We start from the raw sequence: 144179 nt of genomic DNA on the forward strand, positions 1-144179 counted from the left end.
TGTGTGGGTTTTTTCAGATATTTGGATCTAATGGACGAAATAAGTTTGTGCAATTTACATATAAACGCGACCGGAGACGATGGAAAAACATACGGACAGCATCAGCTTTAGTTTCTGCTCTGACAACTCAAGACCAGCCGAACGCTGTGAGTGTGTGTTAGAAATCAGGAATGGTGATTTTTCGTTACGTTTTTCATCTTCAAACCAAATTTGGGTCTCCAGCCGACAAAGTTTAAATCCCGTCTGGCTAGAGCGCTTCCCATAATGTTCACGCATTAGGAGGAGAGTAGACGGCCTTTAGTGGCCGTTTGAACACATTTGATCGATCACATGAGCATTTACTACACTCTGATGTGTTTCCGCCGACCTCTGAAAGTGTTCAAAAGTGGACTCAAAACATTTAGACCCCGTTTACTCCTGTATATAGCGTCATCCACTTGTGATCCGATCGACCAAAACGCATCTTAATACCAGGTGTAAACAGGACCACTGACAGAAAGTGGAGTTGTAAGAGTGATCAACATGATAATGTTTTCCCAGATGCACTTCAACTGTTAGGCTGCATCAGTCCTGTTGTTTAACAGCAATCCCTCAGCCCATGTTTACTCAGGATACTTAAGTCAGAGAGAGCTTTTTAATGTAAGGTGAATGGAGAAGCGTAAATACTTTGGCAGTGGTCAGAACTGCTGCATTATGTATTTTGCGGGAACTAAACCGAGGCGCTGCGGTCAGGCCACAGAACAGCCCGAGCACTTCACTCTGATCTGACGCATTACCCATTCACCGCAGCGAGACTGCCTGTTTGTGTGCATTAGGTCTTCAGTAGCCACAGTCATACGATATCAGATGAAGTGGTTGCTGTAGAGCGTATGGCGTGTGTGTGTGTGCGTGTCCCATGCGCACACAGATGAAGCCACAGAATTGACTTACCTTACTACCACCCCGCTCCAACAACAACAAGAAGTCAAACTAAAGACAAACAAAAAAAGGACTCATGCGTAAAAAAAACCTCAGAAACGATAGAGTGGCGACGTCAGACTTGATCAACAGATGACTGATCATACTGAGTGCCGCCCATCCTTCACAAGCCCATTGTTTGATGACAGAACGGCGAGCTGCCCCTGTGCATCCATTTCCCACAAGCCCCTTTCAATCCCTCTCCTCCTCCTCTTCTCCTCCCCCGGGGCAGGAGCATCAATAACGCACACACCCGGCCGGTCGAGGGAACAGGGCAGGCGCGAACCCCCCAGGCCTCTACCACGCGCCCCCAACATTACAGCCCGGCCATCCGTCATCACCCCGACCCCGCCTGGGGTCAACGCCACCCTGTGACCAGCCAGAGGATGGGGCCGTCCAGGGGTCTGGCTACTGGTTCATATCACTCATACATCATATATCATGAGATACGGGAGATTTGTTGTACTCAGTATGTCCGTATGATGCATGTCGGATATGGTGCAAATGACAGAACAGCTGAGCTATGAATAGCGAAATGAAATGTTCAAAAAAATTGTCAGGATGACAGAGCTAGGGAGGACGTTGACAAAAAAACAAAAAAAAACGTAGAAGCATTATTATTTTATATATTTTTTGTCTTTAAGAGAATATTTTTTTGAACACCACACAATAATCCTTAATTTTATTAAAAAAAAATTCTACAATACCACACAATGCCCCTATTACCTGACTACCTGAAATACAAGTTGTCCCTTTATTTATTTATTGTTGTTTTGTGACTACACCTTAAAGGGTTAGTTCACCCAAAAATGAAAATTCTGTCAGTAATTACTCACCCTCATGTTGTTCCAACCCCGTAAGACCTTCGTTCATCTTCGGAACACAAATTAAGATATTTTTTATTAAATCTGAGAGCTGTCTCACTCCTCCATAGGCTTCTAAGACATTATAACTTGCTGGCCCAGAAAATGCATTAAAGACATCGTTAATATAGTCCAAGTGACTACAGTGGCTCAATCTTAAGTTTATAAAGCGACGAGAATACTTTTTCTGCAAAAAAAAAAAAAAAAAAAAAATTACGACTTTATTCCACTATTCATTTCCTTCTCTCTGGGCCTCGAGTCTTTTCACGTAGAATAACTGCGTAGCGCGTCTGTGTTATACGTCACACGTAGACTCACTATTGGCCGATGCTGGTCACGTGTGTGATGCGTGTGATGCACAACACAGAAGCGCTGCGCTATTACACTACGTGGAAAAAATTCGACAAGAGAGAAGGAAATGAATAGTGGAATAAAGTCGTTATTTTTGTTTGTTTTTTGCGCACAAAAAGTATTCTCGTCGCTTTATAAACTTAAGATTGAGCCACTGTAGTCACTTGGACTATATTAACAATGTCTTTAATGCATTTTTTGGGCCAGCAAGTTATAATGTCTTAGAAGCCTATGGAGGAGTGATCCAGCTCTCAGATTTAATTCTACAGTCTTAGTGCTCAGTTCCGATTTTGTTGTATAGCTGTTCACATTGTTGTTTTAAATGTGGCCAATATCAGATTCCAGTGAGAACAGATCATGGTCCCGAACTGACCGGCATGCGCAAAAGAACGACAAAAAGACTTCATGAATACGGCACGCTGTTATACGGAAGTAAACACGGAGAACATTAAAGGAAGCGATTACGCGTTTATTTATAATGTGATCTGCCACCGAAGTCAGCAAATGTATGTGCAGGCAATATAAAAAACAAGGATACGAAAAATGAGAGCAGAGTTTTTAAACATTTATGATACAAGCCGTCATGTTTTCTTGTATATAGAGCTGTAACTGTCATACACATGAGTTCTGACACATCACTGTCCTTCTACTGATTATCTTTTGCAACTGTCTTGATAACTTCGGGTATGTAAAATCTTTGAAGTGAGCACAGAATTGTGATGACTGATGCTCTAGATTGATGGAAAAGTCGCATGAATTCCCATATGACTGTTCAGACTGAGGTCTCATTGCAAAACATCTGACCTGTGTCGGATTTAGGACCACAAATGGAAGTGGCCCTAATCAGAATTGAAATGATCAGACTCCATGTGGGTTGTGCCGTTCACACTGTCGTGACAAAAACAGATCTGAGCCACATGTGGGCGGATTTGGGCCTCATTTACCTGCAGCCTAGCCATACATTGCTAAAATAATATGATAATATGTTTCAGGCTCTGAATCTGTCCATGGCCCACGTGTGAGTTTGAGTTGGGACTACTTGTTTGTCTATACCATGGTGGAGGGAGAAGTGTTTGAGGAACCTATTTGTAAACTGTATTTGTAATGTGTAATTGTTTGGTCCACGTAGCTTAAACTCTTCAACACAGATCGCATAAAATTAATTTTGATTCGCCACATGAAAGGAAGCTAAAAATGCAAAGCAAGGTTAATGCCCCCTTCAATCCATAGTTGTTCATTACGATCTGGGTGTCAATGTCAGCTTGATGAGCTCGCTGAGTGCTGTCCTGCTAATTGAACGTAATGACCTTTGGTTGCTTGCCAAAGGCTGCCAACTCCTGGTGGAAAAAACAGGTCTCCCCCACTTCATCTCAGATGAAAAGGACATTAGAGATGCCCAGGACACACAGTCTAGGATCAAGCCACTCTAGTTTAGACCTGAAAGTAAAACATACTACCATGTAAAGTGTGGAATGCGGAATATCCTGCAGTTTCAGGGTGGTGATATGTAGAAGTTGAAATCTTCCTCTACGAGAAAGTCGGGGGTAATCAATACATTTCTAGTTGGTTTGTTTATGGCGTCCCAAAATTACCAGTCCACTGCCACCTTTAATCAAGATCAATATCACAGATGAGACACAAAATGAGACCGCTAACTTATTTTGCACACACACTTGTTTGTTTGTGCACCGAAGAAGCGAAACGCCATTTCATGCGAGACTTACCACATGCAAACCTAGAATGTGTCAAGAATGTTTGCAATTAACAAGAACATGTTGTCTTAAACGAAAGTGTTTTAGGCTTTAATGAACTGGAACAAAAGCCCTTGATAGTGATTCTATTAGCATGCATTACTGCCGTCTTTTCTGAGAAAATTAACTTAGCCTCAGTCAGTACGTATATCGTCAAGTGTATCTTCTTTATTATGAATAAAAGACGGAGAATGAAATTGATTAGCAGAACACAGAAGAGTACACTCAAGACAAAAGCAGAAGGGCTGGCGCTGTCGCCCAGCAATCGGTTGTTGTTCAAAACGGATAATAAGCTATCCGTACAAAAGGGCCGTTCCCAAAGACGGCAAGTGCGGGAGGAGGTAAAGCGTGCGCCCGGCTCCGAGTGTAATGGGAGGCTCCTTCAACACCTGAGACCATCGCACATTTTCAAGGCCTCCAATCCTGCCACCAAACCTCTCGCCACACTCGCTTTTCTTTCATCTCTGACAAAGCCCTCCCTTTGCCTCCTTTTTCGCTATTTGGTGAGGGGGACATCTCTACAACCGGCAGAGAGAGGAGGACACAGAATTAAACAAACAAACACAAAGCTTCGTGAAGCAATGCTTAATAGAGTCGCACATGGCTCCCTTTTCATCTTCTCAATAGCTGTTCAGGAAGGATCAACACTCGAGAGCAAGTCCTCTCCCGCTTCCTCTCTCAGGGGCCTTGTATCAGTCGCCACTTCACAAGGGAACTTTCTTTCTTGTTCTGACACACTTTTTAATTAGATTGTCCACCGCGCGATCATTTTCACCGGCCCTAAGGTTCTACAAAAAAAAACATGTGCTATGAATAACACTACTAAACAACTGGCAATTCAAAGGAGTCGCCAATAATGAAAATTCTGTTATCATTTACTCGCCCTCAAGTTGATCCAAACCTGTATGACTTATTTTCTTCAATGGAACACAGAATTTTTATATTTATACATATAAAGTCTAAAACATTGAAATGTTGGTGTTGAGTTCATATGGTTTTGAAAAACCTTTGCACAATTTTCAATTTAATGACTCAAAAAATACCATGAGGTGTAACCAACCAAATAATATTTTTTTACACCTTGAATACATGAGGACAGATCTTTTTTTACAATAATTATTTACAAAAACGTTTTTAAATGTATCTTTCAATGTGAAACGAAGTAATACCTAAATATCAAGTTTTTACAGAATTAACCAAAATTAAATTGAACTAACCTCGTCATAAAAATAAAATTCTATATATATATATTAGAAATCTTATGGACCTTGACACACTTTCATGAGGGTCTGCAGAGGTCCTCGCTATGAAATGATTTAGTGTTTTATGTTTCTTATTCTGAATGTTTATGCATGACGAACTACCCAAGACTTTCTTTTCCTAAGATTTAATTATTTAAAGGCTTTTTTCTTTGTCAGATGTCAGAACATTTGTATCACTTTGACTTTATGCCAGAAACGTTATCAAAATCATTTTCAATTTAGTAATTAAAAATATGCATGTCATAGAAGTCATGTATTTAAGTCATATGAAATGCATTATTACGTTTATTATTATTAGACATATTGACCCTTGCATTTCACTGTTCTTCACACAAAGTTATCTTAAGGCTTCAGAAGACTGACTGTGATTACTGCAGAAAACTTCTAAGATGTCCATGCTACTCATTGACTAAATGGCACTTTGACAAAACTGACCTTGAAAAATCCAAAGGAAATCAATTTGAAATCAATGCCAGAGCAAAAAAACAGGCCTAAAGATTGAGTCAAGCTGACTTTTCGCCTGAGTCACGGATGGATTTTGGAGGGAGGAGGTGCCTCTGTATATTTAAGGATTAGCAACTCCCCCTTCCCTTAACTGAGCTCCTTAGTTATTAATTTTACTGTTAAATACCCAAAGAAAAGCACTTTTAAGCAGCTCTCATTAATACGCCTCTCCTCCATATAGCCCAGCTAGGTGAGAACCGTCACTGTGGCTAATTATTACCTTCATATGCAAATGCCGTTAGTCATGCTTAAAGTGTACTTTTTCTTATTTAATTAATTAAAACAATCATCTATGAACTTTAAATTAGTCTGGTGTAAAATAATCTCTTTTTATCGTTTAATAATTAGCAGGCAGTAAAGCGGCTGTATTAATTGCATTTAGACTTCCGCCCCAGGAGACGCACACGGAGAGGAACGCATCTCTGCTTCCTGAAATAGCGAATTCCCATGAACTGAAGAGTTAGGAAGGAAAAGAGTGAGAGAGAAAGAGTGAGAGAGGATGAGAGAGAGAAAAAAAAGAATAAAGAAAAGAGAATAAACTCTTTTCTGCGTTCTTTCTTTAAATTACCCCTGGGAATCAGAGACAACCCTTAATTAGCCTAGCGCCATGGTAAAATTGATTGAAATGCAGCACATCAATTATTAAGCGAAACAGTTTTTTATAACTCTCCCCTGCCTCTCTTTGGGTGGGAGTGGGGTACGGCAAATCGCTTGGGTGTTACCTCTGAAAAAAAGACAGCAAATGAGAGGACGTTTGTTCAGATCTTCACAACCCCTCGTATCTCTTGCATGCAGTGCCGTGCATCAAAGCCAAGGATCACTGATACTCCTCATAGCTCTTGTCTCCTTTGTTCTGATGCAGTGTTTACATAGTAGGTTAGGAAACTATGACGCATACTTTTTAACAAAGCCATTCACGCACTTAGTACTTTGAAATAACTAAGGGGTTCAGCAAGGCTATGTATTAGGACCTTTTCAAAACTGCTCTAGCATATTTTTATGACTTTCGAAATGAACATCTCAAAAGAGTGTAATTCCATTCATCTATATCAGCTTCGAAAAAGGTTAGCATGACAAAAACATCCTGGTCCAGGACTCCAGTTGTTCATATGCAGCTTGACCCCTGAGGTCAAACAGTCACTGTCAGTTAAATGGCCTCCCTCCGATCTGGAGTGTCACCATGTTTAGGTCAAGACAAGGTCATAGCATTCACAATCTCTTTGTATCATTTACACAAAATGCTATTGTTAGCATAGCCTCCATAACATAGTTAAGATTGGTCCCCACTCAAAGCCACCTAAACAGCAAGTACTCAGGTAATAAGCAGCTGGCACTTTAAATTATTCCTGTGATTACCAAAACAGAGCTGTTAGTTAAAGACATCTCACTGGCAAGTAAAAGTGTTCATTACTGAAACGGTATTAATCGGTTAAAACAGCAATAATCTGTATAATTGCTTTAATTACCCTGCCAATAAGAGCAACACAAATTCACAGCCTGGCTGTTGGCCCACAGCCCCAACACAGATAATTTTCTTTATAACTGCTGCCAGCTGCTGGTAACAATGTGCATTGCAGTATTCAGAGGTGCATTGATTCTTGAGGGTGAGGGACTTCCCATAATCAAGTTAAAATTATGCAAAAAGTTTGTCGTTTCAGGTTCCAACAATCATCCGCCACTAAATATGACCTCACAAGCAAGAAGATTGCCTATTGGACAATCACTGAAATTTCTCTCCAGGACGTTTCCATTAAATGGCACCATATCTTCTTATAAGATGGTTGTCATGACAGAATTGTCATTTCCAAGCGATCTATCCCGTTAATGTCTCCACCATCCCCGGCTCCTGAGGTCTCTCTGGGGTCACAGGCTGGGAGACTACCTGACCACCCTGATGTCCTGTATATCCTGGTCATTGTCAGTGCTTACCATGGGTGGAAAAACTCATTTGAGCCTAATTAATTCTTTGCAGGGCCCTTGTGCTCCAGTTACCGCTGCAGACCTTTGCCAAAGTATCAGGAAAAAGACTTCAGAAGACATCCAACACTTCACACTGGACAAGTCGGAGGGCAGGGCACAAAAGGATCTGTAGAGCCCATTGTAAAGGAGTCAGGGTCAAGTATAGGTTAGGATGATGTTTTAATTAGTTGGCCATAACTTATACATGATTGCTCTTTCCCTATGGCCAAAATTTAACAATAGAGCTACTCTTGAGTGATCCAAGCAGAATAAGACGGTGGAGTCATTGTGAAGGTCAGTAAGGTATTGTATGTAAAGAAATCTCATAGTTAACCAATCATGTGAATGAAGAGGGCTTCAAGTGGCAAACTCTGAATGGAAAACAGTATCGTACTTACATTATGGATAGTTGGACATAATAGTTTGGCCCCTGAGTACTTACCGGGTTAAGCGAAAAACAGCCTTCCTGAAGCTCAAACAGTAGCAAATGGCACTAGTAGCACCGCCAAGGTCATGCTTCGATTCACAGGGAAAGCTTGACACAATAAAAATCTATACCTTGAATGCAATGCAAGATAAAAGAGTCTGCCGAATGCATGAATGTAAAATACTGTGCAAGTACCACAGTCATATCCAGAAAAGTTGTGAACCCAATAGGCCTATTTAGAAGGCATTTCCAGTAAGTCGGTTTGTAAGTAAATATATGTTTTTGGGAAATGTTTTTTTCTGGTGCACATTAACGAGCCATCGGGGTTTACGCCGTGAAATGCTGCCAAACCAGATGTAACTTCGAGACTAAATGCCACATAAATTATGAACTATTACAGTGTAAGTTGGAGAAACCACTTAGTGCCTATCCCAACCACAGAGAGGGGTTTTAACAGGAGAGGAATGATTAACGAATGCTGTGATACGACTCTGAGCTTTTAGCAACCGATCGGCTCTATGTGGTCTTGCCTAACATCAAGGCCCCAATGGACATAATCAACAGTGAGGTCTTGATTCAGTGAAGTGGCCTAACACTTCTTGACATTGTGAAACGGCACACAAACATTTGTTGTAGATGTATATATAAGCCTTTATAGGACGTCTGTGGTGATGACGACAATTGATCAAGGGCCAACCTTGATCAAACTCACCTGCCAAGAACTTTAGCAACCCTGAAGACTTGATTCGCATGTTCAGATGCGTTTGATCAGAGTTGAGGTAAAACTCTGCAGGAAAGTGTTGAGAGTTGAGGATAGAATATCCATCAGGCATTTGATGGGCAGCTGAACTGATCGGCGCAGAAACACCGTACCTTACTGAAGCTCTTGCGCTCCCTGGTGGCCAAAGTAAGGAAGTACAGCAGTAGTTGTTTTTTTAATTGACTCATACCATACTTTTATGACCCAAGAGTTCAATGCTATAATTTAACAGCTATCCCAGCACTTATGGAGTTAATTAAGCATTTCATTTTTTTCTTTTAATAAAACTGCTATACTTGGATTCATCCATCTTGTTCTGTCAGTGCCAATTATTAGAGAAGACTAGACCTCGGGGGCCGCAGTGGCAAAGAGCCCACCTCCATGTGTCAATGCTATTATAGTGCTGAATTATGCTTATACTGTTGTTAGTAAATGATAAATAAACAGTAAAAAAAAAAAAAAAAAAATGATTTGTTTGGGTATTTAATGTGATCAATTTATAGCTACAATTTTAAGGTGAGATGCTATTAATTGTAAAAGATTAAGTTGATTCTGAAAATTCTCATTACATTATAATTTTGATTATAAATATATATTATTGGACAATTTATTGTGTTTTTGTCCGGCTCAGTTTTTTAACATTAGCTGTTTTTATTATTATTATTAATATTATTTAAATCATGAGTTTTCACTCTCCGCATCCAGAATAAAGCCTGTGCAGCTCTACACCTGCTGGCCACGGACTATGAATTGAATGATTTTACCCTATTAGTCCATTTTCTATAATGAATAATAAAGATGTTTGGAAAGTACCTCTAACCACCCATGTCACAGAATGAACCTCTGCACATTTTTATAATATCACTATTACATAACCACCACGTTTCAGTATCACACAATTCACGAGGTAGTCATATTATTGTTACTAGGAAAACCCTAACAAATGTTTTGGGCTCTTTGGCAATCTTTGTGCATCTTATCTCCACTGTTATCCAGCCTGGATTGGTATGTGGTCTTGATGCAAACCAGAAAATCCTGCCAAGCACAAATAAAAGCTACTAAACGACACCGGCAGCTTCAGTAATACTTCTCCATATTCACCTTTTATGGCACAAACAAAATCCTGCATGTGTATATAACTGGACACATTGAGTTCATATTTGGCGTTCAGGACATCTGATCTCATGTAATCTTGTAGACATGAGAGAAGGATGTAGTGTGCAGTATACCGTTTTTATTTAGTAAATTAATAATCGCAACTTCCGTCCTTTTGTTTTATAAAGGTTGCATAATATTTATTGTGTGAATATGTAAGAAGTTTTAGTAACAAATTATTTTACGGTGTCATTGTTACATATAGTTACTATAGTAATAACAGTAAATTATGCCTAATTACATGCACCTAACCCTAAACCTATAGTAAGTACATGTAGTTAGTTATTATTACTCAGTACATAAATGTATAGTGTAACAAAGACACCTTAAAATAAAGTGTAACCGAAGTTTCACACAAATTATTTATGACTCACATTAGCAGCATCATTTCCATCACAACCAATAATTTTGTTAAAGTATAAAGTTCTCAAACATTAGTGTACTTACAGTACTTACCTAGTACACTGTCAGAAGAGTATGCTTGAGATGAAATATGATACATAAATGTCATCAAGAAACTCAAGTCATGTCGGAAAGAACGGATGCACATGAACACCAACAACAAGTTGTAAATCCCAGTGGGAAGCTCGGGATTCTCTTTAAGACCCGAGTTTATGAGTTGGGAGGTGTCAGTGAGAAACATGGTGGAATATTTAGCAGTGAGGCTTTTTTATTTACAACAAACTAAGCTAATTACCTCAACAAAATATAGCAGCATTGTAATATAATGTGCAACGATAAAGTTTACAGTGGCTTCATGAATGAATTAAAAACATAAAAAGCAAAGCACACCGCATGCACAATCTTAGTTCTTCCTTTTCTAGAAGTAGTTTGCTGTATTTGTGTGTAGTTTATTAAGAGAAGGTACACTGCCATCTTGCTCCGACGAAAGTGACTTCCCAGGAGGACTTGAACGCACCAATAATTAATGCAACAAAGAGAGAGAGAGGGAGAGAGAGAGGGAGAGAAAGACAGGCTTTAACATGAGAATTAAAACTTTTTATTAGTGTATTTATGAAGTCTGCATATGCAACACGCCTGAAAAGCTTATCGCCTGAAGTTCACGTCCTACCAATACATCTCTCTAATGGTAAAACAAGCTCACCAACTGTTAAATGCTTTGCAAAAGGAGAAAAAAAAATAAAAAAAAATAACAGAAAAAGTAAAATAAAATTATATATACACATTTATATGCATATATGTCTGGTCCACTTTCAGTTCTATTTGGTTTTCTTTCCACACCCAGTCAAAAATGGCAAACAGAACGTTCCCAGTGTCTTGTTGGCCGCTTACGGGCTTTAAAAACGGGCCACAACATCTTCGTCAGCTTTTTACTAGATGCACTTAAAGTACAATCACAAGAGTAGTAAGATCAATGAAGGAAAAGATGGAGACAGAGGTGGGAAGAGAGGGAATGGATACTTGCAACGCCTGGTCACTGCCACAACAAGTAAAGAATAACAGACAGCTATAATCACAGTCATTAAAGTTGTACAACGAGCACGCACACTAAAGTTGCACAGTTCTCCCTGTTTGGAAGTCTTTTTTTTCCCCAATTGCAAACAAATAAAACACCGCGATGTTCCCGTAGGCTGAATGTCCCCTTCGGGTAACCGTACTTTGAGGGGGCGGTGGGTTAAACAGTATCGTGTTGTGAACATGGGAGGAAAAGCAACTAAAAGAAAAATCAAAGAGTTGGGGGGGGGGGGGGGGGGGGGTTCAAGATCAGGGCGAAACGTTAACCGGGACAACAGCTTGAATTGGAAGAGGAGAAAAGATATTTGCGCTTATAAAAATTTCATGCTAAATAACGTTTTCGTATGATAGGACATTTCATTATGAAGCCATGTTCCTTTAAAAAGAGGGCATGATCTAAAAAAATATTCAATTCTAATAAAAAGGAAGAGAGCTTTAAAGATCTTAAATATATTTATATATAAAAATACATGAAAATACAAAAAGTAGCTAAAAGAAAGATAAAGGGAAAAAAAAAATCTTGTAATTGTGTGAAGGATAACCTAGTTTATTAACACTTAAAGCTTAAATACTTCGATTTTTTCGTTTTTTTTATCTTTTTTTTTTTTTTTAAGATTTGGACTGCGTGAGACGTTTTAATAACCTTTGAAAGTCTTTGTTCGTCCTTAAAAGCCACTTTCTGAAGAAAACCACTCCACAGCCAACTAGTGAATATTTCACCCAGTGAATAAAAAGTTAATTCTGAAGTTCGAATTGAACGAGGGGCTTTTTTCTCTCTTTTTTTTTTTTGCGTTAAACATTCCTATCAGTTTGAATAAAAGAAGCATGTCTTACAGCAGCACACCTCGAATCAAAGGCAACATTCATATATAGTGGTTTGGGGGGGGGGAGAGAAATCGTAAAATATTAAAATAAAAAGGTATCTTTTGGCATTACTGAAGAAAATCGAAAAACATGATTAAAGTTTTAACGCGCCAATCTACACAATCATAACGTGTATAAAAACAAAGAACGTGACTTTTTGCCAGAAAAAGTAACCTCCTTGAACGACCGGATTGGGATCGCCATCCAGGAAAAGTATTTACTTCATCAAGGGGGGAAAAGCCTTTCTGCTACAAGTGTGTGTGTGTGAAGTTATTTCCTGCCTTCTTGAACTTCCACACATCATACGCACCTTCCCTCCTTCTCGAAAACCATCCAAATAAAATAAAAAAACCAATATACATTTCATATTCTACTACTAATACATTTAATATTGAGGGTTTATGAAAGAAAAACAAGAGAGAATTAAAGGTGCATGAAGCTGATGAGACAGCAAGTGCTGCGTTCAGGTCCGAACGGTGAGAACGTCAGTGTCGGGAGATGAGAGAGAGAGAGAGAGAGAGAGAAAGGCTCACGAGTACTATGATAGAGAAAGAGGGGGCGGGGTTATAGTAAGTCTGTTGTTCTTGTTGTCGGTTGATGTGATTGTAGAATCAGTCGTTTTTTGGGGGCGGGGGCGGGGCAAGAGGACAGAGAGCTTGGTCGTGTCGATTAGGACATACTGGAGCAGCGTACGGAGGGCGAGCCCATCTGAGTCAGGACCTTGTCCAGCCACTGCAGAGGGCCGTTCAGGTGAAGCTCGATCCAGCATGGGGTGCTCGTCACGGTCTGCCGTCTACACAACAACAACAGACGACAGGTCACAGGGTGCATCATGGGAATAGGCAACAGGAAAAAATCAAGTTACTATGGTAAAACGCGTCCATTAGGAACTGCTAGTGATGGACAGCCGGCGTTTCAAATCCTACTGTGGTGAAGGGGTGGCTCATGAATATTAATTAGCTCCTGAAAAAGTAGCATAGCAACAACCTCACTGACATGCATGAGCTACACCTTTGCCATGGTAAGACTGGAAGTCATTTTTTACCATAAGTACTACCAATACTGTACAAAAAAACTGGCATGGTTTTCTTCTTTCCCGTTCTGAAACACTGTTGCTTTTAATATCCGGAGTTACAAGCACATGCGAGCTAGAAAGTAACTTAGATTTTTGATTCGGTTGATGCATTTAAGACTTGTGTTATAGTTAACCACTGATGTGTTCACACTTGTAGTTCGGTTCTCTTGGGTCTTTTGGTATGGACCAAAAACAAAAAGATTAATTTAGTCCTGGTTTGTTTAGGGTTCACACAGTCGTTAAAAAAAACAAAAAAAAAGGAATAAGGATAAGATCACAAGCTGATTGGATGGCTGTTACAACATACATCCAAAACAATGCTGGGCTAAATGCTGTCGTTGTCTGTACGTACATTTTATGGCATTTGTCTCAACTTACAAAGAGCTTATAAAATGTGTAAAGGAGTAAAAACAGCGTCAGGAATCCCTCCGTCACACACACCAAGATCTGCTGCGAGGAGACGCGGTTCTGACGCCTGAATTGAACTGTGATGGGCAACATCACGACTATGATGAGAAAAAACAGGAACGCTAGAGTATTACATTTTTTTAGTGACATCACATCCTGGTTTTGGTTTGTTTACATGTTATTGTTGCGTTCATATTTCAGTCGAACCGCACCAGAGTTTGTTAGGAAGTGGAGCGAGACTGGCACCAGGGTTCGGATGGCAGCGTTCACACTTATTCAAATGAACCGCACTAACAGAGCAATCGCACAAGGGTTCGTTTTAATCCTAGCCTGGTTAAAACCAGACCATTCTCAGTAGTAACTGAGTTATGGTCTGGCAAAGCTTCATTAATAACTCATTTCCAAAGGGGCGTCACCAACGGACGTCGCTCAAATGCCTCTGGGCGCAATTGGATAGACCTAAAACCAATCAGAGCGATCGTCATCGTGTAAAGCCATATGCTGCGTCCCAATTCGCCTAAGTTACACTACGCCATAAAAGTATGTACTCTTTTTGTGAAGAAAAGGTATTTACTTTTGAATGTGTAGCAAAAAAGTAGGCAAGCTCTGGGACATACTACTACATCATCTTTATCGGACGGATCTGTCCGATACATTTGACGTGAAGGGGGCTTGATGTGGTCCGTGGAGTCGATAATTTGACTAAAAACAATAATTTATAACATAATACTGAAGTGCCTCCTTGGCAGATTTACCATGCCATCGTAAATTAGGTCATTGGGGTTGCATTTCTTTTTTGTAGTTATAAGATGATTTTTTTTCCACCTTCTATAACTTTAGCTAAATTAATCGGAATACAGATCATACTCCCATCCCTGAGAAAGATTATTGTGTTAGACTTCTTCAATAGTGCATCTTTTTAATGCCAGAATATATGCTATTGGCAGAGCTTGTCCATACCTGTACTCGGCTCCCCAGCCTTTGACAAAACTCATGCGAATGGTGCACATCCTGGTCAACTGATATACAGCCTCAAAGCCCTGGTTCACTGACTGAGCCAGCAGTGCCGCAAACTCCTGGTTATTGAAGATCTTCAGGTTACAGCCTAAGAAAGAGGATATCATGATGTCAATAGTTGACGTAAATTGGCACATTCTGATGGATGGTACAACGTAAGGTGAGCGATATGACCAAACTCTTATCAAACGATACGAGGAATTTTATTTCACAATAGAGTTATTTTTCCCCTTAAATAAAGTTGTTACGACAACAAAATTTTAGAAACCGTTGAAATTTCATAATTATCAATACCATTTTTGATATCACAGTAAAAAACAAATACTAGCCTAACTAATGCAAGTAAAAAGTTCAAGCTTATGGAAGATAATGAAACAATTAGTAATAAAATAAGAATTAAATTACAAGCAATATGACAAAAATGCAACAGAAAAAAATTAAATAAAGTGCTTAAATTTCTACTACAGAATTTGAATGAAGACTATGCAGTGTTTTCCTTTTACTTTAGTGTGAATTAAATACAAATTGATTTTAATACACATGACCGTAACATTGCGAAATATTATTACAATTTAAAACAGCTGTTTTCTATGTGAATATATGTTAAACCGTAATTTATTCCTGTGATCAAAGCTGAATTTTCAGCATCATTACTCCAGTCTTCAGTGTCACATGATCCTTCAGAAATCATTAATATGATGATTACATGCTCGAGAAACATTTCTGATTATTATCAATGTTTAAAACAGTTTTTTACATTTTATTTCTTTGATGAATAGAAAGTTCAAAAGAACAGCATTTATCTGAAATCTAAAGCTTTTGTAACATTAAACACTACCCTTCAAAAGTTTGGGGTCAGTAAGAATTTCTATTTTATTTTTGGGGGAAGAAATACAATAAATCAATACTTTTATTCATCAAGGATGAATTAAATTGATAAAAAGTGACAGTAAAGACATTTATAATGTTAGAAAATATTCTATTTTAAATAAATGCTGTTCTTTTGAACTTTCTATTCATCAAATTTACATAACTGTTTTCAACATTGATAATAACAATAAATGTTACTTGAGCAGCAAATCATCATATTAGAGTGATTTCTGAAGGATCATGTGACACTGAAGACTGGAGTAATGATGCAGAAAATTCAGCTTTGATCACAGGAATAAATTACATTTTAAAATACATTCACATAGAAAACATTTATTTTAAATTGTAAATAATATTCAAGAATATTACTGTTTGTTTTTTTTTGTATTTTTAATCAAATAAATGCAGCCTTGGTGAGCAGAAGAGACTTCTTTTCTTCTTCGAGAAAAAAATCGTACCGATCCAAAACTTTTGACCAGTAGTGTACATGCACAGAAACCGGCTCTCGGACAGCACTCGAGTACCAGACTGAGTTCACTTTCGCAGCTTACTGCGCATGAACGATTTTAAATTACTTTAGTATTTAAACTGGTAAGGCTTAAAAACACATGCAAATTATAAACTTTAATAGCGATGCAAAACCGCACAAGTCACGAGCGCAACCACGAGAGAGACAAAAATCTTACACAAAAAACTACTGGATGACAAGTTTGTCGCTGTTTATTCTGTCTACCGCTTTACTGCCCACCTGTAGTACTATGGACACATGGACACTGAAAGTGAGAGAATCTCTTACCTGGGGGGATTTTACAGACTGTTGCAGGGTGCCAGCCATACCTCTGATTACAGTTAGGGCTTTGAACGAAGATGGCACTATCGCTAAGACATTCGGCAAACACTTCCCCACCAATATAATACAGCCTGACCCCTCGACCTAATCAAAGACAAACAGCAGTGAGAACTTAATATTGTACATGTGACCATTTTGCAGGAGTCTAAAATTGTCTTGGTACATACAAAGGGATAGGTCAACCAAAATTAAAAATCATCATCTTTTACTCATCCTCATGTTTTTTCTGTATGATTAACTTTCATTGTATGGACAAGAAAGGACCAGTTTCAAAATATGATTTAGTTTCATTAAAGAAAGTCAATAGGGCTTTTAACACTTGAACTAGTTAACCCTGGGTTATTCTGAACCGCGGGTAAACAGAATCCTGGGTTATCTTGCTTCATGTTTCACACTGCTCATAATTTACCCGGGTTAACAATTTATCCTGGGTATTCATAAGATGCCATTTTACATTCCTAAACCCTGGGTTAACATCCTTGTGTGCATATTTGAGGTGTCAGTGTCACTGATTGGACGAACACTGTACGCAAACTGTTTGCATAAAGGCTCTAGAATTGCACATCCTTGGATTATATCTTGCCGACTGAACTGTCAGACTATAAAAGGCAAGAATTGAACGGTCTCTTCTTCACTACAATAGCACATTTTCTGTCACCATTTGACATTTCCCCCCCCAATCACTGAAACACAGCCTACTGTTTATACAACACATGCTGTTCCTGTGACTTGCAAAGCATGTTACGCATGTGATTGGCTGTCTGTCGCTAAGCATCTAGCCGGGGCTTCACCCGGGGTTAAAAGCAGGGTTTAAAACAATGATAACCCGGGGTTAAGCACAGAGTGAAAAGCCCTACTGAGGTCTTCTGTGTTCTGTAGACTAAAGCAAGTCATACAGGTTCAGAATGACGTGAAAGCAAATATAAGATGTCGATTTTAGTTTTTGGGTGAACTGTCCCTTCATTTCAACTGAAACACTGGATAGTAGACCAGCTAAAGATGTCTTGGATACCTATGTGTCTCCGGGTCATCTCCACGGTGGCGTTGCGGTTGACGTTGGACAGCAGGCCCAGGCAGAACCGCTCTGAGTTGGAGGGGTCTGTGAAGCCATCCACGGTGAGGGAAGGCTGAGACGCGTGGAACGTTTCTCCCACCCGCTGGTTTAGTTCATAGTAAGCTATGGAGCACCAAAACGCAGGCTCCGAGTAAGTCACTGGCTGCAGGTCTAAAACAGAGATGAGGAAGACCAATATAAGGGAACAAGTTGACAATCTTGTATTAACTGTGCAAAGATCTTTGAAGTCCTCAATCTTAAGAAATGGTCAAGATATAATGGCTATCAAGAGTGAGGTTCAGCAGTTAATCGGCTCTTACCCATGCCATGATTGACAGGCGAGAGTGTGCTTGGCGAAAGTTCTGCAGGAGAACCTGACAAAAAGAAGAGGTTTTCCTTACAATAATAGAGATATTGGCAGCAACAAGAAATAACTAACATTTTTACATTGGCAAGCACCAAATAAACCATAGTCCATCAATGGACACATGATTTGAGGCATCATTCCTGTCTGAAACACAACTGAAGTTTAATCTTTAATTCAGGGGTCTGTTTAGACCTGGAACCCAACGTATGAGCAACAACTAAAGGCAGCACTGCACTTAAAGGTAAATTCTTGGTACACTGGGTTGAAAACTGAATAAGTTGCAATGTTGTGATGTACATCCGAGTAAAACAGATTATCATAAACACAGAAAATTAGGGCAAGGACTTGGTTCAATCCATCGGTTGTTGAAACTTGCAGATGATGTCACCAGAGAGAAGTCTGTCACTCCAATGGAAGATTGAGTTGCATTCATATTCATGGACGAATTGTTCATAATAAAATCAATTACATGCATTTAGAAAACCTGAAGTGAAATAAAATTTGGAATGTTTAAAATAACTAAAGAAATTCTAAGTATTATTATAAAACTTAAAGGTATAGCGGAGGATGTTTTACTTCCTGGTGGGTAGTCTAAACTATTGGTCCTCCTAATTGTCAATCATTCTGGTGAATCAATCAAACTTTTCAAAAAGTGGAGAGGGCGGGTCTTATCTAAAATTTGGAAAGATCCTCCGCTATACCTTTAAGGTGGCATGTGTATAATGCCTAGTGTTTCGAAAAAAGTTGTGTAGTGTATTCCAGTCTATAGTAAACATGTTCTGTCCAGGGAGGGCTGTCATTCCCAGGTAGTGATGTCAATGTGGGAATGTACCTGTGTCCATACTTTGATTCATCTGCTGGTCGCTGGCCTCTCCATCCTCACTGATGTATCCCGGGGGAGGAGTTTCTGAACAGATTTAGAAAACAAAAACAAAGATCATCAATTTACTCTAAAAGTTCACACAGAGAAAGATCACTATAAATATAACTATATTTGTGTCCACACCAAAGAACAATATCTTTCTTTATTCCAAGCATGCTGCAGTTTAAAATGGCCGAGCTCTTTACAGCAGGATGGATTCGGATTGGCTCGTTCATCAGTTAGATAAAATCATTCTGAAAGTGAGTCCAACGATATCGTTTCTCTGTGCCGTCATCATTATAGTCTTTGTTATCGTTATAGTTTAATCGTTCCTGGTGTGAACAGGCCTTAAACTACACACTAACACATAAGGTCTTCGGCCTTAAATTTGGTGTGAAACGATTTGGTGAGACATTTGGTGAGACGTGTGTTCCTACCTGGTATGTAATTGTTAGGGGGCTCTATCCCTGTTGGGAAGTTGGTGTTTTCAGGTATGGAGTTGGTGTAGTCGTCCAGAGGCGGCAGCTCCGTCAGGATCTCTGTGTGTCTTGGCACGAGGACGGGAGGAAGAACTACAGGAGAGACGTTCAGAATTGAGAGGACTGAATGAACACTCGGTTCAAATTTCACACATTAGGAAGCGTTCAGAATCTTTTCTTGGCAACTCCGCTGCCAATTTCCCCACCTGGCGTCTCCACCCGCTGGTAGTGGTAGGGGTTGATGCAGACTTCATCCTTCTTGAGGTTGAAGGCGTACTCGCAGGTCTCGATGGCGCGCAGCTCGTGGTGGCTGTGCAGGTCGGGCCATCGCCACAGGCGGCAGTAGATGACATGAGGCAGACCTTTACGGTGAGACACTTGCAGACGCCCGTCCAGAGATCTGACCCGAGCATCCACAGAGAGAGGGCGAGAGAAATGGAAGAGAGGGGAGTGTGCCAAATGACCAGAGAAAGACATGCATGGATGGAGGGAAGAGGGAAGGTGGTGCGATTAGACAGCAAATCATGACCAAGATGCAAGGTTAAACCATTACGATTAAAACTCCTGAATGTTTATACACAATAACGGAATACTATTATATTAAATCAATGGTTCTCAACTGGTGAGTTGTTGTGACCCCAAAAAATGGGTTGTATACATCAAGGAGAAGGAAAAAAAAACATTTTAAAAGCAATAACCATATAACAGTGCAAAGTCTTAAAATGTGTGTGCGGGGGAGCTTAATATTAATTTGGTCCCACTTTATATTAAGTGTCATTGACTACAGTGTTCACATTTAAATTAATCATTTGATACAATGCACTTATATGTTTTTACAAAGTACTTATATTAAAAATAAAATAACTGCATCTAATTACACAGTAATTAATGTAATTGCATCTACAATTAGACTGTTGACCCTTCCCTGACACCGTAACCCAACCTTCTTTTTTGATGCATAGCAGTTAAAGACACCTAATATAAGAGTGGGGCCCTAATTTTGATATGCATCCAATCAAATGGCATAACTAAATAACTATATAATGCGCATGTGTACACAACCATGCAAAAGTTGAGCCTGTAAGATTTTTCTAATCTTTATGAAAGTCTCTTCTGCTCATCAAGGCTGCATTTATTTGATCAAGAACACGGTAAAAACAGTAATATTGCTACAATTTAAAATAGCTGTTTTCAGTGTGAATATATTGTAAAATGATTAATTCCTGCGCTCAAAGCTGAATTTTCTGCATCATTACTCATGTCACATGATCTTTCAGAAATCATTCTACTATGATGATTTGATGCTCAAGAAACATGAACAGAAGGATCAAAAGAACAGCATTTATTTGAAATCAATCTTTTGTAGTATTATAAATATCTTTAACTGGTACATTTTGATCAATTAAATGTATGCTTGAAGAATACAAGTATTAATTTCTTTCAAAAAATTGTTTTTGTTGAGCCCAAATCTTTGAACGATATAGCCTATAGGTTAACATAAAAAAAAAGCCAGAGGACACGGTTACTTCTGCATAAATTTGGCACTGGGTTGGGTCACCATTTCAGAGTAAAATCAGTAAAACCAGTTGAGAACCACCGTTTTAAACCGTTTCTTTAGTGAAGTGTATGTATGAGTTATGAAAATATGTCGATCTGCTTTAAATCTATTGTAACATTCAGAGTTAAAACTCTACAATAAAATAAGTGATGCCATCATTAAGATATGTAAGTCTAAATCATCATAATAAAGCAGGTTATTGCACGGCCCCTGGAGCCCCCTGTGCTCGTTCATCCCCACCTGTGGCTTGTGGGGTGAGTGTGGCACAATGTCAGCAGAGGATATTCACCTGGTTTGGTCAGGGTAGCTGTAAAGGCCTGAGGTATCCCACTGTTCTATCGTATTTGGTGTACTCAGTCCCCAAATTTCAGAGCAATTGCTGTGCACAGAAAGTAAAAAAACAAAAACAAACAAAAAAGAAAAACAAACACAAAGAAACAAAAAAAATGATAAACATGGGGCATGATTCATTCAAAAATACCAAGATGAAGTACCATGAGGGGAAAATCGAAGGGCATCGTTTCTTTTATTTGAGATGTTTTGCGCAGGTCGTCCGAAACCGGCGAACGACGCGGTCCACCTCGAATAAAAGAAGCCACTCTAACGGAAAATCCACATATAACAGTGAGATGAGAAAACCGAAGAGAAACTTGACAAATGTATTTACAGTTAGGGCTGGGCGATATATTGAATATTCACAATATATTCGCGATGAAAATTAGGCAGTGTAAAGTATGTCAGTCTGATTCATTTCCATGATTCGAATCCATGAATCAGCTCAAGATTGTCATTTAAAAAAGTAGACTTCAACAATTACCTCGAGTCAAATGTTCCTGGACAATGTACAGATTTTTTACTGAAACAAATGCTGCTGCACAAATGTCATTTAGTGGAAAAAAACATGCCTTATTATTGTAACGTGACTATTGTAGTCGTTATTTTAAAAGCAGTTTTATAGCAAAAACGTATGTCGATGATATCTAAAAGGCTAAAACAATCAAATAAGAGGCATTTCCTGCTACATCGCCCAGCTCTAGTTACAGTGCATAATCTCTTCCCCGGTCATCATGCGGTGTTATGAGACGAACAGGGCAATTGACGTTATAAAAAGACGTTTCATTCAGGGATTGATTTCACATCAGATATCAACATTTACACATGCAGCACAGGACAGGAGCCTATGACCTACTGTCGCTCGACTACATCACACTCAAGAGAAAGAACGCTATCAGTCAATCAGACAAGCACACAGACCTTCAGTAGTTCTGAAAAAGAAACATGGGATGAGAAACAGACATGGTGACGTGACAGGAACAGGACTCGCACAGACTTGATATGTGATGAATGAAGTTTTGGCCCCCTGTGGTTTAACGGTCTCTGAAAAGGGACTCGAAAAGACAGAAGCTCACAAACACGTGCCAGACTCCACCAGCAACCTGGAGTCACTTCTTATCACAAATGGGCTTGATAATCTTTTTCAAACACAGACTAAATTATTTATTTTTACATCTGTCCTGCAGCAGTGGTCCTATTGGATAGAGAAGTATTTTTCCAACTTGCACTGGTCACAACTGACTATAAAGGCTCATGTACTCGACAAAGAAAATTTTTAAGTATTTTAAATCGATAGTGATCACGCCGAGAGTTCCCAGAAGGTTGTTTTGAAGCTAAATATATTTAGTTAAATATTCCGTTTACTGCGCTTTCTGACACGGTTTTTCTTTGTTTAATGTAAATGTATTAAATAAAATGTTATTGTCTCTTAAAAATATGTTAAAATGTAGCTACCTTGTGACCATTAAAGGGAAAGATCACCCAAAAATTTGTTATGCACCCTCATGTTGTTCCAAACCCAGACCCTGTAGACCTTCATCTTCATTTTTAATAAAACCCGAGTGATTTCTGCTCCTCCATTGAAAGTCCATTCCACCAAAACTGCCGACTAAAAGAGCTGATCAATGCATATTCATAGCACATCAAATATGGCAAACGCTAAAGCTCAACTGTACTTGCTTGACGTGCAAGAACTTGCTTAAACCTCTCAGTTCATATGGATTACTTTTACGACGTTTCGTAGTGTCAAAGTTTTGGTTGAATGGACTTTCAAAAGGAGGAACAGAAATCTCTCAGGTTTCATTAAAATATCTTCATTTGCGTTCAGAAGATGAACACAGTCTTCTGGGTTTAGAATGACATGAGGGCGAGTAAATGACCATTTTCATTTTTGGGTGACCTATCCCTTTAACTTCTTCAAAATACTTATTTGAGGTCGCGTTTGTGTGAAGCTTGAAACTCAAAAGTAAAGCCATTGACGAACAAGCATTTATACAACAAACTAACCCTACATTAAAACAAGACCAAAGGAGCCTGTAAAGAAAGAAAACTCTTGAGGAGAACATTAACATTAGAGCAGGTTATCTGAGCGGCGCGTGTATCGCTAACCCTCGACCTGTACACTCGCTGCTGCCTGATGTCAAAAGTTAATGAGACCGACCCTGATGTAGCGATGTTACCCGAGATATTGAGCGAAGCTTGCTCAGAGTATAACGTGTCCTTATTCCTCCGGGGAATTAAGATTTCATGATGCCCGGAGAACATGATCGATAGGCAGTTTTAGTCAACGACATGCCAAGAGAGTATACAGATTAAATCGTTCTACTCATTTTTATAGGAGATTCATTTGTAGAACTTTTAAATCAAAAACTTGTTTAAAAATGGCTTTTGTTTTTGTAATTCCACATGGTGATGCGTAATTCTACATGGTAGTGGCACAGAATTCATTCTTTTTCTTTTTTTACTGTATTTATGCATAATTCAACATCTAATTGACCTGTTCCATTATTAGTATCGGACCAATATTACAAATCTGGACAATACTGGAATAATTTTATGTTGTGGCTAATAACGATTACATAATATTCAAATTCAATAGAATTGCATCTAAATAGATTAAAAACACTAAAACTTGAAATTGTCAATTTAGGCATCATAACATTGCAATTTACATTATCAAACATGTATATTAATTTTAAGATGCATGTTTAAGTTTTATTAAATCAGTGTTTTAAAGATTAACTTTGAGTGTTAACCCTGCCTTTATTTTATTTAATTATGCATTTTAGTTATAAAATAAATAAAATAAATCCCCACAACACTCCAATATTTGCCATTAACTGATACTTTCTTTGTAGTCTCCGTTTGAGCTTTACTAAAAGTGAATTGCAAATGCCATGCAGTGTTTAGGGAGAAAGAAAGAGCAAAGTGAATGTATATGTGAAACCATTAAAGAAGTGAAACCACAGAGTTTACATAAACTCGCATGACCTGCTTTAGGGGGGATGGGGACTTCAGTTTCAACACCAGTAGATGGGAGGGTTTCCCAAAACGCTCTTAAAACACACACACACGCTCGGCACACAATAGAAACCCGATTCAGTATTAACCCTCAAATTAACAATAGAGCAGATGGCCGATCACTGTGTGATATCAACAGAGGTGCATTCAAGCACGATAATGATCATTCACAAAACTATGATAAACTTTTGCAGAAATTCTATCAATTTTGCATGACTCTAGAGTAACTGGTGAAAACATTAATGTACTTTAAAAAGAAATGACCACATATTTTACCAATACACAAAATGCAATGGTTTATTACTTAATGTCACCAAAAAAATTAAAACAGGACAATTCAATTATTACTATGACTAACCTATATTAAAGTCCATCATAAGATGGACCCCATCAGCAATTCAAAGTAGGGCTGCTCGATAATGGCAAAAATAATCACGATTATTGTGGTCGATATTGAAATCTGAAGTCTTATTTCATGAGATGAGTAATTTTAGTTATCAGTAAAACAATTATTCACAATTCAAAATTATGGACAGGTTTATTAGGTAAAAACTAGGTTAATAATACTACTGAGTAATGGAGCCAAGTAAACAGTTACAGTCCTCAAAACAGTTACAGGTTACAAGTAAATAGTCGGCAACACAAGACAAATAAACGAATTACAAAATACAACAAAACAAAAGATAAAACCTAAATAAACAGTGATTTAAGTTGTTCAGGGAGATGTACTAACAGTGGCATTCAGATAACTAATAACCTACAACAGAAACTGAATGAAGTAATTCAATGTAAAATAACACTGCACAGTCTTCACCTTATACAATAGGCTAAATATAGATCAATCCTTATTAAAGCTACTAAAGTTATTCATTCAAGTGTAGTGAGTGAGTTTATCTGTGTCTGTTATTGTTTGACTAACATTAATGACACTGAATTCGAGCAGTAATATCAGGCTACTGCCACTCTGAGAGCTAATGCATGGATCCAATATACTGTTACACGCGTTTTCTTTCTCAGCGGTTTACATTCACTGAAGACATAACCGACTGGGTTTACATTCACTGAAGACATAACCGACTGGGTTTACATTCACTGAAGACATAACCGACTGGGTTTACGAGGATACTTTAAACGGCATCTTGACATTTTTGCATGTAGGCTATTTGACCGTTTAGTCGCGTATCTGAAGCCCACAGTATACTTCGCTTATGCACGTTTGGCACACAGAAAGACACCGGGGGAAGTGTCTCTTTCGCGGCTTAATTTGCTTTTAATGACATCGTTTCATATCAGACACGTCCCGCTGTTTAGCAACAGCAGACTGCATTTTACAACACTCACTTATTCGGCCGTTTTGGATGTTAGGTTTGGCTTATGGAGGAACGAAAGCACACCGCTGCCACATTAATCGCGCAATAATCATTTTACCTTGATCATCTTGTTTTCATGATCGTTGGATGCTAAAATGAAATCGAAAATCATTTAAAATTAATCGCACAACCCTAATTCAAAGTGACCAGAACCAAGCTGATAAATCTGGATCCCACACCAGCATCACTGGGCGTCCATGTCCCAGACAGATGACACACTTTTGGAGGGAATTAAGCCTTGTATCCCGGTGAGCGGAGACCCCATCCCCACTAAACCACACACAGAGTCCATCTGCTACCCTCTCTTGGCACGAGATGAAAGCAAAAAAATACGTTCTTTTAAAGCAGCACCTTCTTCGAGTACCATGTGACTCGCTAATAAAGAAAAGTTAGTCTTAAAATACAATGCAAAGATTTAGCAGGAACAATTGAATGGGCTGCGTATCAAAACAAACCCCAGGACGGATTAAAACAGAGCCATCACAAAAGCAAACCATATGTCTCTGTCAAATCTCAGGATCATTCCTGCAAATGAACAGTCAACGAGTGTCCCGTTTCAGGCTTCCATTTGAACACGTGCCAAGAGACCAACATCTTAATCCCACGAGAGACGTCTGAACAAGCCATTCAAGATGGTCTTTTTAAATGCTTCATAAAATGATTTCCTTTCACATAAAACGTGTATCCTTTTGTTTAAATGGCTAACCTGATTGTCTCTCCCACTTATACGATCTGTTGTATTGATTTGCCTTTTTGTTGGCAATCACATAATACAAAGGCTAATTAACGGATACCATAACTAATATTCTGACTACATTGTGATCCAAGAAAATATAAAGGGGGGAGGACAGTTTTCCCTCAATTCTAAAGTCATTTATCAAACCAAATGAAAGCCAGGCCTTAATTATTGTATGGAAAGCCAGACAGACAACAGAGTCTTCAGGTTACAATCAATAGACCCGAAAAAGCCACAGCGCCAGCCGGCTCTGTCCTCACGGAGAAACCCTCTTCACATTCTTACACTCACTCAAGGCATCTTACAGATACACTATCAGCACTTCTGTACAAAAGACCTGCGTGGAGATCTTCAACAGGAAGTTAGGTCGAGACAGATACGGGTTTGTTTTCCCTTCAAACAAGAGTAACGTAACAAGTAATGAAAAAGGACTAAACATCAGCTAAAACTGAACGCCTGTTCGTATTGTTTAGTTCTGGATGTACGCATGCAGGAACATTTTGTTTTGATATAGCGTTTGTTTTTGTGCAAATTAAACACATGGCATACAGCTGGATCTGCTTGGGAAAATTCAAGACTGATTTCCCAAGCAACTATCGAAACGACAAAATAACAAATCATCTCCTGACTTTCATCCAGTTCTTTATAATGTACTTGATAACTGGATAAAAATCCTTAAGGAGGGAAACAGGGTGGTTTAATCATGGTATGATAAATCATTCACTTGCAACTATTTCAACTTCGAAAATTCAAGATATTCTGCTTATCGTAACGCGTTAAAGTGATGTTTGTGCTTCACTTCTAGACAAAAACAGGGATCTATTTTCCTCTAATACAACAAAACAAAGACCAAATGTTGAGCATTAAGTAATTGAAGCTTTGTGGATGTATTATTATTATTCTCATGCTGCCAAAAAGAAATACAGTTTGATAGAGCAAATGCACAAGATATGCACATTTTGTAAATAGTGGTTTTGTATGAAACTAAACCGTATAGAAATGTGTTCGAAAATCTGTGGAATGGATTAAAATTACACTCCACCACAAAGATGACAATTCATTAAAGTCATCAAGATCCTTTAACAATATTCATTTGGAATGAGTTGACTTCAATTGTACGGTGAGAGATAAAAATGTATTTCTCAAACTATAATAAAGTTTCAGAACAACAAATTTTGTGTGGAAAATCATTTAATGCCAGCTTCTTTTAAAGTGTGCCGTTTGCATAAGCTCATCTCATGAATATGATCCTTTCTACACGGCTTTCCTGGGCGAATCATGGCATGAAAAGCACGAGACACAGGAGATTTTATATCCGAGGTCTCACTGGATGTGACGTACAGCACAAACAGAACAAATCTGAAATCAATCTTCATTTCATTTACAAGCTATTATGCCCTTTCATAAATGAAGAACTCTCTAGCTGAGCCTTTTGTTCACGGGTATGTGAGGGAGGCTGGAAAGGACAGTTGCGGAGGCTTTTGACGTTGCCATTACCAAACATGACAACCGACGGACACAATGACTGATCCAGCCGTTCCCACAAGCCTCCAAGGTTAGAGAACAGATTAGCAGCAGAAAACACATGCTGGAAGCAAAGTTTCCCACCCTCTGAATCCACTCTCAAGGGAAGACAAAGCCCTCTGGATGACTTGGAAGCATTTCTGAAGGCCTGACCTGGGCTCTGCATCGGAGCAGAGAAAAGCCATCATTTTAATGTTCACTTGTACACATTTCAGCTGGAGGGAGGATAGATTTAACCTGCATTTATTGTAAGCTATACAGTCTTAAGAGGTTTTGCTGAGTGAACCTGATCAAGTATGAAGGCATAGTGCCAAGTCACAGAGCATTTTCACAATAACCATTGCACAATGTTTCAATAAAAAAAGAGGGAGATACGCATTCAGGCCTGCATTTGTTAAATTACACACTTTAAAAAGACTCTGTGGATTTGAGAAGTTAGAATTAATTCAAAAAGGATTCAATCGAAATAAATCTCTCAAGGACAAAGGACAATGCCTGTTTGCCATTAAAAGCAGCTTGCCTTATCAGTTTCGACAACACCTTTTTAAACGATTTAACCCAGGAAATGTTTAAAGCCGCTTTCATGCCCTTTGTCACATTTGTTCAGCATCTTACACCAAAATGAAACTGCAAAGAACGAGAACCTGTGCTAAACCTTTACATAAGCGCTAGATAATCTAAATCTTAAAACAGGCTGTGTTTTAAAGCTCTTATAAATGGACGGTTTATTGAATGTTGCTGTTATAAAAATCAAGCAACAAAAGCTGTTTTCCATTCAAAGTTGCGACTAAAACTTATTCGCGAAAATGTATTTATTGCATAAAACATTTGCGAATAACACCGTTTTCATTCATGGAGTTGAAGAGAACAAAATCACTTCCTGATAAACTGGTGCCAAATATCACATAAGAAAAATGGAAGTTGCTGCAGTAGCAGAAGCCACTGTGGGTCTTTTATTCGTATATAATAAATGAGTTGCACACAGGTGAAACGTGATCAACACTGTCGTGTTATCTTGATTTCGGAGGCAGATGTCTTCTGTTTTGGGAACACAGTTGTGTCAGATGAGGCGAAGGCATTTCTGAATGACCAAAACAACATTTCAGCGAGTTTAGTCCAGTTATGCCGTCCCATTGGGAAGTCACGTGTCTTTTTTGATGCGCAGAGAAATTTGGAAGGTAAATGTGTTTCCATTGAAGTTTATGTGTATGTTTTCTTATCAGTTTTCTGCATCGCCTTAAGCACACAAGCTTTTTATGCACATTTTTTTGAATTTAGGCGCATCTTGGGAGTTTTAACTGGAACTTCAAAGTGGACAATTCAGATTTCCATTATCACTTCTAGTTTTAAATCATGTACGATTATGGATTGCTTTAATAAGGCTGTAAAAAAGTTAATCAAAGGTGTCCTAAGATGTTCAAAATTCATGTATAACTTTGATGAAAGGTTTTGATCCACTTCAAATGTTGACTACTCTGTGTGTTTTATAATATATATATATATATATATATATATATATATATTATATTATATTATATTATATTATATTATATTATATTATATTATATATATAATATAATATAATATAATATAATATATATATATATATATATATCCATTTAAATCCATTTAACTGCAAATACATCAATATATTTCTCTCAAATATCAGCAAAGGGCTGAAAACAGATGTAATGTATCAGACGTCACCCGACCCTCGTGTATCTGTAACGTCTTGGTTTCAAACTATTGATATGTTGTGGCTCGGACACACAACTCATCCTCTCCTCTTAGCATTTCCCTAAAATAGCAGCGCTGATATTTCACCATTTGTCATGATGAATGGAATAAAAGCAGCCTGATGGTTGATAGCGCAGACATTCACAGAGCATGAGAAGCCTTCGTGAGCTCAGAATGGAGGTGACGTGGATCTGTACAGAATGACCTTAACTCAAGTCGAGACAGATGGAGCAGAAATCATTTAAAGAAACAAAGGGGAATAATGCTGATATTTAACAACGGTAGACGCAACTCGGCGTCACGCCTTCACCTTCACTCACGAAGCAACACACGCAATGATACGGCTACTTCTAAACTTAAATAAAAGCATTTCTAAATCATTAAAGGAGCTTTAATGCTTTATAATAAGATGAAGACTCAAAACTAACAAAACGTTTTCTATTACAATCATGGTTTTGCAACTCTAACCGTATTAAAGGGATACTTTAAAATAAAATTTAAAAAAGGTACATATTTACTCGGCCTCATGTCGCTTCAAACCTACATAAACTGATTATTAAATTACAGCATACTTTTTCAAATGACAAGTTGATGAATAAATGACACTTTTTTCCTTTTTTTTTCTTGCGTTTTCCCATTTCAAAAGACTGAAGCGCTAGATTCCGGAGTCTAAGACGACACTGAGCTAAAAGCAGGAATGCGAGCGGCTTCTGATGTTGGCGTACCTGGGGATGGTGACACACTTGGTGTTGAGGTTCTGTGTGGTGATGGCTTTCTCCAGCTCGTCCAGCTGGCCCGTCTTCTTCAGCTTCTTCACCAGGCTTTTGACGGCCTTCTCGCACCATTTCTCCTCCTGGCCGTTCTGCTCTCCGCCCCCTCCCGCTCCGCTCGAACCGCTGGCCGACTTCTTCCAGCCCAGCAGGCGCTTCACCACGGGCGGAGTGAAAGGCAAGATGGAGGACATGTTTTTGGGGTGTCCGATGAGCGGTCAGAGTTAGAGAGACAGATGGAGGCTAGGAGAATGGGGAGGAACAGACCCAACGTTCCTAACTGGCTTTTAGGAAGAGGGTCTCTGGGCTGATTATGAGGGGGCAGGGGACAGAAGCTTAGGAAACGGGAGAGGAAAGGGGGGCGAGGGGTCACCTGAGTGGAGAGAAGCAGAAATCAAGAACAGCTGATGACAGACTCTGTACAGACCAAACTTCAGGGATGAGACTAGTGCCTCCATCCTGTTTCTTGCCCTGATTACAATTGCAAAATAAAGACTTAATTCAATCGTCTCTTCTTTGTTGTATTGCTTTTTATTATTATTATAATTATTATTATTCATTCATTCTATAGCTATTAATCCATTTCTGTATTATAATTATTGGTCACTACTGAGGCTTTATTACCCAATAATTATTGGAAAATCATGAACCAATTTGATTCATTTTTGGGTTTTTTAATACACTTTTTACACAACTATTCAAAAGTTTTGGGTCGTGAGATGCTCTAAATGTTTTTTGGAAGATGCTCACCATGGCCACGTTTATTTGATCAAAAATACAGTAAAAACAGTAATATTGTGAAATATTATAATTTAAAACAACTGTTTTCTATCGTGAATATAATCTGAAAGCAGTTGTTGTTGATTCATATTTTGGAAACCTTGATTTATTTTTTCAGGATTCGTTGATGAATAGAAAGTTCAAAAGAACAGCATTTATTTGAAATTAAAACGGCGTCACAAATGTCTTTAATTTTGTTTAACGTAATGCTTCCTTGCTGAATAGAAGTATTCATTTCTTTTTCTTTTCTTTTTTTCATACTGACTTTAAAACTGTGTAAAACGCTCTCTTATTGTAATTAAATATGCAGAGACAACAAAGAAGCCATTTCTCACGCCAATGCCGTCGAGTCTGGACTATCTGTTTGTTGACCAATGAGTGCATGAGAAACGTAAAACATAGTTTTTGCGATTTGGTTTGGTGACACTAGTAGAGCCGAAATCACACGTCAGCTTTAAATAAAGGAGCGCGTTCAATACAACTGGCGTTTCTTGTGGTACCAAGAACCGTGGAATTACTCTTGTTTTGGTCTCAGCCACTCAGATTTCAGTAGTGACTCAACCCTAGTCAGCAAATGAGAGATTTCATTGACAACAATTTTCTACAGGAAAAAAAAAAACTGCAGAGGACAAGCTAGCCTTTCATTTAAAAGGGTTTAGGACTTCATTTGAAAAAGAGGTTCCGCATAACAAGACCATCTACGCACAGAAACCAGGCGAATCCTGCCAGGTTGTGCACATGGGGAAGTGGAAGTAAAACATCTTGATCATTTCGGTTAGGCTTACAACATACCCTTACTCTGGGTGCCGTTCATGATCAGGGAAATGACGGGCAATGTGAGGAAACACCTCGAAATGCTACTTCTTCATCAAATGCATTCGACTTTGAGAATGGATTTAATGATCTAATGGACTTTTCAGACGCTTTGGGCTGGAAGAGTTTCTTCGCCAGCAACAGCCAAATGTGCTAATGTAATAAAACTCAAACCCAAACAAATCCTCTTAATTGTTTTGCTTATATGAAGAGTTACTAGGGCTGTCACAATTCCTCGATTAAATTGGAGAAGGCTACTCGATTAAAAAAAAATCCTTGATTGCAATTGACCCGTGTATCCGTGAACCGCATTATCATATTAGACTGTTTTCTAAGGCTGCATAATATATTAAAAGCTTTTTTAGAAACCATACTATAGCATAGTGCTATTGTGAATTAACAGAGGCTGCAATTCAATTCAATTAATACATGCCCTGTGGGTTTAATAGATGTGCTTTATTTACATGCGTGTAAGTTTCAGAGCCGCTCCGTTCACAGTAAATGTTGCTCCACGTCATCATTCACACTCAAACTCAGTCTCTGCATATGCTGTGAGTTTGAGTTGCTTATAACATTCATCTAGGAACACAATGTGCGGCATTTCATCAGATTTGTAAGATAAATCATGTATAAACCCACGCCAACACAGGAGAACACATCAATATTCGAACTCGCAATTTCAAAATAAAAGTTTAACTCCTCGCTCTGAGTTTGCATGTTTTGATGTCCACATGTTCTTCTTCAAGGAAATTACAGTGACTGTAGCATTTCTATCATAAAGAAGTGGACAAATATTAAAGATTAAGTGAACATTTGAATTAAATATCGTTTGGCCAATATTAAACAAGGATTTGATCTGCTGTAGCATTTGTTATAATACATAATGCACATAAGATTATTAGGCATATTATGTATTTTAACAGTGTTGTTTTATAAAACCAAACGATTAGGCTACTTGCTTTTGATACTTTACTTAAACCAAATATTATTGCCTCATTGTTATTATATATTAATTAATTCATCTAAAAGGTAGTTGTTCACTTAGGTCTAGTTTTATTACCATTAAAAAAAACATCTGATTACTCGATTAATCATCAAAATAATCGACCGATAACCAAAAAAATTGTTAGTGACTGACAGCCCTTAGTGTAACTACTCAACATTTGAATTCTCAAATCGGTGAAGCTCGACAGCACTTTAGGCATCACATGCTAGTTTGAGTGATTTCAATAGAACGTTTGAAGCATGTTAGCACATCAAAGGCACATTTGGAACGTTAAATTCGAACATGAATAGCAGATTTCGGGAGCATTTGAAAGATTTATTAAAACATACCAGTCATTTTGGGGCACGTTCAACTTTTTTAGCAACACGTCTATTTGAACGGTTTAAATTAAATATTAAACACACACTGATCAAAATGATTCTGTTGTGAAGTAAATACTTCTAAAAAACAAATGTAATTTCTATATGAAAAAGAATAAAATTCGATATTAACACTCAATTCAAGCTTGCAGAAATTAAAGCGTAAATATCAACATTATAAAATTAAGTAAAATCAACTCAACTAATAAGGTTGATTTTTTGCTGTTTTCCAGCTGTATTTACACACGCCGTTTTGTGGCATCTGGAGTTCATTTTCTTTATTAAAAATGACACATTCACACTCTAAAACAATCCATCAAATATTACCATCATTGTGTACCAAGAATCGAGGTCCCTGTGTTCGGGTGGGAACTGTGTTACTTCTATTATGTAAACATGGTGCCTACACAATAGCTATTGTATTAATTACTACTTAGATGTTTCTACGTAAAGCATACACTTTAAAAGCATGGTTTAATTCAGTGTTATATTGTTTGAGTAAAAAGTATTGCAAAGTAAACTTCAAATAAGTAGAAAGCACTTAAACGTTTACTGGCCAAGTTAAGAGTTATTATTTTCTTTGTTAATTTTACTTAACTTATTTAGGTGGACTTCATTTTTCTTTTGCAAGTTAAGTAAATTGCACATATGGAATTTTATTTAGTTTTTTCAGTGAATGAGATATAGACACGCATGGAAGATTGATTTAGTTTATAGTTTTCTGGTATTATGGACCAAATTTCCATAATAAACGCATCTGGAACACAGTAAGCAGGAAATCATTGAAGTGTTCGGAACGTTTTTAATTGAACCTTCACAAAATTTGAGCATCACAGATGCTTTAATAGTCTCAAATGGAACGCTCGAATGGAACACTCAAATGGAACGCTCAACTTTGCCTATAATTCGCGTGCTGGAATGTTTGATTCTAACGTTTTGGCGCGTTCCTTGTAAGCAGCATTTAGTAATGCAACTTTGAAGCCCAAAAATGTTGTCTAGGTAGACAGCTCTGCAAGTTTTGACAGCCCAACCCTGAGATGAGCAACACACAGAGGCCAATGAGGCAGGAGTAAGTTATATCACAATATTCTTATGAATGCATGTGTGTACAAACGCCAAAGCAAAAACATATGTATGGGCAAACCAAACATCACCATGTACATCTGCTGGTATCATTCTAATCATGCATAGAAGTCGAGCCAAACAGACCCTGCTCGTCATGAACTCATCTGTAATCTCTAAATGACTAAAAATTAATAAATAAACGCATTGTTTACCTTCTCCAGTGATCTGGTGGAGTATCACGGGCTTGTTATGGCTGCATGGGCCGCTAATCGACTCACTGTCCCGGTCTGCCTGCGATATAACAAACCCCAGGATCAATACACTTACATTAATCGCTGCGTTATAAACTCTTTCATCTGTGCAAAAGCGAAAAATCGGCATTTGCCTGCTTATGAGAAGTGTGTGAGTTTGCGTGGCCGTTGAGTTTGTGGAAACCGCTAGCAGCCTGCGCTACTTTCTTTGACAGAAAAATAAACAGCTTTCAAACGGGTTCGCGAGCCGTTATCTTCACATTTACCCTTCAACTCACCCTTTTAGCGAAAAGCTTTCTCTCTAAGGAAGGAGTAGCGTAAAATCCCAGCGAAACGGATTATTCGTGGGTGGGTAAAAGTCGACTTTAAACAATATTTTCCTTCCCACTGTAGCCGAATTACAGCAGCAGACGACGGCCTCCAGCGCGCGCAACCTAACCTTAAAGCACGCAACGCGATACGCGCACTGCATAAGCCCCGCCTTCTATCTTTTCATTGGATAAACGAGAAGCCTGTCATGGATATGCTTCTCGTCGATTGGCTTATAAAACCGTCAGTCTTGATAAAAATTGAATATGCAAACTACAGTCGATTTTTATTGGCTAATCAGATTGGGTCTTCTAATCAGCGATGTTTAGGCTCTAGTAGAAGGCAGTGGTTTGTCAATGTGGCTGTCCATCTATTGACTTCATAATAGACTCGAAGCGAGCGGGGTGGGGAAATTGCAAGCGAGTTACTGCCTCTAAATAACATTACTATGAGAGTGGGATGTGTTGTGTGCGTTCATCCGCCATTCAGTGTGTAACAAATAGGACTAAAACATCCCATAAGCGTGTGCTATAAACCACCTGTGCACCTTTGCGGTAATAAAGCATCTATAATAAAGATTACGAGGCAGCGTGCACATACACACACACACACACACACACACACACACACACACACACACCACACACACGTTTAAAAAAAATCACCATTGTTTTTCTGCCCTCAACAGTGATGATGTTCGCTGTAACGTCGAGAAATGGGCAAAAGTGTGAGATGTGTACATCACAGATGTTATGGAAGTCATTATAGCAATATGTCAAGATATTGTTCTAAATTATATATTTTTTCATAAAGGTGATTTAATGTAACGATAAAGCCCAAGCACATAATCCAGTAAAAACAAAAGCACACAAAGCAATACCAGCTCATGATCACTAGATGTCACCATTGTCCATTATTCAGTCGCTGCAAGTTGTTTTGCTGTCAAGAGCACACTGTAAAAAATTATTTAATCAATAAGTTATGACAACACGTTTTTACATTGCTTTAACTTATCAAAATTAATTAAGAATTTTTTTTATAAGTTAAAGAAGATTCGACTAATTTAGTACAAGTCAGTTTAATGTAATTTAATTTCAAAATGACTTAAACATCCAAGTTGATTGTACTATATATATTTTTTTTTTACAGTGCATGAATAAACGTATACAGGTACAGTACATGTTTCATCCTTTCCGGACAGAGACATGTAACATGACATCTGCACAGTTTCTTGAGATACAGCAGGAAGAACCTCTGTATTGGAGAGATGGGGGGAAACTCAGGTAATATTGCTAAAAAATATCATTTTAAAATAATAAATAAATATGAATTACATTAAGTAGGCCTAGATCAAAATAAATCCGTAAAATTAATTAAATTATTTTTATTTAAATGTATTATTAATTATTATTTAATTATAATTACATTAACTAAGCATCTTGCTCTGATATATCTTAAAATATGTCAGTGCCATTGTTTTGTCTCAAGATGCATAACAGTAATGTTTTTTTGTTTTTTTTCAAGGCACGTTTATAAAAGCTACTTAAATGTCCTAATTGAACTAGGGCCTAATCCTGACTTAATCTAAACCCTGTCTGTGAAACCAAACCAGGCCTAACTATTATAGTTGAATCTCTTCTGCATAATTTGGCAAAATTGCATCTTGAAATTACCCACAATAAAATTATGTTATTTAGTAATAGACATTTTGTAACTCAGTGTTTTTGTACTATATTTCTAATTTTAATATTTTATTATATTCTTTATTATTCAGATATGTATTTATGTTTGTAAATCATTTTATTTACATTTTGTGACATTATCATTATATTAGGAATGTGTAAAAAAAATATGCAAATTAAACTTTGTGTATTTATACTGTACTAAACGAAGACTTGGTGAGTCCTTTAAAAAAAATATTTGAAAAATCCTAATTATTCCAAACTATTGATCGGTAATGTACTGTATATACTTATTATTTAAAACAAAAGATGTTTGTTTTTATATTGATTTGATTTGAGTTGATGCCTGCATGACGTCATGATTGAGCGCGTCTTCTCCAGCTTATAAAGGATTGTGATTGGCCCGCAGGCGCGCGTGTCTCGAACAGGTGTGATGGACCTGAGGCGTGTAATCTGCTGGTGCACGGCAGTCTTCGCCTTACTGACAGGTCAGTGTCTTGCCTTTCGCCTTTAGATTATAAACTTACAAAAGCGGCAGGACATTTTAATGATAATTATTTTAATATGCCACCGATAACAGATAGATAGGAGAGAAACCGGGCTAATTGTAATAAGGATACGTCTCAGTTCGGTTTCACAAGTGACTATTTTCGTTTGTTTGTCTCAGACACTTTCAACTGCAGTACTTTTGTTGTATGAATTCTGTCCTTTTAAACTAACATAAATAACCTAAAATTATATTAATTTATCCATCCTGAGACAATTGTCTTAAGTAAACACAATAAAACCATGTCAGACTACCATTCAAAATTTAGTAAATTACACTTAAGAGTTTGATTCATTGCTGAAAATCAGTTCAGTGTCAATTATAATGTATTGATTTTTTTTTTTTTTTATGTATAAGATTTATTGAATCTTAATATAAAAAAATTACTCTAGCAAAAAGCTACCCTTTCTGCTCATGAAGATTCTTGTTTTTCAGCAATAAATGCATTAAATTAACCGAAAGTGTCAGTACTTTCACATTGTTACAAAACAATTGCTATTTAAAATAAATGTTGTCACACACAAGATATCACGTTTTCCACAAATATGAAGCAACACATTTGCAGGGCAAGTTTTATGTTGCAATGTTATATAATTCATATAATAGTTTATTTTTTTATCGTTGTTCTTGCAAATGGTAAATGCAGTTAACCATCAGGAAATCATAGATATGAGTAGATATTTCACTAAAAAAAGCTATAAAGAAAACTGAATTTTTACCTCAGTGGTTGTATAATGTGTTTGTCAAAAGCACTGAAAGTGAAGGAGGGCTGTGAATGTTCTCTCAGGTGTGTATGGAGACTGCAGCAGGAGCCAGTGGCAGTGTGATGATGGGGTGTGTGTGCCGCACAGATGGCGCTGTGATGCGGTCAGTGACTGCCAGGATGGATCTGACGAGATGGACTGTTGTGTGTACCACCTGTTTCTTTACATTTACAATAATCTTGTTGTATTCATTCGATTGCAACTTGATTTTCTATGGAAAAAAAAAAAACACTTAACAAACGAGCATACATTTTATACCATTAGTATGTCAAGCAGGGGATTTTGATTGTGCGGATGGCTCCGGGTGTGTGCCCGGGTCGGCTGTTTGTGACGGGAGGCCCCAGTGTCCCGATGCTTCAGATGAGTGGGATTGCAGCTGGCGTTTAGGGTGTCTCTCGGGTGACTGGAAGTGCAAGAACAAGGTCTGCATCCCGCGAGACCTTCTCTGCAATGACGTCAACGACTGCGGCGATAACTCTGATGAAGAAGCGTGTGGTGAGATGCTCTAGAAGTGTCAACTCTTGTTATATGGTGTATGAATGTCATTGCATTAGAGACTTGAACTGACTTGTTAAACTGCTGTACCACTTGGTTAAAGTAAATGCAAGAAGAGACAAGCTCTGATTATCAGAGTCTTAACACAAGGGGAATTTGTTCACATGTTCAAAATTGAATGGAAAAGATTCAGATTGTATTTGGTGGAAAATGAAAAGTGCCTGTAATTTGCTTTTTTAAAGATTCCTGATTTGGTTTACATGCATTCATGGTCAAAATACACACTTGAATTTTCGCCTCATATGATAGTAAAGTGTTCATTGTATGCACAGAATGCACACTAGATCATCTGTGGATTTTTTCCTACTCTTTTGAGTACCTTGAATTCGGACATACTATTATCACATCCTGTTTTTTTCGCCTACTGCATCGTAGGTAAGTGTGCGACTTCAGATGCAGCCTTCCAGTCTCCGCTACAACTAAAGTGTTTGAGGGTCAAAGTAGACGTTGTTCGCGGGCTGCCAATTTAGACATAGGCTGGCATTATGCAAATTTTTTGGAATTACTGACGACTTGTTTCAGGCAGTTCAGAATCGCTTTCTTTTTGGAGACAAGTAACTCAATTTATCTGCATTTGATCTTTGAAACTTTACACAGCTTTTATATTCACAAACAGCTTTTATATTCACAAACAGCCATATTACACACTACATGATGGGTAACATCTGAAAAAAAGCATAATAAGGGTACTTTACCATTGTTACTCATTGGTGTATGATTGTGCATGTAAATGCCTTCATTGTCCTGTGAACTTTGAATATTGCACTCACAACACGCAAGCCAATGGAATCTCTGTGGGTTACGGCTAAAAAAAAGACACCCTATATGCTGTACAGCACTTCTGTTGATATCTGGAATATCATAGTGTCCTTTTTATTGATGATCTCTAAGATAGATGTTCTATATATGTGTGACGTGTTGCAGGTTCCTGTGGGAAGATGAGCCTCCGCTGTGCTGATGGCAGGTGTATAAGCCAGAGAGAGAGGTGTGATGGAGTCGCTCAGTGCTCGGATCGGAGAGATGAGCCTCTTACATGTGGTACATGGAGACTCGCAATGTTATTTGTCTTTTGTTTTGAAGTATGTTTGAATTTAACCATGCAGCATATCTCCAACAACAGATTGGCTCCTTTATTTTATTTTAATTATTTTAGTATTTTGTTTAGGTGTTTGTTTTAGTTATCGGCTTGGTTTATGTATATTAAGTTTACTTATTATTTTAAATATTATTATTTGGAATTTGTTTCTCTTTTCTTAACTAGGTAAAACTTGTCATAATGGCAATGGTGGCTGTAGCCATTCTTGCACTGACCAGCTTTGGGGAGCCTTGTGCTCTTGTCCCACTGGAATGACCCTTTCTGCAAACGGACTTGATTGTGAAGGTACAGTCGTTGCACTTGTGCCTCTAAGCAGGCTGTGTTTGGTGTAGCACACATTCAAGTCATAAAGAATCTGAAATGCAGTATCTACACTGTTTTATGGACGAATGTAATTTGACAAACTGTTCATAATTACTAGATGTACGTTTTCTGAAGAAAAAGTGCACTGCAAGTAAAGCACCACTCACAACTACACTGCCCTGAGACAAAAAAGCTCACCCCCCATTTCTCTACAATATTCTGAAATGTATGGGTGTTTGTTTTTTTAGCATAATTCTCTTTAGCATGTGGATAGCTTGATGCTAACACAAAATAACATGTTAACGTAATGCTAACACAATTAGCATGTTAGCATCGTGTTAAAACAATTAGCATGATAACATGCGTTAGCATATTTTAACATGTTCTTAGCATATTTTACCACAGAGATAGATTATGCTAGCATGATTTAGCATGATGCTAGCACATTTTGACTTCTCAACAATAGCGATGCTTCGCAAGCACAACTAATAGTAGTTAATACGTAATGGGTCGGCAGGATGCAGTATGTATGCAGTACTCTCTACACTGTTAATTCCAAACATTACCTTTGTATTGACAAATGTTCATCTTCCACGTGACAAAGTGTTCAGTTTTAGAATAAATAATTGGTTGTACACAAATCTATTGCGGTGTTGTTTTCAGTTTGAGTTAAGGACTATTGTATTTTATATTGCAGATGTCAATGAGTGTGATCAGTCTTTTGGACCATGCATGCACTTGTGCTCTAATACACCAGGGTCTTTTCGCTGTCTGTGCCAGAATGGTTTCAAACCTCTTGGCAATGGCTCTTGTGAAGCTCAAGGTAACATATGGCATACATTTTTCAGATTTTACAAGTAAAAACAAGTAGACACAATACCGATAATGTCAAATTGTTTTTAAGGAGCCGTGATGAAGATTTTGACAACTAGGAAGGGATTCATTGGGTTAGTGAATGTGAAGACTAGAGTGTATGAGCCACTCTTTACTAGTGAGGGTGACCCTGTAGCCATGACCTATGATATCCAAAGGAACTTCATTTACTGGGCTGATCAAAATGGGAACATCTACAAGGCTTATAACGGGAAGAGCACGATTCTGTATTCAGGTTAGTTATTGTGGGGGATTTTTGCTAAATCCATGCAGATTGCATTCATATTTTGGCATGGACCAAAAACTTTTTTTTTTTATTCCCCACTTATTAGGGCAGTCTGGTGTGAAGAGTCTAGCCGTCGACTGGCTCACTGGACAGCTGTATTGGGCGAGTGTTACCCAGAAAGCCATCTACACTGGTGCAGCTGACGGTAGTGCTGTAGGCAAAGTCATGTCCAAAGAAATGGACCCAAGCGATATGGTCCTCAGCCCAATCGAGAGGTACAAACTGCTTTTCACCTTAGTACAGAACAGATTTGAGGAGCACCATTATATCTGGCTTTTTTCCTCTGCGTAGTTTAATATTTTGGATTAATAAAGCAACGAATGAAGAAATGACCATTGAGAGGGCGGATATGGATGGTTCGAATCGGACAACACTGTTGTTCATTACTGCACAGTTACCAAGAAGTCTTGTGTTGGATGCGGCTGCACAGCGGCTGTATTGGATCAGTGTTTACAAAATGGTGCGTTACATATGGAAAAACCCTAATTTTGAATGTCAAATGTGTTGATTTTTGTATTTATTTTGAGATCTTTAATTCTAGTCAATTGAGAGCATCAGGACAGATGGCACTGGGCGGCACACCTTTTTGGGTGTCTTTCAAGGAAATCGTGCTCAGACTCTGGCTGTATTTAATGGCTGGTTCTACTGGGCTGATGATAAAAGACTCTGGCAGGCTCCTCAAAATCTGTCTGTTGACAAACAAGATGGATTCATCCTAAAAGCCTCGCTTCCTGTCCTGAACGTCTACCATGCGCTTCAGCAACCCCAAGGTGAATTACATTTTGTAAACGCTTTCTTTCTGAATTCATCAGTGTTTACTAAGGGTGTGTGATTTATATATATAATCCATACGACGCAGATCTGATACGCATTCCATTTTCAACTGTTTAAGACTTCATTTAACTCATTTAAGACTTTCAAGGATACTCGACAAAACGGGCATTTTGGCATAATTGTGTGGTTTTTGTCCGTTCAAGCGGTGTCTTAAGTGGCTTTCTGTGCGCACAAGTGTGTCACAGACACGTACCAGTAACTGCACTGCGTCCGCTTTTGTCTTGTCATGCTTGAATGGTTTATAAGCATTTGCATGAATAAGAGCATTTTCATATAATGTAACGCTAGCCAAAGAATGACGTGGGGAAAAAAAATGGATGCTACATTAACTGCGTTAAATATTAACACGTTAAACTGAAATGAATTGCATTCATTAACGCAGTAATTTTGACAGCACTCGTTAAAATCAATCCACTAACCACTGCACAAAATATGAAGAATGGCAAAAAATGTAGGAGTCTACGACAGTCCTAAACCTGCCAAGGACCAGCGCAATAACACTCCAAAATATTTTTGATCATCAACAAAGTCCCAGAAAATAGAGTTTCTCTTCAATATTGCGCACTCCTAGTGGTTACACCACGTCATTGGCTCAAGCCTCAACTAAATATTCTTTCCATGATGTACATGCAGGTTTTACACCATGTAAAAACTCAGGCTGCCAGCTGTGTTTGCCCTCCAAGAAAAGTGCTGTTGGATTCACCTGTCTGTGTCCTGAGGGAGCGTTGCCCATGTCTTGGGGATCTTGCGAAAGTTTGTTTATTTAGCATTTAATATTAAGCATTTATTTAAAGTTTGGCCTATAACTTGGCTTTTGACGATTTGTTTTATCTCTTGTCATTGTCAGATTTTAAGGTGGCCTATGCAAGAGCCACAACCATATACAGTTTGGAGTTTGCTGGAAAGACTCCTGTTAAAACTGAACTCTTTACTTCGGATGAAGACATCCAGTCCTTTGACATGTACTGGCGGCGAGGTTGTCTGGTTTGGTGTAATGGGACGGGCCACGTAAAGATTAACATACGTTCTCAGGACTTATCCGAGTACATTCTGACTTTAAAACCTGGTAAGTTGTTACTATTTCATATAAAGCCTGAACACTGACGCTTCGATCTGCACACACTTGATTTTGTTGGACCAAAAGTTTAGAGTGATACAACTCTCCTGATATATTTCATGATGGATAAAAGCCTCATAAAAATAATGAAGGAAAAAAAAAAGTTGGTATAATATTTTATTACCATTGCTAGGAAAGTTAACGGATTTCGTTTTTAATCCCTTTATTTATATATATATATATATATATATTTCTATTATTTTTTTATGAAATTGCATGGTTAATTCAGATTGTAAAATGTCATGTGGTGTGACATTCCTGAACTTAATTCTATTTATGAGTTAATAATTCTTGATATTTGAAAATACTTTTTATCTTGGGAAATAATAAACGTATGGAAATTGATACCTACCCTCGCATGTATGGGTGTTAGCAAAATATTAAATTTTTTTGTTGTTGTGTTTTTATTGGTTACACTACGTTTATTCCCACTGATTATTCCAGCTCATAATGAGTATTCCGGACTTTGCCTTGTCTCTTCCCTTAGCCTGCGTCGTCAGAGTTGACCAGAGAACCGGCAATCTGTATTGGCTGGCATGTGATGAACTTTCCATTGGTGTTTCAACCATTGGCCCCCTTGACCAAAGCATTTCCAGGCAGCTATATCAAGCCAAAACTGCAATCCTAGACCTGTTTGTGGATTGGCAGAGAGGAAAGCTGTACTGGCTAGAGGGCGCTCAGATCATGAGAATGAAACTGGGTCTGATTGGTGGAAGAGCAGAATCTGTCTTCAGCTTTGAGGACAGTGGAGTCGACAGCATTGTGTTTGACAGAAAAGCGAATGGCTTCCTTTGGAACATGGAGTCTTGTGAGTGTCCTCTTTCTGAATTGACCGTTTGTGTGAACACTACTGGCTTTCATGTACTTCAGCTGAATGTTACGTTTGCTTTAGACTTGCAGGTTATGAGTCTATTGAAGATGAGGAAGTACACAGCTGGTTTAGACTGGGTCGTTCCTGGCTCCATCGTGGCTGCTTATGAACCCTACATGGTGGCATTGTTCAATAACGTCCTGACCGTTTGGAGCCGTAAAGACGGAGCTCGTGTCTCTGGGGTGGCTGTCGAGAATGGAGTTGTGAGCTTATCTGTTGCCCTCAGGGAAGTCCAACAAGGTTTGTGATGTTCTTCTGGGTTTCATTTTGTGCGATTATGCTACAGGTACTTATGCTACAGGTACTTATTTGTAGCTTTGTATGCTCTTCAGATAAGATGACTGAAGATGTTCGTCGTACTGAGGTGACTTGCAAAAGTCCTCTAGTCTTGTGTCAAGGCTCAACGGTGTGTATCAATCGATCTCAGCGGTGTGATGGGAAGAAAGACTGTCCAGATGGGTCTGATGAGGCCTCATGTTTGGACATGTGTGCAAAGCCAGGTATGCTTTATGATAGGCATAGTTCACCCAAAAATAAAAAAAAAGGTCATTTATTAACTAGGGATGTGCCCAAAGCCTAAATCTGAATGCAGAAAGGCACGGAAAATGAATGATGCATTCTACAGAGCTCCTAAAGAGACCTGGTTAGGTTTGCTGTGGTAGTCATTTATATTACAGTACATCAGATTGAACTTCTCACATGACTATAGTAAGGAGAGATGACTGACAGAATGATTTGGCGTACAACGAATCCTTAGCGTCATTGATAAATCTCATCTTGTAAAATGTGTGGTCTGTACTGCCGCTCCCTATAAGCAGAGTAAACGTATCTGGAATTTGATAGTGAGAGTAAAAACGAGCGTGCATTCAAAAGGGATTTTTTATATTGATTGTGGTTCCCTGGTGCCCACAAATTATATGCAACATAATTACCCAACTGTATAATTGCAAAACAATGCAAAAGCATTAAATGTTTTTTTCCTCACATCTCATATTTTTTCCATCACCATGTCCCTTTTAGATTCTCAATTGAATGTGTAATTTCCTATTCAAACATGGTATTCGGATTTGGGCATATCCCTATTACTAACAATACTGTTGTTCGAATGCTTTGACTTTTAAGCATAAAATATTTATTTATTTATCATATTTAACCTGAAAGAGTACTTGAATAATGGTCAACTTTTAGAACAATATTAAGTTGGTTAAGGGGGGGTGATCTTGTTTAGTTTTATTGTGTTTCTGACTTTGTGCATGGGTCATTAGACTGCAGGAAATTTAAATAGAAAAAAATGCTTTGTTCTTCCAGATGACTTCCTGTGTAATGATGGAAGTAAGTGTGTAGAGAGAGATTTGGTGTGTGATGGTCGCTCTCACTGCACTGATGGTTCAGATGAGATGGGATGTCCCACCATGGCTGCCAAGTCCTCAATCTCCGGGCCATTAAAGTGTCGTTTGGGCTCTAAACCCTGTAAGGATGGAAGTGAGTGTGTCCTGTACACTCATGTGTGTGATGGAGAGAGGGACTGTAAGGATGGATCTGATGAACAGGGCTGTCAATATAAGTGTAAAGCAGGTAAAACGCATGAAGCTGATTCATAAGTGCTTTATGTAGCCAAGACATGTGCAAGTGGCATTTAAACCAAACGTTTCCTCCTAGATCAGTTCCAGTGCGCTCATGGGAGGATGTGTATCGACAGAAAGCAGGTGTGTGACGGCACACCTCAGTGTCAGGACCGCTCTGATGAAATGGACTGTTTCACTCGCTCACACGACTGCAAACACCAGTGTGACAATAAAACTCGCTGCATCCCAGAAAACTTCCTCTGTGATGGAGAGAAAGACTGTGTAGACGCCACTGATGAAGACAACTGCTGTGAGTTTTTCAAAAGATGCATCATATTTATGCCCACTCAGTGATATTTAAAGTCCCCTGTAGTCAATAATCATATCCCTTAGAACTCATCTTTGATCACCAAAATGACATATTTAAAAAAAAAAAAAAAAGTAGCCTAAATGTAATTCTACACCCTTTCTTCATTTAATATACATGGAATTCATGAATTTGCTTATTAAGCTCAGACTAGCTGTGTCACTCAATCAACCTTACTATAGTAAACGCTGCACAATGGCCAGTTGAAATACTGGTTTAATTCAGCCATGTACACTATATTGCCAAAAGTATTGGGACACCCCTCCAAATCCCTGAATTCAGGTGTTCCAATCCCTTCCATGGCCACAGTTGTATAGATTGTCACCTATGCATGCAGACGCTTCTACAAACATTGGGAAGCAATGGCCTTCGTGTGGCCTTCAGATTAGCTCAAGAACAGTGCGTAGAGCTTCGTGGATTGGGTTTCCATGGCTGAGCAGCTTCATCCAAGCCTTACATCACCAAGTACTGTGTGTGCTTTACACCACTGCATCCCACACTTTGCAGTCACTGGACTCTAGAGCAGTGGAGACGTGTTCTCTGGAGTGACCAATCGCACTTCTCTGTCTGGCAATCCGATGGACGAGTCTGGGTTTGGCGGTCGCCAGGAGAACGGTACTTGCCTGACTGCATTGTGCCAAGTGTAAAGTTAGGTGGAGGGGGTATTATGGTGTGGGGTTGTTTTTCAGGGGTTGGGCTTGGCCCCTTAGTTCCGGTGAAAGAAACTTATAATGCTTCAGCATACCAAGACCTTTTGGACAATTTCATGCTCCCAACTTTGTGGGAACATTTTGGTAATGGCCCCTTCCTGTTCTAACATGACTGCGCACCCGTGCACAAAGCAACGTCCATAAAGACATGGATGAGCGAGTTTGGTGTGGAGGAACTTGACTGGCCTGCACAGAGTCCTGACCTCAACCCGATAGAACAGCTTTGGGATGAATTAGAGCGGAGACTTTGAGCCAGGCCATCTCATCCAACATCAGTGCCTGACCTCACAAATGCACTTCTAGAAGAATTGTCAAATTCCCATAAACCTTGTGGAAAGCCTTCCCAGAAGAGTTGAAGCTGTTATAGATGCAAAGGGTGGGCCAACTCTATATTAAACCCTACAGATTAAGAATGGGATGTCATTATTAAAGTTCATGTGCATGTAAAGGCAGGCGTCCCAAAGCTTTTGGCAATATAGTGTGTTTGAACCAGAAACTGATTCAGAAGAAGTGGAAGAGAGTGACTTATACTGGGTCGTCTACAAATCGATGTATCAGAATGGCAATGCATTTTAGCCCATATCAGCATCCTTAGAAACGCTTTGAAATACTCAGAATGTCAGTGGAGAAAGGCATATAGTTCATCATAACATTCCAATGTACATTTAAATAAATGTACCCGCTATGTTGCTAAATGTACCCGATTTTTCATATCAGCAGAAAAATATACCTGTATAACCTGGCTTCTCTTGAGACTCCCCTGCTTCGCAGCAGTTAATGATATGCTAAAGCCCATTGGCATGTTGACGGGATTGGTTACGTTGAGAACAATGGCAGTTTCAAACCGTGATTTGAGACTGACTTTGGTTCACTGCAGTTTTAAGGAGAAATTACTCCGCAATGGTGTTGACTTATAAATTTGCACATGGTTTGTTTAAAAGCACATTTAAAAACCACACATAGACATAAAAACATTAACTTGATTTTCACCAAAGGGTGAACCATTATCTCCATCAATGGCATCACCAAAACGAGTTGTCAAGGTTAATTTATTTTATTTTTATTTTTTAAAGCGGATTCACAAACATTCCAACTTTCCAACCAACTTTTTATTGGTTGACGAACGGTTCCAACCCAAACTCTCACCATTGGTTGAGTCAATTTTGCTATGCCGGCTCAATCATATAAACAGGTGTTTTTGGTTCGCACCACAGTTATTTCTAGCTAAACCAGCCTTCCAATGCCTTGGTTTACTGTTCCATACAAATCTGGAGTAGGTGAAAGTATTCTAACAATTACATGCATGCCTTTTTAAAGGTGCAATATCCTGTAAACTTTTTCCCATGAACCCAGGAACAATTCCTGACCCTTTCTGGCTTTTTTTGCTGCTATATACTTAAGACCTCTACTGTATGTAAATGACCTCTTATTAATGATTAACCTCTTTGTATGTTAAATGTAATGTGCTTTTTGTTCTGTTTAACCATTATGGATGACTGCCTGATCTGTGTTCACAGCTGAGACTAACAGAGGGAAAGTAAATTTGGTGTCTCTGAACAAAGCCGGTTCAGGTTTTGCACCTCCGCCTCCGATCTGCAGAAGTCCATCCATGATGTGTCCAGGAACATCACTGTGCATTTCCCAGACTCTGTTCTGTGATGGGAAGATAGATTGCCCGGATGGTTCTGATGAAGTTTCGTGCGTACACGTTTGTTCAAAACCTGGTAAATCTCTGCTTTATCGTCAATGTAAATCTTTTTCTTAAACAATAAGCAAATCACTGACATCTGTAATATTGTGCCAGATGACTTCCTGTGTAAGGACAGAAGGAAGTGTATTGATGGGAATCTGGTGTGTGATGGTCACGCTCACTGCCTTGATGGTTCTGATGAGGTGGCTTGTTACATGGCTGCTAAATCCTCAACCTCAGGGCCATTAAAGTGTCGTGTGGGCTCTAAACCCTGTAAGGATGGACGCGAGTGTGTCCTGTACACTCATGTGTGTGATGGAGAGAGGGACTGTAAGGATGGATCTGATGAACGGGGTTGTGAATATAAATGTAAAGCAGGTAAAACTAGGGATGGGGCCGATCCGATCCAGTATCGGTATCGGGACCGATACCAGCGTAATTCACGTATCGGATTTTCCCGATCCAACCTGCGGAGATATCCGATATCCTTGAGTCATGTCTGCGCTTTAACGTTGTCTGCTGAAATGACTCCAAAAGTGATTCCCGCCGGCTAGTCTGCTAGCTGGCTGCAAACTGCGGAATGGATTTCCTGAACGGAGGCGCGGCTCAATGAGACACAGAGTTATGAGACACGCCACCGCTCAGGAAATCCATTCCGCAGTTTGCGGCCGCTGTGTGGAAATTCTTCACACTGGAAACACCGCAGAGCAAGACAGCAAAATGCAATGTTTGCAAAGCCGTAATTCAGAGCTCGTTGAAGCTCCCTCGCGTCGTACAACACAACGAATGCAATCGAACATTTAAAAAAGCACCACGTTACTGTGCGTTCACACCAAACGCGAATAGCGCGTCAAATTCGCGTCTGCCGCGTCTAGTTGGACGCTTGAATATTTTGAATCCATTCGCGCGCCCAGAGCGAAATTGACGCTCGTAAAAAGCAAAAGTTTGAAGCGAAATTGACGCGCGTCTGAGGCGAAATCCGCTTGTCTGTTTGCACATGGCTGATGTTGATCGAGCATTCATCGAGAGAGTTACAGCATCGGAGCGAGGATCACCCTTTAGATAGTGTGTGTGTGTGTGTGTGTGTGTAAGATGTTTACACTTGCACTTTTCTTATATTTCAAGACTCAAAGTATTTGACATTTTGGGAATGTAATAAATATTGACATGACCTACAGTTGCATATTTGTTTTCAGAATGGGATTTTTCCTGTTAACAGGATTTACTGTTTTTCTGACTTCCTTTTCTGACCTTATACTTACCATACATGCATAAAAATGTAGGCCTACATATCATACTTGCCTGTTGAGAGGAGTTTATTTCAGCATCATATAAAATAAACAATAATGATAATAATAATATTAAAGCAAACACAGCTCTGGTATCGGAATAGTATCGGTATCGGCCGATATCCAAATTCAGGTATCGGGATCGGATCGGAAGTGAAAAAATGTGGATCGGTGCATCCCTAGGTAAAACCCATGAAGCTGATTCGTAAGTGCTTTATGTAGCCAAGACATGTGTAAGTGGCATTTAAACCAAACGTTTCCTCCTAGATCAGTTCCAGTGCGCTCATGGGAGGATGTGTATCGACAGAAAGCAGGTGTGTGACGGCACACCTCAGTGTCAGGACCGCTCTGATGAAATGGACTGTTTCATTCGCTCACACGACTGCAAACACCAGTGTGACAATAAAACTCGCTGCATCCCAGAAAACTTCCTCTGTGATGGAGAGAAAGACTGTGTAGACGCCACTGATGAAGACAACTGCTGTGAGTTTTTCAAAAGATGGAGACTGTCATTTGTTCAATGCACTATCATATTTATGCCCACTCAGTGATATTTAAAGTCCCCCTGTAGTCAGTAATTGTATTCCTTATGTCATTTTGGTGATCAAAGATGAGTTCTATTTGAATTTCTTTTTTTTCTTCTTTTCTGTGAAAAATTATTTCTTAAAGTAGCTTGAATGTAATTCTACACCCTTGCTTCATTTTAATATACGTTGAAACATGAATCTGCAAATTAGTCCCGGCCTCCACCCTGTATTACACCAGCTTGGACTACCTGTTTCACTCAATCAACCTTACTATAGTAAACGCTGCACAATGGCCAGTGGAAATACTGGTTTAATTCAGCCATATATGTTTGAATCAGTTTCTGGTTCAAGAAGAAGTGGAAGAGTGAATTATACTGGGTCGTCTACAAATCGATGTATCAGAATGGTAATGCATTTTAGCCTAAATCGGCATCCTTAGAAACACTTTGAAATACTCAGAACGTCAGTGGAAAAAATTATATAGTTCATCATTAACATTGTCAAATACACATAAATAAATGTACTATTGCTAAATGTACCCGATTTTTCATATAAAAAATATACCTGTATAACCTGGCTTCTCTTGAGACTCCCCTGTTTCGCAGCAGTTAATGATATGCTAAAGCCCGTCGACACAGTGTGATTGGTTACGACAGCATTTGAGACGTAGAGAACAACAGCAATTTCAAACAGTGTTTGAGACTGACTTTGGTTCACTGCAGTTTTAAGGAGAACTCATTATGCCCCTTTTCACAAGTCAACAGCATTGCTGTCACCTTTAAGACAAACCAAGTGCAAAATCATAAGTAATAAATATATGGTGTACCTAGAATGTGTCTGTGAAATTTCCGCTCCAATACCCCCCAGATCATTTATTATAGCTTGTCAAATTTGCCCCTTTTTGGGTGTGGGCAAAAATACGCTTTTTTTGTGTGTCCCTTTAAATGCAAATGAGCTGCTGCTCCCCGCCCCCGTTCAGACAACGGCCGATCCTTTACATGAGCTTCGGATACTACGGGAATAACAAAACATGCGAATCTCAGAAATGACCAGTAGCGAGTGCAGCCTTATGAAGAGACTCGGGAAGAGGTTGTAGCTTTTAGACACACCTGGATGTTTCTGAATGGTTGGTGGATACATTTATGTAGTTGTCTGAGTTACATTGATTCATCGACTTTTGTTAAACATGACTGTACATGCAAGTTGAAACGGTTCCCTGAGGTCTTTATAAGACAGCTGTGACGTTTTTGGTCAAATAGTGTTCAGTGCTCGTCTGTGCAGCAACGACAGAACCGTTTTCATTCTTTGCTCGAACTTTTGCCATTGTGTTAGAACTGGTTACACGGTCACTTGCAAAAACCAAATGGCGGCGCCATGGGTGGAAACTTGGGTGCAGATTAAGGGGTGGTAATATTATAATAAGATTTCCTTCCTACGTCAAAAGGGGAGTGAAATCTGATTGGCTTATTTTTTTGACATGCATGCAGAGAAAGGCTCACCAAAACAGTAGCTTGGGTTGTCACTTTTTGCATTTTCTGGGTTGGTAGATGCACCAATATGTCCCCTTTAAAGCATATTAAAAACACCACAGACATATAAACAACATTAATAACTTGATTTTCACCACAGGAGGTCTTAAAGGTGAACTAATCTGCATCAATAGCATCACCAAAACGAGTTGCAAAGGTTTCCCAAGGTTATTTTTTCAAAGATGATTCCCAAACATTTTTTAGTTTTTTTTAGTTTTTTTTTTTGGTTGGACAACCAATGGTGAGTTTGAGTTGGAACTGTTTGTCAATTTTGCTATGCCGGCCCACTTTTCTTTTTTTTTGGTTCGCACCACATTGTTTATTTCTAGCAAAATCAACCTGCAAATTCCTTGGTTTATAATGTTGAAAATAATAATTCCTGACACTTTCTGGCTTTTTTTTTGCTACTATATGCTTTTAAGACCTCTACTGTATGTAAATGACCTCTTACTATTAGTTTACCTCTTGGCATGTGAAATGTAACCTGTGCTTATTGATGAATGCCTGATCTCTGTTCACAGCTGAGACTAACAGAGGGAAAGTAAATTTGGTGTCTCTGAAAAAAACCGGTTCAGGTTTTGCACCTCCGCCTCCGATCTGCAGAAGTTCATCCATGATGTGTCCAGGAACATCACTGTGCATTTCCCAGACTCTGTTCTGTGACGGGAAGATAGATTGTCCGGATGGTTCTGATGAAGTTTCGTGCGTACACGTTTGTTCAAAACCTGGTAAATCTCTGCTTTATCTTCAATGTAAATCTTTTTCTTAAACAATAAGCAAATCACTGACATCTGTAATATTGTGCCAGATGACTTCCTGTGTAAGGACAGAAGGAAGTGTATTGATGGGAATCTGGTGTGTGATGGTCGCGCTCACTGCCTTGATGGTTCTGATGAGGTGGCTTGTTACATGGCTGCTAAAACCTCAACCTCAGGGCCATTAAAGTGTCGTTTGGGCTCTAAACCCTGTAAGGATGGACAGGAGTGTGTCCTGTACACTCATGTGTGTGATGGCGAGAGGGACTGTAAGGATGGATCTGATGAACAGGACTGTGGTCGTCAATGCCAATCTGGTTGGACAAATTTCAGTACTCAACCTTATCACAACAATTTGGTCACCATATCCAAGGACTGACCCCATCATGCCCTTGTTCCTCCACCACAGGGCAGTTCCGGTGTACCTCTGGAGGGAGATGTATTGAAATGAATCAGGTGTGTGATGGGACTCCTCAGTGTCTGGATAAGTCTGATGAAGCAAGATGCCAGAAACCCTCAATGAGCTGCAGCATGCGTTGTGACCGGGATACTCGCTGTATTGCTAAAATCTTAATCTGCAATGGGGTTAGGGACTGTCTGGATGGCACGGATGAAGCCAACTGTGGTGAGCCAACAGTTCTCCTGAACTGTAGTAAACAGTCTAAGATTATGTAGTAACTGGATTAAAATTGCAAGCGCTTGTGGAAGAGTTTTTAATGTGCATGGTCTTGTACTGCAGAAATTTTGCACTGCCTGCAGTGAGAGTGAGCCTAACTTTATGCCAGTATCAAAAGTGTATCAGTCGTCACTTGTTACTTTCACTCTATATCAGTCTTCTCCACTTTTCAAATAGTGTCATATTTCAAAGACTTATTCCAAATCTGGTGGAAGAATGAGATGTTATCCTAATAAAGACTCCACCTGCTCTGTGTTTTGTGACAGCTATATCCAGACCAGCTCAGACAAGCTGTGAGAGTCCCTCTGTACTATGTCTGGGAACATCAGTGTGCATGTCTCAGGGGCAGCTGTGTGACGGCAGAAGAGACTGTCCCGATGGATCTGATGAAGCTTCTTGTATAGATGCGTGTGCTTCTCAAGGTAAAAAGTTCTCCCAGCTGAAGAAAAATGTTTTAACCAGTCTTGGGTGTTTTGATGTTTGAAAGATTTAGGTTGTCTCCCAGCTGGATCAGCTGACAAGACAAGTCACCTTTATTTATATAGCGCTTTTTACAATGCAGATTGAATCAAAGCAGCTGCGCAGTGAAAACATGAAAAAAATACTACAAAGTTTGTTTCTAGAAGAAAATTGCATCATCGTCCACCCTAAGTAAGGCAGATCAGTAATATTGCTGAATATTAAATGTCCCCAACTAAGCAAGCCAGAAGCCAAGGCAACAGTGGCAAGGAACCAAAACTCCATCAGGTGACGGAATGGAGAAAAATAACCTTAGTCGGGGGCCAGTTCTTCTCTGACCAACGAGCGAACAGTGTATGATTATGATCCTGGCAGCATTACAGGTCAGAAGTCAGATTGGTTCAGAACATTCAGAATATTATCCAGTTCCATCTGGTTGGAGGTCGGAGTCATCACGCCGGTATGGAGAAGAGTTTGAGGATCAGTGCCGATGGCTGTCGTGTCGATGAGGCCTTCACAGGGATGCGTCATGGATGGGTCCAGGTGCAGGTCCACCATCTGATCTGGATCCGGCCGGGATCCGGCTGACTTCAGTAAACGGGAGGGACTGGTTGACACTTCAGGACTGCGTTACCGTCATGTCCAGGCGCAGGTCCTTCATTGGATCTGGATCCGGCGGACTGCGGTAAACCCCGGATAAACCGAGACTAATGTTAGCGCAGACGCCATCCTTACACAAGTACATCAGAATTTATGGGGAGTGTTCCCGGTTCCGGCTGACCTAATCTATGCAGCCTAACATTGAATTATAGAAGTCTATTATGTGTTGTGTATGCTAGGTCAAAGAGCTGTGTTTTTAGTCTAGATTTGAACTGACAGAGTGTGTCTGCTCCCCGGACAATGTTAGGAAGATTGTTCCAGAGTTTTGATGCTAAATAAGAAAAGGATCTACCGCCAGTAGTCGATTTTGATATTCTAGGTATTATCAACTGGCTGGAAATTAGTACAAGTACCTGAAACCCTTCTAAAACACCAAACATGTCCTGCATGAAGATCAGCAAGCAACCGTAGGCTGATTTTAGGCCTCCTTCTCCCATTCCTTCCTTGTTCTCCTGCTTGCTTTTGTTCTCCACATTTTTCCTCCTCCTCATTCCTTAACCGTTTTCTCCTCGTTGTTCTCGTCTTTGGCATCCTTCTCCTTCTCATACTCCTCTTCCTTCACTTTTTTTTTTTCCTCATCTTTTTGCTTCCTCGTTTCCCCTTCTGCCTCCTCATTCCTCCTCATCCTTGTTCTTGTCCTCTGCCTCCTTATCCTTCTCATTCTCCTCTTCCTTCACTTTTCCTCTTCTTCTGCTTCCTCGTTTCATCCTTTGATTTTCTCCTACTTGCCCTTCTCCTTTGTATTTTGCCTCCTCGTCATCCTAGTTCTCCTTGTCCTCGTCGTCCTTCTCTTTGTCTTTGGCGTCCTTCTCATTCCTCCCCTCTCGTTCTCCTTTTCCTCTTCTTCGTCCTCCTCCTGCCTCTTACATTGTGCTTTTTTTCCATGTTATTCATACAGATGACTTCCTTTGTAAGGACAGAAGGAAGTGTATTGAGGGAGATTTGGTGTGTGATGGTCGCGCTCACTGCCTTGATGGTTCAGATGAGATGGAATGTCCCACCATAGCAGCTAAAACTACGACGACAGCACCCTTCAAGTGTCGTGTGGGCTCTAAACCCTGTAAGGATGGACAGGAGTGTGTCCTGTACAGTCATGTGTGTGATGGAGAGATGGACTGTAAAGATGGATCTGATGAAGAACATTGTGAACTTCAATGCAATCCTGGTGAGATGTTACCACGACTTCACAATCTCAACCCTAGTTTATTTTTTGTCTTTGCTTATCTTTCTGGTATGCTGAATCATTCACAGGGATGTTTCAGTGTATTCAGGGAAAGAAGTGTATTGACTTCCGGCAAGTGTGTGATGGGACTCCTCAGTGTCCAGATAACTCTGATGAAGCAGGCTGCTGGAAACCCACCAAGAGCTGCAGCATGCGCTGTGATGGGAACACCCGCTGTATCCCAGAGGTGTTCATCTGTAATGGTATGAGGAACTGTTGGGACGGCTCGGATGAAGCTGACTGTGGTGAGTCTGCTCTAGAAACATCACAAATGACACATTTGCTTCTACATATGGGCTCTGAAAAGTGATGCGAGTCATTTTTGCACCACTGGTGTCAACAAACTAAACAAAAAAAACAAAAAATCAATGTTTCCGGGTCATAGTGACTCAAATTGATGTAGCATGTCACATTACTTAACTTTGTAGGAATGGTCTATCAGACATTGTCAAAGAGTTTTGACTTGGATGGTAACAAATATTAAATATAATTCTAGTCTAATTTGTTTTAAACTTGTTTTCACAATCGCCAATGGTTGCAGCCATGCCGCCGCCACCATCACCGTGCAAAAGCCCTTATGTGGCTTGTCAGGGGACGTCACTATGCATCCTGCAGCGATATCTGTGTGATGGGAGAAAAGACTGTCCTGATGGTTCTGATGAGAGGCCGTGCCTCCGCAACTGCCCATATCGCAGTAATGAACACATTCACTTCGTTTTACTGATATGTATTGCTTGAGATAGTTATTGCTGTCTTATAACTTCTCAATCTCTTTTTCTGCCAGGTGATTTTATGTGTAACGACAGGAGTAAGTGTGTGAAGCGAGATTTGGTGTGTGATGGGCGCGCTCACTGCATTGACCGTTCAGATGAGATGGGATGTCCCACCATGGCTGCTAAAACCTCAACAACAGCGTCATTAAAGTGTCGTGTGGGCTCTAAACCCTGTAAGGATGGACTTGAGTGTGTCCTGTACACTCACGTGTGTGATGGAGAGAGGGACTGTAAGGATGGATCGGACGAAGCTGACTGCGACTTTAATTGTAAAACAGGTAGTCAAACCAAATATTTTATACCAACACTTCATATACAAATAAATAAACTTTAAGTTATTTATGTATGTGTATACATTTATTTAATATATTTAATTTTTATATTGCTATTGTATCTTTTAGTTTTCTTCCTCTTCTTTCTCATCGTCCTCTTCCTTAAGTCTATGGCAGTCCATAGAACCGTATTGTAAAAAGTTGTGAAATTTTGCACACAGATAGAGGACAGTATAAACCTTAACCACAGTAAACTGACTCTCTACCTCGATCCCTCTAGCACCACCAACTGTCCAGAGGCTGAATGCGAGGCTATAACTCCGCAACGCTTTATTGTATTCAGACCAAACTTGGTGTGTTGAGACTCATGACCTAAGGATTACCTGCAGTTTTGGCGCAGTGGCACCTAGTTTTCAGGAGACATGAGAATTATATTTTTGCTTCTAACTTCTGAACGGTCTTTTTAGATTTGGTGCAGCAAGTCGAACGATACACAATGTTCCCATATCAGCCATTTTGGGTATTGGCCTCACGTAGTCACACCTTCAGATTAATGGCAGAAGGCCTGAACTCCATCGCAGCTTTCATTGGCTAAGGACATTTTGTGTACCTTATGCATCACGTTCAGCCAACAATCCGTGGGCATCACGTCTGAGGCTGAGACTAACATCTTACTAACGCATTGTTACAAATCTCTGTAAGTGTCATTGCCTACAATGTCCTGAAGGTATTTAAAAAGTATCAAGACAGCAGCACCTTGTGGAATAAAATGCTAAAATCTTTTGATTAATTTTGCCTATTGTAATGAATATAGTCTTAATAGATTCCTTGGGTCATGCTGAGAACATACAGTAGATGCAAATTTCCCATAGTCAGCTGGTCTTTCTGTCACCATTTAGATTTTTATTTTATTTATTTTTTTACTTCGAGACCATTTGTATGATTTTTTTTTTTTCACCAAAATCAAGTCAGATCATCTTCAGACCAGGTCGGCAAAAAGTCATGAATTTTGTGACGAGAGAACCATTTCCATATACCACATCAACGAATTTGATGGCATACTGCCAAACTGCAACTGAGCCTGACCACACCAGATCAATTTGGTGTCAGTGACGCCTATTGGTCAAGCAATTGTCACATTACAAGTGATTTGTATTTATGGACTATCTACTATTTTGCTTAATCCCCTCTAAATCTTCTCATTTTTGCAGTTAGTCTGATACTCGCTGCCTTGATTTATAGCTCCTCATTCTGCTTCTGTGGTGCTTGGCCCTTTAATTGCTGCTTGCAGCTATATTTATTATTATTTATCGATTGTTTTATGGCAGTAGTGGCACAGAAGTTACCTTTCACCTTTAAGTTTGGTACTCAAACAAAGGACCGTTTTTAATATTACTTATTCAAAAACTATTTTAGTGGTTTTGTTGTTGCTCCTCAGGGGAGTTTCAGTGTGCCCATGGGAGAAAATGCATTGACTCAAAGCTTGTGTGCGATGGCAAACCACAATGTCAAGATTTTTCTGATGAGAGGGATTGCTTCACACGCAGCAAGAGCTGCAGCCATCGCTGTGACAACAAAACTCGCTGCATCCCAGAAAACTTCCTGTGTGATGGAGAGAGAGACTGTGTGGATGGCACTGATGAATCTGACTGTGGTGGGTATCTCTGATACTGACATCAATGAATTTAGTTGAGCTAATCACGTAATCAGTCTATTCAATATATATCGGGGTTTTTTATCTTTTTTTTTCTGCAGGGTACCCCATAAAGGTGGTGAAGTGTGAAAGTCCCGCTGTCTTGTGCCGTGATGGGTCGCTGTGCATCCCTCACACTAGTCTCTGTGATGGCAAGAGAGATTGTCCTGATGGATATGATGAAACCTTTTGCTTTGACAGATGTCCAAACTCAGGTACTCAAAGGATACTATCTTAATTGCATACTTAATTGCAAAGAATACTATCTTTTGTATTACAAAACTCATAATTTTCATTTTACTTTTAGGTGACTTTCTATGCAAGGACAGGAGGAAGTGTATTGAGGGATATCTGGTGTGTGATGGTCACGCTCACTGCCTTGATGGTTCAGATGAGATGGGATGTCCCACCATGGCTGCTAAAACCTCCACCTCAGGGCCATTAAAGTGTCGTTTGGGCTCTAAACCCTGTGAGGATGGAAGTGAGTGTGTCCTGTACACTCATGTGTGTGATGGAGAGAGGGACTGTAAGGATGGATCTGATGAACGGGGTTGTGAATATAAGTGTAAATCAGGTAAAACGCATGAAGCTGATTCATAAGTGCTTTATGTAGCCAAGACATGTGTAAGTGGCATTTAAACCAAACGTTTCCTCCTAGATCAGTTCCAGTGCGCTCATGGGAGGATGTGTATCGACAGAAAGCAGGTGTGTGACGGCACACCTCAGTGTCAGGACCGCTCTGATGAAATGGACTGTTTCACTCGCTCACACGACTGCAAACACCAGTGTGACAATAAAACTCGCTGCATCCCAGAAAACTTCCTCTGTGATGGAGAGAAAGACTGTGTAGACGCCACTGATGAAGACAACTGTGGTAATTGTTTTAACTGGTTGCCTAAAATGAAAATGCTTTAGTTAAGTTTAATAACCCAAATTAAATGCAATGTAAAAAGGTATTTTAAAGAAATTGCATTTAAAATAAGTTAAGATATTAAATGTACTCATTGATTTGTTTTTTAGCCCCTATCACTGGCCCATCCATCACAGACCCTTCTAAAATATCATCCCAGCCGGTCTGCATTAGCCCTTCTGTGTTTTGTCATGAAACCTCAAAATGCATCACACAATCCCAAGTATGTGATGGGAAGAAAGACTGTCCGAGTGGAGCAGATGAGCAGCTTTGCATATATTCATGTCCAGATCCAGGTGACATGTAGAATTTGTTCTATTCTTAAATGGGATGGTGTTCCATGTACATTTGATGATAAGGTTTTGTACTCCAATCAGACCAGTTTCTGTGCAAGGACAGACGGCAGTGTGTTAGGAGAACCCTAGTGTGTGACGGTTACCCACACTGCTCTGACGGATCGGATGAGCAACAGTGTCCCACCTGTGCTTTACGTTGTGACCAGAAGATGGTGTGCCTGACTAGCCAGCAGCTCTGTGATGGAAAACCAGACTGTAGAGATGGTTCAGATGAGAAGAACTGTCGTAAGTTTATGTAATCATTTACATGTTCAGAACCCAAATAATTATTTCTTTTGTGGAAGACAAATAGGAATGTTTAACAATTTCCTGAATCCTATTTTTCCATAAAATTAAAGAAATATGCTATATTCGAAGTCTTCGAAAGCCATACTATAACTTAGTGTGAGGAGCAGATAGAAATTAGTCATTTATTAATGGAATATCTGCTGTAGAAAGTCATGTGTCTGGAACATGAGTATGATGATAGAATTGTCATATTTGGGTGACCTTTACAATTTAATTTGGTCAAATGTCGCTTTTTTTTTCTTTGCTTTTTTCAGACAGTAGTGTGGTTGCAAGTGCTTCATTACCTCTGAAATGTCCCCTGGGATCCAAACCTTGTAGGGATGGGAAAGAGTGTGTTCTGTACAGCCACGTGTGTGATGGAGAGAAAGATTGCAAAGATGGATCTGATGAGAGGAACTGTGAGCGTAAATGTAAAAAAGGTACGCTTTGCAGTAAAAAATACAATGAATTCATTGTCAATTTGGTCAGTTGTACTGTCTTTTACATATTTAAATGATTCAACCCTCCAGACCAATTCCAATGCGCTCATGGCAGGAAGTGTATAGACATGAAGCTTGTATGTGACGGCACACCTCAGTGTCAGGACCGATCCGATGAGATCAACTGCATGAAGCTCTCGGAGGAGTGCAGACACCCATGTGACAATAAAACCCGCTGCCTTCCTGAGTCCTTCCTCTGTGATGGAGAGAGAGACTGTGTGGATGGCACTGACGAAGCCAACTGTGGTAGGTCAACGGCACAAAGCGTTCATATTAGGGAGCTAATGGCTATAAATGTAGCTTCAGTCCCAAGGACTTGGCCAAAATCAATCACGACTTTGCCCTTAACCCCTATGGGGTCTCTGGTGACCTGAAAATGAAGGGAACATTTGTTTTAATTTCAGCAAAGTTCATCTAAATGGCATGAGACTTAATGACTTTGACACTTTCTAGCTCTACAAAAAAAATTAAAATAATTGGAATGATATCTGGTTGTAGCCTGTGATGGGTGTGGGGGAATGTCACACACTCAGGATGTTCTGGGTCTCCCCAGATCCCACATTGGAAATTTATTTATATTTATTTATTTCCAAGTAAAATCACTATCATCCAAAATGTGGAACGCTGGGACTCACACTCACACTTCTATACCCTACCCATCACAGAAAACTTTCTGCATTTTTACGTTAATAAACATACATCAAATTATGTTTTTTTTGAAAATCCATTTCCTTCATGGGGACTGCTGGCTGGTAGGTGATCTCGGGTTTTACAATCTAAAATAAACCTGTACACACCATTTTAGCAATTTGCTTTGTTCAGTGTTTGGAAATAGTTTCCCTTACACTTGGGCTTTATTTGTCCTGCAGTGGTGGAGCCGTGTTCAAGTGACCGTTTCCAGTGCAGTAACGGTCAGTGTGTGGCTCTGTCCCTCCGCTGTGACGGGTTCGCTGACTGTCGTGATCACTCGGATGAGAAGAGCTGTGCTCAGCCGCCTCACTGTCCTGTGGAGCTGCGCTGCCCTCACACTCACGAGTGTCTGCTGGAAGAGTGGCTCTGTGATGGAGACCAGGACTGCAGTGATGGGTCTGATGAGAGGGTGAGGAGCTGCACTGACAGTCTTGTGCTAGGGAAACCTACTCTTCCTTAATGCTGTTGTGTATAGATAAGGTTTTTGTGGTGTGTGTTGCGTGTTTGCACTTGTACTATGTTTGTGGGTTTGTGCCATTTTGTTTTGCGTGCGTTTGAACTTGTACTATGTGGTTGTGTCTTTGGAGTGTTTGTTTGGTGGTTTTCTTTGGTGTGTTTGTAGTTTTGTAGTGTAGTTTTTGTTTGGTGTTTTGTGGGGTTTATTTTGTTTGTACTGTTTGTGGTTTTGTGTTTTTGTAGCTGTTTTAGGTACGTGTGTTTTTTTATTTTTTTTAAACTAATGGGTTTTCAACATTGCTCTGTTGGTTTGAGTAGCCATTGTTGTGAGTTTAGGGCAGATTTAACTCTTGTTGAAAAGTGGTTTTTGGGGAACCAAATTTTTTGGCCAATTTTGTCTGGTGCCATTACCAGTTTAAGTGCGAGTACACGTCAACTTGTGATTAACTCCTTCCTACTCTGTTAAACAAATGTGCAAGTTATCAATCTGTGCCATACAATCAGACAGGCTCTTCTCTCCCTGTGTAGAACTGCAAGGTGACTCCGCTGAAGTGTGGAGAGTTCCAGTGGTCATGTGCATCTAAAACTCAATGCATTGTGAAGACGTGGAAGTGTGACGGCGTGAAGGACTGCAAGGACAAGAGTGATGAATCTGGCTGTGAGTGCATGTCTGAAATCAATTCTAAACTCCTAACAGAATGCTTTCAATAATACTAAATTCAAAAAATTTGCTTGTTTTGTAGGTGGTCAAGTCAAATGCCCGACACACTTGTTCCGGTGTGGAAGTGAGGAGTGTGTGGACCCAGATCTGGTGTGCAACAGAGTCTCTGACTGTGCAGACGGTTCTGATGAGGGTGTGGGCTGTCTGAAGAACAACTGCTCCAGTCCCAGCAGCCCATCATGCCAACACTACTGCTTCAACACTCCACATGGAGCGGTCAAACATTTCTTTAATTTTATATATAGTTTTATAATACCGAGGGCCAGATTTACTAAAATCAAATTACTGTGAGACCACAATCCGCTGATGGGAAAGTTCTGCAGGTGATCTAATGACAATGCACAAATTAAAGAACGAAGGGTGTTCCGATTGATTGGGTGCTGATCGTTATCGGCCGATAATAGCTTTATATAGTTTGATTGGTGGTCTCTATAAAGTATGATCAGATGAGACACAGCTCGCGATATAACTTTTTAATTTATGGAAGCTAAAATTGCTTCACTGCATTAACCGTCTGGTAGTTCTACCAGGTGTCTGAAAAGACAATAAATATGCAACGTATTTGTGGAGAGCGGAGACATTGCAATGACAGTAAGAAACTAGAGCTGGGTTTTTTTGTTTGTTTTTTTTTTGTGCATTTCTTTCCTTCACAGCAGTGCGCTTTCATTCCTCCCTGAAATCAGCTAGGTCAGTGATTGTCGTAGAATGCAATCTACTGTTGCTAAACTGCAGGATGTACTCGATAATAAAAGGGTCATTAAAACTGCATTAAGCCACAAAAGAGATGCTGTTCTCCAAGCGGCTTTCTGTGCGCGTGTACGGAGAACACAGAAGCAAAGTGAACTTTGAGCTTTGTGTTCGTGCATAAAATGGTTAACACAGAAATGTCAATTCCCAGCTTGGGGAGTATTCGCTTAAACATTGTCTTAAGTGAACATAAACAGTTAGCAAATAAGTTGCATGTGTAACAGTATATTGGATCCATGCATTAGGGTTTAAGAGACCTATTATGCCCCTTTTTAAATGTGTCTGAAGTTTCAGCTCAAAATACCTCAGATAATTTATTATACCGTGTTGTAAATGCCTATTTTTAAGTGGAAGGAAAAACATGCTTTTTTTTTGTGCATGTATCTTTAAATGCAAATGAGTTGCTGCTCTTGCCCCACTTTCCAGAAAAGGGCAGAGCCTGTACCGCTCATGCCTCCCATACTCTGCCAAAAACTAAAACATTGGTTTGGATTTGATTCTCTATCGTGGTACATAGCAGTTCTTCATGAGTTTATTATCTGCATGTGTTTTAAACCCGTATTAGTTTAAACTTCTGATAGGCTGTATGGTTTTCTGAGCGCACACATCTGAAGCACGTGCACAGAGAGCTGGCTGTCCAACGGCGGGTCCACATTAAACCAAAAGTGGATTTGCACTAAAGCAAACTGTTTGTAAATCTGGTCCTTAATGTTTCAATCATGATAAAAACAACTTAAAATTTAAACCTATTTTGAGCGAGAATATAAATGCAATCAGCTGTATGTTCAAATATTCTCTTGTGTTTCCAGAGATGTGGCTGTAAGACTGGCTTCAGGCTTCAGCCTGACGGTTTAACCTGCAATGATGTAGATGAATGTAAAGAGATTGTGCCCGCTGCCTGTAGTCATAACTGCGTCAACACGCTAGGCTCCTACCTGTGTCGATGCCACCCTGAATTTATACTGGAGCCAGATGGTCGCAGCTGCAAGACGGCAGGTATCAATCCATTCGTTTGTAAAGCGAACAACCACAACTTCTGTGTGCTGCTCCTCATCTGAAATGGGCCACAAAAAATGCTAATGTGGGGCAAAAATATAATTGAAATAAGTGCACGTGTATTTCCACAACTGGAAAATAGCAGAAATGTGCTTAGACCATACAGAGATCCAATAGTTTTTCTTTTCTTAGTGGTCTACTCTATTATTAATAATGAATGTGAATCTTGTTTTTGTGCAGAGGAGCCCAGTCTTTTGGTCTCTGAACAGTACGAGCTGTTAAAGCTGGGTCTGCGAAGCTCCAATATTCAAGCTCTCACCACACCAGGACGGAAGCCCGTCTTCTCTCTGGACTATGACCTGAGAGAGCATAGAGTTTACTGGGTCAGTCTGGAGGAAGAGAGCATCAAATATGCCTTCCACGGAGAAAAAGACAACATTAGAACTATCGTCAAAGGTAAAAAAAAAAAATATATTTTTAAAATATGTAATAAGCTACGAGACGCCGTGCTACTATATTGTGAAAACGGTCACTGTTGAAGGCTATTGTTAGGCACGACGAAAAGTGTTTTCTAAGGGTGTTGTGCAATGACACACAGATCTGTTGGGTAAAGCGACCATAAAAAATAAAACGTGGCTATTGACCAATGAGCATCAAGGACAGATAAAAAAAAAAGATGGACTGCGCACGTCTGTCTTCCACTGTAGAAAAATGAAGCCCAAATATCCCTGAAACGGTCATTGCCGATTATGCCTGAATCTGCGCGGTAGTGATCCTGAGGTGAGGCCGTGGCATCAAGGTCCCGCACGATGCTACCGCAGAATCAAACACAAGCTGCTGTCAATCATGATGTTACACCCCATTTATAGCATTAAATAACTAAAACCAAACTCATTGGTAAAACGAACACTTGATCATTAGTCTGCATAAGAACTACCTAAAATGACAAACATCTTTAGAAGAAAATGATTTGAAGTGTAATTGTTTTTGTTTTTTTGGCTTGTGTCCCATTCGATTACATGGAGAGGGTGGGGTTCATGACCTTTACTGCATACGGTCACCAGGGGGCGATCAATGCATTGGCTTCACTTTTCAGGATGTGTGGCACACTTGGTCACAATGTAAAATTGGAATACCTTTGGAATAAAAAGGCTTCCTAAAGGCATGCGTTTAAGTGCATGTAATGTGACCAACATCAGAGAACTGTTAAATTATCGAAAAATTACCTTTTGCATCATTCAGTGTATGTCACATTTTATTGCATTCAGAAATGTGAAATGCCAGTAAATAAAACCATATTTTACAAACATTATATACATGTATCTTAGTCCCCCCCTCATTCCACCATGAATCCTTTCAATTTAATGTTATTCAGAACAGGAATTCAGACTAATTATATTGGCATTCATTTATAAATTGTATTTATTGTAACCGCCAAGCCTAAATTAATTTAGAGCGAAACTGAAAGTACTGGCTCATTCACGTCTCAATTAGCTCTAATCCAAATGTGTGCGCTTTATGCGTGTTGTGGCCTTGGCAGTAGTAATGTAATTACACAAGTCGCTTTGGAATACAAGTCCCACCATGTTTCAGATGATAAATGCATAATTTCTGAAGAAATGCCTTCAAGTATTTTAGGTCAAAGATTTTCAACTTGCAGGATTTTTCCCAAACTTTTTTGCTTGTTCAGGTGTGAAGTCCGACTCCATTGCTATTGACTGGATGGGAAGGAACCTTTACTGGGTGGATGGTGTTGCTGGGCAGATTCTAGCTGTGAGATTGACCAGCAGCATTGTAAAGCCCCAAAACTACATTGTAATTCTGGATAAGGATTTGGAGCAGCCACGCTCACTTGCGCTGCTGCCGCAGAAAGGGTAAGAAGAACCTCCACAAGTTGGCGCTATTACATGATTGTTCATCTGTATGGATGCATGATGTCTCCAGCCGTTGCTTGCAGGATAATGTTCTGGTCTGAGATCGGAGGTCCAGCACAGATCGAGCGCTCTAGCATGGACGGCTCGGACAGGAGGGTGGTGATCAGCCGCGGTCTCAACTGGCCCGTCAGTGTGACGGTGGACGTTTTGACGGACCGAATATATTGGACTGATGAGAAGCTCGGATGTATAAGCTCAGCGACATTTAATGGAGAAAAGATACGGGTAATTTGAAGTATAACATTGAAAACAAGAATTCCAAGGCACTCGAATATTAGTGAAAAAAGTTTAAAAAGCCTTTATTTCATTCCTGGCTTAAAAATTGGTGAGAAGTGCACCTACGCGTTGCGGCTACAGGCCTTCATCAGGGTGTGTCTTGGAATTCTTGTTTTCAGAGATATACTATCCCACAACCAAAGAGCACCGAGATTTTATACACCCCATGCAGCACTTCTTTTTCGCATTAAGTTTTGTTGAAGTATAACATGTTTGCTGTGCTGCAAATGGGCAGGTAATATATGATGGCACACTTTGTTTTTGAGCTCTACTAGAATAGATTTTCATGCTTGAATGTAAAAAAAGCGCCTTATTTTTCACATTCTTCATTGTTGCAGCACCTCACTTTGCAGTCTGTCAGTAATGTCTGTTTAGATTCTGGGCTTTTCAGAAGGAGGAGCTTCATAGAGACAGTGTGCTCTGATTGGTCGGCTGGTCTAGTGTGTTGTGACTGGTCAACCTGTTCGAGCATGTTTGGGAAATGTCCTGCCTCTTACATAACCACCAGTTTCAACACACTACTAACTAAACCACCACTAACTGTGCCTTGGGCGAGAATTATTTAAAATCAGGAATATTGTGGCGTTCACTGTAGTCTTGAGTTTTCTTCCAGGAATGGAGTTGTTTCAGGGAGTTCAGAAACAGTGACACTTGATATAGAGAATAACTCCCGCTGGAGGGACTTGGTGCTATTTGTGCAGGAAAAAGGTCTTAAAGCACCATTACACACTTAAAGATGAACATGTAAAAAACATGTTTTTTTTGTTTCGTTGTTGTTTTTTGCAGGTGCTACAGCTGTCCGAGATGCCCAGTCCTTTCTCTGTGGCGGTGTTTAATGACATGATCTACTGGTCTGACACTCTTAGAAGATCCATTCAAGGTGCCAATAAACTGACTGGCAAGAACCGCAAAGTTTTTCTCAAGAGACCCGGACAGCCTTTCGGCCTCAAAGTGAGAATACATATTGTAGACATTTAGTAATGTCATCAAAGTTGTCTTATACAGCAATAAATCCTTGCGTTACTGATGAGTGTCTCCTCTGTCTGTCTCTAGGTTGTCCACCCTCTCTTGCAGCCCAACGTGTCCAACCCCTGTAAGAAGCTCAAATGCTCCCACATGTGTTTGCTGGCTGCGGGGCTCAAAGCGGTGTGTCGCTGCCCGGCAGGACTTCTGTTGGCCGTGGACGGAGTCACTTGCATCCCACTTGTTGATTCCTCCTCCTCTTTCCTTATGCTACTGTCATCTACCATGATCACTCAGGTACTCCGCTTGAGAACGACTGAATGGCTTGTGACACACAATAGTTTGTCGCCAGGACAGGTTGTGGTGGACCACCCTGATAACCAACAAAAACTTAATTACAGAATATAACTAACTTGTTTTATATGTATATGAGGAATCAGGCTTTTGACCATCGATTGAGCTTATTTTTTTTACTGAACCTTCAGTGCTCCTTTGAGGAATATTGAGCCATTAATTCCCTAACCTCTCTTCTCCTGCTCAGATCTTCACCAAGAGCCTTCAAGGAGAGGTTGGGCTGAAGACCTGGCCCGAGCACCGTAACCTGACTCTACCTGGCGTGAAGGAGGCTTCAGACTTCGATCTGCTCCTCAGAGACCGCACCGTCTCCCTAGCTGACGCGGGACAGGGCTCAGTGGCTCAGTTTAAACTCAGCAGCTCTGGCTTCACACCGATCGGCCCCGTGCTTCAGCTCAAAGGGGACCTGGTGACCGCTCTGGCTGTGGACTGGGTCACCCGTAACCTGTACTGGAGCAGCGTCAAGAGCCCGCAGCTGTACGTCACGTCCCCTGGAGGGAAGTTCACCGTCCTGGTGCTGCAGGCGAAGCTGGAGGGAACGCTCTCCATCGCCCTGCACCCTCCCTCGGGCCGGCTGTGCTTCACCGCAGTGGGGCGGGGGGGGCCCGAGTCCATGCCTCAGGTCCACTGCGCTCACATGGACGGGAGGAACCGCACGCTGCTGTGGAGCAAAGCCAAGATGCCCGCTTCACTCGCCTTTTCTGAGAAGGGAACATCACTGTATTGGGCAGATATTGGTGCGTTAAAAGCAAAAATGACATTCCCTTTCCACAAATAGAGTACAGATTGATGTCTTTTATGGGCAAGTCTCACATGAAACTTGGTCTGTAGTTATATAAAACAAAATTATTATAACTTGGACACGTTATATAAACTCTTATTTATTTATTTTATTCTCACTGAGAATTGATCATGAAGGTCTCACACAGTATTTACAGAAATCCTGATTTTTAGTTTGTGTATTATATATTTGTATATTTGACTAATGTTTTGCGCACAACCCTGTTACTGCTTTATTTTTTTCCTCTAAAAAACAGAATCTTCCATAAAATTGAGACATTCAGGAAGTGACATCATATTGGCCCTTTGTAAAGTGTTAGGCAAATTCCAAAATAGATTTCCAAAATTAAATTATCAGATTTTTTTTTTTTATTAGATAATTTTTTGGGGGGGGGATACAAGTTAAACTTAAGTATTAAAGTTTCTCTTTTTATTATTATTAATAATAATAATAATATTTACTACTACTACTACACTTGTATTTCCCAAAACAACAAACAAAAAGTTATGACTACAAACCAACATTGTAGATTCAGCCTAAATTAAGATGGAGCTCGCTAGTTTAGGATACAATCTGCTTACGCACTTTTAAACTCTATTGTTTTCTACTTGTGGAAAGTGAATGTTTGTTTGTCTGAACAATAATTGAATGGCTTACTTTATGCTGTGGTTTTTCCAAAGCAATCAATAATGGCAGCTGACTTTGTTTTTTCCAGGCAGTGAACTGATTAGCTCTATTAATATAGACGGCTCCGGTTATAAGGAGTACAGCACCGGACCCGCCTTCATGATCTCTTTTGCCCGTATCGAGAACATCAACTTCTGGATCACCCTGGACAATGGTAACCATTCAAGAACTCAGAAAACCAGTTTCTGTGTCGGTGCCACTAGATGGCATGAAGCCATTAACTTCCTGTCTTCACTCCTAAAATATACAAAAGAGAGATATTTAATATAAAATATATTTATTAAAATACAGCACTTCAAGGCTTCTGTAACCAAGTCTCAAATAAAACTAGGACAGTAGTTTATGGGAAGTAAAATTCATAGACAAGAGTTACAAAGAGTTATAAATTCATTAATCAGTCAAATTTCATGTTGATTAATCAAACTCCTATAAATATCAGTTTTTGTTGAGAAAAGCTTTCAAACAAATGTAATTTAGGCAATAAAGACATTGCATTATTCTAACACAGAAAAGCATTTCATGTGCGGTGCATTAATGCACCATGTTAAACAAAAAATCAGAATGGCAAAGGCCACAGTGTGTGTGCTTTCTTCTTGAAACAGAGACAACTCAAGTGTGGTACAGCGACGGCTTCCAGCCCAAGCAGAAGTGGTTTGAGGTGAAGACGAGCGTTCTAGAGTTGAAGGCTTTCAGCAGGTCCAGTCAGAAAGGTATTCTCGTGTGTGTGTGTGTGTGTTCTGAGGGGCGTGTCACGTGTGTTCCACACAATAGACAGGTTCTTCAGTGAGAACTCTAGATGTGTCTATTTGTTCAGAATGACGTACAGCTCTTCCTATTATTGTGCATGGTATGTAAATGTAAACTGCTTATGTTTTCTGTATACTTGAAATGCCCTAATACACCACATTTAGCCAAAATGCACACTATACAACAGAACTTAATACTTGATCACTGTTTTTGTTTGTTTTTTCACACTGGAAATGTAAGGCCAAACTCAGTGCATTGTGGGATTAAGATTTCTTTAACTCTTTCGGTCAGAAAAAAATTTGGATTATTTTTTTAACCTCGTGTCGTTTTATTTATATCCAATTTTTATATTTCATTTGTTTTTTTACTTTATCTTTTAAGCTTGTTTTATTTTTATCATTTATCTGATTTTATCTTATACATTTGAACTGATTTTACTTTATTTTTATCATTTATCTGATTTTATCTTATACATTTGAACTGATTTTACTTTATATACTTTTTTTTTTTCGTTTTTCTTTTTATCTTATGTATTTATATAATTGTTTTTCTTTATCATTTTATCTATATTAGGTTTTTTCTTATTTTTTCTTTATTGATGAATACAAATGCATTTATCTATACATTTAGATATATAATTTTTTAACTGTCTGTTTCTTTTCTTTAAATTTTTCATCTTTATCATTTATTTTAATTTCTTATTTATAAACAAGATAAATGCATATCTTTTTTTTTTTTACAGTAAGTCAGCTAGTGTTTCAGTCTGAACACTACAGTACTGTATGAGCTGTAACCCTCCCTAAAGTCAGTCATGTGACATCTGGTTTTGTCTCTTCAACCCACCAGGAACCAATGTCTGCTCTGAGAGCAATGGGGGCTGCAGTCACCTGTGCCTGCCGTATCCCGGGGGACGCTCGTGTCGCTGTGCGCAGGACTACCTTTCTGTGAACAAGACTAAATGTGTTTCCAACCTCAAGTGTCCTGTTGGCAGTAAAGCCTGCCGGGACGGCCTCAAGTGTGTCCCTGTGTCCAAGTTCTGCGACCAGGTCCCAGACTGCCACGACCGATCGGATGAGGACTGTGAGTTATTCTAAATGACATCATAACTAAGAATCAATAAGTCCTGTTTCCTGGGGACAGTCCTGATTTTTGACACCCAAAATGTTAAAATATACAATGTACTCTTGTAACACTTATTTTTATGGCTACAAATAATTAAATAAATAAATGGCGATGATACCGCATATCGCGCTATTGAGCCACTCAAAATTACCGCAAGGGAAATTCCTTCACCTCGACAGCCCCAGACATAGTTCACAGGCAGCCGATGAAGACCACAGGCCAGCATTATGCAAATGTGTCACCGTTACATATGCAGATCACTGAAGTGAGACCGGAATTACTGAATTACTATTTTCTTTTGGGAGATAATAACTTTTATTGTGCACTTTCGACTGTGCAGACCGTTTACATTGACAGAAAGCTAGATTACACTGCATGAGAGGGAATATTTGAATAAGCATAATAGGGGCACTTTATATTTTAGTTAGTATTTGTCATCTTGTAGTACAGCATTTTAATATGAATGACTTTTAACCTGGTATTAATGTTCAAAACTCACACAAACCAGACTCTTACCTAAATCTCCTGCTTGGTGACAGGTGACCTTGTGAAAACCAAACCAGGTGTCAAATCCAAATCTGGGCCTTTCTCTCTGGGCTCTGCTGTGGAGCAGGATCTGGACGGGCCGTCGTGCGAGGAGCGATGCGGGAGTCACGGGAAGTGTGTGAGCGTGGAGGGAGAGCCGGTGTGTGAGTGTGAGGAGGGCTACAGCGGGGATCTCTGTCAGAAGAACACTAGCTCCAGCTCCACTGGCCTCGCTCTCTCACTCAGCTTTCTCTTCGGTGGAGCTCTGCTGGCCGCACTCATCCTCAGGAGGAGGTTCACACTCTTAATATAATACATGCATCTCTTCTGAGCCACAGACTTGGATTTCATACTATCCCAAATATGATTTAATTTGCAGAAGGGTGAAAGCAGCAAGGGAAGAGGCTACTGAAAAAGAGACGCTGGTGCCTACTGACATGAAGGAGCACACAACCTACACTCAAAACTTTGATAATGAGTTGTATGATCCAGAAGAGGTACAATCATGTTTCTTTTTTTTTTTCTTTTTTTTAACTAATCTGACAATCTTCTGGAGCACAAAAGGAGTTTTGAAGAATGCTTGCATGCCTGTTTTACATACAATGACAGTGACTGTTATGGAGTAATACTTGTCCGTGAATTTAAAAAGTAAATATTATATATTGTTTATTTGCACATTTTATTTTTGTGAACTAACACATACAGTATTTGTGGATCTATGGAATTTGTGGAAATACGAAACAATTCTTGGATCAAGGACTGCCAAGATCAAAATTTGACTAAACATCACATTAAAAACTCAAGTCTTCTGAACCCATTCAATATTCTGTCTGTCTTTGTTTTTCTGTCTGTCTTTATTTTGGTCTCTTTTTTTTTTTCTGTCTCTCTTTTTCTTTCTTTCTTTACTTTAATTGTATGGAGCCTGGGAAGTCACCCGAAGGAGAAAAACAAAGTTTACAAAAACTGGCCACAGATTTGCAGGTCTTGTTGTGTGAAAAAATACTCTTGATTCAGAATTTAATCATGACTTTTCTTCCCCTCTCTCCTGTAGGCTCAGATTACTCCAGTTGTCACCACACCTGTTGTCAGCTAACTTTTTTTCTGTTTCTTTTTTAAATGTCTAATAAAACAATTGACTTTGTGAAATAGGGTGTGGTTTACTTTCTTATTCCAATAAAAACACTTTAACATGAAAAAGGGCTGCTGTGTAATCATTGCAAATAGGGATGCACCGATCCACATTTTTTCACTTCCGATCCGATCCCGATACCTGAATTTGGATATCGGCCGATACCGATACTATTCCGATACCAGAGCTGTGTTTGCTTTAATATTATTATTATCATTATTGTTTATTTTATATGATGCTGAAATAAACTCCTCTCAACAGGCAAGTATGATATGTAGGCCTACATTTTTATGCATGTATGGTAAGTATAAGGTCAGAAAAGGAAGTCAGAAAAACAGTAAATCCTGTTAACAGGAAAAATCCCATTCTGAAAACAAATATGCAACTGTAGGTCATGTCAATATTTATTACATTCCCAAAATGTCAAATACTTTGAGTCTTGAAATATAAGAAAAGTGCAAGTGTAAACATCTTACACACACACACACACACACACTATCTAAAGGGTGATCCTCGCTCCGATGCTGTAACTCTCTCGATGAATGCTCGATCAACATCAGCCATGTGCAAACAGACAAGCGGATTTCGCCTCAGACGCGCGTCAATTTCGCTTCAAACTTTTGCTTTTTACGAGCGTCAATTTCGCTCTGGGCGCGCGAATGGATTCAAAATATTCAAGCGTCCAACTAGACGCGGCAGACGCGAATTTGACGCGCTATTCGCGTTTGGTGTGAACGCACAGTAACGTGGTGCTTTTTTAAATGTTCGATTGCATTCGTTGTGTTGTACGACGCGAGGGAGCTTCAACGAGCTCTGAATTACGGCTTTGCAAACATTGCATTTTGCTGTCTTGCTCTGCGGTGTTTCCAGTGTGAAGAATTTCCACACAGCGGCCGCAAACTGCGGAATGGATTTCCTGAGCGGTGGCGTGTCTCATAACTCTGTGTCTCATTGAGCCGCGCCTCCGTTCAGGAAATCCATTCCGCAGTTTGCAGCCAGCTAGCAGACTAGCCGGCGGGAATCACTTTTGGAGTCATTTCAGCAGACAACGTTAAAGCGCAGACATGACTCAAGGATATCGGATATCTCCGCAGGTTGGATCGGGAAAATCCGATACGTGAATTACGCTGGTATCGGTCCCGATACCGATACTGGATCGGATCGGCCCCATCCCTAATTGCAAAGTCTAATGTCAAGAAAAGTGCCGTGACGTAGGCTACTGTGTATAAACTTGTAACTGATGTCAAACTGCAGGTGAAATATTTACACATTACTTAGAAAGAAACAACACAAGCTTAATGCCAGATCAGAAATGCAATGGGGAGAAAGCAAAGTGTCTTTTTTTTTTTTTTTTTTTTTTTGTATTTCTAACTTGAAACTACTTTAAGTAGATGTTTGGCAAAGAGTTGATCTGTTCTGTGCTCAGTATTGTAGTGTCTCATACAGTTGTAAAATACCTTTATTTTATGGGTGTGTATTTTCCTATGTAGCTGTCAAGCTCAAAGCTGTGAGGGCTTTATTGAATGGTAATTTGAGAATGGTGTGTGTGCCTCCTTGGGCTTGAGTCACTCCTGTCTGATTCTATGCACAACACTAAAGGCTTGTTTGGCTATTCAAATCAAGGCCTACTTTCAATACTCTGTTACTCCACCCCATCGCCCTCACTGAAACATGAGCCATATCTGAAGAGGAAGAGGATCTCCAGTGCTTTCAAGTCGACTCGTAAAGATCGTGTTTATACAGTTGAACGCACATGAACGTCGCCACAATGTCGTAAATACGAGTGGGAAGTTCAGGATTTTCTTTAAGCCCCGATCAGAGTTGTGTGCGTGTCAGTGTAAAAGCGTTATAATTCATCAAACTTTAATCAATTGATAACCAGATGCATACAGGGAGACTGAGCAAGGGATGATCAATGATTTCATTGAGGGGTTTGGGATATCAATTCCATAGGCCTCCATGATATAAAATGCTGATCTCAACAGTTCAGGTTATTTAATGTTAAAATTAATTTAGCTTTTCCACACAAATTTACTGTTGGTAATGGAGATTATTTTTATTAATTTTTTATGGAGAATTAAATAATTTGCATAAAGCAAAGAAGTAGCCTATATCAAATACAAAATACTATTTGTGTTTACGTTAAGATAATCTTAGAAAAGCGTTTATTAATTTAAATTTTTATTTTTTTGGCGACTCGAACATAACCGGTTGTGACGATTTTCTGTTCTGTGAGAAGCAAGCAGTCTGTCTGATTTGAATCGGTTCTACTGAATGAATCGTTCAGCATCGGCCACTACTGGACACCAGCCGAGGAATCAATGAATTCATATATACATCTTTACATTATTCCAGAGAAATAGTAAAAAAAATTGAGATAATGTTGCAGCAGTATTGCAGTCACTAACAATAAAAACCGTGTTCATTTTCATATTTAACTTTTAAGATTATTCTTAACGTTTTAAGACTTTACGACAGTTCATTATTTGAATCTTTAACTGTTGCAAAAACAGTTGGAATGATTTATGAACATCGTGAGTTGATTTTCGGTCTCTTTCTCGCATAAAGCTATCGTTTGACTTAATTTTATTTAGCCATATTAACATGTCTGCACTAAAATACGAATTAAGTCACATTTTGTCAGTCGTCCTCACGTGACCTTGTTGTGAGGCGCTCTGGATCGCAGTGAGATTAGAGACGCTCGCCGCCGGGCGCGGAAATATGTGATTGTTTATACTAATAGGGTGTCAGCGCCCGCATGATACATACAATACTGATTTCAATGTTGTCAGACTGTTACTGCACTGTTATCTTCATCTCTGGCCCTTATTTGACCTGAAGTTCACTCCTCCTTGCCCACATGGTAGTCGACCAAACAGGAATCTTGTTTCACCGAGTGAGCCAGGTGATGTGGTGAATGGGTGGGTCTCTTCTGCTTGAGAGCATTCCTTTATTCTTCTCGTGTCAAGCAGTTCAGCTCCTCTAAAGCCGTTTCTCTTCCACATTTGTATACACAGTTAAACACCTAGAGTTTTGATTGTGTTTTACACCTTTGACTTGGGAAATGGTGAGTATTTGGACACTCTCGCTGTAGTTATTTTGTCTTAGGGCTTTAACACGCTTTCTGAATGCTTTCATTGACACGTCTTGTTTGGTAGTGTGTTTCTGATGTCTTCATATGTAAATTTGCTTGGAGAATTTGCCTAAAAATAGCGCACATTTGCTTCCTGGTCAAGTTTACACTGGGATACATTTTTTTTACTTTGTCTCTTTCTAAAGAATTAATTAGGCTTATTTTATTTATTTATTTTTTCAGAAAAGAAAAGGTTTTGCAGAGTCTAGCTCCAACTCTAATCAATATCTTCAGGCTAATCAATGGATTACTAAGGCTACAAGCAGGTGAGGGTTTTTCAGGGTTGGAGCTAAACTCTCCAGGACATACATTGCCTATCCCTGGATTAGACAGATCCTGAAAAACAACTGGGCGTAGTTGTCTGATGAGCAATGTTTCTCAACTCCAGCCCTGGAGACCCACCTACCTACATATTTTAATAAAAACGTCTGATTCAACTTGTCTGCTTCTTTGTGGGTTGTACTGTAATATAGGGAGGCATCTGCAAGGTTAGTCCCGGGGACTGGATTTGAGAAACACTACAACTTTTGTAGGAGGTGGCACATCTTACCCCACTGTCCACAACCTTGTTGCCACTAAGAGATTTTGAGGTGTGTGTCTGTGTTCTTGAAAGCAATTTATGCAGCAGTTGTTTATGCAGTTTGTGTGTGTTTGACTCCAGAGCTTGGGTATGTCTGCCCCGTCCACCAGTCCTCTGGATGAAGAAGGTGGCGTGTCTCGTCATCTGGCTGCATGTGAACATGTCATATGCCAGTATGGTAGATGTGTGCTGGCCAACGGGGAGCCCGGCTGTGAGTGTACGCTGGGATACACGGGAGACTCCTGTGACGAAACCATCAATGAGGCTCTGTCTGTTCCTCTCACCGTCGGCGTCCTGGTGGTCATCGTCGGCTTCATCGTCCTGTTCTTCGGGATGGCATTTTTCCGACAAAGGCAAAAGGCAAAGAAGAGGTGAGACTTTGCCTGGATTCCTTTCTATTTCTGTTTCTGTTTATTCATTATTTTTTAAATTGATTTATTCAAGCCCTGCAGACCTTCTATGATAATTTGAACTTTTTATGACCACACGCTTTGATTTTCTTTGATTCATTGATTTTCCAAAGAACAGTTCTTAAAAGAACCCTGTTTTCTTAGTGTAAAGAACAATTTAATAATCTAAAGAATATTTTGTGGAATGGAAATGGAAGGTTCTACGTGGAACCATCAATGCCAATAAGAACCTTTATTTTTAAGAGTGATTGTAAGGTTAGTTCGTTTTGTAAAATGTCATGTGTTGCAACTCCTCAAAAACTTTATGAATTAATAAATCATTTTACCTCAGAAAATATATTTTATATATATATATATATATATATATATATATAATCATCAAGCCTGCATTTATTTGATCAAAAATACAGAAAAATGTTTAATATTGTGATATATTATTACAATTTAAAATAATTGGTTTTCAATTTATTATACTTTAAGTTATCATTTATTCCTGTGATGCAAAGTTGAATTTTCAGGATCATTACTTCAGTCTTCAGTGTCGCATGTGACATCCAGTCTATCACATGATCCTTTAGAAATCATATAATATTCTGATTTATTATGAGTGTTGGACACAGTTCTGCTGCCTAATACATTTGATGAATAAAAGGTTAAAAAGAACTGCATTTATTCAAAATAAAAAAATATTTTCTAATAATATAAATCTTCTTTACTATCACTTTTTATCAATATAACACATCCTTTCTGAGTAAAAGTATTGATTTATTTCAAAAAAAGAAAGAAAAAAAATGACTGACCCCAAATTACTGACCAGTCGTGTATATTGTTGTTACAAAAGATTTCTATTTTTAAAACATTTGCTTCTTTTTATTTATTTTTTATTCATCAAAGTATCCTAAAAAAATATCACAGGTTATGAAAAAATATTAAGCAGCAGAACTGTTTCCAACTTTGATAATGAATCATCATATTAGAATGATTTCTAAAGGATCATGTGATAGACTGGAGTAATGATCCTGAAAATTCAGCTTTGCATCACAGAAATAAATGATAATTTAAAGTCTAATAAATTGAAAACCAATTATTTTAAATTGTAATAATATATCACAATATTGAATTTTTTTCTGTATTTTTGATCAAATAAATGCAGGCTTGATGAGCAGAAGAAACTTCTTTCAAAAACATAAAAACAGCTACAGTAGGTTTATTTAACGTACCAAGAAATACTACAGAAATGTAATAGTGTATTACTAAAACACGGCATAGTCTTCACTGTATGAATCAAATATGAACTGATTCTTATCAAAGATACAAAAGTGATTTGGTCAAGATCAGTGAGTCGGATCGGTCAAGATCCAGTTTATTATGCTTCTGTCCCTTTAAGACTGAATGCACTGGTCCAATTTACTGACACACGCATCCTGGTTTTCACAGAAATGTTTACGTTAATTTAAGACATAACCGACTATTTTTATGTGAATACTCCACACGAAAGGCATTTTGACATTATTGTGCATGTATCTGACCATTCAAGCACAATAAGACATGAAAGAGAACTGAACTGACAATGGCGTGCTGTCTTGAGAGGTGGTTTCTCAGCTGTGTGTCAATTCTTTTCCATAGCTTATTGTGCTCAACATCAAGCACTTCCCTCTCTTTACTCTCTCATTCATGCATGTTTCTTTGTCAGTCTCACTTGTTTTTAACTTTAAGTAGCACTGTGCTACGCGGATATATTTACATACCGCGAAATTAATGATATAGGAAAATCTCTAACGATGGACACTTTATATCGTGGTCACGATAGTATATACCGTCATAACGGTATGTCACTTAGTGGCTATTTGTGGTACAGCGCCTAAACAAAATCTCAAAGGAACCTAAGTTTTTGTGATATCAAGTTTAAATTTGGGACACAACTTGATTAGACATGCAGCTTTGAATTCATAGCAGTTTTGGAGTCCACATTATTTTCTATTTTAATCTGCTGAGTGTCTTCTTTAAAAAGTGACCAACCTTTGAAAGCATTCATGAAGTCTGTAAACTGATTTGACCTCTTTGTCTACAGAAAAAAGACCGCTGAAGAATCCCTGATGACAAATGGAGCGCATATTTAACACGTCTTAATGCAGCGTGCCATAAAACAGGTTTGTCATTCATTCTACATCACAGACCATGACCCCACCCCGATGAACTCTGTCTCTGTGGTCACAAAAGTAAACTCACACTGTTTCTCTCTCTGTGTTTCCCTCTTCAAACAGTACAGTCAACGCATAAAGCACTTGTACATCAAATACATCAGCTTTCCACCATGACACTTACCTCGCACTGAGATGTGCATGAATATATTCAAATGTTATTGATGTACATTTGCAGGTATTTAAGTTGCTCTGCATGCTCTCAACATTTAAATGAAAACTATTGCATGTGAAATACATGAAGTTTGCAACACATTTAGATGATTTCTTAAACATGGTTTGGACAGGCATTCCTGCAGGAAATGTTCCTGTTAAACATGCATTGACTTGTGTCTAAAACACGCCAGGTATTCCAGTGCGGTTATATTTGGCTCAGGCCTGTCTGGTGAGTTTCACTGACTGAAAGCTGATTCATTTCATAGACTGATGAGTATCTCTTTCAAACATTTATGGAAAACAGTCACCACAGTTTCTATGGGTCTTAGTTGTATTTAATTGTACTTTTAGAGTTACATAACAGCTCTGCATGAAACCCTTTTTGTACAGTATTTTATAATAAAGTTTTTTATTTGTTTATATAATTATGGCTGTTTTTATTTCAGGCAAACTGAAAGATTGATCCAACGCACTTCAACAATATTTGCTATATAAATGAATACATATATACATATGGCGTTATCATTGTTTCCACATGAAATAAAAGGTATTTTCCATTTCGCATTTTACATCTTTAATAATGTGAATACATTTTCACATTTAGTTTGCTTTATACTTTAGTTGGTTTCCATCTGTTATCATCAATATGCATGCAAAAATAAACATCAAGTTTATGTTCAATTTTATATTTAGTAGGATAAATCACAAAGGAAATATTGCTCCATATACAAATATGCACTTGCTATAGAAATATAAGTATGCATCATTAGCATTCTTATTATAGTATAACATCTACAATATACTGTTGTAGTTATTCTTTTTAAACTAGTGTTAAAAGCTGTTGCCATGTTAATATTCATTTCTTTAGGTGGTAATTTGTATAATTGTAGTTATCGATACAAATGGACAGCACTGTTTGTTTTTTAATAAATAGTACTTTAATACAAAAAAATAATAATAATGGTTACAGAGATTTAAAAGATGTTTTATTGCTGTTAGAAAGCACACAAACCTTGATCCCTGAGGAATGGAAATGACATGATCTGATGAGTTACAGCAAAATAAAGTCACATTAACACTCTACTTCCTTTATCTGGATGGTTTTATTACCATTTAACCACATTTACACCTTGTTGCTCTTATAAGCATCTGTTTTTACAGCTTCATTCATTTATGTATCTCATGTAATTTGCGTAACAGGTACGTTTGTTTTGATGCTTCCAGACTGAAGAATGTAAGATATCTGCTCACTGCCCTTCATTAAACCGTAACACTTATTATATTTACTTTATGAGTGACTATCGCTGCATTGTTCACACGACTCATGGATTACGTGACTGTTCAGACATGACCCACATGCTTGCAGTAAGGATAAAACTGAAACAACCAGTATTACTAGTTATACTGCATCACAGAAAACCCTGATACCCCTTTTCACTAACTCTTTCCAGCAGCAAAAGAAAACAATATTGCACAATTCATTTTTCTTAAATCATTCAGTATTAATATGATCATATGATTACGCTAGATTAAAGATGCATGAGTAGATTTGAACCCATATTACAAACCTTCGACAGGAAGTTACATTTTTGGCTGTTTACAATTAAATTACAAATTAAAGTCCTCATGTTACTTAACCTGAGATTGCAAAGCACTGGCAAAAGCACGATTGCTTTCTGTTGTAAACATTCAAAAGTACTGGTGTAGCAAGTGTACGCTCCAGTTGTAGACAGCTAACGCGACGTTCACAAGTGGTAAACTAATATTCCCAGTATGCGCTAGTCATTTTACAGATCAGCATCGTATGGTCTTCCACTGTAGGATGTGTTGACAACCCCCCTGTCCCGGGTTTTGGCTCTCGGGAAGTCCAGGTCGTCGTCCAGTGACCTCTGCGAGTACGGTACGCTGCTTTCACTGGTGTAGCTTCTCGGGACGTTGACCCTGGGCAGAGGCGTTGGTCTGGTCCCTGGTCTGGTCGCTGATCTAGTCGCTGGTCTTCCTGTGTTGGTTCCAGGCTTTTCTCCGCGGTTCCGTCCACCGCAGCAGGAGCAGATCCCGACGAACATCACCAAACCGCTGAGGACCTCCATGATGCCTCCGATGTAGCCTAAAATGATGCAGTATCCCACACGAATGTCATCCGCTCTCAATGGGTCTCTCTTGACCGAGGTGGAGTTGAGGCCATTGAGAAGATGAGTGTACCAAGCAATGGGAATAATGGTCAGGACTCCGGAGCAGAAGATGAGGAGCCCGCCGATACTAGCCAGGATCCATCTCGGTCGGTCCCTCCAACATCTGACTCCAGGGGTCGCCACCGCTAGGCCAAGGATGGTCACGATCAACGACGCGATCATCATTCCTTGAGCGATCGGAATGATCTGGTTGTTGAAGTACGTTTGGTCATTGGTGCGTTGGTTGCACTGTTGCGATCTAGACGATGTGAAGGTATTGCAGATGTCCCAGATTCCTTGCTCCACCACCAGATCCACAGATTGGCCAGCCAGGTTGTTGATGGTGCGCCAATTGGGTGCAACCGTGCTAGTCAGGTCCAGGATCCATCCGCAGGGGGACAGGACCATGCCGAATATCAAGATCCCCGGAGTACGCATGGTTGAGGGTTGAGCAGCCGTCCCCGTCTAAAGCGAGTCAAGTATCTCTGGTGCTTAAGAAGAAACACACTGAAACCTGGAGGAGGAGGATCTGTGTGATTAGCATCTGAAGGGTGTGGTGTCGAATGCCTGGTTTAAACTCAGACAAAACTGGTTTTTACTGCATGCCATGTTTCAGCCAATACCTGGAATACCAGTATGCAAGGGCTAGAGGATAAATAGGGTTGACTGGGGCAAGCTGTCACAGAGAAAAGCTGTTTACAGTGGTTATACTTGCATTACTGAGGTTTCAGGTCAGAAGTTCATCTGCATAAACATTAGTCTCATACATCTAACATCTAACATTGGTTTCAATCAATCAGTTTCCAATCAGTTCAAAATGGTCTTAAAATATGTGTATTCATAATAGATGTTTCACATTTGTATCTATACACTGTTACAAAGGCCACAAACTGCCCAACTAAAGGATGGTGATCACAGTGATGGTGACCAAACATTCTCATGAAATATTTTTTATAGACATAGACACATTATTAAAAGTGATTTATTTTTCATTGGCTCAAGTTATAAAATATAGATGTGAACCATTACCCTAATTTGTTTAATTGGATGAATGAAAAAAAAATTTCAGTGTATTCATATGCCTTCTCATTCTTGTTGTTTTGCATGTTGTAACTTAATACAGTTCATTAATTTATTTATTTTGGCCAAATAACTGTTTAAAGTTTATGCATTAAATACATTTTGGCCAGATTTTCTGTTTCATGAAGGGGTTTGTTTAATAACTGCTTTAACAGTTGTTGTTTTTTTTTTGTTTTTTTTTGTCATGCTAGGAGAAATTACTTTTAATATAAAAGATATGCTTATAAATAATGAAAATATTATGGAAGCCCATTTCTGCCACATAAGGAAAGAATAATTTTTTTGTAAATCACAATTAAGTCATATTTATTAGATGGAAATTTGAAATGAAGACATTTAAATTGACTTAAAAGGTCATAATTATGACATTAATAAGTCATCATTTGTTTACTTATGTCATAATTTCAATGAAATCATCTTTTTTCCTCATAATTATGACTTAATGTCATAAGACATACCAAATGGCTTAATGTTATATCATTTATATGTAATGTCATAATTGCGTCTTCCATAAAATGTAATTTTAAATGTAATCACATTTAAAAATAGATTATTAATGGAAATGCAAGAAGAAGATACTATTTATTATTAGGACGCATGAAGTTGTACCCAACATTGTTTCAAATGAGCAATTTTCAGCTTCATCATTTATTATATTCATGCAGGTAAATGTATGAGCCACAGCTCTTGACAGTGTTCATAATAAAAATACAGAGAAATTAACAGCCTTCAACCATTTACATTAAAATTGATGGATGGACGTCAATAACAACATTATTGTGCAAAAAAAAAAAGATATTTTACATGGTTATGTCCAGAGACATACACTTCTGTACCGTGTGGAGTGCAAATATTAGCTTACTTCAGAAGAATGTGTTTGCTTTTTGCAGTTGGTATAACTGCGCAAACTTAAGAGGTTCCTGATAAGTTACTGTATTTACACATTAGAGCCCAGTGTGCTACAAAAAGACAGTGAAGGTACTGCCAATAAAATTACAAGGGCTTTACATTATAAAGTGCAAAGTATAAAACCAAACATATGGTGTTAGTGCTCTTCGATATAACCTCAAACCCTCACTTCCCTCAACAACATGTATAATGGTACCCATGATTTCCGCCACAGTTGATATGACCTTACACTGATAACATCAATGATAATACAGGTGGTAAAACAGATGGTCATATGATGAATTATAGTTAATCAAAAAAGGCCTTTCCATGCGCACACACACACAATGTTCAACGTGAACTAAAAACCTAAAATGTAACAAAATATAACTGACAATAAAAAAATAAAAAATTTAACTTTAGACCCCTTACTTTTACAGCTTGCTTTGACTGTACATTTTACACTGACTTTTCAGTGAAAACTTTTCACTGGAAAATCATTATATTTTACAAAGCCATTGCAAAATATAAGGCATTTTCTAAATCCTTTTTTTTTTTTTTTTGCAATATTGTCCTGTTATAGCTAATAATAAAAAAAAGTCATTCAACAAATTAAATGAAACGTTGACATCCCTGCTGAAACACACACACACACACACACACACACACACACAGCTAAAACCAGCCTAAGATAGTTGGCTGGCTAAGCGTGTTTAGCTGGTTTTAGCTGGTCTCCCAGGCTGGTTTTAGGGGTGTTTTGGACACCTTTTTTTAGCTGACCACTGACCAGGCAGGTAGACCAGCTAAAACCAGCTGAGACCAGCTGTGTGTGTTGTTGTTGTTTTTTTTTTTAGCTGGGATTGGAAAGACTGATTTGATCAATCTGTCTGATAAACTACGGACTTTTCACGCGGAAGTGATGGTAACAGTGCTGTTTGTCGTCAGGGTCTTGCGTTCACAAGGTGAAAAGTTTTGTATTTTACAAATCTGAGTCGTAAGGTCGTGCTTTAGTCGCCGTGTTCACTGGTCGACGGTCCTGTTGCGTCTTCGCTCGCGTGAGGTCCATCTCGGTGTGTTTGGAGTAGTACGGGACGCTGCTCCCGCTGATCACACTGGGCACCGGGACTCTGCGCGTGTCTGTCCTCGGCCTCCGTCCGTCACAGCGCCGACACAACCCGATGGACATCACCAAACCCGCGAGCACCTCAAAGCACCCGCCGATGAAGCCCAGCACCAGGCAGTATCCCACACGAATGTCGGTGGACGTGGAGAAGATGGAGGTCATGATGTGAGTGTACCACGCCACTGGGATGATGGTGAGGACCCCCGAGATGAAGATGAGGACACCTCCGACGCCCGCGATGGTCCAGTGCGGGGTGTCCCTCCAGCACCGGACTCCGGCCGACGCCACGCCGAAGGCGATGACATTGAGGATGAGTGACGCCAGCATCAATCCTCGCGCGATCTGGATGATCTGCGCGCTGAAGTACTGAGTGTCCTGCTGGTTGCACAGAATATCCCGGGATGACGAGAAAGTCTTGCAGATGTCCCATAATCCTTGCTGGAGGACCAGATCGATGGATTCTCCGGGGATGTTGTTGATCGTGCGCCAGCCTGGCGCCACTGTGCTGACCAGCTCCAGAATCCACCCGCAAGGCGCGAGCACCATCCCGAAAATAAAAATCCCAGGAGTTCTCATGACAGATTTGGCAGATCACACACACACAAAAAGTAGCCCCGCTGGAAATGAATGACTTTGTTTCGTGTGTTTTAAAAGTATAAGGTCTGTAGAAACTTCTGGTGGGAGGATCCCATTAAATCTTGCTATTGTTGAAAGTCACGTGATTGTCGGGCTCGTCAACATCAAAACTGCTCCAAGTTTCGGCACACCTGTAGGGCCACGCCCACTCGGCATTACGTCACATGAGATACGAAACATTGTAGGGGTGACTGGTGCTGATGTTGGTGGTCATCTCGAATAATTATTTGTTAATAAAGTTTTACATGTTACAGATAATTGGAATATGTTGTTAATTTCATATGGTAGCCTATATTTTATTCTACTACTCAACGTTTTGAATGAAACAAGACCCAGAGACCCAGATATCATAGTTCTGAATTATTAAATAAAATAAAAAAATGAAATGAAATGAAAGCAGAAAAAAATTAAGAAAATGGAAAAACAACTTATAATTGTTATAATTATATTTTTTATATAATTTTTTTGTTATTTTTATATCTCTTTTATTTTACCTTTTTGTTTTCTTTTAATCTTTCTGAATTTCAGTCATCTAAAAAATCAGTAAAACGTTGCTATTGTCAATCAGTGCGTGTCTTGTTTTGTATCCGCTTCCCAGATATAGCTAATTGATTCTGAGCCGAATCAAGGTTGAATTACGGCCCGCGGTCGGCCCAAAAGCTGCTAGCCGAAAGTAAACCAGATCTGGAATCAACATTCAGCTTTTGGGTGCATTCTGTCCTTAATGTATGAGAAACTCTGTAACAGGGTTAAATAACTTATAACTAACTAAAACCATCAAAAAACATTTTCATTACTCGAAATAAAATAAACACTTAATTCTAGTACCTAAATGATAAAACAACACTGCTCTGTAAAGAGTTCTTGCTGCTTAAAATGCATTAAGTTCTGCATTGTGACCATTCTACAGTGTTGGCACATTGTATTCTGTACGTGGGAAGGTTGCATCATTTTGCGTATGCTGAAACTCTCAGAAGCATGAAAGCATGTTTGAAATGTCACTCTGAAACTACAGCTGTTCCCAGAACAAGCGCCTCGATGACACTGCTTTCGGTTTAGAGTCTTTGATTAAAAGGTATACGTATTCTTTCCTCTTTCACCACATTAAACTACTAATGTGCTGACAGAATCAATGTTTTTGATGTACTGTACCCAAAATATCAGCTCAAGTTGGTTTGCTGCTCTGGTTTGTTAGATAGTTTATCTGGCCTATTCCGGTTTTTAACTGATTAATCTGAAAGCAGTGGAAACCAACAGGCCAGTTTAGACCAGCGAGCTGCCTTATGCTTCAACAGGTTTCTTATTCTGTTTTGTACTATTTCTGATATCACTGATATTACTGATAGGCTACAGTTATCATGGCATAATATTCCATGGTGCATTTGTGAGTTGCAAAACAAAGTCAACATGCCCTTTGCTCCTACTGTGCTCCACACCTATGACTCTCTACACGTATTTTGACAGATCATCATGGAATGTGGTTAGGAATGAGGATAAACCTGACTAAGTCTCAGCATATGATGATAAAACAACAGCATTGTTTCCGCCTGTAGTCTTGCTATACATAAGGTAGTTCGTGAAATCACCACCAGGTGGCGCAAAGAGACGGTTTGCAACATTGCTCAGTAAGGCTGTAATTGTGACGTTTTTACTTGTAAATGGAGTTAAAATCAGTGGTGGACAGTAACGAAGTAAATGTAATTCGTTACTGTACTTAAGTAGCTTTTTTGCGTATCTGTACTTTACTGAAGTATTTAAATTTGGGAAGACTTTTACTTTAACTCCACTACATTTCAAAGTCAAATATCTTACTTTTTACTCTACTACATTTTCAAAATCAGTCGTTCCTTTTTATTTATGAGTGGATAAAAACTTAACTGGTCAAACGAGCCACCAATCACAGTAGCCTACAACGTGCGCGCTTTGTTTTGAACTTGCCTTGGTGGTATCTACTAAGCGCGAACCAGAGCCGTTAAATATGAGAGTTGCGACCATAGACAGTATATAAGAGGTTGCGACACACGCGGCTTGTTCGACTTGAACCGGCGCTGCACAGACCGATCAGTTTATGACATCAAAGTATGAAATTGATTGAAGCGAGAGCGATTGAAAAGCATACAGAGCCGTCTACTCTCTAATCGCTCTTGCGGTATTTTAATGTCATTCACCGATTGGTCTGTGCAGTGCCGTTTCAAGTCGAACAAGCCAACTGTGATCTCGCCGCCGCGCGGTCACGTGATTCGTGTAGCTCTCAATAGTTCCAAACAATTTGTGTTGCCAATGATTTTAAGCGGGGCAGAGTTATTGCATTATGCTCCCATAATGTAGTGTGTATATATATATTCAATGGCATTGTGCAGGTTTATGTGAATGTATCATAACATTAGGGATGTTTATAATTATGACCATAGACGCTCGTGAAAAATATGTACAGTAAATACTGTAAATGTATTATACCTTATGGGAACAGTCCCCTTCCGTCAAAAATTAAACACACAAAAAATTTATTCAATTCATATATATATATATATGACTAATTAATGTCATTAATGTTTATTAATAGATTGATGTGCCAAGAGTGACATTCGAGTCTTCACGTAGACTGAGTTAAGCAAGAGTCTTGTGACAAAAATTATAATAGGACATTATAGCCATAAAAAAAATCATAGTACTTTGATACTTAAGTACATTTGAAGGCAAATACTTTTGTACTTTTACTCAAGTGAATGTTTAAAGGCAGCACTTCTACTTTTACTTGAGTAATATTTTACCTTGAGTATCTTTACTTTAACTCAAGTACATGGTATGTGTACTTCGTCCACCACTGGTTAAAATAATGAATAAATTACTGGTAATAATAACAATTGTAATATAGTATTATAACATTTGATCTTGGTAAATTATTTATCATATAAGTGCGCATGTTTCAGCTATTTGACTATTGTAAGTGAGATATCACAGTGATGGCAGTGCATGAAGTGTGCTTATATTTTACTGCCAGAATATTTTAGATTATTACACAAGGTGTGCATTTTTCCATAAAATAAAATAAAGTGACAGAAAAGGTGGATTTTTAGGGGGAACAGGAATATAGCCTATAACACGTGGATTTATTTACTTTGTCAATATTGTGACCAAATTAGTGTGACCAAATTATTTAAAAATAAAATGTTTGAAACTACATTCAATAGCCTATCAGTATCTTACAGTAAGCTTATTGGAGAAACAATAACTTCTTCGAAGGCACAATGGGGACGAGAAGTATCTGTAATGGTGTACAGTTGCAATTTATGTAAAAATACACCAATGTTTGTGGAATAATATATTAATTAAAAAGCTGAGCAATAATCACTGTGATTTTATTATTACATTCAGTAATGGATCTTAATATCCTGCGTCTTTAATATTTGAATGGCCATAATGTCATATTGAAACATCACATTAACAGGCTTTATGTCAAACGTCAAGAACAAACAGGAAAACCGGTCTTCTCGCATCCGCTTGTAAAATAATGTTGACACCGTAAAATAATGTAAACTATTATTTTACATTATAAAATAATGTAATAAAATAATGTATTATTTTACAGGACACTGTAAAATAATGTTGCTGCCTTAAATCAAGTACAATCAACTTGGATGTTTAAGTCATTTCAACTTAAATTACATTAAACTGACTTAAAAATGAAGTTGAATCTTGTATAACTTATTAAAAAAAAGTTTAAAATTGCTTAACTTATTTTGACGAGTTAAAGATGAGTTAAAGCAATGTAATGTTGTCATAACTTATATAATTTTTTAACAGTGACTTTTAAGGCTATAGCTGCTGCTATTGTGGTTTTCTATTGGTGGATCTCAAGTGAGTGACAGGTTATTCCCCCGCCCCCTCAGAGAAGAGAAGAGTTGAGAAGAGATGTTGCAAGAGGGAGAGGAGGAGTTATTTTGATTAAAGATTAGGAGGCACATGAATAAATAAATAAATAAAACATGGAAAACAGTGTGCATGGATAAACAATTAATAATAAACACTGTGGTATTCCATAATTTCATGGTGATGGTGACTAAGTGCACAGAGGTCTCAGTGAATCTATGATTTGCTTCGACCTAGTGTTGAGTTTTGGTCATTGCACTTCTATGGTATTTTACGATGAACTGATTATAATTCGTGCCATTAGCCTATACTCCGAATACAACACTCCTCTTTTGATCTGCCTAGAAACATTTGCCCGCCTGTTTTTTCGCTCATCTGACATGTCATTATTAGACCGGAGGCGTGCACGTGTCCCCAGCGCGCTCACGACATACGCGCGTGAATTTCCCTCTTGTCACTCACATGTGTTACAGTGCGATAGAGAAACTGTTTAACAGACACTCGCTGCGTTAGAAACGAAAGAGGAAGGAAAATGAAGATGTACTTCTCAGCGGTGGTGATATTAGCAGGTATGATTAAAATGGTTAAGTACTCACACATTAAACTGTTTACTCACTGTCATAGCTATAAGTTATCAACAACATTAATACAATTATTTTACGGACCTTCAAATTGAAATTACATTGCTTTTGTAGTTAATTAGACTATATTTACATGTAAGCGACACGTGTAATGGAAATTGTATTATTATATATTAGGTTTAACAAATATAAATTAGGCTTAACATGCGCTACTAAAATTTCCCTTTGACGTCACTGTATGTGTAACGTTAGCTCATGTGTGTTTCTTTAGTTTTTTTAAATCTGTAATAAAGGTAATGATTTGAATTTAAACGTAATGCGCAACTACAGGACATTAAAGGGAAAGTTCACCCAAAAATGAAAATGTTGTCATTACTTACTCACCCTCAAGTTGTTCCAAACCTGTGAGAGTTTCTTTTTTCTGTTGAACACAAAAGAAGATATTTTGAAGAATGTTGGCAATCTTTTCCGGTGTACTACAACAGGTAGCCTTTGACTTCCATAGTAGGGAAAAAAAAAATACTGTGGTTGCCAACATTCTTCAAAATATATATTTTGTTTTCAACAGATTTGGAACAACTCTAGGGTGAGTAAATGATGACAGAATTACATTTTTGGGGAAACAATCAATTTAAAGCAACTCCACGCAAGTGTTTCTTGTTTAGAAGATGTAGTTTTGGTGCAAGAGGTGGTTAGTGTTGACATTATGTATTGTGCGTAAGTTAATGTAGACTTTTTGTGCCTTTTTGGTTGTTTTTTTGTGTGTGTTGTGACATGAAGGTTGGATGATATTTGGAGGCAGCACAGCTGACACATCATCATCATCAACATCGACAGCAACAACTACAGCATCAGCAACTACAGCATCTCATTCATCGACGTTGACTTCTCCTTTCACGACATCTGCAGATGTCACGACGAACCAGTCTTCCTCCACGGTCCTCAGTACAAATGAAACAACAACTGTTTTCCCTGTGAATTCCACCTCGAGCACCACGAACGCCTCTACATCAGCTCAGACAACATCAAACACAACCTCTGGCTTTAATACTACCTCCTCAGGAGCTGAGCTCACCACCGTAGTCAACAGTACGACAAACGCATCGACCACAACCTCGAGTTTGGTGACTGGAGCTCAAACAACATCCTCTACAGAGAGTCCTACCTCACAGAAAACAGACACGACAGTGAATGTTACCAGTGTAATAACTCCATCTACTACGGTAACGAAGCCTACAACTAACCGTGTGTCCTCTTCTACTGTAAATACTAGTGAACAATTACTTACATTTCCTGTTGGACAAGAAAAGAAGCACCCAGAGGCCCTGAGCTCAGGTATGAGTGCATGTTTTTTGCAACTTGTGTAAATATTTCATTTTATTACAAATAATTGTAATACTGTGTTTCAGTTCCTGTTGACCAATTTATCTAGTTGATAGAACACAAAAGTTTTGTTTTATGACCTTCTGCTCCAGATCTTAAGTAGGTCAAGGGTGTATTTTCTTTCCTTATTAGACTTTATCTATAGTCTCCTATGGTTTTCATAAACCGGGTCAGTTCTGCAAAATTCAAATTTAAACTCATTTATTGAGGTTATCAACTAAAGTGACCCTAAAATATGAGATTTTAGTATGAAATTTAATAAAGTAAGATGACTTTCTCAAGATATTACAATTTTTTTATTCCTTAAGCCTGTAATTAAAAAATATTGCGAAATACTAAAATTCTTGGATAGCCTATTCATCAAGGCATTCACAAACAGGTTTGTGTTTTCAGCAACTGGATTGATTATTTTGTACATATCCAAACCACTGATTCCCAAACACTTTAAGAGTGTCCCAAGTTAATATTTAAAACAGAAACTAAGTGATTGAACTTTTAACAGTTACCTAGCCTTTTCCCGTAAAGGTTATATCATCCCTTACCTTTTTTTATAGCATCTAATGTGCTGTTTGTACTTTATACTCAAACGGTGGCATTTGGAAACTTCAGCCAGACTTAAAACTATCTGAAGGTCATTGCACCGAACAAGTGTCAAACAAACAAAACAAGTGTCATCTGCAAACAAATGCTACTAGAGCTTCTCTCAGAACTAACATTTTAGCTGAATGACTTTTAGCTGGTGTCACAGTGATTTTGTGGATGTCTGAAGTCAGTTCTCCTCAAATTCACACATACTGTAGCAGAGGAACCACAGGTGTAGTCCAGCACAGGAACTATGGACATGATCCACTAACGTGTGACAACCACAAAGTGGAACAATACTCTCTGTCTTCATTTTGAACACTATAAGTTTTGTTCTGTAATTTCAAAGTCAAATGTCCAAAGTATCTAGATTCGTTCCAGGGACACTGTTTGCGAAAAGATAGAGTGTTCGAAAATTACAGTCAGCTGCAGTTTGATCTGTCTTTTATCAGTGTACTTTTTATGTGTTTTTATATTTTTATGTGTTTTGCTTGATTTGAATTATAAATTATACAAACAATATAGTAATTATTCTTAATATGCTTAAAATAGGTTTCCTGACTGACTATATGTCATAAATGATTGAGGAAACTAAATATTTTCCTCATTCCTTTTAGGGAGTGTTGCTGCCATTGTAATTTGCTTCCTTGCCATTGTATTAATCTTACTTGGTGGGGCGTACTACTTCAAAATACGGTGAGTCAAGTGCTGTTATTTGTTGATATCTTCCTTTATTTTTCTGCCAAAGCATTTTAGGGTGAATCCCACAGAGCTGGTCATTTTTACATATTAAGAAATATGATGAAAAATAGAAATATATACATTTCTTGCATTATACTTGAATTGCTAAGTATTTATACATACATCATGGTAGTATTTATTGTAGTGAGTTTAATATTTGCTGATTGTAATTAAAAAATGATGAATGACAAGGACAACATTTTGCATTACAGTAGTTGTGAGGGAATGTGCATAAATTGCATTAAAAAAATTAAAAAAAATCTTCTTCATGCAAAATATAACTTCATATTTTTGTCTTTAAACTTTGGGGTGAATATTAAGAGTTCAACCCTTTAATTTTAAGTCAAGTAGTAGGCGATAAAGTAAATTCTCATTTTATTTTTGCAATTATTGCTAAATGAATTGTCAGTGGCATTTATGATTTGTTTGTGTGTTGCAGACGTTCTTCTTACGGACGTCTTTTGGATGACACTGATCACAGCACTATGGGGAATTTTCTCAACCCAATGTTTGATGGCTAAAAAGGGAAGTGTTCATGAAGAAACATTCATTTCTGAGAAATAACCTTTCTTTAGCAATGAATACGGTAGCAGCAGATTCTGTATTTTGGCCTCAAAATTGCCACTTCAGTCTAAGTATAGATCATACGCTGACCAGAATCAAGAAGTTTTTAGAATGTACACTTTTAAAGGCATAGTTCACTCAAAAATTAAAATGATGTCATCATTTACTCACCCTCAAGTTTTTGAGTAAGATTTTTTAAATACAATGGGTAATTAAACAGTTGATGCACCCTATGAACTTTTTGTCATTAACTCATTGAGTTTTGTCCCGTACTGTGGAAGTCAATGGGGTCCATCAACTGTTTGGTCACCCATATTCTTTAAAATATCTTCCTTTGTGTTCAGCAGAAGAGAGAAATTCATACAGGTTTGGAACAACATGAGGGTGGGTAAAAGATGACAGAATTTTCATTTTTGGGTGAACTACCCTTTTAAAAATGAAGGTTCCAAAAGGGGAGTTCTCACAGAGCCAGAAGAGCCAGTTTTGGTTCCACAGAGAAGCTTTCAGTGAACAGTTCTTAAGGGTGTGTCCAAACTTGGCATGTTTGGTTGGATTAAAACGAATTCTGGTGCGTTGCTCTGTTAGTGCGGTTCAGTTGCATAAGTGTGAACGCTGCCATCTGAACCCTGGTGCCACCAAACAACTGGAAAACATGGGTCTCGCTCCGCTTCCAAACGAACTCTGTCTTTGGTCCGTGTTGTGTTCATATTTCATTTGAACGGCACGTTCAAATGAAATATGAACACAACACGGACCAAAGACATGCAAACAAACCAAAAACAGGACGTGATGTCACAAGATGCGACCCTAAAAAGACAGAAAGCTCAAGTATACCTGTTTATTCTCATCATAGTGGTGATGTTGCCCATCACAGGTGTCAGAACCGCGTCTCCTCGCAGCAGATCTTGGTTTGTGTGACGGAGGGATTCCTGACGCTGTTTTTACTCCTTTACACATTTTATAAGCTCTTCACGAGTTCTCAGTTGCTCAAAATACCATCATGTGTTGCTGTGCACATACAACAAGCGCCTTTATCCCAGATCACAGCATTGTTTTTGATGTTCTGACGCGAAATATCAGGTTGAGAACGTATCCCTATGCATTTAGGTTCGGTATCTTTAGATTCGGTGTTAAAATGCCAATATGAACGCTAAACGGACCAGAACTAAAAGTTTTGGGTTTTTTTTTTTGGTCCGGACCAAACAAACCAAGCGTGAACATCCTTAAAGCATGAAAATCCAAATCCATGAAAGAACATTTAAAAAATCTAATGAACCTTTTTTCCACTATAAAGAAGCTTCTGTGGAATGGAAAGTTTCCGTCAATAGCCATCAATGGAACCATCAATACCAATAAGGAACCTTTATTTTTAATAGTGGCGAGACTTTCTGTAAGTATTACTGTGAAGCCTGGAAATGGAAATTGTTAAGTGATGTCCTAGAAATGTCTTTTTTTTGTGTGTGTGTCAAATGTATCGTCTAATTGTACTGGGTATATTTTCTGACTAATTAGTTTGCTCTTATTATATGCGCAAACTGTTCGTCTCATGATCCTATTTTTGTGTAAATAAACCACATTAGTAACATTAGCTGTAATGTTTTTTAAATCCGAGCCTCGTATCTCAAACAGGCACTTGTGTTCATTATCGGTCTCTGAGAGTGACCTTATCATGTAGAGTAATTACAGCTCTGCCGTCAGCTGTGGCCTCCACTATTCATCTGAAGACAGTCTCTGTTTTAACACCAAGAACGTTGTGCATTTCTGTAGCTTTAACAATAACAGATTTTTCCCCCTTGTCATTGTAATGGCAGGGATCTACGTTCAGTGTGCAATTAAGCATTTAAACAGTCAAGACTGTTATTAGAGACTTAAAAATAAGCCATCGAGCAGATGGAGGCACATTATCTGCTGTTCTGGTCTGTTTGAGATCGGGTTCAGTAAGTAGTGCTGCATTTTGTTTATTTTTATTTTTTTGCATCCATGAATTTCTTTTTGAATGTTTAAAACCACACTTGTTGTTTCCTCCCCTAGTTTTGTTTCTCACCTGTTCAACAGCAACCACTGTTTCCTGTTTTTGCAAAAGCCCTAGTTTCTAGAATGGCACAAACCACAGCAGCTTCGTGTAAATCACTGGTCTTGAGCAGAAGCGACTGATTGTAAAACTGCCAATGTGAATGAAAAATGATCATATTAAACTTCATTAATATATATAAAGTTATATTTAGATTTGTTTGCGTATGTCATGAATACTTTATTCAACAGAATTTGTGTTTAAAATCAAATGATTTCATGTTGATTAAAATGTCATGTCACTATCCATGAATGTGGTGCACTTTTTTTCTAAGTATTAGAGGCACAAGTGTTTTTTTGTTTTTTTGTCATGAGACATATAGATATGTTTTATAAATCTAAGTTATCTAACATATATAATATCTAACATAAAAATGGACTTGGCATCAAGGTTTTAGACAGGCTATGTTCAGACAATGTCCTAAATGGAATGGAAAACAAAACAGTTCATATAAAATGTAGTCTGTCCTCCTGAGGTTTCTGAAGATGATGCACCTGATTTCACAGACCATTGGTTGCCAAAAAAGGATGAACTACTCCCTATTTTGTTCTAAGAAAATTGAGAGTTTCAAGTAGCATTTCTATGCTAAGACCATGCAGTTCATACCCTCTGAAATATGACTGTGACCTTGATTATCAGAAACCTGACCTCGTTATACTGGAGGATAAACAATCATTGTGCACTGAACTCACATATTAAACAAATAACATTCAAATAACTGACTCTAAATCTGAAGAAATTAAAACTTGCTTAAAATCTGTCAGACCTAAGCACTGTTTGTTCTTGACTGCACCTTGCATGCAAGGCATAATAAAAGCGATTCCAGCTGATAAATGGAGATGAAATCTCATCTTTCAGATCAATCTAGCATTTTTAACATTATAAGCCAAATCTCATTTGAACCTAATTTCCCCTTAATTTCAGCAATCTGTTGAGATGAGCAGAGTTTGCTCTCATGCTGTTCTCATTCAGCTGTACAGTGTTTGTGTGATGCTCACAAAGGGTTGTTTTTCAGTGTGCTCTTGTAATAGGCTATAATGAGTGGGCCTGTCATTAACACACAGCTTGAGAGCTGATTGCTGTGATGACTGAATGTCAAACTGTGCTTGCAAAGCTCCAGAATTCTCTCTACTTCAACACCTCTTAACATTGAGTTTATTTTAGCCTTTACAATGCCTCGTAATACTATTATTATTTTACTTTTTTTTATAACTTTTTTTTTTTGTCTTTTTAACTTAAACTTTTTCATAATTTACATAATTATTACATTTACATACACAATCACAGGTATCCAAATCTTATATCAAAATATAACAGTGTTCTATATATATATTTATATATTGAGATATATATTATATATAACTCATATATTTTAAATATTTCTTTCCACATTTTTTATAATATTTTAGCTGGGGAAGTTATTTCTTTGACATAAAAATTTGTGGTCCTCACGTCAACTGGTTTTAATGTAATGTGGGTTAGGAGAATAAAATTAACCCTGACCAAACCATATATCCAACCAAACACAATCTCCTCTATTTAGTTGGCACTTTTTATTGCTTTATTTATTGAATATAGAACAGAAGGAACAATAATTTCACTACAATGTTATTTTACAACAGTACTGGCCCCAGCACCGAGCCCTGAGGTACACCACAAGTGATTAATGAAGCTCATTTCTTTCCAGATTGTTTTATAATATTTTAGTTGTGGGAGTTATTTTTTGCTTTGATATAAAATGAGTAGTCCTCATTTCAACTGGTTTTACTGTTTTAATGTCATGTGTGTCAAGAGGGCGACTTTACCCTGACCAAACCATACATCCAAACAAACCTCATTTAATTTTATTTATTTATTAAGTATAATCTTTATTTGTTTGTTTATTTATTTATTTATTTATTTCATGAATATAATACAGAAGCAACAATAAATTCACAACAGTCAGTGCAATGTTAAATTAAAGTTTAAAACAGGGCGATGCCTTGGGTTGGTCAGTTTGCGTGTACTTGTGTGTGTTATGTGTCTGTATGTAAATGTTTGTACATGTCTGTGCTCTCTCCTCCCCTTCCCCCCCTTCTCCCTGACCATCCTTTTCATTAATTTTTGAAGAACCAGTATAGGTAAAGGTTTATTCGTGATTAATTTGAATATCAGGAGTTTGACACATAAAATTGACTTGCTAAGAGCTTGGCTTTCTTACAATAAGCCCAGCGTTATTACACTATCTGAAACATGGCTGAATACATCTGATGCCGATGTCAAACTTGATGGTTATACTCTGTATAGAGCAGACAGGGGTACTCGTGGTGGGGGAGTGGCCACTTATATTTTATCTCACTTATCCTCTGAACTCATGATTCCAAAAGAGAATGCTGTACATTTTGAATGCTTATTTGTTAATATTGCTCTTCATGAAAACAAGCAGATAACCATAGGTAACATTTATAGACCACCAAATTCCCCCGTTGAATCGACTAATTGTATTCTTGCTACTATTAATTCTTTAGACCATGCAAATGAGTTGATTCTACTGGGTGACTTCAATCGGAATTGGCTGGATCGTTCATCCTTTCATGAGAAAAATTTATTTAATGGTCTAAACCTTACTCAACTCATTACTGAGCCGACTAGGGTGGTTAACAAATCCAAGTCTCTTCTGGATTGGATTTTGGTTACCCACCCAAATAGAATCTTTCAATCTGGTCTATTACCAGATTGTTTTAGTGACCACTCCATCGTTTTTTGCGTTTGGAAAATAAGACTACCACGAGTGCCACCTAAAGTAATTAGGATAAGACAGTACAAAAAGCTGAATACAGAGGCTTTTATTCAAGACCTAATAAGCATTAATTGGTCCAGATTTCAATTGATTCCCTTTGTTGAAGATGCCTGGAACTTCTTTCTTTCTGAGGTTCTTAAAATCATAGACCAACATGCACCTTGGACATCTGTTAGGGTTAAGGGAAGCCACTTACCCTGGATTGATGGTGATTTAATACAGTTATTTAAACAGCGTGATAAGGCCTGGATCAGATACCACACGACAAAGGACGCTGCTGATTGGTTAGAATATAAGAAATTAAGAAATGCCTGTACAACCAAAACAAGGAATGCAAAATCAAATTATTATAAGCATTCTTTATCTGAAGACTTTAAAAACCCTAAGCAATTCTGGAAGAAACTTAATACCTTAATTAACATAAACAACAAAAGTCTTCCTGCCAAACTTAGAGTGAACAATAACGTTATCACTGATCCTATCTCAATGGCCAATGCCCTTAACGAACATTTTTCTTCCATTTGTTGTTCAGAATCATTTGAGCGCACCTGTTCTATCATAACAGATACTGTGAACAACAGCTCATTCTCGTTTTCAACAATATATCCCTCTGATGTCCAACAGGCAATACTAGAAATAAAATCTTCTAATGGAGCTGGTCCTGATGGTTTGGACATTAAGTTTATCAAATTGTCTTCTCACGTCCTAGCATTTCCACTTTGTGACTTATTTAATTTGTCACTCTCAACATGCTCAATTCCATTAATGTGGAAATTTGCAAAAGTAATACCAATACATAAAGGTGGTGATTCAATGGATGTCAACAATTATAGACCGATTTCTATAATTAGTAATGTAGCTAAAATATTTGAAAAGCTTATTTTTAAGCAACTGTCCAGATACCTTAATGACTTCTCTCTTTTGACTCCTAATCAATCTGGATTTAGACCTAATCACTCTACAACAACTGCCCTTACAGCATTTACCAATGATATTTTTTCTGCACAAGATAATAATAGGTCTACTGGTGCAATTTTTATTGATCTCACTAAGGCATTTGACATGGTTGATCATTATATTCTTCTAGACAAACTATATGCTATTGGTCTTTCCAAATCAGCTGTTCTCTGGTTCAATTCATATCTTCATTTCAGACGTCAAAGTGTGTATCTTAATGTTTCTTTTTCAAAACCTAGAATAATGGAAACGGGTGTCCCTCAGGGTTCTTCTCTAGGGCCGCTTTTATTTTCCATTTCCATAAATGAGCTCCCTAAATTTAGCTTAGACTGTCAGATTCATCTATATGCAGATGATACAGTTATATATACATCTAAATTCGATATATCCGAGATTCAAACTTCACTTCAATCTGATTTTAATCGAATTCAAACATGGTTCTCTTCTAATCTGCTTCTTTTGAATAAAAAGAAGTCTTATAGCATGTTGTTCGCAACCAGATCCACATACCATAAACAAAATAATTTTCTTGAGGTTCAATTTCTAGATGGTATACCACTAGAGAATGTAGAGGAGTTTAAATATCTGGGCCTTTGGCTCGACTCTCAACTTACCTTCAGACCACATATTGATTCCATTATATAAAAAAAAAATTGTAGATTAAGACTGTTATACCGTTCTATTAATTGTTTTACAAAACAGATCAGATAAAAAATTATTACTCAATTAATATTGCCTATAATTGACTATGCGGATGTTGTTTACCAGAACACAGCCAAAACCAACCTCAAACCTTTGGATGTGTCTTATAATAGTCTCTGCAGATTTATTTTAAGGTGTCCATTTAGAACTCATCACTGTCAAATGTATCTGTCACTGAACCTTCTTTCATTAAATGGGAGACGACAGTTTCACTGGTTGCAGTTTGTACATAAATATATTTTTTCAAACTACCCATCCTATCTGAAACAACACTTGATTCTTTATCAGTCATCTTACAGCTTAAGAGACACTGACCATCTTTTCTTTTCTGTACCACATATATCCAAAGAAATTGGGAGGAGAGCTTTTAAATTTAAAGCACCATCCGACTGGAATAGTTTACCTGGGTCTCTAAGATCTATCTCCTCCTTTCATCAATTCAAGATGTCTCTCCTTAACTACTTGTATACAAGCTGCAACTGTTTTTCTCTTGCCTAATATTTTCTCATATGAGCATGTACAGTATGTGTTTATGTATGTGTTTATGTATTTGTGTATGCATATGTATGTATATGTGTGTATGTTTATATGGGACCATATATGTATGTCTATACTAAAGTCCTTAACTGTTGAATACCTAGTGGTTGGTATTGGGAGGGTATGGGTGGCTTTGGTGTGAGGGAGAGCTTTTGTACTTTGTTTGTTTTTTGTACCTTGTCTTTTGTTTGTCTGTAAGCTATGTATACCTGTTATGTAAGTTTTTCTTTTCTTTTCTGAGGCCCCCTTGAAAACGAGATGTTACATCTCAAGGGGTTTCCTCTTAATAATACATTTGAAATTTGAAAAAATCTTTTATTGTGTAAAACTATTTTAAAAAGTATGGACAAAATAATTGGACGAAGTGCACTATTGGTCATGTGATATAACTTAATTAAACCTTTTTAGATACACACAGTGAATTGGAAACGGATCACATTATTGCACACTTAAGGTATATTTATTTAAGAATTGAATGAAGGACATTTTTTGTCGAGCATCAGCCTGAAATGTACATAATGAAAAGCTTTCACCTCTGCCATCTGCCATTGAAGCTGTTGAAGTAATGATTCAGGCATTTTCAGGGATTTCTCGGAGGCAGACAACAGGGGGAAGTGTGTAGGCAGAGTAGTATGGGTAGTATGGGTATTGGTAGTTAAAATAAGGGTTTGTAGGGATGTTGTCAGCTCTAGGAATAGGGAAGAAGATATTCCTGGTGACAGGGTCTGTCTGAGAAAGTAGAGAACCAAAGAGCTGCTGACCCTAGATCAGTAAACACAGTGTTCACAGAAAGATGTAGACAGACTTGTAAATACATTGTTTTGGGATGTTGTTATACAGAAATGATTTTCTCACCTCACCAGTTACTTGCTCAGTATCTCCGCCTATCAGAATGATTTTATTTTAATTCTTGTTTAATCTATTTAACCTTCAGATTTTTTTAGGATCTTACTGGAGCACTGAGACAAAGACCCAGGATAGACAACACTACAATGACTGTCTTCAGCTGTGTCCCAATTCAGGGGCTGCATCCTACGAAGGCCACATTTGAAGGAGTATTGCGTCACAGCGGCGTGACGAAGGCTGTCCCAAGTCGAAGGATCCTTCTAATGCGGCCTAGCGTCAGTGTTGCCAAGTCCGAGGTTTTCCCGTGGAATTGAGCTACTTTTAAGCTGTTGCCGCGGGTAAACATTTTTTCCGCTGGTTGATTTCCATCCCCACAGCCTTCAAAGGATGCAGCCCCTGAAATGAAGTTTTACCCTAAAATGCACAAACATTTTTAAAGACTCAAAACACTTTTTTACATAAAGCAGATAAAAAAAATAAAGCAGATTAAAAATAATAGTAATAATAACAACGATAATAGGTATTATAACAAATATGTGTTTACAAAGTGCTTCACAAAGCATAAAGAAAATGTTTTAAAAAATAATAAAAAATAGATTTAAAAAAATGAAAGTAAAAAAGCAGACTTGAGAATAGACTATTCTGAAATAAAATCAGCAGGGCAATGGTTTGGCACATTTAGTCTTGTGCCAACCTCAAAGACTACTTCCTTACTCAGAGCTTCAGTTTGTCAAAAAAGAACCCAAGATTGTTAACCATATGACCTAAAGCTTTCCAAAAGAATAACTTAATACATTTTGATAACTTTTAATGATTAATACAATATCTGTTTTATCTGCATTTTGCTGAATAAAGTGGTATCTGTGAAAACCGCACTGGCCCCAGCACTGAGCCCTGAGGCACACCACAAGTGATTAATGAAGCTCAAGACACCTGATATCGTACAGCTATTGAAAGCAGTGCCGTCTGACACATTGCCTCTGTCTGTCAATTAGAAATGTGTAATCAATTGTGCCAAAAACTGCACTCAGATCAAATGGGCAAACACTAAGATTATACATAGTATACATCAAATATCTTTAAAAAACACAACCATAATCACTATGCCTACTAAGATAATGCTGACATGTTTACATTTCAGAGTTGGCTAGCACCAGTGTTATTTTAGTATCATTGAGACTTTATTCGTTTTTTATTTTTATTTTTGTAAACATTTTTTGTCATTTTGCTTTTTGTCATTTTTATTTATTTTGTAATATGTCTATATATGTTTTACAAATTTTTATTTTAGGTTTAGTTATTTTAGTATATCAAGTTAAACTAAATGGAGAAGAGCTTTAAATGTGTACTTGCCATTTGCTGCTCAAATTTAGGCCATCTAAACATTATATCATGCATGCCTGATAAACCAGTCATTGAGTGTTTAAAGTGTATAGATGCAGTTCTTATCTGAATGTCAGTCATAATAATTCATAGTCCTTTGCAGATGTCACGCACTGTATGCATCAAAGTTACAAAGTCCTGAATACCTGACTGTTGAATAGGAATACTGTACATGCAAAAGAATTGTTAACTTACCATCAAGTGAGAAACAATCAGTTCTGCTTTATTATTGCAATAGATACTTTTAAATACCTTATCAAAAATCTGTCCAATGAGATTTTACCGCACGTGACCACAGTGAAGTCATAGCAGAACTAATTAAATTGCAACATCAATTCATTAAGTCTTGAATATTCTACAGTCAAACCATGTAATTCAGACATAGTTCAGATAATATCATATTGTCCAGAATCAGATAAGTAAAAATTGTTATTAAAAGTTTATTAAGTAAAAATAAGTTTTAAGTTTATAGTAAAATTTTACATCTTATGTCCCAGAGGAAGATTGGAACCACATCTTGTCACGTCATTATGGTCTTGTTTATGTCTCCATAAACTGCAGGTGTATTTGTCAAGACTTCCTCAGTGATTATGGAAAACCATGTTGTACTGTAACTACTGTATCTTTGCATTCCAAAGGTCCTGTGTCGTTTAAATCACGTGTCTTTCACTTTATATTTAGAATAATACATTCAGTATTTTTTATATTGCTGTCAGTTATGAGGTCTATGTAAGATGATCTATTCTGAGTGGCTATACGCAAGTACGAGTAGCACACCATTTACTTGCAGGGATAAAAATTACTTGATTAATTATTCAAATAATATATCCAAAGTGGCTAACTACAGGTAGGCTTACACCAAGCCACAAAGTGTATCATGTTTTCACTCTTATTTGTCCAATTTCACGAATGTAGAAACATTTATACATTAGCTTTTCATATATACTATGTTTGCACAACAGTCCTGAAATCATTAGTTCAGAAATCATTTATTTTCAAAGATTCCTAATTTTATTTTAATTTTTTTCATTGATGTGGTTGAGTTTTGAAGGATTGTTTTCTTTCAAAATGTAGGTATGTTTTGTGATTTCTTTTTTTTTTATATATATCTGTGTGAATTATTACACTGTAAAAATGTTGTCACTTGATCTCAAATCATATATATTAAGTGTTTTTATTTTAGGTAGAAATAGTACTTTCCATTTTCCAGTGCAGAATTTTTATTTTTTTTCTATCCTATTTCAATGACAGATTTGAACCAGTAGAGGTCAGCATCTCTCTCTCTCTCTCTCTCTCTCTCTCTCTCTCTCTCTCTTATCAATATCAAGTCTTGGAGAAGGAAAGTGAATATTTCTAGCCATGATGCTTTTTCCATCTGAGCCAATGGAGGACCAGTGAACTGATGACCCAGATTTTTTTTTTTTTTTTTTGATTCAGAATTTAAAACATGAAGCCACTATAGGCTGACCAGATGCAGAAATGATCAAACTTTGCTCACCTCATCAAAGACTGGCTCTTTATCACTCCATCTGTTTGAAGACAGAGATATTTGGTCAGAAATATTGTATTTTAATTAGTGCTGTCAAATCGATTCATCACAATTGTGCCTAACATTCGCATCTAATATATATATATATATGTGTGTGTGTGTGTATATATAAGTGTGTGTATAAGTGTGTGTATAAAACTTTTATGTTAAATGTGATTAATCGTGATTTTAGTGGCACAAACCAGTGACAACACTGCAAACAAACGTCTTTCGGTTTTACCCTAAAAAGCACAAAATGACACACTTGTTTCTATCACATATACAGGATCAGCTTATCACAAATTTGATAAAATGTTGTGAACTTACAGGACCTTTAAACAGTAAATAATCAGGTCTTGTGTAACGCTGCTATTCATGTTTTTATTTGGAAAAACAATTCATTATCTGATCAAACTGTGAGACCACATTCTGTGAAATAATCCCACACCTATTAAAATTGCAACATCAGCTCATTAGGACTTCCCAATAAAAACGTAATAAAAAATGTGGAATAAACCTCAGACTTTTGGTAAACCCAGATCATATACCTGTTACACCCAACAATATATAACCAAAATAGGACACACACTTTTACAAATGACTTTAACCCTATAATTTGGTACAATAATTATCATTGTGGATCACGTTGAGTAAATAACAAGTCGTCCTTGTGTTAATATTAAGAGTTCTTTTATATCTCATCATGAGGAATGGTTACGGTGGACTGAAACCACATTTGGGTTCACTTCTGTGATAGTATAATGATGGTATAATGATAGAAAACCACTGTTGTAATAGGACTAAAAGTGATAATTGCATTCCTAAGTTGATATTGTTTAATTAACATAATGAAAGCATAATTCATCATTTTGAATCATATTTTGTTGATTAAAGACATGATGCACTGCCCTCGTCTGATTGGTTGGACAAATCGTTAATATGCACTCAAAAGATAGTTACTTGTCATTTACTAAATGCTTCCACAGAAACCAGTACACTAAGGTTTATCATCTTTTACCCTCTTCCATAACTTGGTTTTTCAATTTAGTCAAAGAGGTGAGTTTAATTTATTCTAATTTCACTAATGCATGTGCTATTTTTTGCATGTAGGCCTCCTACTGTATGAGTGACTATGAGTTCAGAAACCTTATATGGGTAAGAAATATAAATGAAAAATGTTCTTCTTTGGATTCTTTTGTGTTTTTAGAGATCCGGTCATGATGTCTGTGATGCTGGGGCTTGTATTCTGTGGACTCTGTTCTACTGTATGTCTACTGATTAGTTTCCTGTAGCTCAAACAGTAGAGTGTTGGCGCTTGCAACGCTAAGGTCATGGGTTCGATTCCCAGGGAAAGCAAGAACTGATAAGAGTGTGAATGTGTGTCTTGAAATGCAATGTAAAGGCCCGTACACACCGGGACGAATATCGGCGCGCGTTATTCGCCAGCGTTTTTCAACGCGTTTTTTGTGTTCACACCCAAGCGATTTTCGCTGACGATGAGCCGAGTGAACATGCAAATTCATTCCCTGACATTAGATGGCGCTTAATGTAAAACAGAAATACAATACCACTCCATAACAGTCTATACTCTGCAATACCACTCCATAACAGTCTATACTCTGCAATACCACTCCATAACAGTTCTCTTTTAACAAGATTTTTGTAGTCGCTGTCGCGTTTGTCATATAGATCTTTATTCCGACACCAACGAGACCAGCAGCTCTACATTCATCTTGCCTTGCATCTTCCTCATCATTTCTTCCCGGCAGTGTCTGTCTATGGGCAGTGTAGACGCTACTTGGCGTATATCTTCTTCGCTGTTACGTATGTGTGCTCGGCAAGACCGTTTTGTGTTTGAGCGCCCCCAAGTTGTGTTTTACTGTAACTTCAGAAGCTCCAGACACGTGAGCAAAAGCGGCAATCTCATTGGTCGGATAGTTTTTGACGCGGCGCGTCAAACCAAAAAAACGGACCCGAGGCGTTTAAAAGAGGCGTTTTTCGCGTCGGTGTGCACACTCACATTGGCGCCCTTTGTTTAGTCACGAGGCGTTAAACGTCGGCGAATATCGCGCGCGAAATTCGTCCCGGTGTGTACGGGCCTTAAGTCGCTTTGGATAAAATCGTCTGCCAAATGCATAAATTAAAATGTAAGATATGTCGACAAAAAAACATTTTGAGTATTTGAATATAGTGTTTGAGCTATGTTTTTTTCTTGTGTGTGGTTATTGATCATATTTGTTTTTGAATATTTAGCATAGACATGATATGCAACCAGACGTCCCTATAAATGTTGGTTTGATTTTAATTCCTTTATAGCAGATATATTTATTTATCTTTACATCCAGTGTTTGGAGTAACGCATTACAAGTAACATAAGTTACATAATCAGATTACTGTTTCAAGTAACTAGTAAAATAACATATTATTTTTAAATTTACAACAAAATATCGAAGTTACTTTATTAAATAAGTAACTCAAGTTACTTTGTTTTCCCGTTTATTGACTGACTGCTCTCCTGTCCGCATGCTGAGGGAATCATGAGTGTAGAGGCGTTGTGTGTGTGCACTGTGTGTGAACATGATGGATATTGCAGTTCAAGACTAAATGTGAACATATATTTCACTTGAACAAAAACAGATTCTGTATTTCTCAAAATGAATAAAAACTGTGAATTGCAAACTCAGAATATTACGCAAAGGTCATGGGTTTGATTCCCAGGGAAAGCAAGAACTGATAAGAGTGTAAATGTGTACCTTGAAATGCAATGTAAGTCGCTTTGGATAAAATCGAATGATTTTACATAATTAAATGTGAAATAACACTAGTTTACTCATGTCTTTGCTGCTGACTTTCGATGATCGAGTTCAACCATACTAAGCAAAAATGACTTTAGATAAACCTCATATTTGTGTTTCATTTTTTGTTTTTATTGCTGAAGAGTGTTGAACATTCTTCTCCTGACTCCTGTTCTTCTGCGCACCAGGTTTGCTTGAGCTGAGCCTCTGTAAGCGTGAATCTGCATTTCCTTCAGCCTGAGGCTTATTCATTTCACTTTTGGTGGGAAAGGACCTTTACATTCGCCAATAATAGCCAAAAATATATATATATTTTCGTTATTAAAAAAACAAACAAGCAAGATGTGAAAAAGTAAAGCAAAAGTAACATAACACATTACTTACAAGTACAGCAATTAGTTATTTTTTAGGGAGTAACGCATTATTGTAATGCATTACTTTTAAAAGTAACTTTCCCCAACAGTGTTCATAAAATTCTACTCAACTAACATGCATTTGATCTGAAGATTATACTAGATTATTGCATCTCAGTGACGTCATCAGTAAATAATTAGCTGCATGTACTATCAATTTGTGTCCTAAATGACATACTATACACTATGGACTTATGCACTATATACTCACTTGCAGTGGTGGACAGTAACGAAGTAAATGTAATTCGTTACTGTACTTAAGTAGCTTTTTTGCGTATCTGTACTTTACTGAAGTATTTAAATTTGGGAAGACTTTTACTTTAACTCCACTACATTTCAAAGACAAATATCTTACTTTTTACTCTACTACATTTTCAAAATCAGTCGTTCCTTTTTATTTATGAGTGGATAAAAACTTAACTGGTCAAACGAGCCACCAATCACAGTAGCCTACAACGTGCGCACTTTGTTTTGAACTTGCCTTGGTGGTATCTACTAAGCACAAACCAGAGCCGTTAAATATGAGAGTTGCGACCATAGACAGTATATAAGAGGTTGCGACACACACGGCTTGTTCGACTTGAACCGGCGCTGCACAGACCGATCAGTTTATGACATCAAAGTATAGAGCGAAATCGCGAGAGCGATTGAAAAGCATACAGAGCCGTCTACTCTCTAATCGCTCTTGCGGTATTTTAATGTCATTCACCGATTGGTCTGTGCAGTGTGCCGTTTCAAGTCGAACAAGACTACTGTGATCTCGCCGCCGCGCGGTCACGTGATTCGTGTAGCTCTCAATAGTTCCAAACAATTTGTGTTGCCAATAATTTTAAGCGGGGCAGAGAGCAGCAGCTATTATTGCAGCAATTATCGGTAAATACTGACGCATAATGAACATTGCTTATTACCTTGACACTAAAATTACTTGCATATAATAGCATTTTTTTTTCTGAGGAGTAGCAGAAACACTGCATTAATACGTTTTGGTGTTTAATTTTGTAGGGAAATTGGCTGCTCCCATAATGTAGCGTGTATATATATATTCAATGGCATTGTGCAGGTTTATGTGAATGTATCATAACATTAGGATGTTTATAATTATGACCATAGACGCTTGTGAAAAATATGTACAGTAAATACTGTAAATGTATTATACCTTATGGGATCAGTCCCCTTCCGTCCAAAATTAAACACACAAAAAATGTATTCAATTCAAATATATATATATATATATATATATATATATATATATATATATATATATATATATATATATATATATATATATATATATATATATAGACTAATTAATGTCATTTTATTAATAGATTGATGTGCCAAGAGTGACAGAGTCTTCACGTAGACTGAGTTAAGCAAGAGTCTTGTGACAAAAATTATAATAGGACATTATAGCAATAAAAAAATCATAGTACTTGGATACTTAAGTACATTTGAAGGCAAATACTTTTGTACTTTTACTCAAGTGAATGTTTAAAATATATATATATATATATATATATATAGACTAATTAATGTCATTTTATTAATAGATTGATGTGCCAAGAGTGACAGAGTCTTCACGTAGACTGAGTTAAGCAAGAGTCTTGTGACAAAAATTATAATAGGACATTATAGCAATAAAAAAATCATAGTACTTGGATACTTAAGTACATTTGAAGGCAAATACTTTTGTACTTTTACTCAAGTGAATGTTTAAAGGCAGCACTTCTACTTTTACTTGAGTAATATTTTACCTTGAGTATCTTTACTTTAACTCAAGTACATGGTATGTGTACTTCGTCCACCACTGCTCACTTGTGTAATGTATGAGTTCTATAAGGTTATTTATTTTGTCATGTTAGCCCCTCCCCCTCCGCTACGTAATTAAAGAAATATAGTTCTACCAGAAAAACTCGGGAGAATAAATACTGTGACAATTATACATTTATTAACAGCCCAGCAAGCAATACAGTTATTTGGCGTAGCTCGCAATCTGAGGGTCCGGACTCTGCATAATTATCCTGCCTGAAGACGAAGGCAGGGGCGCAGCCGACCCCCTGTGAGGTATGGGAAGGGACCATCCTGGTGGTGGTGGGGAGGATGGAGGGAGGGATCCGTCTTGGTGGTGGTGGGGAGCATGAAGGTGAATGGAAGCGTCAGCATCTGCGAATTCAAACGTGTGTAAGTACCAATCTTTTATACCATGAGTATTAGAATGTGATTGGATAGATGAGAAGGTAAAGTGACGTAACAATTGAGTCTTCCTGGCAGAACTTATGCTAAAGCTTTCATTTCACTTAAATATTTAAATTCTATCATCATTTACTCACCGTCAAGTTGAACACAAAGGAAGATATTTTGAAGAATGTCAGTAGCCAGACAGTTGATGGACCCCATTGACTTCCATAGTAGGAAAACAAATACTATACAAGTCAATGGTGTCCATCAACTGTCTGATTACTGACATTCTTCAAAATATCTTTTGTAAAATATCAAAAATTGTCATTGTTAAGTGAACTATTCCTTTAAAGCTGTGACAGTTGGGCGCTCGAAGGGGGTCTCGCCCAGGGTGTAATTCAATGTAGAACCGCCACTGCATGAAGTGTCCAACATTAAACACTTGGATTTTTTGGTTAAGTACTTTTTTTTTTTTACGTGCATCATCTGGTTATTTAAAGTCTTCTTTTCAGATTTTTCAGTGTAAACACTGTAATCAGACTATTTACACTACAAATGCGAATTTTGTCGCACCTAATGTTTTATCTAATAAAAGCTTGTATCATGAGCTCAAAATGATGCTTAATCAAGTGTAAATTTGCTTTTTGAAACAAAAGATCTCAGTATGTGTATGATATAAAGAAGCTCAAACTGTTATACTTTCATTTCTTTCCATGACAGAGTCTCAGATTTATCGGACGTCCTTTGGCTCAGAGATCCGTCAACACCGTGACCAGTACACACTATCATCCTTCTCCCAGACTGGAATCCTTCAGCCCCTTCAGCCGGAGTCGTCTAACTGCTTCCCTTATGGCTATAACGTCTTCCCACATTATAACCCGTCTCTCCATAACCCTCTGGGTTCTCAGGTGTACACACACTATCCTCACCTGAGTGGAGGTCACATTAACCCACTGATCACCAGTGTGAGAACTGAGTACTCAGCTTCAGAAAGACTTAGGAATTATTATAAAATGTAGCTTTATTAAACATTAAAGTATAAACAGTTAAATTGTAATTCTGTATTCTAAAATACTATTCCTCCTGATCAGCTGTGGTTTGGATAAAGTGGTATGGAGAAAATGAACAGGTTACACTTTATTTCGATAGTCCACTTTAGACATTCTACTGACTGTAAGTAACTTTGCAACTACATGTCAACTTACTGTCATTAGAGTATTAGTAGACTGTCTGCTTAATATCTGATAACTCTTTATTTTGATGCACCTCAACAGACATTATACTGACTAAAAGTAACTTGGCAACTACTGTACAAGTCAACTTATTCTACTAACCCGATCACCTAACCCTAACCTACTAATACTCTAATGAGAGTTAGTTGACATGTAGTTGCAAAGTTACTTATAGTTAGTAGAATGTCTAAAGTTGACTATCCAAATAAAGTGGAACCAATTAACTGTTTTAAAAATGAAAAAGTGTTATTCTTGCAGTAATGTTATTCTTATAGTAATAAATATTTGAACCACTTTAAAACAGTCATTAATATAGTCACAATAATGTAGTGGGATAGATTATATTTTTAGAAAATGTAGGACTACTTTTGTCAAACATTTTGTTTTTGTGTTCAAATGTATTTTTAATAAATTTACAGTCATTTTTCAATCGATTAATCGTTTTTATCGACTATTTCAAACTATTTATTTTCGTAAATAATCTTTTTGAAAAAAGTATTAAAGACCAGATAACTTTGAACAAATGTTTTATTAAACTTACATGAAGATTGTTTGTTCATGCCATGATGTTAGCTTAAGTTCTGAGAAAGTTCTCTGTTAGCCGGATGGTTCCTGTACGTAGAGGTTACATAATCGATTATTTATTATTTGTAGATTTAACTTTTGTCAAGAAACTTGAATAATAGATTTTATTGCCGTGCTTGATTGAGATTCTCCCACATCATCTCCTCCTGTAATGAAATCAGAAAATGTAAAACCAGCTTGTATAGAAAATAGTTGTGTAACATACTTCAAAATTCACTTGTGACCTTAAAAATCATTTGATCATTTAAAAATGCATGGTGCTTTCTTTCAATTTATTATGTGGTCTGTGGTGATATGAAACCACTAGCATTTCATATTTGTTTTATGATACTCTGTAATGATATATGCTTGTTTTTAAAGGCATTAAGAAATATACTGCTACAGGGCACATACTACAACCCAAAGAAATACAATATAAGGGACTTGAATGTACGGACAAACTGGACAAGTGGCATTTACAGCTGTACATCCAAATTTTATCTAAAAGATATTCACAAAATCTGATAATTAAAAGCCCATTTATGATGTTGTTGTGCATATGTATCTATGATGCATTTTGTTCCTGTACTGATCTGCGCAACAACATTTACCACACCAAATGACTTTCACAACTGTGTAAGTGCTATGAAGAAATCAAGTTGATTATTTTCCGTCTCTGATCCAGTAAACCGCTCACAGTCTGCACGTCTTGACTTGTTGTTTGAGGAAATGTTTATTTGTGGTAACTAAAGATTTTACATTAGCTAACAAAACATTAAACCAAGTGTCATCTGAGCTCAAATGCTGCTAGAGGTTCACTTTCTTTAACCAGCTGGTCTCTGTTTGATTTTTTACTAGATGTATATGAAGTCTTCAAGTTCTCACAGGTCTTCTATCACATTAACCATACCGGCGCTGACGTTTGACATTCAGAAAGTGTCACAATACCTTTTGTCTTCATTTTCAACAGTAATTCTATTGTTTATCACTTAAATCCTTTCAAACTAGTCATGGTGAAATATTTCACTTGAAAACAATACTTGTGCTGTTTCTATTTACTTTGTTGTTCTATAACACAATGGCATTCACACAGTTTTAGGTGTGTCTTAGGTCCAAAATATACTCTTTGGGGCCACTGTCTAAAAATAATATTATGAGATGGTATCATTTGCATTTAGATTTTCACTTTAAAGTTATAGTGCACACAGGGGGAAATCAGATATCAGCTGTCAAGTATCCTAAGTTTGTACCAATGACAAAATGTACCTGTTTAGATTTTGGAAACTGGAAATAAATGACCTTTTTAAAGGAACAGCTAAATGACTTTATTTATTCTCTGAAAAAAAAGAAAAAAAAAGTCATACTAGAGATTTTTGTAAAGGCTGAAGTTGTTGTTCGCCGATGAACTTTTCAGTTCATCAGTGGAAGTTTTCCACTGGATCACTGAATCAGTGAGTTGATCAGAACCAGATCAGTCCGATTGTGTACGAACCATTTAGACTGCTTTTGTGAAGTGGATGGAATAATTCATTGGAATTTAAAAATAAAACATTAAGGAATGTTTACAAAATTGGACATCACGTCTACTTTTAAGAATGAATGTGTCCAAGGAGACAATGCAGCAAATGTGGCAAATTCAGGAGAAAAAGGCCTTCTTTTTTATTTTTTGCATGGAAGACAGAAGGTCAAACAGGTTTGGAATATAACAGGAGTAATTCTTTTAATAGTATTATTTTTGGGTGAATTATTTCATCAAGATGAAGTTGAGACTGCCAGAGAAACTTAAAGAAACTTTACTAAACCTCACCATAGCGGTTGTGTCACAACTGCGTCAAACGAGACAGATTGTGTAAATGAATTTCCCCTAAACACCCTGATGTTTATGTGTGTTTTGCCTCAGTGCCGACCACAGGTTGCAGTAACAGATCTTTTGTGGAGTTTTATTAGCACGGTTTAGAAAATTTTTCTGGGCTGAAATTTCTTGATGACTTGATCCTTGACTTCTTGTGTTCTTGTGATAATGCAAAAAGCTTTGTGCAGGTAATGAACTGGTGAACATTAACATTAATGAAGCTCACATGAAAATCAATATTAATCCTAGAGTTTCACATCTTAATAAAAAATGTAAAGGTGCATTCTGTCACCCGACTCGCCCCACTTAGTAGCCTATATTTCGCGCAACCGCCATGCTGAAATGATGTTGTTTTACTGGCCGCATTTACATTACATGGTTCAAATGAATAAATTCAGAATTTTTTCTCCCATGTGGCACAAATCGGTTATGACCCACAAACATGTAAGCAGAAAAAAAGCACATGGATTCCGATATTCTCAGATCAGTTTCAGGCCTCATTCATACGTAGAAATAAATCTGGAGTCTTGGATAGTCAACCAAATCGCTTGCTGCTCAAACAGTTCTGTCATGACTGCTGGGATGCTATTCTTCTAGTGGAACTATGGCTAGAGCGACGGAAAGTTAACCCTCCTTGTTTCTCTGAATTACTGCTGCTTTTGCACACAGAGGAAGACCAATTGGCAAAATGTATGAAGCAACATCTTGGTGCGTCTAAGGCTAGAGTTATGTCAGGTTCACAAATGACATACCCATTAATCTAGGTGCAGTTTCTATCATGGGGCTGATGGGAGCTGGAAAACATAATGAGTGTCCCAAGTATTTTGAACAAAAAGTTTTTTTTTTACCCTGCCCAAGGGTCTAATTAGAACAAAATGCACAGCTCAAGTAAAAATTGCGTGTAAAAACGGCAATTGTCTGCTGGACACAGGATCACAGGTGACTATCATTCCATGGTCTTTCTATCAGACACACCTGTCAGAGCAAACAGCTTCTCCCTTGAGTAATCTTCTTGAGGTTGAAGGAGCAAATGGGCAATGTGTCCCATATGAAGGATAAATTGAACTCAGTGTTATATTCCCCAAAGTGCTTTGTGGGACTGAGGTTCCAATTGATACTTTAGCACTAGTTGTCCCTGACTGGCACTTGTAGAATCAGTCCCAGATGTTGACAGGGACCAACACTCTTGATGTATTGATGTACAGTCAAATTAAATCCTTGAAACCTAGCCAAGCACCCTATGGTTATATGGATGTGTTAAAAACCCTTGATCTCAGAGAAAAACAATTGGATTGGTGAGGTTAAAAGGAAAAACACCAGAAGTCATTCCAGCTGATCAAAGAGTTATTTTCCATGGATATGCTCATGTACATAACATCAGTACTGGCAAAGTAGCAGTCATTGAGTTATCATCTGAGTCTCCTTTGCCTGGTGGTGTGCTCAAGTTGTGTGCTCAACCTATCTAATATCAACTATCAATATAAAATCAACCATACAAAGTACCTGTGATGTTAAAAAATGAAATGGATCATGATGTCCTCATTCCAGTCAACAGTGTGATTGCCGAGTTAAATTTAGTTCAGTGTAGTACCTACGAAGAAACAGACTGTGTTGAGTAAAACATCTAACAGAGCAGAGAGAACCGACAACAGAGCTAACATTACCTTTGTCTTTAGAGAATCATCTCCAGTTGAGGGGAAGGAGAGAATCACTGAAAAGTTTAAAGGTATGACTGAAGTGTTTGCACTTCACGGTTTAGACTTTGGTCATACAAAAGAAGTGAAACATCAAATCAAACTTACCAACGAGGCACCATTCAAGCCCAATACATCCCAATGACTTGGAAGCAGTTAGAAAGCATCTACAGGAGCTTGCAGATTTGGGAGTGATAAAAGAGTCACAGTCCTCGTTTCTATCCCCAATAGTGGTTGTGCGGGGAAAAAATGGAGATGTTAGATTGTGTATTGATTATAGAAGGCTAAATCTGCAGACTGTGAAGGATGCTTATACACTTCATAATTTAGAGGAGACATTCACAGCACTCACTGGATCAAAATGGTTCTCAGTCCTAGATCTGAAGTCAGGGTATTACCAAATTGAAATGAAGGAGTCGGATAAATTCAAGAGTGCTTTTGTTTGTCCCTTGGGGTTCTGGGAGTTTAATCGGATGCCACAAACACACCAAGTCCTTTCCAAAGGTCGATGGAAAGGTGTATGGGTGACATAAACTTGAAAGAGGTTATTGTTTTCATTGATGATTTGATCATCTTCTCAGAGACACTCAAAGAACATGAGGAAAGACTTATAAGAGCTCTTCAACGTCTCAGAGAGTATGCTCTCAAGTTATTTTTTTTATTTTTTTATATACAAAAGTCTGTCCGTTACTTGGGTCACATAGTGTCTGAGAACAGAGTAGAAATGGATCCAGAGAAAATATCTGCCTTAAAAACCTGGCTAAGTCTTCAAAACCTTAAGGATCTAAGGTCATTCCTTGGGTTCTCTGGATATTACAGACGTTTTGTTAAAGATTATTCTAAGATCATTAAACCTCTAAATAACTTAACAGCTGGATATCCACCCTTGCGGAAAGGAAGCCAACAGCAGAATCCTGAGACAAAATACTTGAATCCTAAAGAACTGTTTCTTGATTGATGGACTTCCCAGTGTCAACTTGTGTTTGACAGTATCACTGAGTACAACTCACCTGGTGGCTTCCCTTAACCATAACTTCTTAAAAGTTTCTTAACTGAAAACTCTTCTCTTCCGTGAGCACTTTACCTCATTAAAAAAAAAAAAAAGTATATATATATTCCTGTAAATTCTCGCTTATCGGGCTTATGCTACTCTGAATAATGCCTGAACTTTGTATTTTAAGCACTTCTTGCATTGTTTTTTGCCTCTTCACGATGACTTGCTTAATTTAGTCCCAATTTGTAAGTCGCTTTGGACAAAAGCGTCTGCTAAATGACTAAATGTACATAACTTATGTTGAAACAGTCAGACTTGAACTCTCAGACATTCCTTCATTTTTGAGATAGTGGAAATGGTTTGAGCTCAAGGCTGGAATCATGTGCAGGAGAAGACAGAATTACAGTTAATGATGTCAGTAAAGTATAAAGTATACATGATGATAAGGGACATATGGGTGTAGACCGTACATTGGAGCTGGTTCGCTCTAGATTCTATTGGCCAAGGATGACGGCTGAAATTGAAAGGAATGTAAAGACCAGTGACAGATGTATAAGGAGAAAAGCATCACCTGAGAAAGCTGCACTCCTTGTAAATATTATTACTACCAGCCCACTTGAACTTTTATGTATTGATTTTTTTATACCATGAGCTTGACCAGAGGAATATCAAGGATATTCTTGTTATGACAGATTATTAATGAATGTGTGTTCAATTACTGTATATTTAAGTACGTTATTATTATATTTCCAGAAAGAACATGGTCATTTTTTGTGAGGCTGAGCTGGATTTTGTCATCTAATCGCAGCTCAGTGGACCAACACTAGTAGTATAGCTAGCCTTCCGTTGAAGCTGCCATTTTCCATTTGATTATAACTTTGACTGACATGTGTTCTCAGCCAATCAAATTTTGATGCGTGGTGACAGAACGCCCCAGGGGAACAGCGATGTGTCAGCGGCTAGCCCGCACTGATGACATCAACAGATATGTACAATACATGTGTACAATAACAATTTTCGGAATAAATAACATTACGATGTCCAGAAATCAATTTCAATCACTGTAAAAAAAAATTACATCCCCAAGTCAAAAATTTCAAGTGCCACTCCCAAGCCATGCCTACCGGTTACAGAGGGCAGTATCGGGAGAAATTAAAGTTGACTCGAAACTGAGAAGACGGCGTTTTATCGTGAGATCCCCCTATGGGCGGGTTGAAGACAAGCGGAACGAGCTCCTACTGGCTGTAGTCTCTCGCCTCTGGACAAAAAAGCCTCCGGATATGCTAAATGACGATATTTGCGTCATCTGAGTTTTTTTTCCAGACACACAATACAGAAATCTCTCGTCTCAGGGGGACATGAGGGAGGTCATTCGAAAATACTACAGGGTTTCTACTGATACAAAGCTTAATGCTAATCGGTGAAGTATCCCTTTAAAAGACATACCACATACAACAGGACTGAACAACTAGAGAATATAACCAACTTTAGCGGACATTTATCTTAAAGGAAGTGGTATACTCTCTTTTGACAATTGTATGTTGATTGTTTGATTGATTGTATTGTTTGTTTTGTTTTGTTAGTAAAGCTGGCTTCATTTAATTTCTTTAATCAACCCATTTCTGTGATTTTTTTTCCACATATCACTCGATCTCCTTAGCTGAACCTAACACTGGTCCAAATTAATATATTGAGTTAGTTGAGTAACTGAGTAACAATTGTAATAGGTGTTACATCAACAAATCCGAATTGGGCATCAAGTCTGAACGTCAGAGAGAATCCTCGCACTCATTGGCTGCCGCCTCTGTAGATACGCTAGTATAGTGTTGTAGTGTATTTGGTAGTGTGAGAGCGAAAATTGTACAATAAAAGACAAGTTTTATTGTACTTTACCAGCGGAGACAACAGGAGAATCAGTATCTGCAAAAACAAAAACAAGCAATGTTCTGCTTTTTTAATGTACTCTATTTATAAAACTCACCATTTTATTTGCAAAATTATGTTGCATGTCAAATGTTTTGGAGCGTTTTTATTATTAAAATGCTAAAATATGCGTTTCTGTTAATATTTTGAGCAGTTTATACTTTATAAGCGTGAATTTTGTTTTTAGAGACTTTTACATTATAAATGGAGTTTATTGTTCATTGTCATTTATTTATAACTTCTACCATTCATGTAGGGGCTTATATATGGGATTATGTCAGATGATATCATCCATGTAGAAAATTACATTTCTGACAGTTTGACATCCTCAGTCATCGTTGACGTCTTTTGGGTTGGTGAAGTATCGGTCTGAGCTGCTAAACCTGTTTGCTCTAGTCATATGAACTGTTACACTCCCTCATGCGATACCAAAGACAAAAAATCCCATGGTAAAATCTGAATATCCATCATTATGGATCAGCAGTCAGACGTCACGCCACTGACATCTTACAACAATGAACAATGAAATTCTGAAAAGAGTGTTTTTTTCTTTCACTGAAGTATGTGGTACATGCCAATGATCGTGTAGGCCAGTGGTTTTCTTAAAAACCAGTGTATCTATTGATACTGGTCTTGATGTTACAGGCCATGTCTGTATTTGGTATCTGAGAGGTGACTGAGGGTCTGACTCGTGTGTGGAATGCAGTAACAGTGTTTACTCATTTAGCCCGTCTTCCAGAGAAAAAACATCTACTTGTTTTGTAATTAATTAATTTGCTCATACAAGCAAACTAATCAAGAGTTATATTTTGTAGAAAGAGAATTGTCAGAACTTTATTCTGCTCTTCTCATCATAGCTGTATGAGACATGTAAAGACAACTGTGTCTAAGGTCAATAATACACCAAATGTATCCACTAACACATATGCATACTTAGCATGTGTAATTCTTTTTAGGATTTATAGCACAATGTGTCACTATGGGCCCTATTTTAACGATCTGAAACGCAAGTGTCAAGCGCAAAGCGCAAGTAACTTTGTGGGCGGGTCTCGGGCGCTGTTGCTATTTTCCCGGCGGGATAAATGCCTCTTGCGCCCGGCGCAAATCTAAAATGGGTTGGTCTGAAGTAGCTTCATTATTCATAGGTGTGGTTTGGGCGTAACGTCAAATAAACCAATCAGAGCGTCATCTCACATTCCCTTTAAGAGCAGGCGCGCTTGTTCTAAAGCGGATTCCTATTATAACGGCAGATTTGCCAGACGCGCACCAGGAGCGGTTCACAGCCGAGGAGACCGTCGTTCTCGTCAGGGACATTGGGGATGGAGAAACCCACCCAAATTAACTTCGGTTAAACAGGCGTATGATAATTTGGGTAACTGTATCATAGTGTTGCTTCTATGGGAATGCTCCTTGTGAGCCGGTGTCTGAAGCACGTGTACTAAACGCCAATCTTGATTGGTTACTGAAGTCAGGTGACGTTATAGGTTGGCCAACTGGCTATACACATACACAGGTTCTTTGTCTTCAGGAAGCTGTTTGTTTGTGTGTACATGTGCTATAAGTACGTGTGAGAGAACTCCAAAAAAAAGAAAGAGTGAATGCAGATATAGGAAGTGTACGCCTCCGTGTGAATGATATATCATACCAAATGACACTAACGATCTTGTCTTGGAGTGGAGCATGAGTGGTCATCCCTCGAGGGGGCTCTGTGCTCACTCTGATAACTTCACAGTGAGAAAGCTTCGTTCCCACCTTTTGGGTGGAGTTTATGGTCATGGGGTTCGCTGCTTTCACCAGTTCCTGAGGCTCTTGCTCTGAATCTGTAAGCCCACTCACTGGTTTCTTCCGGTCTGGCGAAGAGCTTGTTGCGTGGCCGCTGTAGTTCAGAGGAACTAGATGTGACAGGAGTTGAGGCGGATGTTTTGTCTGAGCCCGCCTCTTCCTTGTCACCCACGTACGAGTTACTGGATGTAATTATTTGCACCAGCGTCAGACTGACTCTAAACTGGACGGTGGCTAGGCGAGCGGTTCATGGCAGGTCACAAACATTCGTCTCCTGCAAGCCTTCCGTTTCTCCCAGACCTCTATAATGAGGTGTTGAGGTCTTGGGGGAAATCTTTTTCTGCCTGTATGTTCCCACCCAGCAAGTCCAACTACGCTAACGTTAAGGGGCTGGAGGAACATGGGTAGGTGAAGATGCCCTGGATGAAGGAATCGTTAGCTGGTTATCTCTCATTCGGCGAGGCTCCCACTTTGCCCCTAAAGTCTTGTTAGTTTACATCTAAACTTGTGGGCAAAGCGGTAGTGGGCCAACCTGGTGGTGTTGCAGGCATACCAAGCCGCACGTCCTGATTTTGCCGAGTTAGACATGTTCCCGGGTCAACATATTTTGTTGATCTAGGAACAACATTCCTGCTGTCCAAAACTTTTGTCCTAACCCTATCCCTCCCCCTAAATCAGAAGGGAAATGATAGGTTAATAACACTGATGCAGAAGCACCAAACCCTAGTTGTAAGCCTAAACTTGACACAAACTGTAAACTTGTCCCTCAAATCCGATTGGTTTATGGGAATTTTGTTCCAGGAACATGTTGTACTTGGTGAAATCAGCTACCAAGTTGACCTCTTGAGGGACGCTGATGTTGGGACACAGTCGCAGAGCTCCGCCGCACCACCGACCTTGCCCCAAGAACTTTCCACATGTGTTTTGAACTACATTTCCAAGAGATTTTTCCTTTTCTTGATCAGGAACACACTTATGTGTCATATATCAACACTTTAACCATTAATAGGCTTATTTACATCTCAGGTTTTAAGCTGTATTTATGTTAAACAACATTAGTTCATATAAATGTCAGGCAATAAACGTATTCAAATAGCTATTTAAATAATTTGACAAACAATGCATTTCAGTTGTGAGTTTGCAGTGTATTATACAGTATAAAAAACAGAGATCCAACAAGATCCCTCAAGCTGTGTTTCGAGCAGTAAAGCGTGTCCAAAGTCACACACCATCATTTCCCACGCGTGGATTTGAGATGTCAAGTACAGTGAATCCTGTAAATAAGTTAAATAGAGTACGCTTAAAGGGATACTCCACCTTTCACAAGCTAAACACATAGCAGACATTGTGATTCGTCTGAACAATGCATTTGGACAGCGGTGTTGCATGATTTACACTATTGTTTGGATTACTACACGCTGAAGGGGCAGCTTTATGTCCCATTAGGGATGAAGAGGATTAAGTAAATAAATAATATTGTAGAAGGGATTTTGTAAGGCAATTTGAAAGTTTTGATATAGACCCGGAAGTGTCACAAATGTTGAAGTGTCACGTCATCTACATCGGAATTCACTGGACCAAGCCCTGGTTTATTCACACCCATCCAGTATATAAGCCACATTATCACAGATGCCAGAGTAATACAGACTGTGACATTACAGTAACTGGACGAGAGCATCAGCGCAAGGTAACTCACTCATCTCTTGACTTATGCTACATTTATGGCTTTTGAATCTGTTTATTACTGGTAACTGAATAATCACAATCCACGAGCAAGCAAAGTTTGTTATAAATGAAAATATATTATTCTGTAGTAAACAGTATTTAGTGAATACATGTTTCACATTAATCTCTTTAAGTGCTTTTGTTTTGTAGGATGAAGTCAATACAGGCAATGTTACTGATGCTTTTTATTGCATCTGTCTTTTCAAAACCAGTAAGTATTAGTTACCCGTTTTATTTTACATTTTTATTTTTTATGATATTCTAATATGTATAATTGTTACTTTTCTTGCTACTTCAGTTTGTGTGCTATTAATAATAATACTTTTTTTTCAACTGTTTTAATCCCCAGTTTCCTTTGCGCAGAAGATTTGATTCATCAGACTCAAGATCCAGTTCCAGAGAGGATTCACACTCTAAATTAAACTTTGAATTAAACTTTGAATTAAACTTTGAATTAAATGAGTCTACATCAAGTGAATCTGAATCTTCTGAGGAAGTTATTGTGCCACGCACATTCCCTCCAACTAGAAGAACAACAAATCCGTCGACCACTGTCAGGACAACAAAACCCACAATCTCCACGACAGCCACTCCAACTAGCAGAACAACAAATCCGTCGACCACTGTCAGGACAACAAAACCCACAATCTCCACGACAGCCACTCCAACTAGAAGAACAACAAATCCGTCAACCACTGTCAGGACAACACAATCCACAATCTCCACGACAGCCACTCCAACTAGCAGAACAACAAATCCGTCAACCACTGTCAGGACAACACAATCCACAATCTCCACGACAGCCACTCCAACTACAATGTAAAAAAAAAAATCCTAATTTTACAGAGAATAACTCTAAATTTTGAGTATTTTTCTGTTATTTTAAATTATATTCAAAACTCTGTAAAATTACAAAATATCTGTAAATTAATTAATTGACTGTTAATTTAAGGATTATATCATTAATTACAAATTACAGTGATTCTTATTTTTTTCACAGGACAATTACTGTATTATGTATACAGTATTTTTCTGTTATTTTAAATTATATTCAAAACTCTGTAAAAATTACAAACAATATCTGTACATTAATTAATTGACTGTTAATTTAAGGATTATATCAATTACAAATTACAGTAATTCTCATTTTTTTCACAGGACAATTACTGTATTATTTATACAGTATTTTAATTTTATTTTTTTTAATTACATACAAAGTTGTGTAAAATTACAATAAAATTGTGTAATTAAATATGTAGCTCATTATATTAAAGGTTTATATCCATACTAACAATTTAACATATTTCCTTGTCATTTTAAAGTGAATGTTATTAGTTTTACATTTAAGTGTATTTAATGGATACAAATTTAATGCAAGCAAACTGCACAATTATTGTTAAATTGAGCTTGCTGGTCAGACAGCAGGCCAACGGTTCATGGTGGAACATAAGGTGCATTTAAGTCCTCCTGGGAAGTTTGTATTCATGAGGTTTTACCATTTATTTTTTTATGTTTTAAATTAATTTATGAAGCCACTATCATTACATAATTATATTGCTATATTATAATGCTCATATTTTGTGCAGGCATTAGCTTACTTCATTGTAAATAGAAAAGCCTGACAATGTCACTGCTACAGTATAAGTATTGTGGTATTCATCAATGTTTCGCACTGACACACCCCTAACTCTTCAAGATCGGGGTTAAAGAAAATTCTGAGCTTCCTACTCATATTTTCATCATTTTATGTGCGTTCAACTTGTAAATACGATCTTTATGACATGACTTGAATGCACCAATAGCTCTAGCTTAGGGACAATCCACACAAATACTCTTAAATTACATTACAGACTGTCGCAGCGAGAAGTTCTTTGTCCTGTATCAACGCTAAAGGCCTAACCACTGCAGTCAACACCTTGGAGTATCCATGCTGTTAAATAAAAGTCTGTAGACAAGGGTTAGGGTTAGAGTTAGGGTTAACCTTAACCCTTAATTTCTAACCCAGACCCGGTTTCACATTACTGGTGTGCATCTTGAGACAAAACAATGGCACTGACATATTTTAAGATAAGTCAGTGCAAGTTGCTTTCAGGTAAAACAGCTGAAATGTGCATTTTAGTCTGGGACTACAGGCTTAAGCCTTGCCAGTGAAACCCGGGGTATATGTTGTAACTTGTATAGAATGCCACACAGGGTGAAAAGCAAGACATTATCAGGCATAAGAGTGTTTCTAAAGGAAAGGTCAATAATTTGTTAAAGTGCAAAAGGGTCATTATGGGTCACATGGATGTAACTAATGTCACCCAGAGTATACCAATAAATTAGTTTTTCATATGTCTATACAGAATTTTACATGAATACATATGCAGTGTTTGCTCTGTTTAATATAAAATCTGTTTGCTCTGTTAAATTGCTGTTTAGTACAGCAGTGGTAAATATATGTTGTTATATATGTTGTCATATATGATTGTATGATTAAAATGATTTAATCAGTGTATGATTAAAAATTATATATATATATATAATGTTTAATCATACACTGCAATGAAAACACCATTTAACCAATTGAATAAATATAACAGGCAGCCTACAAATACAGCTAAATAAATAGCATATTTTTAGCATATAAAATAGTATATTTTTTCCTATTCTTTCTTTTAAAACATGTCATATTTTCTTGTAGTTGCAATGTTACCACACTATAGGCTGTCTCTCCGAGATGTTTTGAGCATGATTGGTTATTCAGACTGTCATCCAGGAATCTGGCCAATGACAACTATGCGTGCCTTTACAGGTCAAGTTTGAATACGTCTGTGGGGGTGTGTGTGTGCTGCTGCTTGGGATCTGTGGCTTTGAACGTTATAGGCTACTGTTTAAAACATGGATTTTACATCGGACTGCTACATTTTTATTTTGAGCGAGTTGCGGGATGTAAATGAAGAACAAACAAGGAATATATATGGACAACGCATTTTAACAACGTGTAACGGACATATGGCAATCTGCGGAAGGTAAATAACTTTTTATTTTATAAAAAAAATTTTGCTAACTTACATCAAAATATAGTGTGTTAAATGGATAATCTAAACGCGATTAGAGCAATATCGATATTAGTACATGTTTCAATGTATTAGGCTAATGTTATGTGTTGCTAGCATGTGTATTGTCAGCTAACATAGGTAAAAAAATAAATAAATAAAAACTCAGCATAGGAGCTTTACAATGACTGAGAACATTGTCTATTTAGACAGAGAGGAACTCGAACCACACCCTTTGACTCTAGAAGAATATGCAGACTAGGCTTTTGAATAGTTGTTGATCGCGGGATATAAGTTAACGTGCTAGGCCGCCGCCTAACGTTACCGATCAGTCATCATAATATGTTTGAGTAACGTTATATGAGTTGGTGAGTAAAATTCTGCAAGCTTTCGCAAATGTCTCTGTTAGTAAAATGCTAATATACAAATAGCTAATATTAGCTTGTATGTGTGTGTTTCCCTCATGATCCAGGGATTTTGGGGAATTTATATGATCCAGCCACATGATCTTCAGATGCGGTGAGTATTGTTATATTAAAGGACAAGTTCGGTATTTTACACTTAAAGGGATAGTTCACTTTGAAATTAATTTTTGGTATGTTTTAGCTTACCTCAAGTAGTAAGTAACAGATCCGCACACCGAATAAGCTCCCATTCAAAACCTTTATTAGTGACGTTTCGGGCCTCACATGGCCCTTCCTCAGACTAACAGGAAGTGTACAAACAGTTAACTTTTAAAGTCTGTATCACGTGACCACACCATCACACAGATTGGATACATCCATCGACATACATTGATATTTACATATTTATACATCGTGTCCCACAAAGATTAAGAATTATATATTTACATATTTATTTACATATTTCCATGTTGATTCCCATTGTTAAATTTTCTAACCTATATATTTTAACCATCTCTCATATTCCAGTGTAAAAACACATATCAGATGGTACATCATTTAATCAGAAGAATACAAGGCAACTATTTATAATCAAAAACATTATTCAAAAAACCATATTAAGGTAAAAGTCAGATGGGGGTTCGGACAATTTCCAAACTTGATCAGACAAGTAAAAAAGCATCTGTTATAAACTCAGCATTTCATTATTTATATACAGAGGAACAAGCTATTCAACGAGACTATACCAGCAAAGTAGAGAATCAAAAAGCCATATTGTTATTCAAATCATCCATTAATTTAGAAAAGGTCTAATATCAAAATCCTCATTGAGGCCTCTGGGAGCTAAAGTGTTTAATGTGTAAATCCAGAAAAGTTCCCTTTTTAAAAGTAAATTATCCACATTGCCACCCCTGCGAGGACATTTGATATTCTCAATTCCCACATATTTTAAACTAGATATATTGTCTTTTGCCTTCATGAAGTGTACAGCCACAGGGCTCGATGTCACACCATTTCTAATCGCACTACGATGTTCTGAGATTCTAGTTTTTAATGTTCTAGTGGTCTTGCCTATGTATGACAGTCCACACGGGCATGTCAACATATAAATTACATTCATAGTAGAGCATGTGATTATCTCTTTTATTTTGTATTTATTGCCATTATGCGGATGGTTGAATGTTTTAGTTTTATAAGTAAAATGGCATTGTTGGCATCTTCCACAAGGGTAGTTACCTGTAGGTAGATCGTTTAAGAAATGAGGTGTAATCAAAGAAGGTACATCAGCTCGTACTAATCTATTACGTATATTAGCTGCTTTTTTAAATACCACTCGAGGAGGATATTGAAAACAGGATTTTAATGTTGGATCTGTATTAAGAATGTGCCAATGTTGTTTAATGGTACCCTCTATAGCTTTAGCTACCGGTGAGTACTGAATGGCACAAACTATTCTATTCTCATCCCTCCTGATCTTTTTCTTTTTTAAACAGTCTGATTGTGATACATTTTCAAAACGTGTTGATGCCTCGTCTATCCAGGATTCCTTATATCCCCTTTCTGTAAAACGTTTTTTCAAAATCGATCCCTGACGCATAAAATCATCATCAGAACTACAGATTCGTCTGATCCTATTAAATTGAGAGATAGGTAAATTTATTTTAAGGTGAATAGGATGGTATGACTCACCATGTAATTTCTGTCTGTGGGTTTTCGATAGAGATCAGTTTTCAACCTGTTATTCTCCTTAACAATCAAAATGTCCAGAAAGTTCATTTTTTCTTTATCCGATGCAATAGTGAATTTCAAATGTTCATTCTTGGAATTGACAAAGGAAAAAAATTCTTCTAACAGTTTTTCAGATCCTGTCCACAAGAAAAATATATCGTCGAGGTACCTCCTCCAGACTGATATGTAGTCCAGGTAAGGATTTACTTGAGCGTTGTAGATACTTTCCTGTTCAAACAGTCCAACATATAAAGAAGCAAAGCTGGGTGACATTTTTGACCCCATCGCGACACCCGAGATCTGAAGAAAAAAGATATTGTCATATAAAAAGGCATTAGATGTCAGTACCTCTTTAGTCAACTCCAACAAACATTGGGTAATGTTTACATTGGGTGAAATTTCTTGATGACTTGATCCTTGACTTCTTGTGTTCTTGTGATAATGCAAAAAGCTTAGTGCTGGTAATGAACTGGTGAACATTAACATTAATGAAGCTCACATGAAAATCAATATTAATCCTAGAGTTTCACATCTTAATAAAAAATGTAAAGGTGCATTCTGTCACCCGACTCGCCCCACTTAGTAGCCTATATTTCGCCATGCTGAAATGATGTTGTTTTACTGGCCGCATATACATTACATGGTTCAAATGAATTAATTCAGATTTTTTCCTCCCATGTGGCACAAATCGGTCATGACCCACAAACATGTAAGCAGAAAAAAAGCATATGGTTTCCGATATTCTCAGATCAGTTTCAGGCCTCATTCATACATGGAAATAAATCTGGAGTCTTGGATAGTCAACCAAATCGCTTGCTACTCAAACAGTTCTGTCATGACTGCTGGGATGATATTCTTCTAGCGGAACTACGGCGAGAGCGAAGGAAAGTTAACCCTCCTTGTTTCTCTGAATTACTGCTGCTTTTGCACACAGAGGAAGACCAATTGGCTAAATGTATGAAGCAACATCTTGGTGCGTCTAAGGCTAGAGTTATGTCAGGTTCACAAATGACATACCCATTAAACTAGGTGCAGTTTCTATCATGGGGCTGATGGGAACTGAAAAACATAATGAGTGTCCCAAGTATTTTGAACCTTTTAATTTTTTTCAGCAAAGCCAGATTGAGGGAATCAGAAATGCCCCTGCCCAAGGGTCTAATTAGAACAAAATGCACAGCTCAAGTAAAAATTGCAGGTAAAAACAGCAATTGTCTGCTGGACACAGGATCACAGGTGACTATCATTCCATGGTCTTTCTATCAGACACACCTGTCAGAGCAAACAGTTTCTCCCTTGAGTAATCTTCTTGAGGTTGAAGGAGCAAATGGGCAATGTGTCCCATATGAAGGATAAATTGAACTCAGTGTTATATTCCCCAAAGTGCTTTGTGGGACTGAGGTTCCAATTGATACTTTAGCACTAGTTGTCCCTGACTGGCACTCGAAGAATCAGTCCCAGATGTTGACAGGGACCAACACTCTTGATGTTTTGATGTACAGTCAAATTAAATCCTTGAAACCTAGCCAAGCACCCTATGGTTATATGGATGTGTTAAAAACCCTTGATCTCAGAGAAAAACAATTGACCATTGGTAATCTTGGATTGGTGAGGTTAAAAGGAAAAACACCAGAAGTCATTCCAGCTGATCAAAGAGTTATTTTCCATGGATATGCTCATGTACATAACATCAGTACTGGCAAAGTAGCAGTCATTGAGTTATCATCTGAGTCTCCTTTGCCTGGTGGTGTGCTCAAGTTGTGTGCTCAACCTATCTAATATCAACTATCAATATAAAATCAACCATACAAAGTACCTGTGATGTTAAAAAATGAAATGGATCATGATGTCCTCATTCCAGTCAACAGTGTGATTGCAGAGTTAAATTTAGTTCAGTGTAGTACCTACGAAGAAACAGACTGTGTTGAGTAAAACATCTAACAGAGCAGAGAAAACAGACAACAGAGCTAACATTACCTTTGTCTTTAGAGAATCATGTCCAGTTGAGGGGAAGGAGAGAATCACTGAAAAGTTTAAAGGTATGACTGAAGTGTTTGCACTTCACGGTTTAGACTTTGGTCATACAAAAGAAGTGAAACATCAAATCAAACTTACCAACGAGGCACCATTCAAGCCCAATACATCCCAATGACTTGGAAGGAGCTTGCAGATTTGGGAGTGATAAAAGAGTCACAGTCCTCGTTTCTATCCCCAATAGTGTGCGGGAAAAAAAAATGGAGATGTTAGATTGTGTATTGATTATAGAAGGCTAAATCTGCAGACTGTGAAGGATGCTTATACACTTCATAATTTAGAGGAGACATTCACAGCACTCACTGGATCAAAATGGTTCTCAGTCCTTGTTACGACCCTATGGTTTGTATTTTGCTGCCTCTCTGTTGTTTTGTCAGTCTCTCAGTGTGTCTGTCTAGGAACGTCACCTGATGGATTCCTGCAGGATGATTGGATCATCATCTGATTGGTTCCTGCACGATGATTGCTGCTCGATCCTGATTGGTGCAGCGTGTTTTAAAAAGACACGTCATCACTTCCTCGGAAGGAAGGAGTGGGTTTTGTGTTTGAGCAGAGAGTTTGTTATCTGAGCGTTAAGAGTGTTATCTGAGTATTATCTGAGTATTATCTGAGTATTATCTGAGTATTAAGAGTATTATCTGAATGTTAAGAGTATCTGAGTGTTAAGAGTTTTGAGACTGTGAGTACCGTTTGTGTCACGATACGGTCAAGAAACATAAACGAGGACTCAAATGCAGCAAAACAAGATAAGACTTTAATTAACAAAACAAGCAAAAAGGTACAAACAAAACTCCCACGTGGGGGAAAACACTAGAACAAAACTTAAACAGATCAAAACACTAGGAACAAAACACAAGAACATTAGACAACGTAACAGCACAGTACAACAGACACAAGGAGACTAAATAGGGAGGCAAACAAAAGAAGGTAACGATGACAACAGGTGGAATTAATTAAACCAATAACAAGATAACAAGAAGGGCGGGGCTAACAATGAACACGAGCACATGGCTCAACATAACAAACACCCAAGTGCAAAACAAGACAGGACAAACTTGTGACATAACCCCCTCCTTAAGGAGCGGCTACCAGACGCTCCACTAGGGACGGGAGGGACAGACCAGGGCGGGACGGGAGGGACAGACCAGGGCGGGACGGGAGGGACAGACCAGGGCGGGACGGGAGGGACAGACCAGGGCGGGACGGGAGGGACAGACCAGGGCGGGACGGGAGGGACAGACCAGGGCGGGACGGGAGGGACAGACCAGGGCGGGACGGGAGGGACAGACCAGGGCGGGACGGGAGGGACAGACCAGGGCGGGACGGGAGGGACAGACCAGGGCGGGACGGGAGGGACAGACCAGGGCGGGACGGGAGGGACAGACCAGGGCGGGACGGGAGGGACAGACCAGGGCGGGACGGGAGGGACAGACCAGGGCGGGACGGGAGGGACAGACCAGGGCGGGACGGGAGGGACAGACCAGGGCGGGACGGGAGGGACAGACCAGGGCGGGACGGGAGGGACAGACCAGGGCGGGACGGGAGGGACAGACCAGGGCGGGACGGGAGGGACAGACCAGGGCGGGACGGGAGGGACAGACCAGGGCGGGACGGGAGGGACAGACCAGGGCGGGACGGGAGGGACAGACCAGGGCGGGACGGGAGGGACAGACCAGGGCGGGACGGGAGGGACAGACCAGGGCGGGACGGGAGGGACAGACCAGGGCGGGACGGGAGGGACAGACCAGGGCGGGACGGGAGGGACAGACCAGGGCGGGACGGGAGGGACAGACCAGGGCGGGACGGGAGGGACAGACCAGGGCGGGACGGGAGGGACAGACCAGGGCGGGACGGGAGGGACAGACCAGGGCGGGACGGGAGGGACAGACCAGGGCGGGACGGGAGGGACAGACCAGGGCGGGACGGGAGGGACAGACCAGGGCGGGACGGGAGGGACAGACCAGGGCGGGACGGGAGGGACAGACCAGGGCGGGACGGGAGGGACAGACCAGGGCGGGACGGGAGGGACAGACCAGGGCGGGACGGGAGGGACAGGAAAGACAGACCAGGGTGGGACGGGAGGGACAGACCAGGGTGGGACGGGAGGGACAGACCAGGGTGGGACGGGAGGGACAGACCAGGGTGGGACGGGAGGGACAGACCAGGGTGGGACGGGAGGGACAGACCAGGGTGGGACGGGAGGGACAGACCAGGGTGGGACGGGAGGGACAGACCAGGGTGGGACGGGAGGGACAGACCAGGGTGGGACGGGAGGGACAGACCAGGGTGGGACGGGAGGGACAGACCAGGGTGGGACAGGGGAAACAGAAAAGACAGACCGGGGTGGGGCAGGGAAAATGGACAGTTCTGGAGGCCAGGGCGGAACAGAGAGTCCATCGGGCGGCCAGGGCGGAGCAGACTCTCCCTCGGGCGGCCAGGGCGGAGCAGACCCCTCGGGCGGCCAGGGCGGAGCAGACCCCTCGGGCGGCCAGGGCGGAGCAGACCCCTCGGGCGGCCAGGGCGGAGCAGACCCCTCGGGCGGCCAGGGCGGAGAAGACCCCTCGGGCGGCCAGGGCGGAGAAGACCCCTCGGGCGGCCAGGGCGGAGAAGACCCCTCGGGCGGCCAGGGCGGAGAAGACCCCTCGGGCGGCCACGGCGGAGAAGACCCCTCGGGCGGCCACGGCGGAGAAGACCCCTCGGGCGGCCACGGCGGAGACTCCACCGGCTCAGGAACTGGAACGGACTCCACCGGCTCAGGAACTGGAACGGACTCCACCGGCTCAGGAACTGGAACGGACTCCACCGGCTCAGGAACTGGAACGGACTCCACCGGCTCAGGAACTGGAACGGACTCCACCGGCTCAGGAACTGGAACGGACTCCACCGGCTCAGGAACTGGAACGGACTCCACCGGCTCAGGAACTGGAACGGACTCCACCGGCTCAGGAACTGGAACGGACTCCACCGGCTCAGGAACTGGAACGGACTCCACCGGCTCAGGAACTGGAACGGACTCCACCGGCTCAGGAACTGGAACGGACTCCACCGGCTCAGGAACTGGAACGGACTCCACCGGCTCAGGAACTGGAACGGACTCCACCGGCTCAGGAACTGGAACGGACTCCACCGGCTCAGGAACTGGAACGGACTCCACCGGCTCAGGAACTGGAACGGACTCCACCGGCTCAGGAACTGGAACGGACTCCACCGGCTCAGGAACTGGAACGGACTCCACCGGCTCAGGAACTGGAACGGACTCCACCGGCTCAGGAACTGGAACAGACTCCACCGGCTCAGGAACTGGAACAGACTCCACCGGCTCAGGCACTGGACCTGGCACCACCGGCTCAGGCACTGGAACTGGAACTGGCACCCCCGGCTCAGGAACAGACACCACCGGCTCAGGAGCAGACACCACCGGCTCAGGAGCAGACACCACCGGCTCAGGAGCAGACACCACCGGCCCAAGTGTGTGCGTAGCCCACACACACCACATGGCTGTGGCCATAATGGCCAGTGTCGCGGTCACTGAGGGCTCAGGAACAGACGCCTCCGGCTCCGGCTCAGGAACTGGAACAGACTCCACCGGCTCAGGAACTGGAACAGACTCCACCGGCTCAGGCACTGGACCTGGCACCACCGGCTCAGGCACTGGACCTGGCACCACCGGCTCAGGCACTGGAACTGGAACTGGCACCCCCGGCTCAGGAACAGACACCACCGGCTCAGGAGCAGACACCACCGACTCAGGAACAGACACCACCGGCCCAAGTGTGTGCGTAGCACGGCTGTGGCCATAATGGCCAGTGTTGCGGTCACTGAGGGCTCAGGAACAGACACCGGCTCCGGCTCAGGAACAGACACCGGCTCCGGCTCAGGAACAGACACCGGCTCCGGCTCAGGAACAGACACCGGCTCAGGAACAGACACCGGCTCCGGCTCAGGAACAGACACCGGCTCCGGCTCAGGAACTGGAACAGACACCACCGGCTCAGGCATAAGAACTGGCTCCGGTTCAGGAACAAACACTAAAGGTTTGAAAGGCGTCTCCAGGATCCGAGCTAAACGCTCTAAATAGCCGGTCAGTGCCCCCCCGGCCATGAGAATGGGAATTTCCCGATCTGTCTCCAACTGGGCAGACGTGGCTAGAACCATCTCTGGCTGGGCAGATGTAATCTGAACAGTCTCAGACTGGACAGACGGGACATGAACAGTCTCTGGCTGGGCAGACGGGACGTGAACAGTCTCTGACTGGGCAGACGTGACGTGAACCGTCTCTGGCTGGGCAGATGCGACATGAACCATCTCTGGCTGGGCAGGCGTGATATGAACCTTCCCGGGAACCTCCAGGATATTAAACAGCGTTGAAAAATAATTCAACAATGTTTCAGCAGTCGTCATGTCAGGGGACACAGACTCGGCAGGCATAACATGAACAGTCTTTGGCTGGGCAGACGTGACGTGAACCGTCTCTAGCTGGGCAGACGTGACATGAACGATCTCTGGCTGGGCAGGCGTGACGTGAACAGGCTCGGTGGCGGCCATCTTGTCGGAAGACACAGGTTCGGCAGACGTGACGTGAACACTCTCGGTGACAGCCATCTTGTCCGAAGACCCAGGCCCGGCGACGGCCATCCTGTCCGAAGACACAGGCTCGGCAGGCGTGACATGAACAGGCTCGGCGGCGACCATCTTGTCGGAAGACACAGGCTCGGCAGGTGTGACGTGAACAGGCTCGGCGACGGCCATCTTGTCCAAAGACACAGGCTCGGCAGGCGTGACGGTCTTTCTTCTCCTCCTGCGTCTTGAAGCCCCCGAACTCTGGACCACCGGCACTGAGATCACTGGAATCATCGGCGTTGGAACCACGGGAACAGGCGATGAAGGACGCTCGGGGCTGAACCTCGTGGTCAAAGAATGACCAAACTGGAGAATACTGTCGGTGCTCACCTCTCGTATCTCCTCCCCTACGTCCTCCACGAGTTCCCCTGAATTTAGCCAGCCTGGTTCCTCTAAACTCCTCTCTGTCCCATGTGGTAGAAGAAAGCCCGCGAGAATCCATGCTGCTGAGTCCTCAAATGGCTGTTACGTTCTGTCACGATACGGTCAAGAAACATAAACGAGGACTCAAATGCAGCAAAACAAGATAAGACTTTAATTAACAAAACAAGCAAAAAGGTACAAACAAAACTCCCACGTGGGGGAAAACACTAGAACAAAACTTAAACAGATCAAAACACTAGGAACAAAACACAAGAACATTAGACAACGTAACAGCACAGTACAACAGACACAAGGAGACTAAATAGGGAGGCAAACAAAAGAAGGTAACGATGACAACAGGTGGAATTAATTAAACCAATAACAAGATAACAAGAAGGGCGGGGCTAACAATGAACACGAGCACATGGCTCAACATAACAAACACCCAAGTGCAAAACAAGACAGGACAAACTTGTGACAGTTTGTTTGTTTGTTTGATTTCAAAGCTGTTTGTACCTAAAATCTCATTGGCCCAGTTGGCACATTTGACCCTTTGCCTGTTTACTGACACTGATTTGGACTGCCCTTTTCAGTTTGTTTGCCTGGTTGTACATATTGTAAATACTGATTTATTTTTGGGAAAGTAGGGAGTTTGACGCCATTCTTTTCTTTATTGTAAACTGTTTAATCTCTGTTTTTGGTTAGGGAGATAGGTTTACCAATTGTATTTTCATTTTCTTTTCTTTTGGGTTAAGGTTTAGGAAAGAGGTTTAAATTTAAGGTTGTTTTGTTTGTTATTTTGGCTTTGTCAGCTCCTGAATCATATGTCCCAAATTAAGACAATAAATAACTTTTGTTCTAATTCCTCGCACATCGTTGACTCTTTCATGTTGCCCCTTTTTCCCTAGACGGGGTGTAACAGTCCTAGATCTGAAGTCAGGGTATTACCAAATTGAAATGGAGTCGTATAAATTCAAGAGTACTTTTGTTTGTCCCTTGGGGTTCTGGGAGTTTAATCGGATGCCACAAACACACCAAGTCCTTTCCAAAGGTCGATGGAAAGGTGTATGGGTGACATAAACTTGAAAGAGGTTTTTGCTTTCATTGATGATTTGATCATCTTCTCAGAGACACTCAAAGAACATGAGGAAAGACTTAGAAGAGCTCTTCAACGTCTCAGAGAGTATGCTCTCAAGTTATTTTTTTTATTTTTTTATATACAAAAGTCTGTCCGTTACTTGGGTCACATAGTGTCTGAGAACAGAGTAGAAATGGATCCAGAGAAAATATCTGCCTTAAAAACCTGGCTAAGTCTTCAAAACCTTAAGGATCTAAGGTCATTCCTTGGGTTCTCTGGATATTACAGACGTTTTGTTAAAGATTATTCTAAGATCATTAAACCTCTAAATAACTTAACAGCTGGATATCCACCCTTGCGGAAAGGAAGCCAACAGCAGAATCCTGAGACAAAATACTTGAATCCTAAAGAACTGTTTCTTGATTGATGGACTTCCCAGTGTCAACTTGTGTTTGACAGTATCACTGAGTACAACTCACCTGGTGGCTTCCCTTAACCATAACTTCTTAAAAGTTTCTTAACTGAAAACTCTTCTCTTCCGTGAGCACTTTACCTCATAAAAAAAAAAAAAAAAAAAAAAAAAAAAAGTATATATATATTCCTGTAAATTCTCGCTTATCGGGCTTATGCTACTCTGAATAATGCCTGAACTTTGTATTTTGAGCACTTCTTGCATTGTTTTTTGCCTCTTCACGATGACTTGCTTAATTTAGTCCCAATTTGTAAGTCGCTTTGGACAAAAGCGTCTGCTAAATGACTAAATGTAAATAACTTATGTTGAAACAGTCAGACTTGAACTCTCAGACATTCCTTCATTTTTGAGATAGTGGAAATGGTTTGAGCTCAAGGCTGGAATCATGTGCAGGAGAAGACAGAATTACAGTTAATGATGTCAGTAAAGTATAAAGTATACATGATGATAAGGGGCATATGGGTGTAGACCGTACATTGGAGCTGGTTCGCTCTAGATTCTATTGGCCAAGGATGACGGCTGAAATTGAAAGGAATGTAAAGACCAGTGACAGATGTATAAGGAGAAAAGCATCACCTGAAAAAGCTGCACTCCTTGTAAATATTATTACTACCAGCCCACTTGAACTTTTATGTATTGATTTTTTTATACCATGAGCTTGACCAGAGGAATATCAAGGATATTCTTGTTATGACAGATTATTAATGAATGTGTGTTCAATTACTGTATATTTAAGTACGTTATTATTATATTTCCAGAAAGAACATGGTCATTTTTTGTGAGGCTGAGCTGGATTTTGTCATCTAATCGCAGCTCCGTGGACCAACACTAGTAGTATAGCTAGCCTTCCGTTGAAGCTGCCATTTTCCATTTGATTATAACTTTGACTGACATGTGTTCTCAGCCAATCAAATTTTGATGCGTGGTGACAGAACGCCCCAGGGGAACAGCGATGTGTCAGCGGCTAGCCCGCACTGATGACATCAACAGATATGTACAATACATGTGTACAATAACAATTTTCGGAAAAAATAACATTACGATGTCCAGAAATCAATTTCAATCACTGTAAAAAGAAAATTACATCCCCAAGTCAAAAATTTCAAGTGACCGATAACATCTAAATTTTTAAATTAGACTGACGTAGTATTTCTCATCGAGCCAATGTTAACAGACTATTGCAACAAGAATTTCACTTGGGCCAATTGAAAAATGTAGATGTTATGGGTCACTTGAATTTTTTTATTTGGGAGGGTTAGACAGTTTTTTACAGTACATTGGGTCATTTTGGGTACATTTGTCATTTAATGAGATCTACTAACATATATTGTCACTGCCAATCATGTGAATAAATGCATAGATCTGCAAATTTTATTTGTGTGCTTAAATTGTCTCGTGGCAGAACTTTTGCCTATTATAATTAACCAATTACAGCACATTCCGTATTTCGGAAGGAGGGGCTTCATCGAAAATGACGCGTTCAACCAGACTAAGTAGAGAGGAGCTGTAATAGTGCAAAATATGTGAAAAATTATGTTTTTTTTAACGATCAAGCATGAAAACACATTCTAGTACACTCCAAAAACAAAATAAAATGGCATAATAGGACCCCTTTAAGAGAGTGATGGCAGCTATCCAATCAGAGCTGTAGTTCAAGGGATACTTCACCTCTGGAAAGATGAATGTGTATTTAAAATAGGTAATTTATGTAGAAGAAATGTGAAATTACATTTCTAGTGGATGAAAGACAACAACTCCCAGAATGCACTTGCTTCGCTGCCCTAGGAGGCCACTCCCAAGCCACGCCTACCGGTTACAGAGGGCAGTATCGGGAGAAATTAAACTAGGCAGCTAGTTGACTCGAAACAATTGTAATAGGTGTTACATCAACAAATCCGAATTGGGCATCAAGTCTGAACGTCAGAGAGAATCCTCGCACTCATTGGCTGCCGCCTCTGTAGATACGCTAGTATAGTGTTGTAGTGTATTTGGTAGTGTGAGAGCGAAAATTGTACAATAAAAGACAAGTTTTATTGTACTTTACCAGCGGAGACAACAGGAGAACCAGTATCTGCAAAAACAAAAACAAAAACAAGCAATGTTCTGCTTTTTTAATGTACTCTATATATAAAACTCACCATTTTATTTGCAAAATGATGTTGCATGTCAAATGTATTGGAGCGTTTTTATTATTAAAATGCTAAAATATGCGTTTCTGTTAATATTTTTAGCAGTTTATTCTGTATAAGCGTGAATTTTGTTTTTAGAGACTTTTACATTATAAATGGAGTTTATTGTTCATTGTCATTTATTTATAACTTCTACCATTCATGTAGGGGCTTATATATGGGATTATGTCAGATGATATCATCCATGTAGAAAATTACATTTCTGACAGTTTGACATCCTCAGTCATCGTTGACGTCTTTTGGGTTGGTGAAGTATCGGTCTGAGCTGCTAAACCTGTTTGCTCTGGTCATATGAACACTCACTCATGCGATACCAAAGACAAAAAATCCCATGGTAAAATCTGAATATCCATCATTATGGATCAGAAGTCAGATGTCATGCTACTGACATCTTACAACAATGAACAATGAAATTCTGAAAACAGTGTTTTTTTCTTTCATTGAAGTATGTGATACATCCCAATGATCATGTAGGCCAGTGGTTTTCTTAAAAACCAGTGTATCTATTGATACTGGTCTTGATGTTACAGGCCTTGTCTGTATTTGGTATCTGAGAGGTGACTGAGGGTCTGACCCGTGTGTAGAATGCAGTAACAGTGTTTACTCATTTAGCCCGTCTTCCAGAGAATAAACATCTACTTGTTTTGTAATTAATTAATTTGCTCATACAAGCAAACTAATCAAGAGTTATATTTTGTAGAAAGAGAATTGTCAGTTTGAACTTTATTCTGCTCTTCTCATCATAGCTGTATGAGACATGTAAAGACAACTGTGTCTAAGGTCATGAAGGTCAATAACACACCAAATCTATCCACTAACACATATGCATACTTAGCATGTGTAATTCTTTTTAGGATTTATAGCACAATTTGTCACTATGGGCCCTATTTTAACGATGTGAAACGCAAGTGTCAAGCGCAAAGCGCAAGTAACTTTGTGGACGGGTCTCGGGCGCTGTTGCTATTATACCGGCGGGATAAATGCCTCTTGCGCCCGGCGCAAATCTAAAATGGGTTGGTCTGAAGTAGCTTCATTATTCATAGGTGTGGATTGGGCGTAACGTCAAATAAACCAATCAGAGCGTCATCTCACATTCCCTTTAAGAGCAGGCGCTTGTTCTAAAGCGGATTCCTATTATAACGGCAGATTTGCCAGACGCGCGCCAGGAGCGGTTCACAGCCGAGGAGACCGACGTTCTCGTCAGGGACATTGGGGATGGAGAAACCCACCCAAATTAACTTCGGTTAAACAGGCGTATGATAATTTGGGTAACTGTATCATAGTGTTGCTTCTATGGGAATGCTCCTTGTGAGCCGGTGTGTGAAGCACGTGTACTAAACGCCAATCTTGATTGGTTACTGAAGTCAGGTGACGTTATAGGTTGGCCAACTGGCTATACACATACACAGGTTCTTTGTCTTCAGGAAGCTGTTTGTTTGTGTGTACATGTGCTATAAGTACGTGTGAGAGAACTCCAAAAAAAAGAAAGAGTGAATGCAGATATAGGAAGTGTACGCCTCCGTGTGAATGATATATCATACCAAATGACACTAACGATCTTGTCTTGGAGTGGAGCATGAGCGGTCAGCCCTCGAGGGGGCTCTGTGCTCACTCTGATAACTTCACAGTGAGAAAGCTTCGTTCCCACCTTTTGGGTGGAGTTTATAGTCATGGGGTTCGCAGCTTTCACCAGTTCCTGAGGCTCTTGCTCTGAATCTGTAAGCCCACTCACTGGTTTCTTCCGGTCTGGCGAAGAGCTTGTTGCTTGGCCGCTGTAGTTCAGAGGAACTAGATGTGACAGGAGTTGAGGCGGATGTTTTGTCTGAGCCCGCCTCTTCCTTGTCACCCACGTACGAGTTACTGGATGTAATTATTTGCACCAGCGTCAGACTGACTCTAAACTGGACGGTGGCTAGGCGAGCGGCAGGTCACAAACATTCGTCTCCTGCAAGCCTTCCGTTTCTCCCAGACCTCTATGATGAGGTGTTGAGGTCTTGGGGGAAATCTTTTTCTGCCTGTATGTTCCCACCCAGCAAGTCCAACTACGCTAACGTTAAGGGGTTGGAGGAACATGGGTAGGTGAAGATGCCCTGGATGAAGGAATCGTTAGCTGGTTATCTCTCATCCGGCGAGGCTCCCACTTTGCCCTTAAAGTCTTGTTAGTTTACATCTAAACTTGTGGGCAAAGCGGTAGTGGGCCAACCTGGTGGTGTTGCAGGGATACCAAGCCGCACGTCCTGATTTTGCCGAGTTAGACATGTTCCCGGGTCAACATATTTTGTTGATCTAGGAACAACATTCCTGCTGTCCAAAACTTTTGTCCTAACCCTATCCCTCCCCCTAAATCAGAAGGGAAATGATAGGTTAATAACACTGATGCAGAAGCACCAAACCCTAGTTGTAAGCCTAAACTTGACACAAACTCTAAACTTGTCCCTCAAATCCGATTGGTTTATGGGAATTTTGTTCCAGGAACATGTTGTACATGGTGAAATCAGCTACCAAGTTGACCTCTTTAGGGACGCTGATGTTGGGACACAGTCGCAGAGCTCCGCCACACCACCGACCTTGCCCCAAGAACTTTCCACATGTGTTTTGAACTACATTTCCAAGAGATTTTTCCTTTTCTTGATCAGGAACACACTTATGTGTCATATATCAACACTTTAACCATTTATAGGCTTATTTACATCTCAGGTTTTAAGCTGTATTTATGTTAAACAACATTAGTTCATATAAATGTCAAGCAATAAACGTATTCAAATAGCTATTTAAATAATTTGACAAACAATGCATTTCAGATGTGAGTTTGCAGTGTATTACACAGTATAAAAACCAGAGATCCATCAAGATCCCTCAAGCTGTGTTTCGAGCAGTAAAGCGTGTCCAAAGTCACAGGCCATCATTTCCCACGCTTGGATTTGAGATGTAAAGTACAGTGAATCCTGTAAATAAGTTAAATAGAGTACGCTTAAAGGGATACTCCACCTTTCACAAGCTAAACACATAGCAGACATTGTGATTCGTCTGAACAATGCATTTGGACAGCGGTGTTGCATGATTTACACTATTGTTTGGATTACTACACGCTGAAGGGGCAGCTTTATGTCCCATTGGGGATGAAGAGGATTAAGAAAATAAATAATATTGTAGAAGGGATTTTGTAAGGCAATTTGAAAGTTTTGATATAGACCCGGAAGTGTCACAAATGTTGAAGTGTCACGTCATCTACATGGGAATTCACTGGACCAAGCCCTGGTTTATTCACATCCATCCAGTATTTAAGCCACATTATCACAGATGCCAGAGTAATACAGACTGTGACATTACAGTAACTGGACGAGAGCATCAGCAAGGTAACTCGCTCATCTCTTGACTTATGCTACATTTATGGCTTTTGAATCTGTTTATTACTGGTAACTGAATAATCACAATCCACGAGCAAGCAAAGTTTGTTATAAATGAAACTATATTACTCTGTGGTAAACAATATTTAGTGAATACATGTTTCACATTAATCTCTTTAAGTGCTTTTGTTTTGTAGGATGAAGTCAATACAGGCAATGTTACTGATGCTTTTTATTGCATCTGTCTTTTCAAAACCAGTAAGTATTAGTTACCTGTTTTATTTTACATTTTTATTTTTTATGATATTCTAATATGTATAATTGTTACTTTTCTTGCTACTTCAGTTTGTGTGCTATTAATAATAATACTTTTTTTTCAACTGTTTTAATCCCCAGTTTCCTTTGCGCAGAAGATTTGATTCATCAGACTCAAGATCCAGTTCCAGAGAGGATTCACACTCTGAATCAAATGAGTCTAAATCAAGTGAATCTGAATCTTCTGAGGAAGTTATTGTGCCACGCACATTCCCTCCAACTAGAAGAAAAACAAATCCGCCGACCACTGTCAGGACAACAAAACCCACAATCTCCACGACAGCCACTCCAACTAGCAGAACAACAAATCGGTCAACCACTGACCAGACAACACAATCCACAATCTCAACAACAGCCACTCCAACTAGCAGAACAAGAAATCAGTTGACCACTGACCAGACAACACAATCCACAATCTCCACGACAGCCACTCCAACTAGCAGAACAACAAATCCGTCAACCACTGACCAGACAACACAATCCACAATTTCCACAACAGCCACTCCAACTAACCAAACAACAAATCCGTCGACCACTGACCAGACAACACAATCCACAATCCCCACGACAGCCACTCCAACTAGCAGAACAACAAATCTGTCGACCACTGACCAGACAACACAATCCACAATCCCCACGACAGCCACTCCAACTAGCAGAACAACAAATCTGTCGACCACTGACCAGACAACACAATCCACAATCCCCACAACAGCCACTCCAATTAGCAGAACAAGAAATCCGTCGACCACTGACCAGACAACACAATCCACAATCTCCATGACAGCCACTCCAACTAGCAGAACAACAAATCCGTCAACCACTGACCAGACAACACAATCCACAATCTCCATGACAGCAACTCCAACTAGCAGAACAACAAATCTGTCGACCACTGACCAGACAACACAATCCACAATCTCCATGACAGCCACTCCAACAAGCAGAACAACAAATCCGTCAACCACTGAACAGACAACACAATCCACAATCTCCATGACAGCAACTCCAACTAGCAGAACAACAAATCTGTCGACCACTGACCAGACAACACAATCCACAATCACAACGACAGCCACTCCAACTAGCAGAACAACAAATCTGTCGACCACTGACCAGATAACACAATCCACAATCTCCATGACAGCCACTCCAATTAGCAGAACAAGAAATCCGTCGACCACTGACCAGACAACACAATCCACAATCTCCATGACAGCCACTCCAACTAGCAGAACAACAAATCCGTCAACCACTGACCAGACAACACAATCCACAATCTCCATGACAGCAACTCCAACTAGCAGAACAACAAATCTGTCGACCACTGACCAGACAACACAATCCACAATCACAACGACAGCCACTCCAACTAGCAGAACAACAAATCTGTCGACCACTGACCAGATAACACAATCCACAATCTCCATGACAGCCACTCCAATTAGCAGAACAAGAAATCCGTCGACCACTGACCAGACAACACAATCCACAATCTCCACGACAGCCACTCCAACTAGCAGAACAACAAATCTGTCGACCACTGACCAGATAACACAATCCACAATCTCCATGACAGCAACTCCAACTAGCAGAACAAAAAATCCATTGACCACTGACCAGACAACACAATCCACAATCACAACGACAGCCACTCCAACTAGCAGAACAACAAATTTATCGACCACTGACCAGACAACACAATCCACAAACACAACGACAGCCACTCCAACTAGCCGAACAACAAATCCATCAACCACTGACCAGACAACACAATCCACAATTTCCACGACAGCCACTCCAACTAGCAGAACAACAAATCCGTCGACCACTGACCAGACAACACAATCCACAATCTCCACGACAGCCACTCCAACTAGCAGAACAACAAATCCATCGACCACTGACCAGACAACACAATCCACAATCTCCACGACAGCCACTCCAACTAGCAGAACAACAAATCCGTCAACCACTGACCAGACAACACAATCCACAATTTCCACAACAGCCACTCCAACTAACCAAACAACAAATCCGTCGACCACTGACCAGACAACACAATCCACAATCCCCACGACAGCCACTCCAACTAGCAGAACAACAAATCCATCGACCACTGACCAGACAACACAATCCACAATCACAACGACAGCCACTCCAACTAGCAGAACAACAAATCCGTCGACCACTGACCAGACAACACAATCCACAATCCCCACGACAGCCACTCCAACTAGCAGAACAACAAATCTGTCGACCACTGACCAGACAACACAATCCACAATCCCCACGACAGCCACTCCAACTAGCAGAACAACAAATCTGTCGACCACTGACCAGACAACACAATCCACAATCCCCACAACAGCCACTCCAATTAGCAGAACAAGAACTCCGTCGACCACTGACCAGACAACACAATCCACAATCTCCATGACAGCCACTCCAACTAGCAGAACAACAAATCCGTCAACCACTGACCAGACAACACAATCCACAATCTCCATGACAGCAACTCCAACTAGCAGAACAACAAATCTGTCGACCACTGACCAGACAACACAATCCACAATCTCCATGACAGCCACTCCAACTAGCAGAACAACAAATCCGTCAACCACTGACCAGACAACACAATCCACAATCTCCATGACAGCAACTCCAACTAGCAGAACAACAAATCTGTCGACCACTGACCAGACAACACAATCCACAATCACAACGACAGCCACTCCAACTAGCAGAACAACAAATCTGTCGACCACTGACCAGATAACACAATCCACAATCTCCATGACAGCCACTCCAATTAGCAGAACAAGAAATCCGTCTACCACTGACCAGACAACACAATCCACAATCTCCATGACAGCCACTCCAACTAGCAGAACAACAAATCCGTCAACCACTGACCAGACAACACAATCCACAATCTCCATGACAGCAACTCCAACTAGCAGAACAACAAATCTGTCGACCACTGACCAGACAACACAATCCACAATCTCCATGACAGCCACTCCAACTAGCAGAACAACAAATCCGTCAACCACTGACCAGACAACACAATCCACAATCTCCATGACAGCAACTCCAACTAGCAGAACAACAAATCTGTCGACCACTGACCAGACAACACAATCCACAATCACAACGACAGCCACTCCAACTAGCAGAACAACAAATCTGTCGACCACTGACCAGATAACACAATCCACAATCTCCATGACAGCCACTCCAATTAGCAGAACAAGAAATCCGTCGACCACTGACCAGACAACACAATCCACAATCTCCACGACAGCCACTCCAACTAGCAGAACAACAAATTTGTCGACCACTGACCAGACAACACAATCCACAATCACAACGACAGCCACTCCAACTAGCAGAACAACAAATTTGTCGACCACTGACCAGACAACACAATCCACAATCACAACGACAGCCACTCCAACTAGCAGAACAACAAATTTGTCGACCACTGACCAGACAACACAATCCACAATCACAACGACAGCCACTCCAACTAGCAGAACAACAAATCTGTCAACCACTGACCAGACAACACAATCCACAATTTCCACGACAGCCACTCCAACTAGCAGAACAACAAATCCGTCGACCACTGACCAGACAACACAATCCACAATCCCCACGACAGCCACTCCAACTAGCAGAACAACAAATCCGTCGACCACTGACCAGACAACACAATCCACAATTTCCACGACAGCTACTCCAACTAGCCGAACAACAAATCCATCAACCACTGACCAGACAACACAATCCACAATTTCTACAACAGCCACTCCAACTAGCAGAATAACAAATCCGTCGACCACTGACCAGACAACACAATCCACAATCCCCACGACAGCCACTCCAACTAGCAGAACAACAAATCCGTCGACCACTGACCAGACAACACAATCCACAATCTCCACGACAGCCACTCCAACTAGCAGAACAACAAATCCATCGACCACTGACCAGACAACACAGTCCACAATTTCCACGATAGACACTCCAACTAGCAGAACAACAAATCTGTCGACCACTGACCAGACAACACAATCCACAATTTCCACGACCGCCACTCCAACTAGCCGAACAACAAATCCGCCAACCACTGACCAGACAACACAATCCACAATTTCCACGACAGCCACTCCAACTAGCAGAACAACAAATCCGTCGACCACTGACCAGACAACACAATCCACAATCCCAACGACAGCCACTCCAACTAGCAGAACAACAAATCCGTCGACCACTGACCAGACAACACAATCCACAATTTCCACGACAGCCACTC

The 144179-nt window shown here is 39.2% G+C and overlaps 6 protein-coding genes and 2 long non-coding RNA genes across 15 annotated transcripts; 5 read left to right on the forward strand and 3 right to left on the reverse strand.

Annotated features, from left to right (window-relative positions):
• Window positions 1-10966: 10966 nt before the first annotated feature.
• smad2 (SMAD family member 2) lies at window positions 10967-35058 on the reverse strand. 3 transcript variants are annotated; one of them, XM_082157678.1, is made up of 12 exons: window positions 34913-35058; window positions 34596-34670; window positions 30316-30733; window positions 21159-21248; window positions 19518-19711; window positions 19270-19404; window positions 18803-18877; window positions 17924-17977; window positions 17562-17774; window positions 16496-16633; window positions 14773-14917; window positions 10967-13122 (listed from the first exon to the last, which is right to left on the reverse strand). In XM_082157678.1, the coding sequence occupies exons 3-12, from the start codon at window positions 30552-30554 to the stop codon at window positions 12999-13001; spliced, it is 1407 nt and encodes a 468-aa protein (XP_082013804.1). In that variant the 5' UTR covers window positions 30555-30733; window positions 34596-34670; window positions 34913-35058; the 3' UTR covers window positions 10967-12998. The 3 variants fall into 3 exon arrangements, with proteins under 3 accessions (XP_082013804.1, XP_082013803.1, XP_082013805.1); XM_082157677.1 differs by having other exon boundaries at window positions 34596-34674; XM_082157679.1 differs by lacking the exon at window positions 34596-34670.
• Window positions 35059-37037: 1979 nt separating this feature from the next.
• LOC309489096 (uncharacterized protein) lies at window positions 37038-72245 on the forward strand. Of its 2 annotated transcripts, XM_082157641.1 has the most exons (52): window positions 37038-37113; window positions 37960-38079; window positions 38201-38431; window positions 39416-39529; window positions 39753-39872; window positions 40588-40713; window positions 40795-40998; window positions 41096-41264; window positions 41341-41509; window positions 41591-41819; window positions 42517-42636; window positions 42731-42949; window positions 43488-43808; window positions 43893-44111; window positions 44204-44371; window positions 45180-45446; window positions 45531-45746; window positions 48031-48237; window positions 48318-48581; window positions 49760-49975; window positions 52070-52276; window positions 52357-52620; window positions 52713-52928; window positions 53246-53401; window positions 54997-55263; window positions 55350-55565; window positions 55862-56014; window positions 56105-56371; window positions 57804-58019; window positions 58121-58273; window positions 58366-58632; window positions 58717-58932; window positions 59079-59264; window positions 59346-59549; window positions 59867-60031; window positions 60122-60337; window positions 60961-61190; window positions 61766-61895; window positions 61981-62174; window positions 63515-63701; window positions 63942-64157; window positions 65392-65575; window positions 65659-65860; window positions 66698-66862; window positions 66965-67171; window positions 67416-67965; window positions 68725-68850; window positions 69299-69406; window positions 70290-70523; window positions 71105-71384; window positions 71470-71587; window positions 72142-72245. In XM_082157641.1, the coding sequence occupies exons 1-52, from the start codon at window positions 37059-37061 to the stop codon at window positions 72181-72183; spliced, it is 10296 nt and encodes a 3431-aa protein (XP_082013767.1). In that variant the 5' UTR covers window positions 37038-37058; the 3' UTR covers window positions 72184-72245. The 2 variants fall into 2 exon arrangements, with proteins under 2 accessions (XP_082013767.1, XP_082013768.1); XM_082157642.1 differs by lacking the exons at window positions 52357-52620; window positions 52713-52928; window positions 53246-53401.
• Window positions 72246-75127: 2882 nt separating this feature from the next.
• LOC309488774 (uncharacterized protein) lies at window positions 75128-79256 on the forward strand. Of its 5 annotated transcripts, XM_082157112.1 has the most exons (5): window positions 75150-75286; window positions 75536-75618; window positions 76014-76303; window positions 78414-78492; window positions 78607-79123. In XM_082157112.1, exons 3-4 carry the CDS (start codon window positions 76023-76025, stop codon window positions 78460-78462), a joined length of 330 nt encoding a protein of 109 aa, XP_082013238.1. In that variant the 5' UTR covers window positions 75150-75286; window positions 75536-75618; window positions 76014-76022; the 3' UTR covers window positions 78463-78492; window positions 78607-79123. The 5 variants fall into 5 exon arrangements, with proteins under 5 accessions (XP_082013237.1, XP_082013236.1, XP_082013238.1 ...); XM_082157111.1 differs by lacking the exons at window positions 75536-75618; window positions 78607-79123 and adding an exon at window positions 79146-79256 and having other exon boundaries at window positions 75128-75286; XM_082157110.1 differs by lacking the exon at window positions 75536-75618 and having other exon boundaries at window positions 75128-75286.
• A 407-nt stretch (window positions 79257-79663) lies between these two features.
• On the reverse strand, window positions 79664-81360 carry cldn23.1 (claudin 23.1). The gene has a single exon (XM_082157365.1). It carries the CDS (start codon window positions 81306-81308, stop codon window positions 80487-80489), a length of 822 nt encoding a protein of 273 aa, XP_082013491.1. The 5' UTR covers window positions 81309-81360; the 3' UTR covers window positions 79664-80486.
• A 1205-nt stretch (window positions 81361-82565) lies between these two features.
• On the reverse strand, window positions 82566-84884 carry cldn23.2 (claudin 23.2). Its single transcript, XM_082157464.1, has one exon. The coding sequence runs from the start codon at window positions 84535-84537 to the stop codon at window positions 83818-83820; it is 720 nt and encodes a 239-aa protein (XP_082013590.1). The 5' UTR covers window positions 84538-84884; the 3' UTR covers window positions 82566-83817.
• A 3986-nt stretch (window positions 84885-88870) lies between these two features.
• On the forward strand, window positions 88871-94633 carry parm1 (prostate androgen-regulated mucin-like protein 1). The gene is made up of 4 exons (XM_082157091.1): window positions 88871-89036; window positions 89829-90383; window positions 91631-91709; window positions 92194-94633. Exons 1-4 carry the CDS (start codon window positions 89000-89002, stop codon window positions 92273-92275), a joined length of 753 nt encoding a protein of 250 aa, XP_082013217.1. The 5' UTR covers window positions 88871-88999; the 3' UTR covers window positions 92276-94633.
• Window positions 94634-120179: 25546 nt separating this feature from the next.
• LOC309489145 lies at window positions 120180-121183 on the forward strand. Its single transcript, XR_014202348.1, has 3 exons — window positions 120180-120235; window positions 120424-120484; window positions 120623-121183. It is a non-coding gene; the product is annotated as an uncharacterized lncRNA (long non-coding RNA).
• Window positions 121184-139094: 17911 nt separating this feature from the next.
• LOC309489853 lies at window positions 139095-140407 on the forward strand. The gene is made up of 3 exons (XR_014202542.1): window positions 139095-139552; window positions 139741-139801; window positions 139940-140407. It is a non-coding gene; the product is annotated as an uncharacterized lncRNA (long non-coding RNA).
• Window positions 140408-144179: the final 3772 nt, after the last annotated feature.

Source organism: Leuciscus leuciscus (genome assembly GCF_965113295.1).
Source record: "Leuciscus leuciscus genome assembly, chromosome: 24".
Taxonomy (NCBI): Eukaryota; Metazoa; Chordata; class Actinopteri; order Cypriniformes; family Leuciscidae; genus Leuciscus; species Leuciscus leuciscus.

Excerpts from the sequence above, each read along its gene's own strand:
- cldn23.1 (XM_082157365.1), bottom strand. The coding sequence starts at position 81,308 with ATGCGTACTCCGGGGATCTTGATATTCGGCATGGTCCTGTCCCCCTGC.
- smad2 (XM_082157679.1), bottom strand. The coding sequence starts at position 30,554 with ATGTCCTCCATCTTGCCTTTCACTCCGCCCGTGGTGAAGCGCCTGCTG. Across the intron at positions 16,634-17,561 it reads GATGACCCGGAGACACATAG|GTCGAGGGGTCAGGCTGTAT; the intron begins GTATCCAAGACA and ends GTCTTTGATTAG. Across the intron at positions 14,918-16,495 it reads AGTCTGTAAAATCCCCCCAG|GCTGTAACCTGAAGATCTTC; the intron begins GTAAGAGATTCT and ends CCTCTTTCTTAG.
- LOC309488774 (XM_082157111.1), top strand. Across the intron at positions 76,304-78,413 it reads AGGCAAAAGGCAAAGAAGAG|AAAAAAGACCGCTGAAGAAT; the intron begins GTGAGACTTTGC and ends CTTTGTCTACAG.
- parm1 (XM_082157091.1), top strand. The coding sequence starts at position 89,000 with ATGAAGATGTACTTCTCAGCGGTGGTGATATTAGCAG. Across the intron at positions 89,037-89,828 it reads AGCGGTGGTGATATTAGCAG|GTTGGATGATATTTGGAGGC; the intron begins GTATGATTAAAA and ends TGTGACATGAAG. Across the intron at positions 90,384-91,630 it reads CCCAGAGGCCCTGAGCTCAG|GGAGTGTTGCTGCCATTGTA; the intron begins GTATGAGTGCAT and ends CATTCCTTTTAG.
- cldn23.2 (XM_082157464.1), bottom strand. The coding sequence starts at position 84,537 with ATGAGAACTCCTGGGATTTTTATTTTCGGGATGGTGCTCGCGCCTTGC.
- LOC309489096 (XM_082157641.1), top strand. The coding sequence starts at position 37,059 with ATGGACCTGAGGCGTGTAATCTGCTGGTGCACGGCAGTCTTCGCCTTA. Across the intron at positions 56,372-57,803 it reads CGACTTTAATTGTAAAACAG|GGGAGTTTCAGTGTGCCCAT; the intron begins GTAGTCAAACCA and ends GTTGCTCCTCAG. Across the intron at positions 58,633-58,716 it reads TGAATATAAGTGTAAATCAG|ATCAGTTCCAGTGCGCTCAT; the intron begins GTAAAACGCATG and ends GTTTCCTCCTAG.